Source organism: Molothrus ater, chromosome 21 (genome assembly GCF_012460135.2).
Source record: "Molothrus ater isolate BHLD 08-10-18 breed brown headed cowbird chromosome 21, BPBGC_Mater_1.1, whole genome shotgun sequence".
In the NCBI taxonomy this organism is placed as follows: Eukaryota; Metazoa; Chordata; class Aves; order Passeriformes; family Icteridae; genus Molothrus; species Molothrus ater.
Window position 1 is genome coordinate 4,196,701 of NC_050498.2, and position 106,279 is coordinate 4,302,979.

Genomic DNA, 106,279 nt, shown 5'->3' on the forward strand with positions numbered 1-106,279 from the left:
CGCTGCTGTCCTGTGTCAGAGGTGCCAGGTGCTCATACGAAGGATGCAGAGAGGGTAAGGGAAAGCCTCCTGGTCTCGGGAGGAGTCGGTGCCTGTTCAGAGGGGGCTGGGGGATCTCCACGCCCCGGGGGCTGTCCTGCAGCGTCCATCGAGGACCAAGCAGGTCCCATGTGGTGGCACGGTGCAGCTCCCCGGCAAGCTGCCACCAGCAGAGGGGACTGCAAGACCATTTCACGGAGATTGGGGAAAATCCAGTTTCCACAGCCAGTGAAGTGAGAGTGTTCAGGTAACCTTTAGCACCCACTTACACCGGGTCAATCTCCGGTCAAAACTTAAAATAACAAACGCAAAGCTGCAGGTAGAGCTGCGGGATGTTTCTGCCTACTTAATCTTTCAAGCTGCTTGTAATAGGAAGTCCCTATTCCTTCCTAGGAAGAATTAAAAGGCAGAATATGAAATCAGGGAAAAGGCAACTTGTAAATGATCCCCTCTAGTTGCCATTCTAAACTTCTGAGCTGGAATCCCTAAGAGTCCCAAGGCTGCTTTAAAAAACACGGAAGGATTTATTTTCAGCTCTTTAACTTGTTTTCTTTAAATGCAAAATCTTTAGGGATCCTTTGCTTTGCTTTTCATTCATCATTTCTGCATCCAGCAAAATGAGATATTGCAATTTTAATTCTTTCCCCTAAACAAGCTCCTCCTCAAAGCCAGGGGCCCCAGGCCCTGTGGCTCCCAGGTGGGTGCCAAACAGAGCAATGGCTGCCTGGAGGAAACTGAGCAAGTATCAGATTTTAGCATACACTGGTCCCCTCTGCTGTATGAAAAGGCAGGGAAAGCCCATGGCACTTGTTTCAGGCCTTCTTTTGCCATAGAGGCTGGAGGTGATGGTCAGAGATTGGAGACCAAGGAGGAAGGGCTGCTCTGTTCAGCCCCCTAAGGAACCTTCCTTGGCACAGATGCTCTGCTTCAGCACTGCAGCTCCCAGCCCCCTCCCAGCACCTTCCAGTTTGACAAAACTCACACAAAGTTACTGAATGCAGGATAGAGCACAACAGTTAAAAGCTAGAGCCTCACAAATGGAAATGCTGACTGGTTAAGCCACCTGGTGCTGCAAGTCCCAGTGGGGAAGTGTGGGTGACCAGCAGCATCATATTCCTGTCCTCTTGGCTTGACCTGATCTTGCTCTGAGGATCAGGGGAGAATTTACAGTTCTTAGGCAGAATTTCTTTGTGTTGTGGCCAGAAAACAACTGCATTTGAAGCAGTTAGGATGTGGCCAGAGTGTCCTGCTGCTCTCTGACCCCTGAGCAGCAGGATGAAGTGTTACAGAATCCCAAAGGGATTTGGTCATCGTGTCAAAACCCCTTCAATGACAGTGTGCTGTGTTGCTTCCCATTCATGCTGTGGCCAGTTGAGGGCTGGGGTGTTTGTGGGGTTTTTCTAACTCCTTGTTTGATACATTTTGGTTTTACACAGTTATTACTAATAGAAAAATGGTAACAGAAAAGGAACTTTCATCAATTCAAGCACTGTCCCAGAAAACACACAAGAAAAAAATATATATTATCCAACTAATCCCCATTCTTTACAATCAGCAGTAACAAGCCCTTGTTTGTGATGATGTCAGTGCTCCAAACGTCTGACAGAGGACTCCTGCCTTGATCATGGGTGTTAGACAACAAAAGCAAGCAATGAGTGCAGTGTGGCTATTCCCATTTTATAGAAACAGAAGCCAAGATACAAGCAAATAATTTTTGAACATGGATTTAAATGCAGTGAGAATTTTTTGCTTCCGACCAGCTTTTGTTATCTGTTAAAGGCTACTAGGTTGGACCTTGTACAGATACATCTTTTCACTCCCTCAGGCAGGGTTATTTTGAAAAAAAATCAAGTAGCACAGATATTCCAGAAGAGCATTACAGAAAAACTTATTTGGCAATAATTATGCTGGTTAGTGATTCTGCAGAGATGAGGAATTATATTTCAATCTCTGCAGAGCTGGCAACATTTAATCATTATGTTTGTGCTCAATTCCCAGCACAATGAAGCCCTGATTTCCACCTGGTGCTTCCAGACATGTAACAAGGCAAATTAAAATGAGTAACACTCAAGAAGTAGATAACTCCTTTCCTGTGCAGCCTCCTCTATCTTTAAGCCCACTCATTCTTTCCCTGGCACAGCAGACTCCCTGATATTTTTAACCCAGTTCTCCTCTTAGGACATCCTTGGATTTTTCCCTAAAAAAAGCACCTGCCTTTCTGGTTACACTATTTCCCTTTCTCTTTTGTTGTGGGAGCATGTTTTCAGTTGGATAAATCCTCTGGCTGACACACAGTGAAGGACTGGCAGGAACATGCATATCCTCCCAGCTCTGAAGGATGCTTTTATTTCCTTCTGTCCCACAGCTGGGCATTCTCAGGCCAGACTGTGCTGGGTGGCAAGAGGAGCTTCTTGGCCATTTGAGCATTTGACATCTGCAGCTCAGCCTGCAGCCTCTCTCCTAGGGACAGTGCAGTTGTTACAGCCCATTTCCCTGCTGCCAGCCCTGCATTAATTATGCCACACTATAATCTTTGGCTGCCTTTGGTGAAGTGCTCTCTCCTTCTGTTATTTGTTTCTAATTGCTTTATTGCCTTATTTTTGAAAGTGTAAAATTCAAAACTGTCCAAATGGGTTCTGAATATAGCAACGGCCTGGTCACCTGATGGGCTCCTCAGCTGGGGTGAATCAGGATTGCTCCAGTTAACAGGGCTCTGCCTACCAGTACCAAGCACAGATCCTGCTCAGCTTTATGGAACCGCTAAGAGATTTCCTAAAAAAAAGATGGCTTTAAATCTCTTTTTACCTAAATGTACTAGTGACATGCCTGGGGAAATATAAAACTCTTCACCTCATGACTGTAACTCAAGGACAGGTTAAATAAACACATTCCCACTCCTTGCACCCCAAAAACATGCAAAATCAGTTAACAACCAACCATACTCAATCATTATTGAACAGAAATATCAAAGTCTTATTTTAACATTGTTCTAGCCATCATGGTCTTAGCATCAGAGAGACATTGTCTGTGACTCTCCACTGGCCACAACTGCTCTGCAGTGTAATCACCTGTGTACGATGAAAAGGGAAGCTGAGGCACATGATTTGTTTGGGGGTTTTTTTGGTTTTCTGGAAGAAACAGCATGTTCTGACTGAGCTGAGCCAACCAGGTTATTACATTAAATCAAGTGCTCACAGTCTTTGCCAGAGTTGATTGTTTCAAATCTTGATACTGGTGCTAAACTGTGCCTCAGACATCTGGTGATTTAAATCACTCAGTGGTGATTTAAACTGCCTGGTGCTAAAGGAGGTAGATCCTTAGCACTTTCTAAACAGTCAGCATCTCATAAACATCTCAAAGCCAAATGAATCAGCCCAAATGACTTCTGAAACCCTTGCAAAACCTCCTCAGCAGTAATTAAGGCAAGAGGAGCAGGAGGCTGAAAGGTTCATTCATTGCTCAGGAGAGGCTGAGTTGGCCCTGCATGAGCAAGGCCCTGCTTGATTGAATTGAAGGCCTCTGTGAAACAGGTCAGTGCTTTGGCTTACATGTTGTGGTTTTTCAGAGCATCTCCATGCCCTGGAGCCACAGAAGCCCAGTCCCTCCACAGGCACAGGCACATTCCTGGGTGGTGGGCTCATACTCCCAGGCAGCCAAGGAGTTTGCTGGGGCTTTCCCTCAGGCCTGGGAGGAAGTTTTGCTTTTGCTCGTGGGTTTGTCTTACTTTTCCAGAGAGTCCACGAAGGCAAACACACAGCCCAGGAGCTCAGGCTGCTGGCTGCCTTGAGATGATGTCTAATCACTGCCATTAGCTAACATCCGGAGCTGCTGGAACACAACAGCAGCTTTGGAAGCTCACAGTCAAGGAGATGGGTGTCTCTGCTGTGCTGTGACTATCACAGAATCATTTTGGTTGGAAAACACCTCTGAGATCAAGTCCAACCACAAACCCAACACTGACACTAAACCATGTGCCTAAGGGCCACGTCTACATGTTTTTGATTATCCTAAAATGCAGCAGGCTTTGCCATCCTCTCACTGGTTATCATGTTGCTGTTCACCTTGCCCCAAGAGCCCGTCACTGCCCCAGTGCTTCCTGTTCATGGAAGATCTCTGCTGGGTTTTCTCTGTGATGAGCTGAAAACACAACCCTTTGTAGCTTTCTAACAGGGATCATTTCACTGAATGCAGCAACTTTTTAGCAGTCAAGATTTGAACCACATAACATTTCAATTCCAAGTGGTTTTGACTGAAACTTGGCAAAGAGAATGCACAAATATTTTAGATGGAAGTGAAAGGGTATTAGCCCTGAATAAACCTGTTCATCTGTCGAGAGTTGCTCAGCTGCCTGTGACCAGCTAGGGTGACAAAGCACATTTCTGCAGGAAAAGTAAGACTTGGATGCACATAGCAAATAGCAGCAGGCTGTAGCTGGATACAATAAATATACCCACAGAATGGGTAAATGAAAATAATTATGCTCTTTGCTAGGCTTACAAGATGACTTTGCTATTTTAATGCATAGTGCCTCTTAATTACATTTTGATACTTCTCTCAACACAGTTTCAACAGGGGAAGCTTTTTGGAGATGAAAAAATTGGTAGTAAACAGAAGATCCATTATTATATGTTATTTCGAGTTATGAAACCCATGGTAAGGAATTAATTTGTTTCCAAAGCAGAGGATTATTTGAGACTCATTGGAAGCAGGCACAGGCATTTCTATCTGCTTGTTGTCACAGCAGGAAGGAGCAGCAGTCTGCAGTGGGTTGAGTCAGGATGTGGATTTAATCCATTTAGCTCTCTGGCTAAATCCAAGATTTCTGGCGGGGACCTTGACTGTGACTGGAGTCACAGCAGAGCCCAGCGAGTCACTTGTCACAAAATCAACATCTTCAAGAATCCCACTGCAAACGCTTCCCTGCTGGGTGCAGTGGGAACCCCTGGACCCAGGGTACAGTCCACCACGAGTCAAGGTAAAAGAGAGTGGAGAGGGAAAAATAAAGCCAAAATATGAGCCAAACCAAAGAGGGCATCTGCTTGTAGGAATTCTTTGAAGAACAGCAGTGGGATCAGGTGGTGCACAAGACTTGCAAGTTGCAGCAAGACTTGAGCAAGTGTCTATGGTCAGGGTTGGGTGTTAGTCTAGAGACAGAGCCTGGGTGAGGGGACACCCGTGTGCCGGGATCCTGGCTAAGGGGACACCCGTGTGCCGGGAACCTGGGTAAGGGGATACCCGTGTCCGGGGTCCTGGCTGAGGGGACACCCATGTGCCAGCATCCTGGGTAAGGGGACACCCGTGTGCCGGGAACCTGGGTAAGGGGACACCCGTGTGCCAGCATCCTGGGTGAGGGGACACCCGTGTGCCAGCATCCTGGGTGAGGGGACACCCGTGTGCCAGCATCCTGGGTGAGGGGACATCCGTGTCCGGGGTCCTGGGTGAGGGGACACCCATGTGCCAGCATCCTGGGTGAGGGGACACCCGTGTGCCTGGATGCTGGGTGAGGGGACACCCGTGTCCGGGGTCCTGGGTGAGGGGACACCCGTGTCCGGGGTCCTGGGCTCCTCACGCTGCCTCCCTCCGCCCGGGGCCGCCGGGCCCTCCGCTCCCACCACGGCAGTGCCACCGTCTCTGATCATACATATTATGGAGAATTTAGGGAGAATTTCTTCGCAGAAATTATGATCAGGCATTGGAAGGAGCTGCCCAGGGAGGCGGGGGAGTCATTTTCTCTGGACGCGGCTCTCAGTGTTCTGTTCTGTCACAGGCTAGACGCGACGATCTCAGAGGTCTTTCCCAGCTTCACTGATTCTGATTAGCAAAAAGCCCCGTGTTTTCACCCAGCGCTTCTGGCTGGACAACACATGCCCCCCAAAACAAGGGGCTTTCGGTTTGGTTTTTCTTCTTGTTTTTTTTTTTTTTTAGCCTTTTTGCCCCAAACCCCAGCGCCTCCTGGCCGCCTGACCCCCCCCTCTCCCCCCATCTCCCTCACGGCCACACGCGCGCGCGCCCCGGGAGGCGCGGCCGCCCCCAGCCAATGGGCGGCGCGGGCGCGGGCGGGGCGGGGCGGGGCGCGGCGCGCGCCGGCCCCGCGCGGCCAATGCGGGGCGGGGCGGGCGGCGCGAACGGCGGCGCCGCGGGGCGGGCGGGACCCGGCGGGAGCGCCGAGCGCAGGTGAGCGACCCCCGGGACGGAGCGACCCCCGCGAACGGAGCCCCCCCGAGCTGCGAGCCCCGAGTGCCGCGCTGGGAGGACAGCCCGCGGAGACAGCCCACGGGCAGCGTCCGGCGGCGGTGAAGGGGACGCGGGTGGGACGCGGTAGTCGGCGCGGGTGGACACGGGCGGCCGCTGCATCCCCCGGGCTGCGGGAGCCGCCGCCGCGGCGCGGCCTGGGGATGCGCCCGGCAGCTCCAGCTCCAGCTCCGGAGGTGATGGTTTTACCGGGCTCAAAAATAAATGGGAAAAAATAAAATCCTTCCGAAAGCTGGGGTTTTGAGCAGTGTGGGCAGTGCCAGCCATCTCTCGAGGTGGGCAGAGAAGCAGGTGATAAGTGCGGTGAGCTCCGTGCAGGTTTGTCACGGCTTCCTAACCCTCCTTGCTGCCCTTGGGATCGGCCTGAGCTCCTCAGAGTTTGGGTTTTCTCGTGGGTGGGTGCCCCGGGCCGGGCCGTGCTGCCCCCCGGGCCGGGCCGTGCTGCCCCCCGGGCCGGGCCGTGCTGCCCCCCGGGCCGGGCCGTGCTGCCCCGGCCGTGTCTTGGAGCTCGCACCTGGCAGCCAGGCTGGGTGAGACGGGCTTATCTTCCTCTCTGCTTGCCTTGGCTCTGAGGGACAATAACCTGCAGCTCCCGATGGCCAGTGTGCTGTGAACTGCTGATCCTGCAATGGTACCACTTTCTTCAGCTGCTCTGATGAAGGTAAAATTACCGTTCTGTTGTAGTTGTAACTTAATGGAGAAGGTTTTGTTTAATAGGAAGCTGTTGCTTTTCTGTTTACAGTAGTCTGCAATTCCACATTAATCTTCCCATCATGTGTTAACTTCCTCCCCCTGAGGCATCTCTGGCAGCTTCAGTTTGTTCTGGAGTTTGACACGGGATGGCTTTGAAGTGTTGCTTTCCAAACTGGATAAGGCGAGCAGAGAGCTGCTATCTCAGTTGCTTGAAGAGAAGAGCCAAAGCCAGCGTGCTGGGGCTGTGCTCCAGCATGTCCCGTGCATGGTTTGCTGTGTGAGCCCTGTGCTTGGGCTGGGGTGCATGGTGTGAATGGGATTAAACTCCAGGCAGAGCAATAAAATTGCTTTCCTGGGCTTGCTCCCTTGGCTTTTGCCTGGAGAAGGTCAGATCTTAGCAACCAGGAGCGTAAGCACTGGGCTTTTATCATTCCAGCAAGGAGTTCAGGCATGTCATGGGTTGGTATGGGCTGAAGGCTGGGCTTTAAGTCACAGCAGGTGCCAGGCCACCAGGTCCCAACAGATTCCTTTCCTTCAGGGAAGCTGTGTTTGTTGGTGTGAAGTTCCTTCTGTCTGGAGCTGTCTCCAGCTATCTCTCCAAGAGTTTGGGATGGCTCTTGTGAGTTGGAGTAGTGTGTGAGTACTCCCAGGACAGCTCCTGGCTCAGAGAAGGTGGGCAGAGCTGCCCATCCAGGTGCTCCTGGAGTGAACCTGCCAGGGGACCTCACCTGTCCTGACATTGCTCAGAGCCGTGAGTTTCCCCTTCACTCCACACAGCCAGAGGATGCTGTACTTCTGCCATGGCTTTCAAAGCCTGTGCTGCTGCTCTGTGCTCTCTAATTAATGTGCTCATTAAATTGTTGCCTGATACAATTGTCCTTGCACTAGCTAGACTTTCAAGGCCCAGCTTTTCTTTTGCTGGGAAGGGGTTGTGGGATTTCCCTTCCCCTGCTGGGCTGTTGTGGGGTGGCTGCAGCAGGGATGTGCTCAGCCTGCAGCAGAGGGGATGTCTGGAAGGATGGTGTTGCAGTGTGCTCTTTGCTGGAGCAAGAAGCACTATTTAGGCAGTGGTCATGACAAAAATTTCTGTGTTTTAGACCTTGGCTGGGTGTGAAGAGGTGGCACTGTGCTGTGTCACTGTGCTCAGCCAAGGCTCTGCTTGCAGAGTGGAGCATCTCTTTTTGCTGGTATTTGTTCCCTGAGGTTGTTAAGACAGTGGTTAAGCTTAGCATGGTTGGAGAAAAGTGTCTGAAACCTTCTAAAGAGAACAGCTCCTAATAACTGATAAAGTGGAGAAGGATCCTGATCTGAAAGATGGTGTGGTGGGAAGGAGCCACAGTGATTTCCATCCGTGGGTGGGAGGGTGGCTGTTGGTTTGTGGTGGTGGGTGAGGTGTGAGTACATGTGTTCCAGCCCTTCAAAAACTGGGATGTTTCAGGCTCGTGTATTTGGACACAGGTGGTGACTTTATGGATTGAGTCCTTAATCACAGAAAAAGATTTTATAGACTGTGTCATTGGTGCTGAGGTGCAGTCAAGGACTGCAGAACTTGCAATTCTAACTTGCTTAGGAATTTGCAGCCTGGATTTGTTGGTCACTTCTTCTACTACTTCAAGTTTTTAGAAAGATTTTTGTGTTTCATTGCACTCTTCAGTTTTATTATGTATTTTATATATTAGATATTCACTTTATTTTATATTTTTGGCACAAGTGACATGGATATAAACAGAGGGAGAAGCACAAATGTCATACGTCAAGTCCCTGACACTGGAGAAATTTTGTTTGTTATTTTCAGGTGCTGGTGTCCCTGGACGGGGAAGTTCTCCTGAAAGTCCAAACCCTTTTGAGGACACAGCTTTTCTGCGGGCTGAGGCTGGCAGCTGAAAGGAAGGGCTGTCCCATGGCAGCTGGGAGCTTCATATCCCACAAAGCTGCTGCCTTAGGGAGTGGACCTGGCCCAGTATAAACCCTTGTGTTTTATTTCTTGATGGCACCCAGTGCATGAGCTGAGTCATGCTTTGTGCATAAGGTGTGGTTTGTTGAGGACTTGTTTCTTTTGGGTTGCTGCCCTGGGAAGGCATTAGTTTTGGGTGAGTACTGCTGAAATAGTTGTAGTTTTTGCTAGAATCTGTGTGGGATTAATTTAGGCTGCTCGTGTCTGGGGTGATTTCAGTGTTTCTGCAGAGTGGTGGCTGTGAAATGTTGTGATGAATTCTTCAGTATTGTTCAGAGAATTGATGGTGAAGTTGTTAGCTATTTAACAGTGACTGCTCTAATTATTCTGGTGTGAGTGTAAACAGCAAGGCTGTGTTGTGCTGGAGCAGCACTGGAATATGTGTCTTTCTGAGATGCAGACAAGCTTCTCCTTTCTCCTGTTCCTGGGCTGTAGTCTCTGTGTATGCCTTGGACAAGCAGAAAAGCCATGCAAGTCCAGCTTTCCTTTCTGCTGCTCCTGGTGCCATGTGGCAACTGCTTCCCTGAGGGCAGTGGAGCCAAATTCTTGGCCTCACTTCTTCTGCTGCCTTGTGCAGTTCCCTGTCTCCAGTGGTTTGCACTCACTCACTCACAGCAGTGTAAGTGAGGACTGTCCTTTTTAGAGCTGGGGTGTTGGTGAGAGTCCCTGCTGCAGAGCAGAGGGGCCTGCATTGAGCACAGAGCTGTGTGCCAAGGTGGAAGAGAGCAGATCCCTGAAGCCTGCAGCTCCTGTGCAGCATCCCATGAATATTTCTGGGGTGTGCTGATTGTTTTTCTCAGCCAAGTGGCATGTGATTTTGTGACCTTGCGAGGACAGAGCATTGAGTGCTGGGGAAACCCAGGCTAAGTAGCACTTTCTGAGGATGTGTTAGTGTTGTATTTGTGACTGGTTGGGATGGAGGTGAATCAGTGGTCCCAAGGGATGTGAGATCATCCTACCCTGCTGACCTGGGCTGTGGTGCCTGTGTGTGGCAGTTCAGAGCTGTGCTGGAGCCCTGCTCCCAGTCAGGTGCTGCTGCTCTCCTCCTGCTGTTCCTCAGCTCTGCCTCTGCTGCAGAGATTGGTCACAATTCTGTCTTGCAGTCCTGGCAGTGCAGCAGAGCTTGGACCACCCACTCCATGGTTTGTCTTGGTTTTGCTTTGCTTTTGCAGGGTGTATTTATTAACTCCAAGACTGTTTTGCTGTCATGAGACTATTGTGGGTGCTTGTCTCTTCTTCCCTCTCCCACTCCCTGCAGTAGTTCAGATTTCCATTCTACAGAACAGAAGTGAGTCCTAAACCCCCAAAAGAGGTGCTGAGGATGGATTTGCTGTACACAAATAACATGGGCACAGCCCTCTGAAGCCCGTGGTTGACGGCTGTCACATCTACAGTAGATAAAGCTGAAAGAATTGGGCAGCAGTAGCAAAAAAACGAGCCAGCACAGCTTTGCAGAGCAGTGTGTGCGTGTGTGTACCTACCTGAGGCTGGCTCTAATTATCACAGCTCCCCTGCTGTCCTGCTGATGAGTCCAGCCCTGTCAAAGTTACTCTCAACTACCTCCTGCCTTTGTGCTTCCTCACCATGGTACTGGCAGCATGCAGGCATCGCCAGAGCTTTTCTCCTGCCCCTGCACCTCCTCACGTGCTGGATGCTGCTGGTGGCCTCTGTGTGCTCTGCTGCTCTAATGTGGTCTCTCAGAGAGAATTTGGGATGCTCAAAGGGACCCCTGCCTAGAGGAGGGTCTGTAGCTGTTGCTTCATGCTGGGTATCTGCTACCAGACCCTCCCTCTCCCTCATTCCAGCCCAGCCCATGGAGTCCTGACTGTTTGTGGACAAGGAGTTGAAAGATGTGTGAGCTCATTAGGAGCCTGGCAGGGATGTGATCTGAGCATGAACCACAGCTCCTCTGGGGAATGAGGCTTCTTCCTGCAGTGTGTGAACAGTGACTGATGGTAGCATGAAAGAAAAAGGATGAATTTGCCTCTCAATGAGTTGAGTGCTGCCTTGGAGAAGCATGTTCTGTTGCTTCAGAGCTTCCTCCCCTGTCCTTTGTCAGTGCTTAGAGGTCAGTGTGGAAAACTGGGAGGGAAGGAGAGATGTTAGAGCCTGAATGAGGGATGGGGGACTCCAGGCAGCTCTTCAAAATGCAGTTTATTACATCCAAGACATTACAGCAGTCCAGGGTGGTGGGTGACAGAGCTGTGCCCACAGCTGTCAGCTCCAGCTGCAGGCAGGCCTGGAGACCCTGAGTTTAGGTTACAATGCATTATAGACTTTTCTTTTGGTTACAATTACAATGCATTATAGATTTTTCTTTTGGTTACATTGCATTATAGACTTTTCTTTGCTGAGCATCTTAATAGAGTAGAACCAATCTGTACCTTAACTTTTATCTACAGCCTATCATAGCTACTATAATCACCATATTCATGTTACTGTTCTCCAATCACTAAAAGTTGGTACATTACAGTTTAAGCTAGAAGTTGTGTTTCAGTTTTGTTGCAGTGGAAAATTCTGAGACCTTTTTTCTACTGGCCACATTTGCTGTTTTGTTTGCCTGTGCTCTCTTTCTGCTTAGTAACAACATCTTCTTGTTTGGGGTGGGTTTATCCTTTGCTCTAAGTCATAAAACCCCTTCTAACTAACAGACCCTTTGCCTCCTTGGTTATCCAGTGAGACTGGCTCAGCAATTCTTTTCTACTATATCAAAACTTGCTTCATTTCTATTTTTCTATTCCTTCTTCAGATTCTACATTGAAAAATCTTTTTGCTAAGCACACGTATCTGTGAGACCTTCCTGTCAAACTTTCATCCTTCCCAACAGAGAGAGAACTGGGTTTTGATACTGGTGATGTATAGAAGGTGGTAACCCTATGTCAAAGAAATCAAGGTATTTGAAAGGCAGGAGAACCTGGGGCAGTGTTCTATGACAAATTATTACAGTACACATGTGGAAGCCAACCACTTAAACGAGTCAGGTCTCTATTTCGACACTTCCTAACACCTGGTTTGGAAATGCTGTCTGGGTAGTGCTGTTCTGGGATATTGTTTGTGCTGGAACCAAGGGTTTGGGTCTGCTTGCTAATGGTGTGCCTGCTTCAAGTGCAGTATGAGGACAGGAAAGTCATCTGCTGACCTCTCACTGATGACTGCTTTGATGCTGAAATCTGGGTTGACCTTTCTGTGGCTGCCAGGCAGCTTGACTGACAAAGGTTAATGATATCTGAGGCTAGCAGGCAGAGTGTAAAACAGACCTGAGATGAGTCCTTTAGCCCTTCCCTGTCAGCACCTCACCCCCAGGCTGACAGATGGGGCTGGGAAAGTGGAGGATGTCCAAGTGCAGGTTGTTAGGGCAGTCCTTGTTGAGTGCAGGGGGAACAGGGATGTGTCCCCTCAGGGCTGGGGTATGGGGCATAACCAGGATGTGAATTGTTATAGCAGTGAGAACAAGGGCCTCTGGCTCAGCTTGTCCTGTGGTGGTAGTGGACATGAATTTCAGTGTTCTCAGCTGTGTTGTTAATGTGCACACCCAGGTTAGAGAGATCAGGCATCTCTTCCAGGGTGCTGTGTCCTTTCTCATGCAGTTTGATGTGAGCAGTGCTTGTAATTTGCCTTGAAGAATGGTGGAAAAGCATGCTTTATTCATAGCAATTGCTGGGAGTCCATTCCTTAATGCCAGATAGATTGATTTAAGTCTGAATGCAGAATGGAACCGGTATTTTTGGCTAATTTTCAGAATTTGCTGTTTCCAAGGAGCTGAAAAGTGTCTGTACTCCACCTGAATGCTACTGGACCTGTCTTCCATGCAGTATGACCATCAGAGATGCAAGAGGACAATATGAGATTGTCCCAGCTGTGGGAACTGATTCTTCTGTGGCACATCCTCTGAGCCACCAAAGCAATGAAAGAGCAAAACCAGTACAGCTTTCCTTGTGCTCACCCAAACATCTGCCTGCTTGCCTTATTGTTTATTGTGCTAAGAGCGTGAACCTCCCAGCAGGGACAGCATTTTCTCTGTGCAGCATCAGGCCCAGGTGATAACACTGAAGTGCCACAGTAATGGCAAATAAGCCTCTAGATCTGAGTCAAAAAATGGCACTGCTGTTTGCTCTGAGAATGCACAGGGCATTCTGTGTTACTTAAAGAGATGCCTTCTGTTGGACTCCAAAAGCTGGGCTGCCTTTGGTTCAGTGCCTGCCCAGAATCCCAGGGGAAGCCCCCTCCCCTCATCCCTGGCTCTCCCTTGCTTGCTCCATGCCCTGGTGCACCAGCCTCCTGCTGATGCCATGGCTGCAGTGCCAAGGTATTTCTGAGGTTTTGCTGTGAGGTGGATAAAACCACCTGGATTCACTGAGGATGTTTTGTGGTTACTGCAAAGTGCTCAGAGTCTCGTTCCACTCCGGCCTTGTGGAGGAAATGAAACCCAGAGTCTTTAATATTCCATGCTCTTTAGGTATGAATAAATTTTTCCTTGCCCTGAAACCTTCTCCTGCTGTGAAATCCATTCCAATCTTTTGTCTAAGACAATCAATCTCCTTCCTTTCCTCTCTCCTCCCATGCCCCAGCTTTTATTAACCTAGAAATGTGCTGACATTTCACCATCAAACTGGTTAGGGAGCTCTGCAGAGTATTTTTGCAAGTTGTCAGTGTAGCTGCCTGCTAAAGAAGGGGAAGGTGGCTCAGAGTTGCTCATCTCCTGGGGAATTTGGTTTTCCTAGCTGATGGCTTTCTGAAAAAGTGTCTGACAGCCCTGTCCATGTCCTGGTCTATCTGTTCCCCTCCAAAGGAAGGGCATCATTGTGTTTCAATACATTTATTTTGGCAGTGCTGTAGCAATCCCTGTCCCACCATGCAGGTGGACTGACTGGAGCCTGTCTGGAGCTGTCCCTTCCACTGTCATCTCCTGTGGATCACCCAGTGCCTCTGCAGTTGTTGTTCTGATTTCTTGGCAAGAAGCCTGTGCCTCACACTGAACCCTCCCTGCTCCACTGCCCAGGAGGCTGAGCTGTCCCCAGAGGAGTTGTTTAGTTCTGCAGGAAACTGGGTTGGTGGCAGGTGGCTCCTGAGGGGCCTGAGTGAGGCCCCTGTGCTTTCCTGGAGCAGGTGCAGGTGCTGCACTGCTTGGGATGGACTGAGCTGAAGCTTGTTTGGACCTCACAGCTGATACCTTGAAGCAAACTCATCCCAGCCACTCCTTATTTGCTGACATTGAGAAACACCATTTCCAGCAGCAGCTCGGCTATTCCAGAGTCCTTGATCTCCTCTGAACCTCTCTGTGGCCCTGGCATCTCCCAAGCTGGTAGTTGGCAAGTTTGAGGCAAACACAATCAGCTCTCCTGATGTCTTCCAACCTAGCAGTGCCTGGCTCTTGCTGCCCTGCCCCATCCCCTGGCTGGAGAGATTCACCAGAGCCAGAGGATTTGGGGGGATCTGCTGAGCAGCTCCTGGAGGCAGGCAGGAAGCCAAGAGCTGGAGCACAACAGCTGCTGAGCTGGAGGGGGTGGGAAAGCCTGTCCAGAAGGGACTCTGAAGGTCCTCTGAGATCACTGTTAAATGTGAACAGCCACAGCATCACACAGTTGGGAACTGACCTGCAAAACCTGGAGCCTTAAAGGTTGTGGCAGGGAAAGGAATAAAACACCCCTGTGTTGTGCCCTTGGGAGCCCACATGCTCCTTGCCTTGCTCCTGTGCACAGCTGGGAGCACTGCTGCCTGGCACTGGCACCAGCTGAAGCTGCTCAAGGACTGAGAGGAGCAAAGCAGTTCCTTTACTTTGGAAGCTGCAATGGGAACAGCTCCTGGGCACTGGGGAGGGTGGTGCTGATGCTGATGAAAGCAGATTCCTGCATTAATACCAGATGGAATGCAGCTGCTCCTTCCTGTGAGAAGCTGGAAGCCTTTGGGTTCCCCACACCTCTCACAGGTGCTGGGAAGCAGCTGCTCCTTGCATGGTGCCAGGCAGGTCCCACATCCAGCTCTGCAGTGTGTCAAACCAAACATGCTCTGCTGATTGGGCTGGGCAGAGTCTTCTGTCAAATTATTTGTTCTGGCTGCAATTTTGTCTGCTTTGGAAACTTGTCATTTTCTAGTCTTTGGAGACCACCTCCCAGAAAGCATGGAAATTGTGAGTATTTAGACATATAATAATGATGTAATTAAAACCTTTAATTTTATTTTTCTTGTTTGAGTGTAATTCCTTTGATTTAAAGGGTGGTAGTAGCTAATTGGATTCTGGGCCAGACTTGCACAGGCAGTCAGGGGGGAGGGACTGCAAATGAGTCTAGCCAGGAAATTGCACATTTAAATATAGTTCTTGGTAGGGTCAGCAAAACACCCAAGGGACAAATTAAGAGTAAAATTTCTACTGTAATGTGTTCCTTTTGCTGCAGGCATAATCGTAAGGAAAACAAGGAGGCTTGGGAGTGAGAGGAGCAAATTTCAGGTAGAAGTCCCTTCTGTAGTGCATTTGTGTGTTGCTGCAGGTCTCTCATAGGCAGGTGCATCCTTCTCCTGCCTCTGGGCTGTCTGGCACATTGGCTGATCCCAGGAAGAAACCACTGAAGGGATTTTTGGGTTTGTGGGTGTTAGTGGCTTCAGTGGAGGATGGAAATCTGTAGTTTACATAATGCTGTGGGGCTGCTACTGCTGTTACCAGCTTTGGCACAGATCACCTGGATCACACTGTGGGAGGGAGATGGGACCAGCCAGCACCTCACTGCATTCCTTAATGGGTTAATGGGGACAGCTTTCCCTGGGGGGCTGCTGCCTTCTGCCTGCCTGGGATGGGGCATCTGAACAGGCTTTCAGGAATGTGACTGGGCTCTGTGGCAGGAGATGGATTCAGCCTGAAAAAAAAATAAATCAGGGAATTGAAGCACTGTGATGGTGTTCACAGGGGTCTCAGGATGAGGGAAGAGATGAGGATCTGACTCCATGTTTCAGAAGGCTTGATTTATTATTTTATGATATATATTATATTAAAACTATACTAAAAGAATAGAAGAAAGGATTTCATCAGAAGGCTGGCTAAGGATAGAAAAAGAAAGAATGATAACAAAGGCTTGTGACTGACCGAGACAGTCTGATACAGCTGGGCTGTGATTGGCCATTAATTAGAAACAACCACATGAGGCCAATCCCAGATGCACCTGTTGCATTCCACAGCAGCAGATAACCATTGGTTACATTTTGTTCCTGAGGCCTCTCAGCTTCTCAGGAGGAAAAATCCTAAGGAAGGGATTTTTCATAAAACATGTCTGTGACAAAGCACTGGGATTTTCCCTTTGGAAATCTGCAGCCTTGTGGTTTTCCTGTTGGGACCTGTGACCCTTTCACAGATGGACAAGGTCATTGTCCCTGCTGGGGACATGTGTGAGGAGTGAGCAGCCAAAACCCGGGGTGCAGGACATGGAGCACATCTGGAGTAGCCCCTGGCTGAGAGTCAGCACTGCTCTCAAGTTTGACTAACAACATTATGCTTATTTCTTGATACAGGCATGGCTCAGACCACGTGCAGCAGAGCTCACCTAGTCCCTGGTGGCACTTGGGAACAGTCCGAGTTAGTCCTTGGCAGTTGTAATTTCCCTTGAAGGATAAGTTAAAGAAATGTTGCTGGTGATGGGAGATGCAGAAGGGCAGCTTGGTTTATGTTTCCCAGGACCTCAGACCAGCTCTTGGTGCTTCCCCTTTCATTTTGACTGTGTCCCCAGGGGAAGGCCACGTGCTCAGGGAGGGAGGCAGAGCTTGTTAGGAATGAAGCCTGATCCCACATCCCTGCCCTCTCTGCAGAGCTGTTCCCTCTAGCTGAGCAAGATTCCACAAAACCTGGGGATCATCCCACCTCACTTGCAGTATATCCCCTGGAGGGAGAGCTGCCTCACAGGTCTGCAGGTGTGACCAGCTGCATTGTGCATCACTTGTTCTGTATATTCTAATTAAATTGTTATTAATTATTTTCTCTTTGTATCCTATTAACCTGTTTTTATCTCAACCCACAAATTTTACTTTTTTTTTCCCCTCAGTTCTCTCCCCCATTCCTGGAGAGGGATCTGTGAGCAAGCAGCTGTTTGGTGTTTACCTGCCTGCCAAGTTAAACTACAACATTTAAGCTCTATTTTTAAGGCCTGCTTTGATTCTAAGCTCTTTGAGGCAAAGCTTGCCTTTCTATTAATTGATGCTGTTGCCAGGCTATTGAAAAGTTGTAATAATGTGGCCAAATTTTCAAGTGTGGTCTAGGCTTTCTGCCTGGATGTCAGAAAGGGAGAGCCAATTAGAGTATGACCCAAGGAGAGCAGGCTGGCTGGAAGGAAATGTCATTAAGGTTCTCCTCAGGTGCCAGGTCAGCCCATGTCAAATCACAGCTGCCTCAACCTCTACGTTTCTTCCTCCTTCCCTTAAATTACTTCCAAGTGATTTCTTGCAAATGTAACCACCTTTTATAACAAGAGAATGAAAACTGGCTGTTTTCTTTAAATACAAATAATAGAGGCTGGGCTGGGGTTGCAGAAGCAAATAGAAGAGATCATTTTCTAACCTGGGCATTTCCTGCTGACCCTGGGCTGTGGTCATGGGTGTGTGTGGTTTATCCTCTCCCTGTGGAGTTGGTGTTGGGATGCCTGAACTCCCTTGTTTGTCTGGCAGGTGTGGTACAAATTGTGTTTCCTGAGCCGTGCTTGTCATGCTGCAGAGCTCAATTGCCCAGAGTGCTGTGGAGACTGAGAAAATAGCTTCAGATGGGTTGTAGACAAATTCAGATGTTCTGTCAGGGCTCCCTGAGTGACTGCTTGGAGCCAGGAGGTGCTGTCAGGAGGCCAAACTCTAAACTTTTCCTCATTATCATGACTATTTTTAAGCTCTTATTTTCTGCAGCAGCGCTCCTCCCAACATCCACTGCTGGCCACTGTTAGAGACAGAAATCAGGGCAGGGTGGATATGTGGCTTGACTCAGTGTGGCTTTTCCTATAAATGATCTGCTGGCTTGTTTTCTATAAGCTCTTGACCTCCAGCTCAGACTTGGTGCTGGTTCAGGAGGGAACAGCAGTCACAGTTCCATAATGCACATGTGGGGAAAGTTTCATCTCTTGCATCTCCCTCTCAGCATGGAAGGTCTTGGTGTCAGCTAGAGCTGGGTAGGACAAGACCATGTAAATCAGAGCTTTCTGTAAAAAATTAATTTATTTAATCTGTTTTCCTTCTGAAATGAGACCTGTGTGAAGCTCAAGCTGTGCCTCCTTGTCTGTCAGTCCTGTCTCTCACTCTGCAATCCATCAGCTTCTGGAGCCTTTGTCCTCCTGGACTCAAGTGTCTTACAGTGATTAGGGCTGCAAGGATTTGTTACAAATTTTCAAGGAAATGGGTGTCCAGGTAGAGGGGGAAGATGTTGTGGGGAGGGAAAAGTGAGGGGCTCCAGTCATTACTTCTGCTCATACAGGACAAGGTGGCTTTTGCTGCTTCTCTCACCTTCAGTCTCGTTCCTGCCATCATTCTGGTGCCATTCTTTCCCTTTTCCTGCCCTTGATGCTTGGTTCTGGAGAATCCTTGTCCTGTGACCACGCCTGAGGGTCAGCAGGGACTGCTCTGACTCAGGGCTGGGCTGCTGGGAGACCACTGCTGACCAAAATTTGGGTTATTTGGAGAAGCAATGGACAGTGATGGTGGGGTGTGTAAACATCAAGCCTCAGAGCTACTGCAGGTTCTCTGTGGTGGAGCAGAGAGCTTGGGGACACCTTGGAGGTCCAGGATGCAGGGAGGTTGCCTGACCACAAATTTTACAGAAACCTGAACCCTAAGAGAGCTTAGAACCCTTCACTGCACTGCCAGCAAGGCTCACTTGGCTCACTCACATGATGCCACATGGCCAAGCCATTGCTACACTGATAGAGCTGGTGTCACTTTCATCTTCTAGGATGATCCACCTTGGACTGCCATCCTGAGCTTTCTGAGACTGTTTTTCCCTTTAAAACTTCACCTGGGAGCTTCCACAGGACACAGAAGTTGTAGTTCTCTCTTTAATACTTCGTCCTCCTGCAGTGTTGAGCCCTCTTGCCCAGAGGGAGGATGATGCTATGGTTTGAGGTCAGGGTGAGCTGAAGAGTGTCGGGTTAAGCACAAATTTATATCATTAAAGGAGCTGGTGGGATGTTTGCATGTGGGTAAGGAGTGGGCAAACTCAGTCCAGCTCAAGTGCTGGCTAATAAAGAGTCTAGTACAGAAAATAAGATCCTCAGAGGAGATTTAATAACTGGGGAGAATAATTGTAAACTACTTCAGAATATTAACCAAAGGCTGAATGCATCCAATTAGCTTAATGAAGCTGGGTGGTTGGGTTCTTTTTTAATCAAACAGATGGGCAAAACATTATGCACAAAAAAATGAGATCTGAATACAATGAACACATTTAATTAACAAATAAAAGACAGAGAAAGGATTTGTTTTTCAACTTGAGAAGTGAAAGCTTCTACTGCACCAAATACTCAAAAAAGAACCTTAAATGTCACGGTGTCTTGAAAGTCTCAGATACTTAGAATTTTTATTTGCAACAACTTGGGTGTTTGAGGGGGGGGGGGGGGTCAGCCTGGGGCTGGCTGCACCTGCAGGCAGGTGAGTGGGTGTGGAGGCAGAGCTGCATCACCAGCCCCACTGTGCTGCAGAGCCAGCAGCAATCCCTGGCTGCTGCTGGGGGCTGTGCCCAAGGGCAGGCTCAGCAGCAGCAACTTCAGCTCTGCTCCAAAAGCTTTCCCTGCATGCCAGTGATCACCTCTGTTCTGCAGAAGGAGGAGCCCAGGGCTCCTGGTTTAATCAGGAATGAGGTCAGTGTCCTTGGTGCCCTGAGGAGTGTTTCCCTGCTGGCCTCTGCTGTGCCCTCGGGTGTGGAGCTGCTGCTGCTGTTGCTGCTGGCCCCAGTCTGGGAGATCAGTTCCCACCAGGTCTCACTGTCCTTGCTGCACCATTCCTGCTATTCCCAGTACAGACAAACTCCTCTCCTGCCTGTCTGACAAGTTTTACTGGGCCACAGGAACCTGGTGCAAATCAATGCCTTCCCTCTCCAGACAGGAGACTCCTCTCCTTGCAGACCTGCAGTGCTTATGTAAGTGTGAAATACAGAGCTGTAATATCAGTCTTGCCAAGGCTGGGAGTGTTTGCTCTAGCCTAATAAGCTGAACAAGCCATTTTGATATTAAGCCTATAATAATAGCACCTTGTAGCTGAAGAGTGTGTTTTTCCCCATTGGTGGATTACTCAGCCCTTTTCTTTTGAGGCAGTGTTGAACAAAAGCAGAGACTTTCCCAGACTATGTTTAATTAAACACAGCTCAGAGATCTCTTCATTTCAGTGCTCTGCAGTCGCATCTCCAGGGCAGCTGCAAATGGAACTTGTGCTCTGCCAGTGCATGGGCTGGGCAGGTCACTGTCTCCTGCCCAGATGTGCCTGTCCAGATGTGCCCAGTGGCGGGAAAACCCCAGAATTGCTCCCAGTTGTGGGGACCCACAGGCTCCAGCTGCTTTTGAAGCTGAGCAGGGGCTTGGTCTGAGCTGTGCAGCCCAAGCAAGTGGCAGCTCAGCCAACATGCAACTCAGATTTGGGGTCCTAATTTCTACCTGCTCCCTTTTTTGGTAGCTTATGTGGCTTTGGGAGCATTTTGAGTGCAATGGCCTGGTTATCAACAATCACATGCAGAGTGAAGCTTTAATTTGAAGGTTCCTCATTTCTGCCTTAGGAGTTACCCATGAGCAGATGGTGATATGCTCTGGTTTTGCTTATTCTTGCAGATTATTTGCCAGATAATTTTTCTGACTAATCCTTTGGCCCATAGACTGTTTATAAACCTGGAGTCAGGTTTCGGGTAAAAGCACTTGTGTTTGCAAATTTTAAAATCTGTTCCTGTGCTGGCTTGCTGGTGTCACTGTGAGCAGGAGTGGCAAATGCCCTCTGCACCATGGGAGAGAGGCAGCTCCTAAAGAGGAGCCTCCTTCCCAGTGACAGGATGAAAAGAACCACGTTCATGCCTTGTTTGGGGCTTATTTTATTTTAACCTGAAGTCCTAACCCCAGCATCAGTGCTGTCACACAGATTGACCTCCCCTGAGGTTACATTGCTGGTTCAGATGGTGTGGAACTTCTGCTGCCACAGAGTTTGTGTCCTGTGCAGGTGATGCTGCATAACCTGTGCACAGCAGAATTTGGGGGATTTGCCTGTATATGGCTGGGCAGGACACTGATACCAGTAGTGGTGGGGGCACTGCAGCCACTGGCACAGCTCTCCCTGAAAAGTGCTGAAAGGCTGTGGTAGTATTATTATTATTACTATTATTGTTGTTATTATTATTGTATCAGCGGTTGTGATTATATTATTATCAATGTTGTTGTTATTATTGTTGTTATTGTTATTACTATTGTTGTTATTGTTTCCCCCTCATCTCTTACCACCTCTACCTTTTAAAAAAAATCAGTGCCTTGGATGTCTCTGGAGAGCTGGCAGTGGTAACTGCCTGACTGATTTATTCTGGTGTTTTAACATTTACTGGATTTACATAACAGCCAAACAATCTGTTTCAGGAGTTTAATATAAACCCAGCTCTAGTGAGTCACATCCATGTTAGCAGCAATGCAAAGAGAGGCAGCTGGGGGAGTGAGGAGGTGACTTTTTCTGGGATTCTGCATGAGAATATATTTCAGGAATGGCTGCCTGAAATATCTCTGACACCTCATAGCTGAGTGATGCTGCCAGTTCTCCTCTGCCATCAGGGATTTGTTCTTAAACTTTCAAAGAGCAGCGGGTGCATCACATCGGGGTTTCCATTGCTGCTCCACCTTTGGGTCTGGGGGCTTTTCCAGAGCCCTCCAGCCCCTGGTGTGTAAAATACCTTTACATGTATCTTCATGCTTGGAGGAGGGAGCTGTGGGAGCAGCAAGATTAGGCCTGGGGGGATTTGCTCTTTGCTTTTTTGAGTTCAAAACCATTTGTTTGTGCCTGACTTTGTGGAGCTGCTCCCCAGGAGGTGCAGATCAGCACAGCAGCAAATGGGGCACAGAAGTGTGCCAGCATTTCCACCTGGGCTCTGCTGACCCATGGGCCAGTTCTGGGGACAATCTGAGCTGGTCCTGTGCCCCTGGGCAGTCACAGCAAAACGTTGGAGCTGTTGGGGAATCCCTGCAGGGACTCCCCTGGCGGAGCCAGGTGAGCAGGGCTTGTTCCTTGGGCACAGCAGGAGTGAGAGCCATCAGCACAGTTAACAGCAGGGGCTTCCCAAAGCCTGGTGTGTAACCTCAGGCTCTTTCCAAGCACTGTAACTTTGGGATTCCCTCCAAGGGGAGTTTTCTCCTACAATTGCATGAACACAGCAAATCTGCTATGGGCAGCCTGTCCCCTCCTGCTCCAGAGGCTCTGCCACCTCTCTGCTGCTGGGGTTCTGATGTGGTTGAGGAATGTGGGTCTCCAGATTGAGTTTTCACTTTTGAAAATCCCAAGCAAGACCCAGCTGGGTTTGAGCAGCCTGGTGTGTGCTGCTGCCTGGGTTTGAGGTCGGCTGTTCAGCTAAGCAAGTGCTTCTCTTGCTGCTTATTTGAATTCTTGTCTTCAGAATGGAAAATAAATGCTGGCTGATGAGATCTATTACAGCACTAATTTTAGAGTATGCCAAACAGTAGGAAATTGTTTTCAATCTTCACTCTCATTTCTCCTTTATTTCACCCTTCCATTTGTGAAAATTGCTTTTGTCATTCTTCTAAGTGCCCAGTGATGTCCTGCTCACTGATATCTTCAGGCATTCTCCTTCCAGCCCTGTTTTCTGACATTTCTTTGTTCACCCACTTGACATTGCGGTTAGAGGAGCTCTCTCCAGGGTTCAGGCAGCAGTGTTGGCACGATGCAGGCACTGAGTGCTCAGCCAGCTGGGGTGTGAGATGCCAGCAGAGCCCCCTGTGAGCTGGGGGAGCAGGGGAGGCAGCACCACAGTGGAATTCTTATCCTTGAGTGCCCAGGGCTTTGTAAGTCTTTCCAGCCCCACCCCAGCCTGCTTTCTCGATGAGCAAGAGGGAAAATATGAATTTCCCTTCTCTTCTGGTGAAGAGTTTAAGAAGCAGTCCCAAAGCTTCAGTGTTTGTCCTTGGCATTAATGAATACCTGAGCCATTGCTCAAGAGGTTGGAGCAGGCAGCAAGTTAGGAATCAAAACGTTTCATCAGTGCCAGAGGGAGCAGTGGTTCACAAAGTCTGGATTTTTAGGACATGATTCCTCCTCACAGATGGAAGGTCTCACTGGTTTGAGAAGAGCTTGGGTGGTGGTCTGCTCTGAAGCCTCCAAGGTGACTGCAGACACCAGTCCCTCCCTTAGCCCTGCTCCTGGCTCACTGCAGTGCTTAGCAGAGCCTCACTGAGCTCCACATTAAAGCTGGTGGCACAAGTCCAGTGGTTTCACCCTGTGGACTTTTCAGAGGCTCTCTGGAATACATTTCATGGTTTTGGCAACCACGTGTCCCTGACAGCAGCTGCTGTGACCATCAGCACAGAGACTTGGTGCCTGCCCTGGAGGGCTTTCAAAATCTTCTCTCTCCTGCTCCTGGTTCCCTCACCCCTCCTGCTCCTTCACCTTCCTGTCATCCCTCGGCTGGCAGCTGACAGTGGCTTTATCCCTCAGAAAGAGCTGTCTCTTGCCTTTTCTTGTGCTGGAGAGGGGTAAAAAGCTCCCTGCTCCTACCAATTACCATTCCATGCCTGTCCCGGGTGTGCTCCAAGCCCTGCAGCTGCTCAAGGTGTCAGTCCCCAGGAATTCAGTGGTGAATGTCTTCACAGTCTTTGTGAACACAGCTGAGATTAAACCCTTTACTGAACTAAATGTGGTAACAGCTAATCCCCTGGAGACAGTCACCTGGGCCCTGCACAGTGAAAAGAGGCTTTGCTGCTCTGGTTAACTGCCCTGGCAAGAACATTAACTCCTGGTTCTTTTTGGAAATGAAAAGCACCTCTCCAGGAGAGCTGAAGGGATTAGGTACCAGCTGGAATATAAAGGTAGGTTTTTTTCACCTTCCTGATAAATTTGTAGCTTACAAGTCAGGTCAGCCCCGGTGGGATGGGTGATTTTGGCTGAGTGTCCCTGGGATGGGTGGAGAGGGGACTGAGGCTGGTGTGGGAGGATGGTGGGGGCGAGCAGCTCTTGGTGCTGACTGCCTGTCCTGGGGTGTCTGCAGGGCTCTAGGGCTCACTATCATAAATTAAGCCCTGTCAAACTGGCCAGCCCTCCACAAAGGGCTGAAGCTCATTTAAACCTTGCTAAGAGCCAAATGACACTAACCTTTTCCAGCCACTTAAGGCAAATGCCAAAGGCTGTGGAGAGCATTCCCGATTTCTTCACAACCCTGGTTTTCATTCCTGGGGGGAGATCTGCACTGATTTCTTGATTATTACTTTTTAACACAACACTTTGTTTCCAAAGCCTAATGTAGCAATTCTCTCTACATTAAAAGCAGAGCTCCTGTACTTCAGTGGAGGTTTCTTGGGCTGTGTTTTCGAGGTCAGGATTTTATCTTGGTGCTGGTTTCTGTGAGGCTGCATGGACCAGCTGTGCCCTGGCAGGGGTGCAGCCTGAGCAGTGAGCATCACATGTGACACTTGCTGAAGAGAGCTGTAGACCAGCAGCCTGGCTGAATGGATTAAAACAGGTGTATAAACTTTGTCCATAAAATAAGGTAAGACTGAAAAAAGTTTAAATACTTGCATTTAGTATTCTTTGTTCAGAGTAAATTTGAATGCTCAAGCTACTTCCAAAATTCTGTTACCTTTCAACCTGTCTTTCTTCTGCAGAATTTCCTATTTTAAGTAAATAGCACAGAGTTAGCTCAGAAGGGAAAAGATACAAGTGTCACTGTTCAAAGTGTGCTTTATTGGTTAGATATTTATGGGAGACATTCAGGAAATGAGTAAACACTTGAAAGTATATGTATTATTTATTATTCTAGCTGATTAATTACCACTTGAAGCCTTTTGGTCGGTGCCGTGGCTCTCTGCAGTCTTCACCAGGCAGTGCTTCTGCAGAGTCTAAAGGTGGCATTTGTCCCAGTTAAATGTTTCAGCAAGTGCTGCAGTGGATTTGTGGACAGTGGGAGTTTGAGCAGTGGAAGGTGACAGTGTGGCACTGAGATGTGAGCCTGGGAGGTGCCTGGTGATGGCTCAGTCCTGCAGCCCCAGCAGGAGAATTGCTGGCCCCAGTTTGTGGAGAAGCACCGAGGTGGGGTTCAAGTGTCTGACTCTGTCTGATGAAGTGATGACAGTCAGGAGTTTAAACTCGGCTCCCAAGCCCTGGGCTGCCAGCAGGGACTTCTGCAATGCTTCTTCACTGCTTCTACAGCAGTGGTTCCTCCTCCAGGCTGGAATGGAGAAGTGCAGAAAAAAAGCAAAGTGGCTCTTACCTGCCCCAGCCATGCAAGTGGTTCTGGATCCAAGGGCTCTCTGCTAGGGCACACTCCAGCAGCCTGCTGGCTCCACTGCACCCATTGTTAGGTGTTTCTGTGTGTGAGACCATGCACCAGCATCTCTATTCCTGCCCAGGCTCCTGAGCTGTGCCTGGAAATCCTCTTGGATTCATGCAAAGCCTGGTTGTGAGCAAAGCACAGATCCCATCCAGCAGTGCTTCCTGAAGCAATACATGTCCTCAAGCATTTGCTCAGCTCTAACAAGACTTAAGCATACAAAGCATGTGTTGAGATACTTACTTAGTTCCAATCTGCACATCTTGAAAAACAGTGTGATAAAATCACAGTGGAAGGGGTGGCAGGACTCTCTGCCTTCAGCAAAGTGGATGTCATGCTCAGTTGCAATGGGAGGAATCCTCTCTCCCTTGCTGTCACTGTTTCCTCTGACACTGGCCATCCCTGCAGGAATATTCTCATTTAAGCCTTCCACAAAAAAAGTTTGCAGAATGCTGCAACCAGAAAAGTTCCTTCATCAAATGACTCCTCTGCGGGAGAGGAGTGAGTGGGCCTGGAGAGGAATGGAAGAGTCATAAGAGAGATGCATGAAAATGCTTTTTATGGAATGAGTAATTTCTGTTCCGGAGGCGGCAGCGTCGTATTTCACTCTAATTTGGGCATTTTTGGGGAGCGCGTGATGGACGCCCCACGAGGGGCGCAGGAGGCTGTTTCTCAGCAGGCTGTCATTCCCCTGCTCCATTCACCTGCCAGCTCTCCTTGGAGACTTCTCACTCTGGATGCCATTATCCATTTCCCACAGCACATCCCTGCAGCCTCTCCTGGGAGCCCGTGGCACAGGAGGGTCCATCCCACCCCTGCAGCTGTGGGAGCCCCTCTGGAGCTGTGCTGAGGCTCCTTTCTCCTGGCTGTGCCTTTGCTGCACTGGTGAGCAGAAACCTTCCTGCCCTAAATCCATCTGTGGCTGTGCCTTTGCTGCACTGGTGAGCAGAAACCTTCCTGCCCTAAATCCATCTGTGGCTGCACCTTTGCTGCACTGGTGAGCAGAAACCTTCCTGCCCTAAATCCATCTGTGGCTGTGCCTTTGCTGCAGGTGAGCAGAAATCTTCCTGCCCTAAATCCATCTGTGGCTGTGCCTTTGCTGCACTGGTGAGCAGAAACCTTCCTGCCCTAAATCCATCTGTGGCTGCACCTTTGCTGCACTGGTGAGCAGAAACCTTCCTGCCCTACATCCATCTGTGGCTGTGCCTGGCCTCCCCAGCCCTAAGCTGGATGGTGTTACATCCACTCCAGGCTCACTCCAGCCAGCACAATGTGTTTTTCCTTACTTTGCATGTGCTCATCCCTGGCTCCCCTCTGTCCCTGACATGCTCCATCCCCCTGGGAAAGGACTGGCTCTTGCTGTGCCCTGCACAGCACTGTGCCCAGACTCTGCTGGATCAGAAAAGGTGTTGCTGGCACTGGGGCTCTGCTTTCTTCCATACTGGTAGTCCTGCCCTTATAAAAAGGGCCATTAAGAGTTTTGTTTTGCTGCAGTGTAAACTTCAGCCAACTCCTTCCTCTTGTCCTGTCCCCTTAATGAGGAGTGTGTGTGTTAAATGCTGTGAGCCCAAGCAGAGTCCCATTGCAAAGTAAACAGCAGAGTGGGGCTTAGGCAGGTCTTTTGTTACTGCTGTACAGGGCTTATGTTAATAACAGCTGCAGAGATTGAACCCAATCCCTCACGAGCTTTCCAAGAGTCTGATTAATCTGTTTAACAATGGATCTGGGGTTTTGTTTTGATCTTTTCCATAGGAGTTAAATTTTTCGTCCCTTTCAGAGTAGCTGTGGATCATCTAAGCTCAGCAGTATTGTTTTCCTAATTGGCTTCAGGTTTATCTCTATCCATTACGTTTAAGGGCTTACAAGATGCACCCATCACCATGCATCAAAATGCTTCCATGCCAAAAACACTGGATAAAAACATACATACATGTGCACACACTTATTTTGGTCTGTTGGAAAGTGCAAAGATATTCTGATGGAGGATCAGGTATGATTGTGTTCTCCAAATAGTCACCTTTGCAAATCATGCTTTTCTGCTCATGCTGGCTCTGGTCCATGTGCCATTGGAGAAAGGTGTGTTCCCAATGAGCTTTGGGCCAGCCCCTGTACAAGCAGAATTTTGCATTCATATTGTTAATGGTTCATATTGGGTGATGGCACTGGTGCTGTACACAGATAGGGTTGGTGACAGACCCTGACTCACTTACTGTCTAAAAATCAAGATACAACAAACAGAGAAGAGAAGGGTGGGGAAGCAGGGGAAAGAGCACAATTTTTTAGCCAGACAAGTCTCTGGGCAGACCACAAATGCTCTGGCCTGCTTTGTCTTTCTGAAAATTACAGCAGCAGTATGGGGAAGCAGAACATTTAAAGTGAAGATGCAGATGTTGAAGGTAACAGGATTTAAAGACTGCGTGGCACAAAATACAAGGAATGTTCCACTATTTATAGCAGAAGCTTTTTCCTCTCTTGATTCTACCTCTTCTTGAATGCACTCAGTGTTTGCTTTTCATGTGTGAATGCTTGTAAAAATGGAGCTCCCTAAACAGACGTGAAATGTTTGTATGAGTTAATGACTTCAGAGGGCTCTGCTTGTTTAAAGCAGAGTGGCAGTGAAGCTGCCTTGGCTGCACTCAGTGCCCCTCCATGGAGCAGATCCAGTGCCAGCAGTGGGACAGGAGGGTGGTGGCTGCACACAGAGCCATCCCTGGGGAGCTCTCTCATTATTGACTTCACTAATGAGCTTATGCTGGGGTGGGAGGAGCCTTCCAGTGACCAAGAAATCTGTGGGAAGTGTGTAACCTCTCTGGGACTTGTGCAGAGTGAAACCCTCAGCTTGAAATGGGGGCCTTGTAATTGATGGTCTTTATAAAGTGTTTTACCCTGAGTGTTTTCCTGCTGCTTCTTTGCTTCCCTCTGAAGTGAGTGGCCAGGAAAGAGCTGTGGCATTGTGTTGCTGGTTACCTTGGGGGCAGCCCTGCCTTGTCCATGGGCTGGATGCAACAGCTGAGGGGAAGGGTTTGCAGAGGTGAGGTTGTCCTAAGGCCTCTGTAGAGAACTCCCAGAGAAAGGGACTAAGGATATCAGTAAGCTCCTTTCTACCTGCCTCTCTCTTCCCCCAGGGTACAGCTGTTTGTCTGCTCAGGGGATCCATCTGTCCTTGAATTCCCCTTTCACCATTCAGAGGTACAAATTCAAAGGGCCATGGCACCATGCTGGCCTGCAATGCTCCAGCAGCCAGTGAGTGATGGCCAGGGGAGCTGGAGGGGGCCAGTGAAGCCCTGCTGCCCTGTGAGTGCTTGGCAGAGTGGCTGGGCAGAGGCAGACACACAGAGCAGTTATCCCAGTGGGGAGCAGACACATCTCATGATGCTACAAGCATAGCAGAAGAGCTGGTAATTTTATTTTGAAGGATGCCTTTAGCATGAGAGAGAGGATGTGTTTGCCTGAGTGTGAAGTGGATTTGTTCTGGAGCTGCTGTGCACTCTTCCTGAAGGCTGTTGGGTTTTCCTCCCTCCTGGAGACTTTGTTGGTGCATCCCATTCCATCACCATGACCAGCAGTGGAGGATGATGTGCTGGTGGGATTGCAGCTCTTCCCTTTATCCTGTGTGCCCAGGTGTCTGGGAAGGTGTGTGTGAGGGCATGTGCCATCCTGGGAGCAGCTGGGCTGCTGTCAGCCCAGGGACCCCCATCCAAACCCTCTGGGGGTGAGTGTCAGCCCACTACAGCTTCAGAGGTGTTTGCTGTAACAGTGCTGAAAACCAGCTTATCCTCTGTTAATCTTGTACCTGCACCTGCAGGCAGCTGTAAGGAGCCTTTGTGGAGATTTTCAGCCTTTTCATCTTTCTTCATCAGTGCTGGCAGCTGCTGCTTTGTGGTAACATCAAACTTTTTCTGGGCTGTTGCTTTGTGTTTGTCTCTTCATCCTCAGGCCAGTCTGTTGTGTGGGGTTTCTTCCATTCTGCTTCCAGAGGTGGGGTCTTCCCTTTTAGTAGATTATTTTGTGCTGAACTTGAAGTTCTTGGAGGGATGTGGCATGTAGAAGGGTGGTCAGGAGCCATGGGCAGACATGTTTCAGACAAGGAAGATCACTGCCACACCAGCACAGCAGCTGTGAAGCCAAGGCTGACTGTGTTTAGGGGATGAAGTCCTGTTATTTGATCTCAGATTGTGAGTTGTGGTCACTGGATTTAGAACAAAGGGATGAAAAGCTTTCCTCAGTGCCAAGGGGAACAATGAAGGCAGAGCAGCTTTGGCTCCGTGGAGGAAGCAGGTGAGTGGTGGCAACTGTTAACATATAGTCCAGCAGAGGCAAATTGCAAATCCACCCCTGGTGAGAAATCTCTGTTCTTTTACCCTAGTTAATATAAAGGCAGATGCTCACAGAGCTGGCCATTCAGGTGAAAACCCTGGCTGTGTTCTCCTGTGATTCAGAAAAAAAAAAGATTCAGAAAACCTAAAGCTGTGGAAATGCAATACCAAGGCACTGGTCATGGTGTGATGTCAGAGGAATGGTGTGGAACAACTCAAATTAGTCCTTTGAAGTTATTCCAGTTACAAGTGTATTTTTTGTGCTGTGCTGATGGAACACTGAGAAATCAGCAGCCCTAAAGAAAGGTTGTGCAGGGAGCTGCAAACCAGGCTGAACAGACTCATCATTTTGGGGGTGCCCAGGCTGTTTGCTGGGGCCATCACTGCTGCTGTGCTTGGGGCTGGGGTGTGAGGGACCCTCCAAGGACAGGCCAAGGATCTCTGCTTCCAGTGATGAAAATGGGGATGTCAGACTGTCAGAAGCAGGTCTGAAAGCACGAGTCCAGTTTTGGTTTGTGTTAGGAATGATGATGTGGTGTTGTTATAGGTACTCTTACATAGGCCAGTGGCCAGAGCTCACCAATATTGCTCACCAGCATTTAGGAAGAGGGCAGGGGAACATCAGCCACAGAGCTCCTGTTGGATCTTAAGGCAGCATTTCAAAGGCATCAAGGTATCTGTTGGGGTCTCTTAAGAAGGATTCTTGGGGATCACATCTTCTCCCCAGCCTGTGAATGTATCCCATAGAATGTTTGTGGAGATGAGCAAATGTGCTTTGTGAGGTGCTCATGTTCCTGCAGAATGGAGAGGTATTTAAGCCTCATTAGTGGTTTGACTTAAGGCTTTTGCAGCTTCATATGGGAGCTTTTGGGAGAGCAGCAGGAGGAGGCTGAAAGCTTTTGGCTGCAGTCCTGGCACAGCCTGCAGTGAGCCCTGCTGGCATCCTGCTGCCAGGAGCAGGGCTGTGTTTGCCTTTGCAGGGTGCTGATCTGCACAGGGGCTGGTGCCAGTACAGCTTAACTCAGGTGCTGCCCGAGGATGGAGGCATCTCCAGAGCTGATTTTCAGAGTGAGTGCTGTGTAATGCAGATTTGCCAGGAGGTTTTGCTCTGCAGGGTTTCCTGGCTGTGCTCTGTCTATCATAGCAGGACAAGATAAGCTGCAATTACCTTGGTGTTGGAAACAAGAGCTTCTTCCTGGCCTTGGAGTGCTGCTGCATTAGTGTATAAAATGGATAAATGGTTTAGGTAATGAAATGACTTGGAGATGGTCATGGATTGAATAAGATTTCCAGAGCCAATCTGCTTACTCATCAAATGACTCATGTCTTAGTCACTTTTAGAATAAGTGGCTCTCTTTTGGGTGCTTCCAGAATGGGATGGGTGGGGATGAGCTGAAGATTTCCACCCCTGCCTTTGATAATTTTTTTAATAGCATCTAGAATCTGATGGAATATTTCATCAGACAGAAGAGGAAACAGCTCTAACTTGTGAGTATGGTGTATCCCAGGAGATTTTCCTTAATTCCACAGCAATGTAAGCCTTAAGTGTTGCTGTTTGCTTCCTGGTCAGGCCGAGTGATCTCAGGCCTTAGATAAGACTTTTCAGGCTTTGTTCTCAGCTTACTCTAGTGAGTCCCTTTTGTGGGTAGGTGCAAGTCTGAGCCTATTCTCAAACTCCTGTGCCACCAGCAGTGAGTAAAAACACCCTCAGATGGAAGCTGCCCCCTGAAACAGTCAACATTGCAATGCAAATAAAGCCTTGTTCTCAACTTTTACTTATATGTAATTATATTTTTTATATTACCAAAACACTGATTAATATTTTCTGATTGTTCAGAAGCATGCACATGTGTAAGCAGGTGAATAGCATATCTAAGAGCCTAGAGAAATTCTTTGTAATCCACTGTAAGCTTTATAAAGCAAGTAAACCTATTGGATTTTTCATCTTCTTTCTGCTCTTTTATCTCTCTGATCTCAGTCATCCTGCAACAAACATAATGTAGGCAATTCCTGATCTAATTCCTGATGAGTGTGGGCTCCTGGTGGATCAGCTGAGCTCAGTGGCCCAGTGGGATCTCTGCACCTCACCTGGCCCCTGTGGCTGTGAAGGGGCAGAGTCACACAGGGCATCACCTGGGGCTTTGCTGCTGGCTTAGGCTTAGGCTTTGCTAAGCTGGATGTGGCTAAACTCTGATCTCTGCTTCCAGTGATGAAAATGGGGATGTCAGACTGTCAGAAGCAGGTCTGAAAGCACGAGCCCAGTTTTGGTTTGTGTTAGGCATGATGATGTGGTGTTGTTATAGGTACTCTTACAAAGGTGTGCTCATTATAGGAAGAGTACAAAGGTGCATGAAATACACAGAGTTCAGGAATCAGAAATTTGGGATTCTCTCACTGACCACTGAGGTGGTGTCTGGTGACCCTGAGCAAGAGTGTCTCTTCCTCACTGCTCTGTGTAAATGTGGTTTTGGCCCTTGGTGAGGAGGCACTGTCTGTAGAACACAGGGAGGTCATGGCAGGTGACAGGCACTGTGGAAATGTATTAGGCAAGATTTTCAGAAACAGCTGAAGAATTGGACTTTATTGTTAAACAGAACTGGTGAAAGGAAAGCTAAAAATAGTTTTCCTATGGGTGTCTTTTGTCAGGTAATAGAGAATAATTCACAGGCTTGTAGGTTTTCAGTTTTCTATAGTTGCTTGTGCTAGATCTCCTGGGTCACAGGTGTGGAGGATTTCATCAACAGTTCCTCTCAGATAATTCAAGCCAAGAGGAATCTATCACTTCCTCAAGAAGTTTTCTTGTTTGCTTTGTCTCTTAATTGCAGAAGAAGGGGTTTTTTTTTTGGGTTCTGTTTTAAAATGTGTTTTAAATTCACCTAACTTATTTGCCTACAGTTGCTAGCCTCAAAGGCAAAAAAATGGTACCTAATACATTATAATATTATGATAATGATAATAATAGTAATAGTAGTAGTAGTAATAATGTAGTATTTTGCTGTTGTTACTGAACAAAAAGCCCTTCCAGATGAGGATAGTTCAAAAGCTGCCTCCAAGGGAATCACCTCTCCTCACTGACCATGCAGAGCTTTCTGAGTTGCAGTGTGCACTGCTGAAATGAAGAAAGATGGATGGAGGTAACCCCTCCTAAGAGGATTAATGCAATGAGAGTTATTCTGATAATGCCTTGACAAGAGCCCTGCAGGCCTAAGAAAATGGAAATGTGGAAGAAAATGTTGTTGGCTTCCTGTCCTCCTGGGAAAGGAGCCCTGGGATGGCTCCCACAGTAACTGGACAGCTCTCTCTCAAACACGTGTGAAACACATTTCCCCAGACACTCCAATGAGCATTTCCACATGTTTTAGGCTGAGATTTTCTGTGTTGTTCACGCTTTGGCACATGGGTGATCATCCCTTCTGATGTCCTGAGAGCACAGTTAAAGCTCAAGAATGTGTTTAAGTGTTTTGCTGGAGTGGAGCCAGCATCTCCATCCCAGAGGTGAGCAGTGTGTGGGGAAACTCAGTGGCTGCACACAGACTAATTGTTCTGGGATGCAACCTGGAAGGTGCTGAGCACCCTGGCTGGCAGCCAGCAAGGCTTTTAAACACATGCTTTATTTAGTTTTTTCACATTGCTACCAGCCTTGTTCTTTGATTTTTCTCCCCATAGCAACTGGAGAAGGATATCTGAGTAGCCAGAGCAGTGCAATTCATTTGACAGCAACACCCCAACCTGCACCACAGGGATTTCTTCCAGGACATGGGATACAGCTGTTGGGATCAGGTATTGCTACCAGAGCCCAATTGGCTTCAGAGTTTTCCTTCTTTGCTCCCTTCCTGGGTAGGAGACAGGCCAGGCTGTGTGAGTGATGCTTAAACTACATTTGTAAAACACATCCCATCCTTCCACATGTCTTTGCTTGCTATTAAACTGCACAGATCATATTTCCTTACCACCCTTTCCTCTTAGACAGTGTTTGCCTTTCCCCTGCCTTGAAAATTTTAGCAGCAAATAGCCAAACTCAGGTTTTATTTGCAAGTGGTATCAGCTGCAGGTGGAGGCCAGGGCAGGGAAGAGAGGAGCCCAACGATTCTGTGGAGGTTGATGGCTTCTAACTCATGTTTTCAAGGTTTTGGCTTTGCCTGCTGTGAGCAGGAGGAAGGTGCTGCAGCCCAGGTGGGAGGCTGGGAGGTGACCGTGCAGAGAGGAGGCCCCGAGTGGCTGTGTCCGTCTGTCCCTGCAGCTGGGACAGTGCCTCCTGCAGCTCCCTGGGGCATGCAGGGCAGGACTACACTCTGGCTTGCCAAAAGCTCTCTGGACACCTCCTTGCCAGCAGATTTACTCCCTGTTCTGCTCCTGCACCTGCTGATTGCTGACCAGAAACTCGCCTTGCTCCTGTGGCTTTGCAGGAATTGTAACACTCGAGAAAGAGCCCAGCTGGTCGAGTATGTTATAAACGGGTCAGGACTCCCAGTACTAAAGTGATTTCAGGATCTATTATAATAAAAGAAAGGCCTAAAGCAAAGGGGCCCAGGCTGAGCAGGAGTGTTCCCGTTCAGGATGGAGCAGCGCCAGCCCCGATGTTCCAGGTGGAGCAGCACAGCTTCCCTGGGTCAGATGCCCCTTTTATCCTGTTTTTTGTCCCTTTGGATTGGTTTCTTTTTGGATGCTTCATTTGCATGAAGGTTTTAAGGCTCTCGATTGGCCCATGACAGTTCTGTCCAGGCTGGCTCGTTTCACTTGGGGAGTGCTGGAGGTGTAATTTCTTATAACTGCCCTTTGAACCCCTTTTACAATATAACAACCAAACTAACAGTACATGCTAATGATCTATCAACTATTTCACAACAGTTTCTAAACTGTTTTTAACAGAGTACAATGCACAGCACCTGTCCTGAGCCACAAGAACAGGGGCACTGCTTTGGTGTCCCAGGACAGCCTGGAACCCCAGCCTGGGTTCAGCCTTTTCATATTCATTTTTTAACTAAAGCTGCACCTGGGAACTGTTGGCCCTTCGGTGGTTTAAAGCCTTTTTCACTCTGACAAATGCTGAGTTGTCATCAGCCTGAATTTCAGGGATAGCATTGCAGTGACTCAAAAGAACAGCTTTCTCCCCAGCAGCCTTTGCCTGGATAATCTCCAGTCATTGACCTCCGGGCTTTGAAAGTGCATTTAGGCTTAAAGGGCTAAAGCTTAAGGCTTCAAAGGAAGTGGGAAGCCTGCTACCCTTTACATGTCCAAGTGTGGGTTGTGTGTGCAGGACAAGGGTAATTGTTGTGGTGTACCTGATTCTGACTCCTGTAGGATCTGTTGTTCATCCCCCAGAGCCTGTTCCCTCTGTCCAGAGCCTCTCTGCTGCCTTTGATACTGTGCAGGTTATCTGAGGACATGTTTTCAAGTCCTGGGGTTTCTAAAGACGTGAGGATTATCAGAACATGGAAGTTATCCATGTGGAAATAGAACAGATACTTGGAGCTCTGAATTTGAAGTCCATTTGTCTTGTCAAACAAAACAGAGTTCACTGGTTTTGCCTTGCCCTGTGCAGTTCTGTGCTTTGCCCCTTGCCTGGGGCTATGCAGACTGGCAGAGCTGGTGAAGCCCTTCAGCCCAGGGACATTTAGAGATGGGTGCTGGATAATTTCCCTGGTTTAAAACTCTTTGCAGAGATCACCTTGAATAGACATCTCTACCTGTGTTTGTACTGCTGGGAAGAAAAAAGCCTGCAGTGTTCTGTGCTTACACTTTTATTGTAGATTTGCAATCCTGGAAGAGGTGGAAATTAATGTTTTTAAAATGCTGAAAAGACTTTTCACTGCAGCTGGCTTACAGAACTAAGCAACTTGATATATATCCCCTGAAATACCTCCAGATCTCTCAAAGGCAGCTGAAAGCTTTCTCCTTATCTGGGAGGGAGATAAACCTCTAAGACCTGACATATATAAATGCCAACTTGTTCTGCCTGGTGGCTTGTTCAGCTCGTTGTGGATGCTTTTTAAACAATTGTTTAAACAGTGCTGGTTTGTGCTGTGAGAGCTTAGCCTGGCAAAGGTGTATGATGCTGAATTCTTTTGCTGTGTTGATGATCTGAATGTGTCCTTTCCCAGATCCCACTGTGCTGCTTTTAAGCTGAATAATCAGCATTGTTCTGCAGTGATTTGCTTTCTGCCATTGAATTTTTATGTATTGAGCAGCAAGAGGAATTCTGTTTGCCCCTGGAGAGCAGAGTTAGCCATGGCAGTGAGTGGAGAAGGTGCTATGGGTGCAGGGGAGGCAGGCAGGGCTGAGAAATGGGCTGGTGAAATGAATACTCTGGGGAGGAGGGCACAGATGCCCTGGGAGCATCTGGGGGCCAATGTGCAGCTTGGGCTGAGACTGCCATAAAACAGGAGCCTGTCTGTACAGCTCCAGGTGTGCAACTTCCCTCCTCCCTAATTGATTTAATTACCAGTGTATCTCCTGGGCTCTGCTGTGGAGCAGGATGCAGTCCCACAAGATCAGCTGCTGTGTGCACTTGGTTTCTGTTCCTCAGGGTGACAGGCTGCTGTGTGTGAGAGCTGCCTTGCCTGGCTGGCAGGCTCCCTGCTGCTCCAGAGCCTTTGCTGCAGGCTGGGCTTACCAGGCTTCAAAACCAGAGGGCAGCTGCCTTGTGCTATGGCTGTTCACACAAATCTGTGCAGGAGCTCACTGCTGTGAATTCTGCTCTCAGTTCTGCTTCTCTTCTCTTCCCTTTTCTTTCTCTCTGTGCCACAGAGGTGCTTTCCACAGGCTGCTTGTTCCTGCTGTCCAGCAAAGTCACCCAAAGGCTCTGGTAGCTGCACTGGCTTAGGGACAGGTTTGGTTTGAGTGCCTGGCTCTGCTCCACGAGATCAGTGGGGATTTGGCCATTGTGGAATATTAGACTTAGCCCTTGCAGTCTGAGAGGCTCTTCAGGTCCTCTTGATTTCTTCATTTTCAGTTTGTTTATCACAACAAACAGTGATACATGAGTCTGTATCATCTTCTGGGGCAATTTTGAGGTTCATTATGGATTACAGCAGAACATGGCTCAATTGAGACCAATCTCTTTCCCTTAGAACAACTGAAAACCTTATTTTTCTTTAACCTGCCATTTACCTGGCTATGGTACAGATGTTTGGAAAGCCATTATTGCAATGAAGGCCCTAAATATTAAATCCTCTCTGCTTCTGATGCAGTTATTTTGTTCATTAATCAATAGAGCCTGTCTACTGCTTTACTTGTTAGTATTTTACAAATAATCTAAGTCTTTCAACTTTCATATAATCTGAAATTCTCAGTTATTTTTTGAAGCACCCCCTCACTGGCTGTTTAAATCCACCTCCAGCAAGCTGTGCTGCCTGCCAGGGCTGCCTCCTCTCCTGGGAATCACACTGCTCTCAGCCCAGCAAGTGACAGCAAGCCATGGCTCCTCTTCTTCCTCTTCCTCCTCCTCCTCTCCCCTGCTCATGTTCAGCCCCAGGAGCTGCTCCCTGCATGGCACAGGTCCTGCACTGACCCTCCTGGGATCCTCCAGGGGAGCTGCTGTTGCTGTGCCCACCTCGAGCTGTAGCACCAAGCACTCTCCCAGGTGCTGCTTTTCCATGGGATTTTTGGGGAGCAGCTTTCCCTGTGCAGCATGCAGGTTGTATTTGGGGTTATTTCCTGCACTCTTGATGCTGACTGGAAGAGGGGGCTGGGGTAGGCAGGCTCTGAGGTCTGAGTTGGTGTTGGCTGAGAGCAGCTTTAGGAATGGGATTTTCTTCTCCCCTGACACCTGACTAGGGGTGCCCGTGCTGTCCAGGCTGTGTGTGCATATTGACATGCCAAAATTCTTCCCATTGCTGTCCCTAGGGTCACTTGGAAGTGGGCAGAGCACCCAGTTGGGCTGGTGGTCACACAGCAGGACTGGACTGGGCTCTCTGCCCACACCAACCTCCTCCATCCTCACTGCCCCCCTGTCAGGAGCTGGGATCAGGCTGCCACAGTGGCCAGGCTCCTTCCCCTCAGGGCTTTTGTGTCCCTTGTCACAAGGGCAAATGGGATTTGTTACAATCTGAGCTCAGGCTGTCACCAGAGTCAGTGAGGAGGTGTGTGCTGGGATGTGCTGGTTTGTGGTCACTTTGGGCTGCTGCAGACATGGTGAGTCACAGCACCTGGCATCACTGAAAGCGAAAACTGGGGGATATGTGGGCTGAGTGCCTCTCACTGCCTGTGCCTCGTGCTTTCCCTGCTGTAATTTGCAAAATAAAAACTGCTCTGATGCTCATACACTGATAAACAGCTTTAAGAGATTAAAGCAGAAGTGAATATAGTCCAGCAGCAGGAGCTGATGCCCACAAGCCTCACTGAACCTCTACTATGAAACACAACAAAACACAGCAGCCAAACCTGTACTGCCAAAGTCATTTGTAGCCAGGGCTTGAGTACAAAGGAGCTCAGCTCCTCTTCAGTTCTTTGGTGTTGTCCCCACCACAGACCTGGTTAAAATGTGCCAACAGAGCTGCACTCAGATAATGCTTTGGCAGGGCTCCTGTTTCACCTGCGTTATCTGGAGTGTTTAATGTTAATATCACTCTCACTTAGATAGACTTGGCATTCCTCAGTGTTTTCTTGTTACAGAAATTTCCTTAAGTAGAAACTTTTTTCTTCAGAGCAATTTTTGGTTGATTATTGCTTATATATGCAATTAGTGTAATTGCATCTGATTATGCAAATGTATTTAACCATATAATTAGAACATGGAGGGATGAAATATAATGCAGTTGGGAAATCTTTTGTAAAACTTTCCAGGCTCAGGACTGTGCACAAGGTGATTGTTATCTCTTGAATTGTAGGTTGGTAGACTGGCGATCTTGGTTCAGCATCCTGGCTAGTTTCAAAACTAATTTTAAATATGGTATTAATTGCTCTGAAAAGTGGTTACATGGCCTTCATGGTGTGTAGCTTCTGTTTTTTACATGAAATATCAGGAGATCACTGCTGAGCTCAGCCTGTGTCCCACGTGTGCATCTATACTTCACATCCAGGACCATTTTATCAGATCAAACCCCTGGATTCTGCCTTCAGATGGGGCCTCTCAGGGAGAAGAGAGGAGAGCAGGACAAGCACAGAGTTGTGCACCCTGGGTTGCCTGTTGTCTGTAGCTCAGGGGCAGAAGTGGCCCCAAATCCCTTTGGAAGGCACTTGCCTTGAACAGGACTGAGGAGGAGGTAGAATGCTGCATTTTCCAGACTGTGGTCTGGAGATGTTTGTTGTCATTTAAGAAGTCTGGCAGGAGCAGGGGTCTGAACTTGCTTTTCAGATTTCTCCAGTGCTTTAATGGCTAAAGCTGCTGTTCTTTCTCATTCCCTGGTTCCTGTTAAAGCTGTGTGAGGAGCTTCACACAAGTCATCAAAGCACCTTGCTTCAGATCTGATTTTCAGCTGTGGCACAACAGCCAGGCTCTCTGCCAAGAGCTGTGCAGAGGAGAGGGGCTGGATGATTACAGCAGGACTGAGTGATTTCTCAGCCAGATGTGCTTGTCTGTGCCCTGAAACAAGAGCCTTGCAGCCCTAGGACAAAGCAAACACATGGGGTGTGTGCAAAAAGCACCAACAGTGTGTTCTTATTTAATGTCCTCTGCTGCCAGTCAGAAATGAGTACCCAAAGTGATTACTGCCCCTTCCCAGGGAGGACACAGGCCAAATGAGCAGTGTACACCTGCCTTCATTATCTCTGCAAAGACTGCAGGGATTTGCTTCATTTCAGCTTCACAGAGCTGCATCTTTTTGTTGTCCTTTGCCTCTTGGTCTGGGCTGCCTTTTGGCCAGCAGTGTCTGAAACTGGTTTTCACAGATGCCAAGGAGCTCATTTGCTTCTCCAGGGCCTGATTCCTGGCAGCAGCAGTGTGAGTGGAGATGGGCAGAGGCAATCTCACCCTCAGGTGCCCTGCTTGGTGTGCCAGGGGTGGGCAGAGCTGCAGTGTATGCCAGCATGCTCTGAATTTAATTACTGCAGGAGAAATGAACCCTCTGGCTGCTCTCCCACCATAGCAGTGGGACCCATCAATGGCTGGTGCATTGTACCTGCAGTTCCATGTGTTGCCAGCTGCTTGTGGGGTTTGTGGCAGCTCAGATGTTGCTCCAGGGCATGGCTGTGGGACCCAAGTTCCCCTCAAACTTCTCCAGACCAAAGGTATTGGAGTGGGCTTGGGGCAAATGCCTCCCACATGTAGGAAAGGTTGATGGGGTCAGGGTGAGGTGTGGCAGGGGTCCCAGGAAGAGGGAAGAGATGAGGATCTGACTCCATGTTTCAGAAGGCTTGATTTATTATTTTATGATATATATATATATTACATTAAAACTATACTAAAAGAATAGAAGAAAGGATTTCATCAGAAGGCTGGCTAAGAATAGAAAAAGAATGATAACAAAGGCTTGTGACTGACCCAGCTGACCCAGAGAGTCTGAGCCAGCTGACTGTGATTGGCCATTAATTAGAAACAACCACATGAGCCCAATCCCAGATGCACCTGTTGCATTCCACAGCAGCAGATAACCATTGGTTACATTTTGTTCCTGAGGCCTCTCAGCTTCTCAGGAGAAAAATCCTAAGGAAAGGATTTTCCATAAAACATGTCTGTGACAGGTGAGGGGTGTGGAATTATCTCCTTCATATCAGAGTAGCAGTGCTTGGGGAAATCCTGCAGAACTGGGAGCACAGGAGACATTCCAGGATGGAAACACTCCTAATCTGTGTTGCTTGGTGTGAGGAGACAGCTTTGGCTCTGGAAGGGACTTGCTGACCTGTTATTTCTAAAATGTCATTGGAGGAGCTGTCCAGGACCTGGCAGCCCAGCCCAGGACATGCTGCTGCTCTCCTTACAGGGAGTTTCTGCTGCTCTTGGCAGCAGTCAGAGTGGATTCTTCATGGGGGCAATGTCTGGAAAAACACACACAGGACAGGGCTGGGTGTGCTGCCAGCTCTGCCCCAGGCAGGAGGGGGTTCCTGGGGGTCTCACCTGAGCTGATGGGGGTGACAATCTCAAGCTGCACCAAGGGAAATGAAGGTTGGATATTAAGAAAAAGTTTTTTACAGAAAGGGTGATAAAGTTCTGGAATTGTCTGCCAGTGGAAGTGGTGGAGTCCCCATCCCTGGGTGTGTTTAACAAAGCCTGGATGTGGCACTGGGTGCCAGGGTTGAGTTGAGCTGTTGGGGCTGAGTTGGACTCAATGATCTTGAAGGTCTCTCCCAACCCAGTGATTCTGTGTGAATTCTGTGACATCCCCTCTGCAGGCAGCCAGTGCTGGGGCAGGGATCACTGCCCTGATTGGAGACCCTGGCCTGATCCCTGCCCTTGCTGTGCAGGGTAAAGCCCTGAGTGAAGCTGCTGTGCTCTTTGGGAGCTCTGTGTGTGACAGTGCCTGTGGGTTTTGGTGGTCAGGAGTAGCCAAAGGCTGTGCCAGCAGGGAGGGCTCAGGATGACATCCCTGATGGGGAACCCAGCCTTGAGCATTTGCAGCCTCTGACTGAGCAGCAGCAGAATCTGCCTGAACCCTTTCTGTGCAAATCCTCATTACAGTAATTATTCACTGGGATTCTTTTCCTGCAATGGACCTCAGCACAGGGCAGGTGTGTTCTCAGGGACACAAAGGAGAAGCAGCATCATTCCTCTTAACCTGGAACTGCAACAAAGCCATGAAGTCACTTTGCTACAGTCTCTAGCACATTTGGGAAATGAAGCTGGGTTTGCTGTGGCTCAGGGCCTTTTACCCTCCCCATCCTTTCTGACAAGAACATTTCTAGTTAGCCAAGAGGATGAACCAGGCAGTAAACTAGATTTACATTTTTTTTATTTTTCAAACAATGCTTCGGAATACTTTATTGAGTAGCAAAATGAATTGCATCTGCTCATCTCCCACTCCCACATAAAATACAGAGAGGTTTTCTCTGGGATTATATTTCTTTCAGAAGGGTTTTTTATACTATTCTCTGCTCAGTGCCAGTCTGGGAAGCATATGCAGCCATTTGATAAATATGTTGTGAAAATCATGGTTGAAGTGGCAATCTGCCTGCAGCAGAGGAATAGCTACAGGGGAAAATGGTAAATAAGATATCTGTAAGTAAATTAATTTTGCTCATATAAGCTTGTTTGCAGCTTTGGTTTGTGTCTGCAGCATTTTCCTCTGCTCTCCAGCAGGTGTTCAGTGTTGTGGGGGATCAGCAGGGACAGCAAAGCTGTGCAGGAGCTGGGAGATGGTGGTGGCAGAATTTCTGTTTTGCTGGGATTTCCCATCACTGCAAGGTATGGCTTGTGCCACAGCCTGAGAAACTGCAAATCCACCATTGATTTAGCCTTGCAGAAATTATTGGTGTTTTTTGTACTGAGTTTATGCACAGTGAGGCTGGGCTGCACATAACTGATTGGCTTATTCAGAAATCTTTGCTTTCCAATACAGTTTTGGAGGATTTATCAGTGAAAAGGAATCCTTCAAAACAGCAGAACTTGAAACAAAGCCCAGCTCTACAGATGAACAATTATTTTATTTAAAGTCTTGCTGGATTTTTTAGCCTGCTTTTAGCAGCACTGTGCTATTTGTTTCAGCAATGTATGGCTCTGTTTGTTTTGATGGTATGAACTGATTTATGGGATTTATCTTCAGTTTATCTAGTTCAGTTGTCAGTTAGCTGAGGATTTTTTTTTTTTTTTTGCAGCCTCTGCTGTGGGTTAGAACTGAGCAAGTTTGCTTCAGCTTTTGAGGGGGAGACACCCTGTGTGCCTGGTCTGGGTGCTGAGGAGCTCTCTGGTGACTGACACAAGCATCACTGTTTGCTGGGCTGCTCTTCCCAGAGCTCCTGGCCTTTTTCCCTGCTGGCTGAGCAGCAGGAGACTCACAAATGTTCAGCCCAGGTGCGTGGTTTGTGGGCTTTCACACCCATCCACACAGCAACATGGGCAGATTCTTCCTTCCCCTTGCTCCCACAGAGGGGGAAAACCTGGTGGGAGGAAGGTGAGGAGCTGCAGGCTTCAGCTGCAGGTTTATTTTCCTCTTGGTGCTGCCTGGGAGTGAGGTGAGGGGCTCAAGCTGCATCAAGGAAAGGCCTTGGGTTTGTTCTCTATGGGCAGAAGAAACAGCTTTCAGCACAGGGTGGAGGTTTCCTCCTATCCTTTGGGCAAGCTGGGTTAAATGGTGGCAGCATTTTTGCTCCCTCCTTGCCTTCATTCAGAATGATTTCTGTGATGGACCAGCCTGGCAGGGGCTGCTGACAGCAGGGATGGGGATGGGGCTGGTGCAGGGCAGCCCTGATGTGCAGGCAGGGCTGGGGACTGGCTGTGCCTCCCTGGGGCTCAGGAGATGTTGACCTTCTCCTGGAGCCAAGCATGCAGGCATGTCCCACAGCTGTGTCACTGGGAAATGTGCAGCTCCCCAGGCTCTGCAGTGCAGGGAAAGGCTCTGCAGAGGAGCTGGGCTCACTGCAGCCTGGCAGGAGCCCTGACCTGCTGCTCCTTGTTTGGCTCAGGAGCTCCCCAGGCTTCACAAAAGCATTTTGCAGACAGCAAATCCTTGGTGGGCTTCCCACAAATGGGTTTTGCAGGGTCACTGCTGGTTTGCAGCTGGGCAGGGAGGTCTGGCAGAGGGGAGGCTTGTGCTGCTTTGCCCTGGGTTTGTGGGGCCACAAACTGCAGGGTGTGCTGGGCTGGACACCAAAGCCTTCCCTCACTGCTGAGCCACCCCCAGTGCCTGCACCCTGGCTCCAAAGGGGGTTTGTGCTTTGGGATTGATGTGTTTAAATATAGTTTTAATAGAAGCTTTTAAAGCTGATCTCACCATTTCATTACTGTTTTGAGTGAGTGACACTTCTGTCAATTAGTCTCAGGCAAGCCTGCAGAAAAGACAGGAGGAGGGAAAGGAGGTGAACAGTGGGATGTGGAAGGAATATCTCAGATTTGGATATTCCCTTTCTGTGACACTGAGTGCCCAGCTTGTCTCCCTATGATTGGCACATGACCTCGGGTGAAGCCTCCAGTCAAGATCCTCATCTTAATCAAGATCTTAATTTTCTCATTGATATAAAAGGTTGCTTGAGCTTGGCTGCCATGGGGGATCCAGGGGGTGATCCCTGTGCAGCAGAGTTCACTGTAGTGTGTTTAACTGAGCTTTGCTGGGCAGCTTTGAGCCCAGCTCAACCTGTGCTCCTTGGCAAGGGCTGTGAGTGTTCCCAGGCTCATGCTGGATGAGGCTCTTTGGACTCACTCACCCCCACCCTGCTCCTCATGGAAATGAAATGGAGATGCAAGTGTCTCCTGGCTTGCAGGGGTTTTATGCACAAGCTGCTTTGAATACAGAGAACCACGGGTTGCAATATTTCAGGGTTAAGCCCACTCTGGAATTCACTGGGATGCTGTGAGTGAAGTCAAGGACTCCTCCTGTCCCCAGGATCTGGGTACAGGGATGAAGTGATGCAGTGCTGCATCTTCAGGGGTGATTAAGTGTTGGCAGCCATGTGCTGCAGAGGATCATTTCCTGCACTGCACTGTGCTGGGAAGACTGAAATCTGTTTTAAATTGAGACTGAAATTAGCATCCAGGAAACAGCAGTTTTATGCAGCAGTTTTAGCTTTGTATTGCACTTTTGTGTTCTGTAGGTCTTTTCCCAAGGAAAAGCTGATTACCACCATGCTTTAATCATTAAGCATTGTTGATTTGCAAATCACTGTAGCCTTTATATACAGTGGGCAGCAAGATTAACTTGTGTTTGCACACAGACTGCAACTGTGTAGGGCCAGGGGCAGCCCTGGAGCCGGATTTGCTTTTAAATTCTGCTTTTGCTGACCGTGTTGCAAATGGCAGTGTGGAAGTCAGCAGGCTTGGCTGTTCTGTGACACTCTCTAAGGCCCTACAGGGCAGCACAGAGACTCTGGGGAGCCCTAAATGGCTGTGGAGTTGTTGTTATGCCTGTTGGGTTTCAGTACATGCCAGAAGCTCTTCTATCCTATAAATAAGAATTCAAGAGGTCGAGAGTTTGACCCTTGGCCCTCAGCTGTTGGGATGCTTCTCCCAGTATTGTGAGCTCTGGTTGGCTGTGGGTCTGGCTACACAAGGAGAAGTTCCCTTCAGCTGTGTCACTTGTTGCACATCAGATAAAATCTCATTTTTATCTCTTTCCTGTCTAGCTCAATGCCTGGGTTTGCCTCTTAATCTGAGTGTTTGTACCTTGTTTACAGCCTGCCAGTGTTTTGCCTTCACTTTCCTGCATGCTGGAAGAAGCCAGAAATGACTGGTTGTGTTTGTGTTGAGTGAACATTTTTATTCAGTTTGCCTCTGTCTGTGATTCTTCTCAGGTATTTCATGGAGCCTTTGAGCACTAACATCACTGCTCTCTGTGTGACCATTTGAGAGCAAACGAGCTGGACACAGCCATGGGGGACTCTCCAGCGAATGTCCTGGATGGAGGCATGGACACACAGACAGAACTGGTGGAGAGGGTGGCAGCCATAGATGTGTCTGTTGTCCCAGACAGAAGTGACCAAAATGGTGAAGACAACCCTGAAGAAAATGACACAGTCTTTTCTGATAACATAAAGGACATCCAGAGAAATGGAGTCAGCAGTGACGTGGGAATCAATGAATTTCTGCCTTCCCAACAGTCAGAAGATGCTCACTTGAGGCATGTTCCCAAGAGACCTCTAACCAGACCTGGTCTATCCAGTAGGAAGTTGTCCCTTCAGGAAAGATCCTCAGGAGGTTATTTGGCTTCCAGCAGCACTCCAGGTTGTGGTCCCTATGCCACAGGGCCATCCCCACGTATAATGAGGAGACCAACGATCGAGTCCCATCGGGTCTCCATATCAGACTCTGAGGTAGGCATGTTCCCCCTACAGCTCAGGGTTCAGCTAAGGTAAGTCTGTCTCAGGTGTAATGGGAGCCTTCAGGCTTCTGGAGTAGAAGATCTGAAAGCACTGTTGTTTCTAAGGGGGGGGAAAATCCCTGGAAGCAGGGATCATATTGGCTTGGACTTGGGTGTAGCCCTGGCCCTGTGATTTGGCTCCTTTACCCCTCACCTGCCTGGGACAGTCTTGCTAAGGGACCGTGACCCCTGTGTCATGGTAGCACGCAGGAAATCTTCCAGGTTGTTCAGAGAAAGGGCTGTGGCCAAATGACTTTGCTCTTGTGTCCCTGCTGGAGGTGCCCTTTGGGAATTCACCAGTCCCAGCAGCTTTGCTGATGGTATTTATGGATTTAAACTTCTGGAGATTATGTATCTACTATTGTGTTCTGCCATAATTGAAGGAACGATTAAATTTTATAAAGAGCTTAAATGCCTGGCTCCTGTCAGGGTTTTCTTTTCTCTTTAAAGCATTGGTAACAGCAGTGCTAAGGGAAGGCTGTGCCCCTGCTCTCCTTCAGAGGGGTGTCTGGGTGGCTGTGGTTGTTCTGCAGCTGCTCTCCTGGTCCCAGACCTGCCCTGGAGGAGCTATGACAAGCAGGTGGTCGAGTGCCTGGATGGGAGTGGGTGATGGTTGCCATTCCCAGTGCTGGATGTGCTGTAGAGGGGAGGGCAGGGAGCAGAGGGTGTTCAGAGCACACTGCCCATGCCATGACCTAGATGCCTGCAGCAGCACAGGGACCCAAACCACTGGAGTTTAGACTTTGCCAGCGTGGGTCCAGGGAACCTGGAGCTAAACATCTGTGTGGCTTGGTGTTTCCCTTTTGAGAAGTGGGTGTTTTCCTCTTGCACATCTGAGAGGATGGTGGTGCACACCAGCTCAGCCTCTGTCCTCTGGGGAGCTGTGCAAGCCCCATCAGCTGTGGGATGGGTGGTGCATCCCCTGCTGGTAAGAGGACACATGCAGAAGGTGCACTGCAGAGACTGCAGCTTCTTTGGCAGCAGCCATATGCTCTAATAAGGGAGGCAGGGAGGGAAAGGAGCCAGTTCTTGGAAGCAGGACGTGACTTGAGTGCCAGCTCTCCCATCCTGCAGTGCTGTGACTGTGCCAGGAGTGAGGCTTTTCTGAAATCTTTCAACATAACTGCAGTCAAGTGTGACTGGCACATTCCCATCTGCAAGCAAATTCAGAGTTCTCCATCCTCTCCCACAGCATCTGCATCCTGGGGAGCAGGGGTTACTGCCTGCAGGGTGGGCAGTGCTTTGTTTGAAATGCAGATGTGGAGCCCCTGTGTCCCTGCTCCTGCAGCAGCTCTCACACAGTGCTGCCTTTTTCAGGGTCCCTTGGGGATCACTGAGAGAGCAGTGCTGTGCTGCAGCCCAGCTGTGCCTGTTGGAAACCATCATTCCTGTTAATGGGGAATGGCTGTGGGAAGGGAGCCAGGGTGAGCTGGGAATGTTCTGGATTGGGTGTTTGCCCTCCCAGAGGAACTCTCAGGAGCTGTGCTGCCCTTCCCACCTTACAGGGATAGCGTCTGTACCCCATAAGGAGCAGAAGGATTAGGAAAATGCATGCTTGGATACAGAGTAAGGTGTGAGGCTGGGCACTGAATTGTGGGCAGGGTGTGACAGCCAGGGGAGCGTGCAGCCTGCTCCAGTGCCACCACTGCTGCTGCCAGGTGGCTGCTGAGGGGCTGTTGTGCTGTGAGAGGCATTGCCAGTCCTGATCCCAGCTGTGCAGCTGAGAGACACAGCAGGCAGCTCTGACAGAACTGCAGAGCAGGTCTTCTGTTCTCTGCCAGGCATTCTAAGAGTTACCAGGGTCTCCATGTTCAGGCTTTTGGTCCTGTTGGGGATGAAATCAGCCTGTAATGAGAAATACCATCATGGTGCACTTGGCAGCAGCTGCTGCTGGGTGTCTGGTGGTCACTCTGATATGCAGACCCTCAGTGAGCCTGGTGGGTCACTGACAAAAACCAGGTCACCAGGCCCAGCACTACCCTACCCCAAATGGCTCCTTGTTCTAGGCAAGCTGCACATTTGTATTCCAGTCAGTGCCTCTCAGCTCCTTAAAGCCATTTGGGAGTTGATTCTTTGTTGTCATTACATTGCAAGGTTCCATATTGTTGTCTCCTTAGTGCAAGACTTTCATACCTCCTTGAGGTTCTCATAGGCAGCTCCTCCAAGCACTGACTCTTTCTTCTTCTCACAGTAACCAACTGACTCCAAATCCCCTCAACCAACCAATCCACTCTTTATAACATTCTTCTTGCTGGTCACATCTGTGGCCTGTTAAAGTCAGGCCTGCTCCTAATCTTTAATAATTAACCCAGCTGCAACTCTTTAGGGGGTAAGATTCCTTTCTATACTACCTTTATTTACTTATATTCTATCCCCCTACAGTTCTTTGCCCTTGCTTTGGGTTTCTGGCATGCTCAGTCAGTGCCTTTCAGCAGCAGAACATCCATTGCTCCAGCTCAGTTCGAGTCTGTGCAGTTCAGGAGCACTCAGGCTCTGTCAGAAGCCATGTGCAGGCACTGTCAGTCAGGAGCAGGGATGGGTGGCCCTGCTGCATGTCCCAATTTCCTGTTGTGCTGATAGCCATCTCCCCTGAGCCTGCTTCCCTCTCCAGCAGGATGGCAGCTCAGTGCCTGCCTGTCAGTGATGCTGCATCCTGGGCTGATCTGGAGAAACACTGGAGATGTGCTTATGCAGAGAGAGTGTGGGGATGCAGCAGAGCTGAATGCTCTGCCCTCACTGATGAATTATGGAAGAACACTGTGTGCTCTTAGAGAGATACTGCTGAGCTTTTTAATGCTGCTTTAATATTTGTTCACAGGCTGGGAGGAAAACTTCAGTTCAGGGATCAAGAGGCACAAGAGCTGAAGCTGAGGGAGGATTTATCAAGTGGCAGCAGCAGGCAGTGAGCTCTGGGGCTGTCCTGTCATGGGGACCATTCCACAGACACCTCCCTCCTGAGCACAGCTTTTGGGTTTGTTATTTAGGCAGGTGGCAGCTCCTGGGCTGGCAGGGCTGCAGCAGGGCTGGGGTTTGTTGTCTTGCACAAAGATTATTCCCAGAGACACCAATTAGCCAACTGCCCTTGGACAAAGAGTTGGCAGCTGCTGGTGTCCTGCAGCCACTGCTGACAAGGCTGGCTCTGCAGTTTTAGCTTTGCAAGAGAAGTAACATGTTCTGCTCTCCCAACAGTGCTACTGTGTTCTTAATTACCCTGATCTGTCATTCCTCTATCAAAAATTGAGCTGTAATTTTAAAAGCTCCCTGTTTGTCCCCCTCCTTTCTTAGCTTACCCATGGCCTATGGCCTGGAAGGTTCTCTCAGAGCTGCCTTCCCTGGCAGGAGTGCCTGCTGGGGTTTCTGCTCCCTTGCTGCCTATCAGTGCTTTGCTCTGATGAGGGAATGGCTCAGCCTTTAGCTGTGGCACAGAAGTGATTAAGCTGAAGCTATTAAGGGTACATAAAGCTGCAGAGCTGAGGCACAAGCCCCAGAGTTTAGGCCCACTTTGCCTCTGTTGATGTGACATTCCTGGCTCCTGCTCTGTGCTGGCAGCAAGGCAAGAGGAGAGGATTTTCCAGAGACTGCTAGAAGGAGCTTCTGCTTTGCTGCCCAGATGATACCCTGGTGTTTGTGTGTACCAGGGAAAGACTCTGAAATCTTGTCCCTGTGTGAATGACAGAGTTTGTCCTACCTATAACAGCAGGTCTTGGGTCTGTGGAAGGGGAGAGATGCTGTGTGCTGGAATGAGGCATTTGAAAGTTTAGTGCTGGTGCGTTTGGTTTGTTGTTTTTTTTTTTTTTCCTATTCTGCTGTTTTAAAGCAATCTTTTAGTTAGCCAAGAAAATCTTGAAGAGTGGCTAGGAGAAGAATAAAATATGTCCTTTTTTTTTCAGGCTTTCTCCCCAGACTTGCCAGCACGTTTAATTGCTTTATACAGTCTCTTCTCCAGTCTCTTCCAGTTGAATTTCCTTTCCCTTTCACATGTTCTCTTCCTCTCCCTGAATCCCAGATCCCCCAGCCCTGGTGTCCACGTTGTCTCTCCACCCTCTGGGATGTAGGAGAGCATTCCAGGTGTCCCTGCAGCCATGGTAATCAGCCGTGTGTGCTCCAGCAGGAGAGGAGAGGATGAGTCAGGCCAGTGCCTTCTCCTCCCTGGAGATGCTCCTGGCCTGCAGATGCAGGGAGGAGAACGAGCTGACAAAGGGAATTTTCCTATGCTGGACTGTCCATGGCTTACTCCAGAGGCATGGAAAATAAATCACTTCTTTGTCCTTTCTTTCCTTGTTTTTTCTCATCTTTATCATAGCCCCCTGCTTGTTTGGCCAACTGGTTTGGAGCAGCTGGTGCCAAGAGCTGAGAGGCAGTGCCTCGGTGCTGACCCAGGTCTCACACTCCTCCAGGGCCTGGCACCTGCCTGGTTTTCCTCACAAAGTGATTTCCTTGCTGTGTACAAAGATAAACTCAGGTGGGGCCAGGGCAGAGGCAGAAGCTGAGCTCCTGCTCAGCATGGGCTGAGAGCTTCCCTTACTGTGGTGTTCAAACCAGAGCTCTTGAAAAGATTAAAGATACTTGCAAAACATTTCTTCAAAGAAAACTCCCTCACATTGCTAATTTCTTGTCCTTGGATTGATTAACCTTTATTTAAAGTTGCATTTCCAGCTTGCCTGAGGGTGAGGTTTGAGAGAAGGACAAAGCCCAGAGCTGCAGCTGGAGGGGGCTGGGAGGGTCCCACGAGTCCCAGGCTCCTGCATCAGGTCTGGGCTCTCAGGTGGGTGAGCCCAGTGCTGAGCTCTGCCCAGCCATGGCCAGGGCACTGCAGCAGGGCTGGGCTTCCTTTGTGCACTTCTTTTTGGATGATGTTTAAAAATCTGTTGATTTTCTTACCACCACGAGGTCTGGGCTTCCTGTCTGTCCTTCTCTGTCCCTGAGCAACTTTCTAATTGGAATTCATTGCTGCCCTCAATACCCATTTTCTGGCCTTTCTTTTCATTTTTGCCTGTTTTCAGAACTGCCTTCACTCCCCCTTCTAGGCAGGATGAGTTTAAACCAGTGTTTCCTCATTTTTCTTCCATGACTCTCTTTAAGGTGTATCTCTGAATTGCTGAAAATTCTTTTCAGATTGGGGAATTTGGCTTTGTTTAGGGGACAAAATTCTCCATTATATATATATTCTCCATTATATATGTATTCTCCATTATATGTATGTAGGATGTCTGTTTTCAGAAATGTCTGATTTTGGAAATCATCTCTGGTTCTCCCTTCCCATCCATGCATCTCCCCTGGGACAGCTCAATTCTCAGTTTCTCAGGGTTTCTGTCACCCAGTGGTGGCCACAGTGGATTTCTGGAACTGGGCCTGGGCTGCACTGTTCTTTATGATTTTTGACCAATTGATTTCCCTCCCTTCCTCTCTTGACTAATACCTTGGACTTGTTAACACGGAGGGCATCTTGTTTTTTAAGGTGAAACAATTATTGCACACTTGGACTGGCTCAGTCTAATTTGGTGACAGCTTTTCACTAAGGGATCTCATTAAAGTTCTGCTCTATTTGTATTTATCAGCAGCTGCAAATACACCAGCCTGATGAAATCAAGAGAATTGTACAATGTTATCTGAAAGAAACACTTGGCCAGAGATAGGTGTTTTTCTCTGATAAAGGAATAGGACAATTATCCCACTTCCTGCAGGAGAAGCAAATAACAGAATAACCCTTCCAGAATGCAGCAACACGTGGCAGGAGTCACTTCAGCAGTGATTTATGCTCTTTTCAGCAAGAGGAAAAAACATAGAAAGCACCTATAATCCAGTTTGATTTTTGCTGAGTGCAGCTCAAGTGCTGGAAGCACTGCAGAAGCTGAAGGGATGGTGCTTCCCACCAGGAATTACCTGAGTGGAGAGCACTGGGGGTGTGGGCCAGGTGGTGACAGTGAGTGTCACCTATTTGTTATGCACTAAGTTCAGGGTAAATTGAAAGAAAAACCAAATTATTTATTTGTTCCTTTCAAGAAACTAGAGGAATTCACAATTTCATTTATTTGCATTATCCAAAATTCTTGCATTGCATTTGGGTTAAAAAAAAAATCTGTAAAAAATTCAGTGATTTTTTTTTTAAGAGTGAAGGACCTTCCAAGGGGTGAACTCTGGGGGGCTGTGCTGCACATCTGTCCATTGCCTTTCCCTTGGAACTTTCTGGGTGTTCCCTCTCCGTGTTTATCCATCCCTTTCAGAAAACTGTCCCCAAAAATGGGAGTTCTGGTGTCACAAGCTCCATCTAGCAGCAGTGAAGCCCCAGGGGAGATGCTTCAGGTGATCAGTCTGGGGGGGATAAGAATGGTGATTTCTGGTCAGGGGAAAGAGGGTGGGGTGGTGGGAGGTCAGAGTCAAAGGAATTGGTGGCACAGGGATAAGGCACAGTCCCTGCTCCTGCTTTGTGAGCATGGATGGGGGATGGATGGGGGATGGATGGATGGATGGATGGATGGATGATGGATGGATGGATGGATGGATGGATGGATGGATGGATGGATGGATGATGGATGGATGGATGGATGGGGGATGGATGGATGGATGGATGGATGGATGGGGCATGGATGGATGGATGGATGGGGGATGGATGGATGGGGCATGGATGGATGGATGGATGGATGGATGGATGGATGGATGGGGCATGGATGGATGGATGGATGGATGGATGGATGATGGATGGATGGATGGATGGATGGATGGATGGATGGATGGATGGATGGATGGATGGATGGATGGATGGACGGACTGCATCCCGCACAAAGGGCTCTGCTCCTTCTGGAAGGAGGGAAAAATGCCACCATGGTTTCCTTGGCAGTCTGTGAGCAAGAAGAAGAAGAAGTCTTGGTGCCTTAGAGATGCCACCTTGGCTTGAAACAAGATCCTGAGTGCAGAGCAAAGGGCTGATGCCTGTGTGTGGCTGTATCTGGTCCTGCAAGTGATCCCTGCTCAGGGAGAAGGCCTCCTAGCAAGACCTGGTTTGAAGAGCAGGAGATGTGAAGTGGTTGGAGGCTTTCTTGGAGGAATGGTCGCTTTTCCTGCCTGTCCCAGCTGCTCCAGTTGGTGTTTCACCCTCTGCAGCACTGCAGTTTTCACAGGACCAGGCGAGGGGTACAGAGCTGAGCACAGAGAAACCCACACAGGAGACAACATCAGAAAAGTGTTGCTGCTGAATTTGTGAAAGTCACCACAGCCTCACACTGGGAAGTGAATCTGCTGGCACAGTGTTTGCAGGGGAATTTGTCCTCCTTGTGTCCATACCCTGGGTTCCTGCATGCTGCCCCCTCCTTTCATGCCTTGCATCTTGACTTTTGCTGGGTCATGCTTTCTCCTCTCTTGGTGCTCCTAGTTCTGATGGATTGGTTTTTACCTTTGGAAAGATATGTGCTCTGCTAGCAGCAGAGTTAATACACTCCTATGGCCCCATTACTCACAGATGGCTGCTCTTCCCTGTCAGGGAGCTGGAAAAAACTTCCTTCCCTGGCAACAAGATCAGGATTTAAACCACTCTTTGTATTCCTGACAAGCCATGAGGAAAAAAAGTCCTCAGTCCCCCATTCCTTTTATTGTGATGATCTCTTGAGTCAGGAGCATTAGGAATGTTTTCTGGTTGGTGATGGAGAAAGGTCAAAATTGTCATCTCCCACACCTGTGCTGGCCCTGAGAGGCAGAGGAGTGCTGCTGTTGGGAATGCTGCTGGGGCAGGGACTCTCACACCCCTCTTCTTACAAAGGGACTGAAGGCATCTGGCACTGTTTTTATTTTTTGGTGCTGCTTCTGTGGATGGCAGGGCTATTTTGAGGTTTATGGGAAGGCTAATCTACCTGTCTGCATGTTTTATATCAGCTTTGTTCCCAAACAAGTGCAGAGGCTGGCTGTGAATTTCCAGCCTGCTTTAGTGCTTGGCAGTTTTGGGCAGAAATGTTCAAAAATGCTGGCTTGGGAAGTGCATCCCATCTAAAGCTCAGCCCACACTGTGGCCTGGGGTTGGAAACTCTGCCTTTTCCTCACCCCTCCAAGGTGGAGGCTCTTCCCTGCCCTGCAATGCAGCTCAGGGCTGTGCTCAGTGAGGACAAGGCAAACTCCACTGCAGCCACTCTCTGGTGCCAGCACTGCAGAGGTGCCAGCAGGAGCTGCAGCTCTGCCCAGGGCTTGGCTCTGCAGCAAGGTGTGCAGCTCCAAAGGAAGGGTGGCTTCAACACCAGCTGGCTTTGTGAATCCTCTGTTCCACCTTGTTTTCCCCCTTGGCCACCCCTGGTCTGTGAGGATCTCAGCACCCATCACCCCATCCCCACCCCGTGGGGTTCAGGGCTGGATTCCTCAGCAGCAGAGATCAGAGCTGCTCTGGGGTGATTGATTTTAGCAAATACCATGTCAGTACCACTGTTTGTTGTAAGAGCCTGAATTAGAGATGCAGGACTACAGGCAGTCTCCAAAATGCAGTTTATTGGATCCAAGGTGTTCCAGCAGTCCAGGGTGGTGGGTGACAGAGCTGTGCCCACAGCTGTCAGCTCCAGCTGCAGGCAGGCCCTGAGACCCTGAGTTTAGGTTACATTGCATTATAGACTTTTCTTTTGGTTACAATGCATTATAGACTTTTCTTTTGGTTACAATGCATTATAGACTTTTCTTTGCTGAGCATCTTAATGCAGTAGAACCAATCTGTACCTTAACTATTATCTACAGCCTATCATAACTACTATCATTACCATATTCATGTTACTGTTCTCCAATCACTAAAAGTTGGTACATTACAGTTTAAGCTAGAAGTTGTGTTTCAGTTTTCTTGCAGTGGAAAATTCTGAGACCTTTTTTCTACTGGCCACATTTGCTGTTTTGTTTGCCTGTGCTCTCTTTCTGCTTGTTAAAAACATCTTCTTGTTTGAGGTGGGTTTATCCTTTGCTCTAAGTCATAAAACCCCTTCTAACTCACACACCCTTTGCCTCCTTGGTTATCCAGTGAGACTGGCTCAGCAATTCTTTTCTTCTATATCAAAACTTGCTTCCATCTCTATTCCTTCTTCAGATTCTACATTCAAAAATCTTTCTGCTAAGCATCTGTGAGACTTTCTTGTCAAACTTTCATCCTTCCCAACAGTTTGTGTTGCCCAGCAGAGGAGCTGGGCTCTGTGTGCTCTCCTGGAGGAGCAGCCCACGCTGCAGGTGAGGGTTCCTCTGGTGCAGGCACAGCCAGAGGGGCTCTGTGCTTGCCAGGCTGGTGCTGGGCAGGGCACAGGCTCATGCTGGGACCCAGGGCTGGATGCTGGGGGCTGCCAGGCTGTAAAGCCCAGGGAAGCTGGGACAGGGATTTTCCTGCCTGGCACTGAGCACAGTCCAGTGGAGAGGGTTAAAGTAAACAAGCCAGGGGCTGCTGGGCTGAACCCAGGGCAGGGCTGGGGAACTGGGGTGGTTTTACACCAGCACCAGCACAATCAGAATTCAGCCCATAATTGTTTTGTCTTGGGTTGTCAAAAAAACCCCAAAAACAACAACAAAAAAAGCAGTGCTTATAGTGTAACATACACCAGTGTAAGTGAGATTAAGTCTTTAATTATTTAGCACTCTGCCACTACTTGAACCTGATTCAAACTCTGTCATTTCCTTTACCAATACTCTAATTATGTTCTCCTTTTGTCTGCAGGACTGTGTGCAATTAAACCAGTACAAGCTGCAGAGTGAAATAGGCAAGGTGAGTACTGGGGTTCATGTTGGTCACACCAGCCTGTGCCACACATCTGAGTGGGGCTGGAAAGGCTGTGCCAGCCCAAGGGACCTCACTGGCCAAGGCTCCTTGCAAGCTGTGTTTGGTTTGGGGGCTTTTTTGAGTATTTTTGAGGTTTTTTTCTATATTAGTTTGAGCAAGTTTTGTTCAAGGTCGCAGTGGAGTTACTTCCTGTGAAATCTGGATTTATTTTTCCTCCCTCTGAAGGTGGTTAAGCTGGCTCCCTTTCAGGGGTGTTTGCTTGCCAAATGTAACACTAAGAGCCTTTGATGCATTACTACAACACAACAAGGAAACAAAAACCCAAAAAGATGATCAGGGCAGGTGTTTGGTCCCCATCAGGACTAAGTTAAAAGTTTTTACATCCCATGAAATGTTTCTTTAATTCTAGTGCACGTTTAAAAGCTGCAGAATGATTCAAAAGCGATTCCTGTGGAGTTATTTAGAGGTCTGGGCTGGTGAGCAGCTCAGACACCTGCACCTCTGGCCATGTGCCATGGTTGCAGATGGTGGCTCCACAGGCAGTGCTGCTGTCTGGGGGCTGTGTCTGCCTCTGCAGCTGCAGGCACAGGAGGCTGCAGCCTGAGCTGCAGACACCTCCAGCACCAGTTTAATTTAATTAGCCCAAATGCCTCCAAAAGGCGAGGCCCCAGGCTGTGGGATGGCACCCCCACCATCTGGGCCATGGGCTGTGCATTTGGCTGCTGGCAGGGGTGAGGGTGCAGGTGGCACAGCAGGTGCCATCCCAAGCTCACACACAGCTTCAGAGCCACCTAGGGCTTCTGTGGGATTCAAGGAGAGTGTGAAACCTCCTCTCAGGTGGATTTGTCCCTGCCTCCCTCCTTCCCTGTGGGTCACAGCAAGCAGGTGGGCACTGGGAGGTTGGGAGAGGGTCTCCTCAGAGACCAGAACCTTATTTCAACTCTCAGTGAAGTCAAGAGAAATATTTTGAAGGCTCTGGTGCTCATCCCATTCATTTATTCAATAGACATATGTCAGGGATAATACCTGATCATGTCTTACTTGCATAAAATGAGTGTTTATTGGGCCTTTGGAAAAACAGCATTTTGGATGGAGTTTGGCTTCAGGCTGTCCCTGGAGCTGTGGGTACAGCAGCAGTCCAGGTCTGCACAGCTGCCTGGGCACCATGTGCTTGGTGGAACAGGAAAGGTGCTCATGCAGAATTTCCAAATTTGCACCGAGAAAATTTTTCTGTCTGCTGCCCACCCCTGTGTGAGTTCAGGCAGATGTGGTGGCCTTGGCTCAGGGCAGGGGGTGGTGGGGTGGCACTGAACTCCTCCAGACATGGATAATCCATCCAGCCCTGCTGTGGGGTCACATCACCTGCAGACTGCTCAGGGCTCTGCATGCTCTGGGGCCTTGGGAGTTGTTTTTTTCCCAGCTCTGGTCCCCCAGTATAGGGATGTGCTCTCTGCTGGCAGAGTGACAAAACTATCTTTTGTTTCCTTAAAAAGGAAAAAAAGTTTAGAGGTTTCTTTCTTTGATTAGGTAAAAAGACACTTCATAGAATTTGGGAGACTTCACTTCAAACTTAAGGACAGCCAATTGGACAGGAGCCAAAAAGTCTTGCTTAAGCAATTTACTAAAAAAAAAGAAGAGAATAAAGAAACTAATTGCTTTTGTGAAGTGTTCTACTAGGAGCAAGATCTTCTTGCACCTGGCTCAGTTTTTCTCTGTAAAGAGTTTTGTTATTTTGCCTTATATTAAAACTTTTCTGTTTCCAGCACTACTACAGAAACCATCTTGCTAATTTTATGCTTTCTAATGTAGCTGAGCTATCTTGAGTGTGATACAGATCTCTAAAAGCTTATAAGACTTGGCTAGAAGAAACCATATATCACCCCAGCCTCGAGCAGCAGGAGGCTGAGGTGGAGCTGCTGAGCTGACCCTGCAATTCCTGTTCATTTCCAGGGCTCCTACGGCGTGGTGAAGCTGGCCTACAACGAGAATGATGACAAATATTATGTGAGTGTGCCTCTGCTCTGCTCCTCTCTGTGCTGCTGGCTGCTCTCTGCCTGGCTGCTCTCAGCAGTGTCCCTGAGATTTTGGGGGGCTTGCAGGAGCTGAGGCTCCCTCTGGGCACGGAGCTGCTGCGAGGGAGGGACGGGTGGGTGCCTTATGTAACAGGCAGAACATGCTGCTGATCTGCCTTGGCATTTTCTAGCTATGAAGCAGGTCACCTGAAATTAGAGGCATGTGGGTGGTGGTGTTCAGCACCTGCTGTGCGTTGGAAGCCTGGCCTGGAAGGAGCAGGATAGAGTAAATCAGGGCAACCCTGACGATGGGGAGAAAATGATGCATCTGACTCCATGGTTAGCAGAAGGCTCATTAATTACTTTATTATTCTATAGTATTCTATACTATATTACACTACATCTAAACTGAGTCTGCACAAGCACCCAACTGCACACAACTGCCCAGAATCTCATTACTGTCAGTGACAGTCCCAACACAGACACACACACACACCTGGCCCTGACAGGCCAAGGAAACAAAGCACCATCACTCTGGATAAACAATCTCCACACTGCATTCTACTTTGGCACAAATACAGGCACTGCAAATGATAAGAATTGTTTTGATCATTCTCTGAGGTTCACAGAATGTGAATCTCAGAAATATTCTTGGGAAGATGTGCCTTGCTTTTCTCTGTGAAGGTGAATTTCTCTGTGAATGATGAGGAGGACTCCATGAATAAAAGAAGGCTAATTAATCACTTCATTATACTATACTATTCTATATCATATTACACTGTGTTACACTACATCTAAACTGGATCTGCCAAGCACCCAAGTGCACACAACTGCCCAGAATCTCATGACTGTCATCCCACAGTCCCAACACACACACACACACACCTGGCCCTGACAGGCCAAGGAAACAAAGCACCATCACTCTGGCTAAGCAATCTCCATATTGCATTCTGCTTTGGCACAACACAGGAGCAGCCAATGAGATAAGAATTGTTCTGATCATTCTTTTCTCTCCTTCTCTCACTGCTTCTCTCAAGTTCAGAGAATGTGAATCCCACAGCAGGAGTGTTTTGTAAGGAAATAGGGGAGTTTCTCAGGAAAAGGCTGAGCAGGGTAGTGGGGCTGAGCACTGCCAGGCTCCCTGCATCTCACCCCTGTGGGGATGCCTGGGGGACACTGAACCAGGCTCACTGCCAGGGCATGAGGTGTAGGGTGCAAGACTGAAGGCAAGTCTTGGGGTTTAACAAAGCCAGAATTGGAGTTTCATATTCCAAAAGGCTGCTTATGCTGGAGGCTCCTGCCCTGGGCTTCTCCCTTCAGAGGCAGCTGAATCTCGACCATCCCAGCTGGAATTCCTGTGAAGTCTGCATGCAGATGTGCTCATGTCCCTGGGCTTGCCCTGTGGCTTGTTTTGTTCAGGCTGAGAGCAGGAGCTGGAAGGAAAGAAAACTTCCTTGCTATGTGTGGCTGTGCCTGGAGGCTTCTGGAAAGAGCTTGCAGCAGTTTCTGATGGATGCCAGGGCAGGAATCTGCTGAGCTGTGGGGTTGCAGTGCTGTTGAACCTCAACCCAACACAGCCCTGCTGCTCCACAGTGCATTTGGTGAGAGTGGGGTGAAAATGGGCCCATGAGAGCAGCCAGGCAGGCTGGTGTGCTGCCCTGGGACAAAGGGGAGCAAGAATGTGCTGTGGAACATAAAGCATGCTCATTCCCCACTGCTCCCCAGGTAGTTTTTCCTCCCTGACTCTTTATTACAAGTGACACACCAGGCTGAAGTGGTCAGGTGGGAATTGTGTGCCTGTGGGTATTCCTCAGCCTTTCTGGGCTTCCAGCAGGGATGGAGCTGCAGCAGGAATCTCTTGAAATGAAGGATGGAAGAGATGAGACAAAAATCTGGCCAAGGTGCCCTGGAGCTGGCCAAGGAAAGGAGCCACAATTCTTTCCATCTCCCATCCTTTCCAAGCTGATTCACAGCTGCACCACAGCTTTTTCCAGTGGCTCCTTTTCTCTGCTGCCCTCCAAAGCCTCCCTGCCATGCCCTGCAGCAGGATGGTTTGTTCTGCAGAGAGGGATGGTGCCAGCCCTGGCTTCCCTGATCCATCTGTCCCACCAGCACAGGCATGCCAGCACTGGTAGCACAGAGTGGGAATACATCACATCCATAAATCATGTTTATTTCCAGATGAAAGTATTTTTTCCTTTGAAAATTGTAATCCTTACATTTTGGCACTGCCTTTTTGTTCAGGAAATGCCATTGAGGTGCCCAGTGTGGGCAGGGCATCTGTTACAGCTCAGCCAGGAGAGCTGGGTGTAGGATAGCACTGCCTGCTGCACTCCTGTCCCTGCTCTGGATGCAGATTAACCCCAGGCATGGAGATTTAGCTGGTCACATCCTAACCAAAGGGTAGCACTGCCTGCTGCACTCCTGTCCCTGCTCTGGATGCAGATTAACCCCATGCATGGAGATTTAGCTGGTCACATCCAAACCAAAAGTGAAAGCCTGTGTGCAGGTTAGCCTGGTGTGTGTCAGTTAATCCCCACTTAATCTTGGATTCTAATCTAAGCAAACACTTTAAAGGTGCTGCAGCCTGGGAGGGGCACCGTGCCTGGGGCTGTTTGAGCCTCACCTGGGGCAGGCAGGGCACAAAGACCCCCTTAGTGCCAGCCCTGCAGGGATGTGCTCTTGGCTTCACCCATCTCCCTTTGGGCTTGAGCTGATCCTGGGCTGGGAGGGTGATGCTGGCAGGTGTGTGGAGGGATGGGCCTCTCTGAACTCTGTGTCCCTTGTCCTTGTTCCTCTCTTGGCAGGGCAGGGGAGGCTGATCCCCTCCCCAGTGCAGCCACATGCCTCCACCCTCATCCTCCCAGCCAGCTGTGCTTGTTTTCTGGAGGGCAAACCGTGGTGGAGACACCTCTGCTTTTCCAGGACATTCATCCAGCTCAGGAGCTGGCAGGCTTTTCAAGGCTTCAGAGAAACAGCTGATTGCATAACTGGCTAATGGTTGCTTAGCTCTCCACCTGCCTGCTGTGCCTGACCCTGGGGCTCTCCCAGAGCTGAGACAGCTTCCATCCTGCCCTGCCTGGCCTTCCCATCCCTGCTCCTCAGCACAGCACCCCAGAGCTGCCTCATGACTCTTACCAGCGGTTAAGAGAAGCAATTGGGGTTCTAACAGTTGGGAAGGGCCTTTTCTGTGTGTTTGTTTTCCCCCAGATTTAGTCCTGGAGGGTGTTTTTTGTCTCAGCAGCCCTTGGTGATTTCCTTTAGTGAGCAAGGCCAGGTTAGATGGAGCTTCGAGCACTCTGGTCTAGTGGAAGGGGTCCTTGCCCATGGCAGGGAGATGGAACTGATGATTTTTAAGGTCCCTTGCAACCCAAATCATTCTATGATATTCTGCTTCTATAACTGATTTTAATTTGCAGTGGTTCAGCATGAGGCCAGGGTGTTGCTTTCTTTTTATTGCCTTCAAGCTACTGTGCTGCAATAACAAGGACCTAAATTGTAAAAAAATAAGAAAAAAAATTATTTAGGGGTATAATTCAGAGTGTGGCTCCTGATTCTTGCTGAGGTGTGGGACCCTTTGCTGGCTCCCTTAAAAAGGCAGAGTTTATAGGGAGCAAGGACTGAATAGAGCTCCTGTCAAAGCCAAAGGAAAGATTGCTGCTGCTTTAATGAGTTTTGGATCTGGCCTAGAATTAGGAAAAACTCTCAAGAAAAGAATTCAACCACCACATTTGGGAAAAAATGTGGATGGGTTGTGTTTACTTTGTGGGTTTTTTACCTTCCACTAAAGATGAGGGAGTGCTTCTAAGAGCTTTGCCCTTGGTTGCTGTGAGCACCACAGCGCCTGGCAGGGCTGTGAAGTGTCCTGGCTCACATCCCTGGATGCAGGGAATGTGTTAGGCCATGGAAACTGGAATTTCTGCAGCAGGTTTGTGAGCCAGTGCTCCCTCCAAGGAGGAGACCCCACTGGAAAGCAGAGCTGGCTGCCAGAGCAGAGCACCCTGCTGCTCCTGGGGCTCATGGAGCTGTCACAGCTGTGGGGCTCTGCCCAGGAGCCCTTCACACTGGAAAGGTTTCAGTGTCTCAGTTTGAAGGAGATGCTTTGACAATGACTAAGGGAAAAATCAAAGGCCAAGCTCTGTGAAAAAGCAGCAAATAAAAAGCAAAGGCAAATGTGTCCAAGGAGAGATCTAGATTGGAATCGTTGTGCTGATGGAATTTGATTCTTTGATGCCTCAGGTCATGTCTTCCTCCTATTTTCAATCTCTAAATCAGCCTGCAAAGAAAAGTGGTTATGATGGGCATTTGTTATGCTACTGCTGGAACAAGGCAACAGCCTTTAGATTGTCAGTGGATTTTTCTTTTTTTCATCCTTCTTTTTTAATCTTGTTTCCTAAGAAACAAGATTTGTGTGATTGTGCTCTCTGCCTCTGTTTGTACCTAACAATCTTTGCACAGAGGGCTGTTTCCTACCAAGTCTCAGTGATGGGGAGAAACTCCTCCCAAGTTCCTGAAAGGAGTGGCTGAACAAAGGGCTGCAGCTGAGCAGGAGGCCAGCAGCAAGCCTTGAACTTTCCAGCCCCTGGAGAACCCACTTTGGTTGTCATCCAGGAGGGAAGGGAAGGCACAGCTCCTGCCTTTCTCATCCCCTGGCTCACAGAACAGCTGCTGAACCACTGCCAGGGCCGTGGGGAGCAGGGAAGGGGTCTTGGCTCAGTCCAGCACCTCGTGCTGTTCAGCTGAGGGCTTTGAGGGGCTGCCTCAGCCAGGTGACAGCTGGGGACAGGTGAGCTCCAGGACAGCATCCCTGCTGGGGTGGCACAGTGTGGATGGGGCACAGCTGATGATGGAATTCTGCTGATGGCATAGAAGGTGACAAACTCAGGACAGGATTTTAAGGCCATGACAGCTAAGCCTGTCTGGTTGAGGATTTTCTTTCAGTTCTAACACTCCTCTTTGCCAGCAGAGCTTCCCTCTCAGCTGCTTTGTCTGAGGGATGTTGTTGTTAGGCAGGACAGGTGAAGAAGGGCTGGGAACACCCTCTGGTCTGTTCAGCATTCCCACAGAGTGCCCTCATGCACTAGCAGAGGATTTAGATGGTTAGTAGGGATTTTTGAGCAGCATCCCACTCCCCTGGGAGCTGTAGTTGGGACTGTGCACAGGCTTCTGCCCTTGCAGCACAAGTCTCTCCCTTAGCAAATAAAATGAGATTCTGAGCACTGTGAGAGCATCACCAGGGAAAGGTGATGAGTTCACTTGGCTCAGTCATTTTGTCACCCTTCCCTCCCAAAACCAATGGCCTTTCTGCCCTTGTCATTACCCACAGCTTGTAGTCCTGCTGCTGTGTCACAGGCATTCCTCCTCTCCATAAGCCTGGGATCTCCTTTCCCTTAGGCAGCTTCCCTGTGGCTTCCAGCTGTAGGGTTGATAGGAAGAGAGCAGGAAACTTAGAAAATAAACACACATCAAAGAGAAGCACACAGTTCCTGCTGTTTCTCCAAGGGAGATGTCAGGACCCGCGTCCACGCTCGGGAGGAGGATGTGTGGAGGAAATCTCCAGGCTCCCTCTTTTCCTGAGAATACTGAAGAAACACTTGCCTGTGCAAAGGGAAAATCCCTCAGCTTGGCTCTGAGCTGGTTCTTTATCAGAAAAGCATTATCTGGGTAATTAGCTCTGCCTGTGAGTACAAATGTCTGGCTCTGTCAGGCACTGAGCCTGGGAGGAGAGGTTTGCTGAAGCATCCCTGAGATGCTCCCAGTGCAGCAGCCACCATTCAGGAGGGAGCCTGGTCCTGCCAGCTCTCTGTAATTACAGTGAGGCTTCACTGCCACCTGCCCTCCTCTCTGCCCTTGGGATAATTAAGTGCTTCTGGCCTGTTGCATTATGAACTTTGCTGTTTGTCCCTGTTTGAGTTTGTCAGCCCAGTGGGACAGTTCCTCTCTTCTGCCCCAGCCCTGCCTGTGCAGTAGCAGATACTGGTGCTCCAAACTGGTATAAGCACATCCTGGTGCTCCTTCCAGCAGTAGTGGTGTTTTGCAGTCAACTCTGCTGCAATGCAGTCACCCCCCACTGCCCCTCAAGTGCCCTTCAAGGAGTTTGGGTGACAGCAGGAGCTCCTGTTCCCTCTATTTCTGTCCCCAAAAGCCAGTCTTGTCTTAGCCTATGGCTCCTCTCTGTGCCTTCCTGCTCCCTCCAGCCTCTCCTGGGAAGGACTGTCCTGGTGTGGGCATGGCTGCTGGTGATGGTTCAGTTCCTCAGGCTGAGGCCCCCAAGCTCCCAAACTCAGGAGCTTTCAGCAGCAAATTGCATCTTCTGTTTTGTCCTTTTTCTGAAGCTCCTTGCCAGAAGGCAGCAAGGACTCAAGATGGGATTGGAACAAGAGGAGAGTGCTCCTCCTGGGTTGGCAGTGGTTGAAAGAGAAATGGATGTACTAATTCCTTTGATTTTTCTCATAAATTTTCATTATGGAGAGATAAAATGGGAAGCGTAGGAAGTCCTGCAGGCTTGGTCCTGGCTGTATTTGGAGGTGGTTGTGCACATCTTGGATCCTCTTCCAGCAGACCATGAGTCATTTATTTGGCTGCCTGTATTGGACACAGAGCTGTGCTAAGTCACAGATAAGCACTTCTGAGTCTGTCTCTCAACACCATCATTTCTAACAGTTGGTTGGAGCTGTCAGGCAGGATTGAAACACTGCTCAGTGTCTCTTCTCAATTACATGGGTGCAAATCCAGAGGATTTCACTGGATCAGTACCAGAAATAACAATCCTTTCAGCAAGCCATGAACCTGGAGCACTAGTGGGACGTGGGGATGTTTGGGCACTGTGGTGCCATCATTGCCAGGAACAGCAGCTTGGGAAGGAGCTCACTGGAGTGGGTTTGGTGACCTGTTCCTGATATGGGGGTTAAAAACAGGTAATGGGCAGAAACCCTGCCTCTGTGGTACTGATGCAAAATTCCTGGGAGTTTGACTGTGTGCTGCAGGGCTCCTTGGTTAGTTAGATTGTGTCATTCCAGTGGGAATTACATATTGGATGCTATATTAATAGGAGTAACCCCTTAGGGAGGGGAAGGAGTGGGTGACCATCCCAGCTCCTGGAAGCACAGACTGTTTTCCTAAGCAAATTGTACCATGAGCTGGTTTCTCATTAAATATTTATGTGCTGGGCCACTCGGGGGGTTTGAGTGGCCCTCCAAAAGGTTATTAATGCACAGAGCAGGTGGAGGCACAAAGACTGTTTATTAAATTCAGATTGCCTTTTGCCACTATGCTGATGCCAGCTGGGTGGCAGGGAATTACCCTGACTGTGGTGGAGTTCACAGGGGTCCCAGGACGAGGGAAGAGATGAGAGTCTTGACTCCATGTTCAGAAGGCTGATTTATTATTTTATGATATACATTATATTAAAAGAAAAAGATATACTAAAACTATACTAAAAGAAGAAAGGATTTCATCAGAAGGCTAGCAAGGAAAGGAAAGGAATGATAATAATATCTTGTGACTGACCAGAGAGTCTGAGACAGCTGGGCTGTGATTGGCCATTAATTAGAAACAACCACATGAGACCAATCCCAGATGCACCTGTTGAATTCCACAGCAGCAGATAACCATTGTTCACATTTCATTTCTGAGGCCTCTCAGCTTCACAGGAGAAAAATCCTGGCAAAAGGATTTTTCATAAAATATGTCTGTGACGCCCTGACCCCTTCCCACACCGCAGCTGCCTGGGTTCAGTTTCCTTCTTAAACCCCCTGACAAGACCAAAACTAAGATGAAGTAGCCTTGAAGTGGCTCTGAGCTGGAGCATGGCCATAACATCACCCAAAACAGTGGGTCAGCCAGAGGAACCCGCTTCTTCCCCCAAGCTTCTGCCCCAAATGCAGAAATGGGGCTCCTTTTTCTTTGTCCATTTGAAAATGAATCTTAAATTCCTTGAAATTGAAATTCATTTGAAAAAGAATTTGATTTTTTTTTTCATTTGAAAATGAATTTGAGAATTTTTCATGGGGAAAGATGAATGGAACAGATGGTTCTTTCAGGAAAGCCTGGGTCAGTGTCTGTCTGGTGTGGCCAGCACTGACCAGGACCCTGCTCTAGGCTGAGGAGCAGCCCTGAGCCAGTCCCTGATGCCCAGCACACTCCAGGTCACAGCAATCAGCTCTTTGGCTCTTGTTCAGTTTTAACACTGCTTTTTTCTTTCCTCCAGGCTATGAAAGTCCTCTCCAAAAAGAAGCTCTTGAAGCAGTATGGATTTCCACGTGGGTATCTCACATTTAGAGGTCTGCCTGTTGTCCTCAGCCAGATTTCTCTGTAGAAACCTTGTCTGCAAGGGGTGCAGAGTGGCCTCCTGTGACAGCTGCCCATGTTAAAATGGAGCTGGTTAAAAGGGGGTGGTGAGGGGGCAGATACAGCCACAGGGAAATCCAACACCCTCAGTAATGAGATGCCTGGCTCTGATTTTTGTGAGTCTCTTTGAAGTGCTGACTCTTCCATGTTCACCATTTTTGAGGCCTAATTAAGTACTGGAATTAGGCAGGGTGTTCCCCTCCTTTCCTTACCCTGGGATAGCACCTGGCTGCAGGCTGGGCCGTGGGATGCTGTCAGAACCCAGGGCATCCCTCTGTCTGTCCTGAGCAGCCAGGACCCCTGCCAGGGGGCTCAGAGACCCTGGCACAGAGCCAAAGATGCCCCTGTGGTTTTGATTATCACCCATGGAGCAAATTACCAACCTTAGATGAAGATCTGAAAGCCACAACAATTTAAGTAGAATGATGGTGAATTTATCACGGGGTGAAAAAGTAGATTTTGGGGTTTTTTAGAATGAGGGTTCAGGAGGCAGGATGGAGGGAACTGGGCATGTCCAGCCTTTCTCCTTCTTCTTCTTGGCCTCCATCTTCTGCTGTGATGTTGGCACTTTTAGATTGGTTTAGAGTAGAAGCTCACTGTCTAACATAGGTGACAGATATTGGAAAGGAATTGTAAATATTGTATATGTAGTTTTTAGTATAAAGACATAACACAGCCCGGGGGCAGGCAGAGTGCCTGGACTGTCTTGCTGAGCAGACCTTGGCTGGACAGCAGAAAGAATTTTATAGATAAGATAAAATAAACAGCCTTGAGAGTGAGAAATGAAGAGCCCTGACTCTTTCTTCAAGTGCCAGGCTGGGAAAAGAGACTTTCCAACTTTTCTTGGGGTCACTCTGAGCAGCCAGAGACCCCAAAGGATGCCCCAGCTGGGAGCAGCTGCTCTCAGTGGGACTTGGAGAGCTCAGCTCCAGCTGGGAGACTGCAAAGCTCTGGGATGAGAACAAGGTGATGATGAGATCTTGCAGAAGAGCTGGAGGGGTGTGCAGAGGGGCCAGTGCTGCTCCTGCTGCTGCCAAAGGAGGAATTCCTCACTGTGCTGTCCCACTTGCAGGTCGGCCTCCTCCCAGAGGCTCCAAAGCATCCTCTGGAGAGCAGCCCAAGCCCATGGCACCCCTGGACAGGGTCTATCAGGAAATAGCCATCCTAAAGAAGCTGGACCACATCAATATCGTTAAGCTGATAGAGGTGAGCTGCTTTTCCACCCTAAATTATGCTGAAACAAATCTGGTTTGTATTGCAACAAGAGGGTTTTTCTTCAACTGTTCCTACTTCAGCCAGAATTGGTTTAATACAGATGTTCATAAATTTAGGCTGGTGATTCCAAGCAAAGTCTTACTGACTGTGCAGGACAAACTGCGCTCTCAGCCTGGGCTGGTGCCCAGGAGAAGGCAGCTCACTGTGCTGGTAGAAATGGCAGTGAGCTTTGATCATGAAACTTGTGTGCAGACAAGCCTGGGAAGGTGCACAAGTGCAAGGCTTCAGTGCCATTTTCATTATTGACTGAGGTCAGTTTAGGACAAGCAGTGCCTTTATTGGTAGGCTGTTTCTCCAAATACAGGCAGGAGCCCAGATTTTTCTGGAGACAGGAAAATCTGTCCTCCAAAACCCCTCCAAATTCTCTGCAGGACTCTAAATATTAGCCTAAATTATTCTCAGTGTTATGCAGCTCAGCACAGTGTACTGGGACTGTTACTTGCTTAAAATCTTTTTTTTTTTCTGCTGTTTTTCACTTTTTTCCCTCTTTCCCTTTATTTCTCTGTGATCTCTCAGGTCCTTGATGATCCTGCAGAGGACAACTTGTACATGGGTATGTGAGTCTCATAAGCTAACAGAACCATCTGGGCTTGGGCCTGGTGCTGCAAGTGCCACGTGCCAGGACTCGGGGTCAATACTGCAGGAAACTTGTGCCAACCTCTGCTGACTTTTTTGTTTAAACGCCTGTAAATGCAGCTGGGATGGAAAGGCCCTGTGCAGTAGGGTAAGGCAACCTTGTGTCAGTCCAGCTGTGCACACCTCTTTGCCATGGGGACTCTGAAAGGACCTGGCAGCTGCTCTGTCCCAGCTGATTCCAGCCCCCGAGGCAGGAGGGAAGGGAAAGGTGCAGGATGGTTTCCTTGTCCTCCTGCTGTGAAACTTCTCTAGGCTGTGGATGGTGGTGGTGACTCCAGAGTCACTCCAGTCTTGTCTGGGAGTGTTCCCTGTGACCCCTGCAGAGGCTCAGGACCTCCTGAGGGAGCAGCACTCCCACCTCTGGTGGGGAAGCCATGCCTGACTGGGTGTTTATGCAGAGGGTGAGGGAATTCCACCCATTTTGTCTTCCTCTCCTCCAAACTCTGACAGTGCCAGCCATCCCTAACCCAAATTTGGGTAAAACATTGAGGGACAGGCCTGGTAGGCCCTGAGGTGCCCTCTGAGATGGGCTGGAGGAGGGGATGGCTGACCCTTTTACATCTCTGCTTCCCCAAACTGTTTCCTGATGAAGCAGGTTCAAAGACTGCTCCTCATGAAATAATTATGGGACACTTCTGAAGCTGCCTGGAGGAGGACTCTGCCTAGCAAATGAAGCAATTTGCCTTTGAAAGGCCACTTTTCCCTCTGGGCTGAAACCCCAGTGGCATCTGGCAGCATCTCAAAGTGATGACACTGGTGGTGGGGAGGGTGATTGAGGCTGTTTTGAAGGACTGAACTCCTGGGGATGGAGGAATGGGGAGAGATGAGGTAGAAAGCTGCAGAGGGGAAAAAACCCCCCAAAACTCAACCAAGCTCTATCTGTGGAGTGAGAGAGCCATCCCAGAAACAGCAGAACAGCAATGGGGAGTCTCCTGGTCCTGTTGAGGTTGTGCTGTCCCTGAGTGATGAGCAGAGCCATATCCTTGTTGTCCATGTTCCATCACCCCTCTCCCCTGCCTGGAATCCCCTCAAGTTCAGGCACACCCAGCTCCTGCCTCTGCAGCTCCCTGGGCAGAAGGAGCAGCACTGCTCAGGGTTGAACCTCCTGCAAGTGGGTTTGCTCCCTCCTGCTGCTGCCCCAGCTGATGAAAACTGCACCTTTCTCCTTCCAAAAATACCCCCCAGTGCAGAGCAGGTGTAGAGGAAGAGGTGTTTGCTCCTTGCCTGTGACTGCTGGGATCAGGCACTGCTGTGAGCACTTGGGATGGGATGTCAGCAGGCACTGAGCAACCTGCAGAGGTACAGGGCAGTTGAATGATTAAATGGTTCCACAAGCTGCAGCTTCTGGAGGGCAAGGTGAGCCAATTCAGGCTGCCCTGTTGTGTTTGTACCCAGTGCTTTGGGGAGGGGATCTGCTCAGATCTTTTGAGAGGTGCAAGAAATCCCGGTGTAATTCATGGGGAAAGAGCTCTCCTGCTCTAGATAAAAGCAGATCCTTCTCCTGTTTGCAGAGCAGGATCAGAAAAAAGCTTTTCCCCAACCTCCTAATCAGACACACAAACTCATGTGCTCTGCAAACCTCGACTCACAGCAGCAAATCCTCCTCAGTGGCTCCTGCCAGGGAGTGTTTGGCTCTGACAAAGCTGTAGCTGTGCTGCTGATTGACACAGCAGAAATGGAGCAGCATGTTCCTACAGCATCTCCTTTGCTGTCAGCAGTTTAGTGGGAATGTCACACCAAACACCCTCCCTTGGAGGTACAACAGGGCTCAAATCAAGCAGGGCTGACACCCAGAGCAGCAGCACCATGGGTGATAAATTAGCACCCATTGTGTCCCTGTACAGAGCTGTCAGGAGGGGGGATATTTGTCTGTGCTGAAGAGATGAATATTTTCATTTTGCATCCTCTGGTGTCCTTGTCATGGGTGAGGGAAGAGAAATGAGTGGAGATAAATTGATTTTGCAGGTATGGGAATGGATGTGTGTTTGTCGGTGATGAATAACAAATAAGCCCAGGCTGCTCTTTTCATTCATTCATGGTTTATTTCCTTTTCTTGCAGTGTTTGACCTCATGAGGAAAGGGTAAGTAGCCCTCCCGGGACCCCTTCTGTTGAAAATTTTGGTGTTCTTCATCAGGTTCCTATGTGAAATGGAGGTTTGATGTGTCCAGTGGGGCAGACCCTGTCTGCAGGGCGGGCAAAACCCAAAAATTCCAGGTTGCTACAGCCTGGAATGATGTGGTGAATAGAAATGGGCTGGGAGGACATGTCCTGGTGCCAGACTCTGATCTGGAAAACAAATTCTGTGACAATTCCTCATCAGGTGCCTGGAAGAAAAGGTTGGAATAGGAACATTGTGCTGGGTTCCCTCTGACCCAAGGGGTGTGTGGTTGCACCAAGATTTACTTGGCACCTGCTGCCTCACTTTGCCCTCAGCACCAGCCTCTCATGGGGGGCTGTGCTGTTGTCACATTTGTTTTCCATAGTAGAAGAAGGGATAAGGTGCTAAGAGGTTCCTCTCTGCTCCTTGCTACACCTGGACTGACTCTGCAGCCCTGCAGTCCCTGCTCTGAGGTCAGGATTTCTGTGCCCAGGGTGGAGGAGATTCCCAGAGAGGTTTTTCCTCTCTGTCCCCATGAACAAGCTGCCAGCTCCAGGGGGTTGGTAGCAAGAGGCTCCTCAGTCTCCCTGGTGATCAGGCTGATGCCTGACCTGTAGGAGAGGGAGCTCCTGGAAACAGCTGAGGCTGCGGAACCTGTGGCTCATCCAAGTGCAGCCTGGCTGCCTCTGGCAGGAGGCAATTAGACTCCATTAGTGGCTCTGCCAGCCCTGCTCTCACATCTCTCCCTGGTTTCAGCAACAGAAAAATGTGCATAAAAGAGGGAGGGAAGGCAGTGGCAGGAAAACACAAATGGGAGGTGAAGGTCATCAATCCAGTGGGCAACCAGGGAGAAGAGGGAAATGCTGCAGGGAGGATTTGCTGCTGGGTGCTGAGGGGAAGGGCCACAGAGCCTGGTGTTGGCAGGGGCTGTTCTCTGGCAGGGTTTGGCTGCCAGGAGGAGCAGTCCAGGAGCAGTCAGTGGATGCTGTGTGCACATGCAGGGTTAGCCCCCAGTGCAGGTCCTCTGTTGCAATAGGACACGAAATTCATGACATGCAGAAGCTGAGACATCCAAGGTAAAAAAAACATAGTTTGTTTTTGAACTCTTAATATTTATGGACTTTCAAAAGTGACCATGGATTGGAGGATGAAATTGCTACTTCTCCAGCCACACTAGTCAAACTAACAATCTATTTTTCTTCTTTGAAAAAGATTTTTAAAAAATATTTTAATATAAATTTTTAAAATAGATTTTAAATATATTAAATATATAAATATATTATATATTATATATATTATGTATTATATATTATATAATAATATATATTTAATATATCATATTATATTATATAATTGATATAATTTATATAGTATATAAAATATATTTAAATATATATACAAAATATATTCTTAAAATATTTTTAATATATTTTAAAATATTTTAAAATCTATTTTCTTCTTTTAAAAAGAAATACAAAACAATCATTATTTACATAAAAAGTATGTGGAAAAACTCCATTACAAAAATGTAAACATCAAAAAACTTGAAAAAAACCAAAGCAGCAGTCCTTAGCTCCAGCCATTCATCCACAGGGGAACAGCAGATTGTGGCTGGCTCTTAGAGCCTCTTTGCCCTCAGCTTTCAGCAGGCACAGGCAGAAGAGGGGCTTGTAGAGCCCCGTGCTTCCCTCAGCAGTGGCAGCATTCAAAGGAAAGGAGAGGAGAAGCTGACCAGGTAACCTTGGCTGTTGAGGGCTGAATGGCTGAGCTCTGGTGGTGGCTGAGCCCTGAGCAGCTAAATAGGCTTTTAAAGCAGTTCAGCACAATGCACAGAAAACATTCCCATTTAACCTTTGAGCCAGTGGTTGGTGTGTAGGTTCTGCCTGAGTGGAGACCAGCTGCACAATGATGTTGTGTCAGGGCTGAGCCCAGCAGGCAGGACATGCAGAGCACAGCAGCAGGCACTGTCCCCAGTGCTCACTGGGATCCCATGGCAGTGCTGGTGCTCACAGCCATGGGCAGCTTCAGCAGGAAGCTGAAGGCCAGGTCCAGCTTTGTTCTTGTCCCATTGGGACTGTCAGTGAGTGGTGTTTTACTTTGTGCAGACCTCAGCAGTTAATCCTGATGATGATGAGGATGTGGCTCATGCTGGCTCAGGGCTATGCAAAGCCACCCATCACTAGCCAAGCTCAGTAACCAAAGCATCACCACCTCCAGAAAGAACATTTGTTTTGTTTGCAAGGTTTTTTTTGGTGGGTCCTTCCCCCCAGTCAATTCATTTTAGGTTTCACAAACAATATTAAGCCAATAAGGTCTGTGCTAACAAATTGTGATTCTAATCCTGCTTCCTGATACTTGCAATCCTGACTGTTTGTCTGGGTGAGCAGTTTGTGTCAGCTGGCTTCTTCCCTGCCTCCCAAATAACTCTCCCACTGTTGGGAAGCCCAGGCAGGCTGGGAACAGCTCTTCTGCTCCAGCTGCCAGTGCCAGTGGTGCTCCAGCTCCTCTGTGGAATCAGCAATCTCCCTGCAGGGATAACCCATCTCTGCCCTGTCACAGCACCTCCTGGGAGCCTCAGTGCTGGCATGTGGTGATGGAGAACAAACTGCTCCAGTGTTTGGGTGTTGCAGAGCACTGAGAGGCTGTCCCTGTCCCCACCAGGCCTGTCATGGAGGTGCCCAGTGAGCAGCCCTTCAGCGAGGAGCAGGCTCGGCTCTACTTCCGAGACATCGTCCTGGGCATCGAGTACTGTGAGTACCCAGCCCTGGCAGAGCCTCTGCCTCGGCCCTGGGGGGAAATGGATGCATGGAAAATTCTCCAAGCCTGCCAGGAGGCTCACACAGTGTGCATCTGTATGCAAAGCTTGAGATAAGAAATGCTGACTTAGAAATGCCATGGAATAGGACAGACATTGCTGAGAGAGAACGGAGCTAGAAACAAGTTTCAAAGGATGGTCTTGCAAAAAACACTGGATATTGTAAATGCAGGTCTACTGATGAGGGGAGAGAATGATGCATCTGACTCCATGTTCTCAGAAGGCTAATTTATTACACTATACTATACTAAAGAATACAGAAAGATACTTACTGAATGCTGAAAAGATAATAATGAAAACTCCTGACTCTCTCCAGAGTCCTGACACAGCTTGGCCTTGATTGGCCAAAGAGTGAAAACAACTCCTAGCAGAATGCAATGGAACAATCACCTGTGGGTAAACAATCTCCAAATACATTCCACATGAGCACAACACAGGAGAAGCAAATGAGATAAGAATTGGTTTTCTCTTCTCTGAGGCCTCTCTCGCTGCCTTTCCGCTTCCCAGGAGAAAACCCTGGGCAAAGGAATTTTTTCAGAGAATGTGAATGCCACAACTAGATACTTTGGAGAACTAGAACTATAAAAGATGCATTGCAGTTGGACCCACAAGAGGTAATTTTAGATTATTGGCTTTAAGGCATTTACAGCATGGTGTGGCTAAAGCTGATAGACCAAGAAACACTTACAGTGTATTGTAATTAAGAAATAGTTGGCTTCTAATTGTGATAGTGTGAATTATAACATCTGTATTGTCCCACCTTTCTTATGAGACTGAAATTAGAATAAAAAGTTTTTAAAACACCTCTCAGTTGCCCTATCTCTGAGTCAGAAAAGGGTCTTGTCCAACACCCCTGCTCAGCTGGGGAGGGGCACCTTGGCCCTGGGGGGCTGTTGGATGAGGCAGAGAGGTTATTACCTTGTGTTTCAATTGCCAAATAGCTTTTGATTAGATCCATTAACAGTAGCTCATAAAGCAGCTCCTAAATCTCTTAGGTTGGAAGGGCTCTTGTGGACTAATAACTAGACAATCAAGAAAGTTGGAATACAGCTTTCACAACTGAGAATAGTCACCAGTACAGTTAAACAGGAAGTCATAACGTGGGCTGGGTTGTTCAGAGTATTCCTAAATGACCAGGAAAAGGGTAGAGAACAATAAGAGATTGGTGAGTTATTCAGGATAGTTGTTAGAACTGACTGGGAAGAGTGGCAGGAAAATGCTGTGGTAGCAAGTGATGGCATGATAAAATGGCAGATAAAAATTCATGTTTCTGATTGCAGGGTAATGCATGAGGGAGAGAAACAACACTGAAAATACATACAATGTGATGGGCTCTAAATTATCTCTTCTCACTCAGGCTTTGTTCTGGATACTTCTCTTGAAAATGCCAGCCCATTATTTAGTGACATTCAGCAAGGCTAACAAGATTTGGGGAATTATTTGGATTGAAGGAAAGAAGAAAGTAGAAAATGTTATTGTGCAGTTATTTGGATCTCTGAGAGCTCTTAAGTACAGACAAGGAGTATCCTGAATATTATGTGCAGCTTGGCTCAGCCTGTCTTAGAAGCAGAACTCCCTAGAACTGAGGCTCAAGAAGGAGGATCAGGATGGTCTGGAATATCTTAGGTAGAGAGGTATGAACAAAGCTCTTAAGACTGGAAAATTATCTTGGGAAAGGGTGCTATGGCAGAGGCTTATAAAATCCTAAGTGTCAGGGAAGTGCTGGACAGGAAATGAATCTTTTCTCTCTCTAAAAACACAATATCTAATGGATAGCAAAGAAAATAATCAGGTAGCCAGTTTAAACCAAAAGGAATTACTCACTCTCAACCACTGAGGGAGAGCAAGTCTCTGAGCATGATGGGCCTTGCTGAGGCAGAGGAACATGGTTTGAGGGTCTCAGTCCCTCTCCACATTGAAATGCAGCACTTTTGTCTAAATGCCTCATTTCTTTGTCTAAAACCAGCAGGGAACAAAATCACTGTTTGCAAGTCTGACAGTCCAGAAGCTTCCAGGTGCTGCCAAAATTAGTCAGGTCACCCCAGAAAGTTGGTAGAAGTTAATGTATGATTGGGAATCTCAAGACTGTCTTTGAGTAGAGCTTGAAGGATGAAGATGCAGCTTTTTATATTCCCATTAGCATTCAGATTGCAGCAGAGCCTGTGTGCCTCAGCTGGGAGAGACAAGCTCTGCTTTGCTGGATGCTGCTGCAGGAACAGTTCCTGCTCAGAGGAAACTTTGAGTTTAGTACACAGGGGAAAAAAAACCCAGCAAAGTGTGGGTAGTCTTAAGCAGAGAGAATTAAATTCAACAATAAATTATAGGATGCCCAAGCACTCCCAGCAACAGAACAATAGGATGCTTTGTTTTGGACCATTGAGTAACCACTTATTTTATTAGCAAATGAAAGTTAAAAATGGTGTTCTCTCTGAACTGCTGGGTAAATGCATGGCAATTATTATATAATTAAGAGGAAAAGTGCACTGTTTGTGCATGCTGAAGGAAAAGTGTTGCCAGGCAATCCAGAGATTGCAAGGTAATTTTAATGTAAGCATCCATAATTGTTGTGCAATTTGGGAGGCTCAATAACCTTGCAGCTGCTTGAAGCTCACAGTCATCACAGCAGCAAATGCATCATTGTTGGTTGGATTTCATCAGGTTAGAAGTTGGAACCTGGATTCCTGTTGGAGTCTGAGAGGTGCTAATGGTGGGCAGGAAGGGGAGCCAAGGTGGTGGGAGATGTGGGCTGACCTCTTAAATCACTGGTAGTGCTCTGTGAGCACTGTGTGTCCCTAGGGACTGCACTCACTGGTTTTTCCAAAAAATTGAGTTGGCCTGGGGTGGAGGCCTCGTGCAGGAGGGCTGGCTGTGGTCCAGGTGATGAGAGCTGGGTGGGAGGCCTGGCTTAGGGCATGGTGGGAGGCTGGGACAGAGCCCTGGAGAGAGCCAGGAGCTCCCTGAGCCAGGCAGTGGCACAGAGTGGCACCTGCTTTAGGCTGGGTTTAGTACCAGGAGTGCACTTAGACACCAGCACAATCCCAGCCTTGCTCAGGCTCTGAGAGTCAGGGAGAGCTGCCCATGGTTGTCCCCCTTCCTCTGGCCCCTGCAGGGCTGGGAATACATTTGGAGTTTAGGCTTGGTGGTGTCACTGATTCATGAGCTCTGCTCCAGTGTCCCAGGCCTGGCTCAGGGGTGTGTGCAGTGTCAGCAGTTGCTCAGGCACATCCAAGTGTCACTGGGCCCCTGGTGAAATGGGCCCTTCACAGCAAAGTGGTTTTGCTCCCGTTTTCAAGACTTCCCCAGTGCTGCTGGCCCTGCTCAGGCTCTCAGGAGCTGGGGGGACAGTCTGGCCTCTGTGTTAGTGCCAGCAGAGTGGCAATGCCAGTGTGCTCAAGTGGCAGCATCCACAGCACAGCTTCTGCCAGGAGCAGGGGCTCAGCTGAAGTGGAGCACAGGGGGAAGCTGAGCCCTTCCAAAGGGCTGGGTGGTGCTGAGGCTGCAAAACTTTGGGCTTCAGCAACTTTATCCAAGTGGCAGAGGCTTAATGGGTGCAGCAAGAGAGCAGCAAAACACTGGAGAGAGGTGACAACACCACTTGGGATGGGAAAGTTTGCTGGGAAAGTTTAGATTATTTGGATGGGAAAGTTTGGATTATTTGTGTCATGAACTAAAGCATGTGCTTAAGCATCTCTGTCAATTAGGGATTTGTGCAATTGCCACTTTTTCACTTGTAACTCCCCTCTAGTAGTGCTTGGCTGGGGTTATTTAAACTTCAGCCTCCCTTCCAGGAAGGCAGACTTTGCTTTCATAGAGATACTCAGTAGGAATGCTCTATATGTATCATTTCTAAAGGAGCATTTTAGCAAGTTTGTGTTAACCTGCTGGGTCTCCAAGGTTTCCAGAGGGGAATGCAGTGAAAATTGCACCTTTTCTAAAAGGACTAAGGAACAAGACCTCTTTACCACTTCTATCTGTGCTCCCTCTGGGTTTTCACTCCCTGTTGGTGGATTTGTTGGTAGGAAATGGTCACCATGCTTCATCAGCAGGCATGAGGGATATGCCAGGTAGGTGTCCCAGTTTGATTTTAGGGCTGGGACATGAGACTCTTCATTTAGTAAGAATCTTCATTAAGAAGTTTCATTCCTTCCTGAGTAAGGAATGAGAATAAGCAGACAAAAGGGCTGTCCAGGCAGGAGCTGGCAGTGACACTGGCCAGGAGCAGACAGTCAGAGCACACACAGTGTGGCCCAGGGGAAAACCCTGCTGACTTGCACAGTGCAGATGAAGCACAGTGACTGTCCCTGCTGCTCTGGAGCTGCCAGCTCAGTATTCCAGTCACGAGAAGCTAAAACAGCTTCTGTCAGCCTGGCTGGAGAAGGAAAAACCTTATTTCCTGCCTTCTCTGTAAAAGCTGCTGTTCTCCTCCTGTGACTGTGTCTAAGGGGGAGCAGTTTTGGTCTCCCCTCTGCAGAGGAAGGCTTGTCTCCTCTGAGCTGTGGGGTTGAAGGGAGGGTAATGACATGCAGCTAAAGCCATTGGGAAATTCCCTTTCCAGCAGCAGCTCTCTGCAGTGAGGGCTGCAGTGACCCTGAGCCTGCAGCCTGAACAAAGCTCTGGCTTTTCAAAGCTGGCTTTTCTGAGATAAGAAACTTGGTTATCAATATATAATTTCCATTATCTTAAAGGAAATTTAAGCAAATGAGCCAACACAGGCTTGTGTCCTCTGAAGAGTAGCTAGTGCAGGGAGGGGCACGAAGGCATCGGTGCTGCAGATGGTTTGGTCTGCTTTGGCTCTTGGCAGAGGGGAGTTCCCCAGGCTGGTGTGGGCCAGCAGAGCTGGGATATGGGTCTGTGGTGGAGCTGCTGCAGGCTCTCTGTGATTGTCAGCAAGCTGCTTGCTCCCATGTGGGAACTGGGGACCTGCCTCTTCTCTGCCCCTGCCTCTGTCCTGTACAAGTTTGGAGCTCCTCAAAGAGAGCAGGTTGAGGTGAGAGCTACAGCTGCAAGGTTCTGGGTGATATAAATGACACCACCAGGAGAAGAGAGGCTGGCTTGTGTTTTATCACATGCAGACAAGCTCTCCTTAGCTGATAACAACCAAACAAAAAAGCCTTTCATGAGCAGCAAGTGTTGCTGATACTGATCGATAAGGACTGTACAAGAGTGAGAGTAATTAGCTGGTGGAGGAGATCAGAGAGATCTGCTGGAGCCTCTCAAGATCAGGCAGTTTGATTTCTGTTGTTTGATGCAGTTCTGTGGCTGCTCAGGGTTGGAGCAGGCCTGGCACAGCCTGTGCAGGTTGTTTGGTACCTGCTGTGCCCTGCTCCCCTGGGGCACTGGGGTGGGTGCAGGGAGCTCTGCACTCCCCTGGGGCTGGTGACAAGTGACAGGGCTGTGCTCAGCTGGGCTGGAGGACAGGTGCCCAGGGACAGCCTTTGACAAGGTCACCTGTCCCTGTTGCCTCCTGCTGGCAGCATCCACAGCACAAGCTCTGCCAGGAGCAGGGGCTCAGCTGAAATGGAGCACAGGGGGAAGCTGAGCCCTTCCAAAGGGCTGGGTGGTGCTGAGGCTGCAAAACCTTGGGCTGCAGCACCTTTATCCAAGTGGCAGAGGCTTAATGGGTGCAGCAAGAGAGCAGCAAAACAGTGGAGAGAGGTGACAACAGCGCAGCTGGGATCCTGCCCTGCCCCTGCAGGGAGCTGGGCATGGGATGGGGTGTTCCCCTTGTCCCCCCTGTCTCCTGCAGCCCTTCCCCAGCACAGCCCTGTGGATGAGCAGCCTTCTGTTCTGAGCTCTGGATGGTGGTGCAGCAGTTTCCTTGGGAGGGTGTTAAATCATTGCTCTGCTACAGGGCCAATGTGAGAGCAATACTGAGCAGGCTCTGCAGTAGCTCCATATGGATTGCTTTTGTCCTTGAGTGGGAATGGGATTCTGGTTTTAATCAAGCAGAATTCAGCACTGGCCTCAGTAAATAGCAGGATGTGTCAGTGCATTGCAAAGTTTTATATGTATCATTTCTAAAGGAGCATTTTAGCAAGTTTGTGTTAACCTGCTGGATCTCCAAGGTTTCCAGAGGGGAATGCAGTGAAAAGCACCTTTTCTAAAAGGACTAAGGAACAAGACCTCTTCACCACTTCTATCTGTGCCCCCTCTGGGCCTTCACTCCCTGTTGGTGGATTTGTTGGCAGGCAGTTCCCAGGCATTTGCCTCTGAGTGAAAGTCCTGGAACAGCCTGTGGGGTCTGGAGTGAGGAATGTTTGTGAAATGGCTGTTTGGTTCCAGCTAGGACTGAGCAGAAAGGAATTAGGGCTTTGCTAAGGAGCAGGGGGGCAATGGCAGAACTGTGGAAACCCAGACAGGAGTGTACAGACAGGAACCAGCTGGCCCAGCAGCAGAGAACTCCCCCAAAATCCTCCCTTTTCTCCAGCCCCATCTACTGGACCACAGCTGGCTGCTGTTGCCAACTCAGTTCAAACACAAGGTAGTGAAGAAACAAAAAAAACAAAAAAAGCCCTAAAAAGCCAGATTTTCAGGAAGACCTTTAATTTTAGGCATTTTTTTTTCATTGAACACCCAAGTGCAGGGTTTTGTAGGTGCAACATGCCTGCTAGAGCTGTCTGAAATCAGATTTTCAGGAAGACCTTTAATTTTAGGCAGTTTTTTCATATGGGCTTGAATTTGAGCACCCAAGTACAAGGTTTTGTAGGTGCAGCATGCCTGCTAGAGCTCTGTCTGAAATCAGGAGGGACAGGGGAAGGATGCTCCTTTCCCAAGGATTGCTCACACCCTGAGAGCTCTGAATCCTCCTCTGGGCTTGTATCCCCACAGCATCAGCTGGCTGGGTTTAGGCAATAGTGTTCCATGCCCAAATTCAGGAGACAGACCAGACTTTTAGGCATCATTTCCTTGTTTCTGAGCACCCTGGAGCTCTGGGTCTTGACTAAATCCAAGTTCAGCTGTCCCTGGTCAGGCTTTCTGACACGAGTTGTGTAAAATGTTGTGCCCAGGCACTCAGCTGCCCTGCCTGCTCTTCATGGGGTGGCTGTTAGGATAAACAAATAAGGATTTCTACCACATTTGAGATCTTTTCCTGGATGATGCTCTAGGAATCCATGGGATTGTTATCCAGATGCAAATAGGCCTGAAATAGTGTTACCTTTCTACTGCAATGAAGGATGGGTCTAATAAAACCAAATTTAACAGAGTGCTGCATAATCAGACTTTGTCCTGAGGGCTCTGTGATATCTTAGGTGGTTTCATTTTCATTATGAAGAAAAACCAATCCATGCCCTGCACAGGTCTGGCAGCACAGAAAGTGCAGGGTGGTTTGGAGCCCAGGGAGGTCATTCTGGTGAGCTGATCCCTGCTTTAGGAGCAAAACCCTTTCCAGGTAAAAGCAGCTCATGGAGCCATTTTGCCAGCTTGCCAAAGCAGCTTCAGCAAAGTGACAATGTGAACATTTAAATGCTCTGCCTGGGCAGCTCAGCATCGATTTTAACCTGGGGAGGGCTGCAGGAAAGTGGGAATTTGCATGGGGATGGGTGGTTTCAGCTGTTGGTGTGGCCTTGTGCGTCCACTGGGATGGTCCTGCCCAGGCTTCCTGCATCCAGCAGCCACATTCCCCTGGCTGGGCTGGCTCTGAGGGCAGTCTCTGCCTGCTTTGGGACCCTTTCTGTGCTGTAGCAAGCAAAAACCCCAGAGCCTTGCACTTAGAGCAGGACACAGAGTAGCTGGAACTTCTCTCAGAGGCTTGGATTCAGCTTAGGGGTCCCAGTGTGGTTGTGACAGCCTGGTCAGAGAGAGAAAGCCAGATAAACTTTCCCAGGAATTGTTCTGGGGAGTTTGAGAAGGCATAAAAAGCTTTATTACAATCTCCTGATATTTATAACCAACATTGTTCACCCAGAACCTGATTGGTTCTTAATAACCAATTCTTAATTACCCACTGGTTAATTAGGAACCACCCTTTGGTAAACACCTTGTGAGAAACAACTGTTTAAAACACCAGCTGCAAGATTGTAATTCTTTGTCTCAGTCTTCTCAAACTCTCCAGAACAATTCCTGGGAAAGTTTATTTGGCTTTCTCTCTCTGACCAGGCAGTCACAACCACAGGCCCAGTTGCCCATGAAGGGAGCTAAAGGGAGGCCATGAGTTGGTCTAAAAGAAGAATCATCCCCAGACCCTCACGGAGCACGTTTAAGTGCAGCAGTACAGATCATTCTTTTGGTTATGTCTGTTTAAAGCACATTTAGGGGTTTTATTTACATGTTGAATAAATGAGCCTGATGCATCCCTGCTCCTCTTTGTGTCACAATGTGTCCTTCATTCCAAGGACAGGACAAGTGTTTTGTTTCTGGAACCTCTGCTCCTGGCTTCAGTGAACTAATCCCAACAAGAGTGCCTTTCCTACCTGCTGCTCTTGAATCTACAGAGGATGAATCTTGCTCCCAAATGCTTCAGGATGGTGAAAGGAGAGGGTTAATTTATGCTGGTGATTGTGTTTGACTGTGGCTGTCCCCTGCTCCCCTTGGGGTGGGTCCTTGTCCCTTCTGTACACTCATTAACAGGCTGGAAGGTGTCATTGGTGGCAGGCTTTGATTCCCAGGATGCTCAGCTCTCCCTCTGGAGTTCTGCAGGGATAACACCATCCTTTCCTCTGTGTGCTGTGCTGGAGATGCAGATCCTGCTGGTTTGGCCAGCACCTGTCCCCCAGGGCAGCTCTGGCCCTGGGCTCCTGGGGCAGTGATTTGTGTCAGCCTTGGCCAGTCCTGCTGAATTTACTGGTCCCTGCCTTGCTCCCTGCAGTGTGTATCTGCACAGGCACCAGAACTTGGTGGGTTGGGAAGTTTTTCCAGGCTCAGTTGTGTTGGTGTCCTGCAGGTGAGCAGCAGCTCCCAAACAAACCAGCTTTTGTCTATTGCCTACAGGCAGAGTTGGGAATGATTTTGGGGGGATATTTTACTCTGTATTGTGCTGAGCTGTCCCAGTGGCAAGGCACAGCAAGCAGAGGGTAAGCCTCTGCATTTTGAAGCCCAAATCCAGTTTTGGGAAGCTGTGCAGGGGAGGATGCCCACAGCAACCGACAGGCTGGGACTTCAAGTTACATTTCTTCAGAGCAGAACAGGGATTTCAGCTTTCCTTCATCAGGTTAGCAACTCCACACCAAATCATTTCTTGACAGATGTGAGCACTTGCTCTTTCAGTTTTTGTGGCTGTGATGTTCATTTCCACCAGCTGCTGCTCAGTCCCCTGTCCTCCCTTCATGGATGGCTGTTTGCTCTGCAAAAGGCTGGGCAGAGAAGGGGATTTGCAGACAGCAGAACTCTTTCAGCCAGCTGAAAGGCAGGAGGCTTTGGTGGCTGTCACACAGTGTGTGGGTGGGACACTGCTCCAAATTACCTCCCCTCTGCATCTGTCCCCTTCCCATCCCAGTCTGGTATCATTGTAGATGGATGCCAGGTGTTTGAAAGCACCTGGGATGTGATATTCCAGAGGCCAGGCTCACTCCTGGGCTCCTCAGCCCTGCAGGAACTTGTGCTGAGTCTCTCCTGTGAGCACCCACGGTCAGACTGTCAGAACTGTAATGTTCTCACCTGGAAACTCAAATATTCATTGGCCATGTGAGCCATTGTTTGATGGCTTTGGTTTTTGCAGAGGATGTGTTATGTGTTTCTAATTTCTTTGTTCTTTGTTTCTGTGCCCAGCAGTGTCCAGACCTGCTGGGGACCAGCAGCTGGAAAACTGCCCACAGTGTTCCTCAGCTTTCATTAGATGGTGCAGAGGCAGGGAATGTATTCTACAAAATACACAGTTATATGAGAGAGAAAATGCTTTATGGTTTTATTTTGTTTGTGTTTTTTTACTTTCCTATAAGGAAGAAATAATAAAAAGCCTGGAGTACTTGCTTGCCTTAATTTTCACATTTAAATTTTCACATTCTGGCAAGCTCCAGGGATGTGCTCATATTGTCCATATTTGTTTGGGGTTTTTTTAGAGGCTTTGGGAATCCTAGCCCTGTGGTGCCAGGCATGACAGCAGACACCTGCCTGAAAGGCAGCTCATCATCTCTTGAAGGAGAACTTCACTCCCCCTTCACCCTTATTTGCTCTCCCTATATTACCATAATGAAATGTCAGCTTGCCACCAGCTCTGCTGCTGAGCAGATGTTTCCTCCTAATTGCTGTTGTTGCAGGGTTTGGGTGTTTATCCTGGCTGTTATCATTAACTGCCTCCCATCACAGCCTGGCCATGCAGTTGGTGCACATCTGGAAGAAAATGAAAGTACTGGTGCTCTCCAGCAAGTTTTTGTCTGCTGGATCTCCAGAGCAGCTATTTAATGTGCCAAGGACAGCATCCCCAAAAGTGCTTTAAACTGAGGAGAGGGCTTTGAAGAAAAAAATACCTGCAAGTGTGACCTTCCCTGCCCAAGCATGGCCTGCTGGAAAGTTGGTTTGGAAAGAGCAGAAAGTTAAATGAAGTTAGTTCATTTTTGGTCCCAAAGCACAAACTGGGATGCTCCACAGGGCAGGCTGCCTTTGTGGCACTGTGCTGGTCAGGTTTGTGAAGCAGGAAAGGGTTAGACCAGCATTTTCCTCCACCCAACATGTATTTCCTAGAGATATGAAAAGTGCTCATGGAGGTATAAAAACAAACATGGTCTGTTGGCAAGAAGGAAATGTGAAAACAGTGGTTGGAGCCAGGGGAGGAGGGAGGCCTGGGGGTCCTGGTCCTCTGGGGAGGAGAGCAGGATTAGAGGATTTCCTCCTCCTCCTCCTTCAGTAAAGACTCTTGGGTTTTCTAAAGTTCTGCTTTTGGGGTCATTTCATGTTCTGAAAGCTGGTGGGGTTTTTTTATTTTTCAAGTTCTCTGAGTTCCTGAGAAATCAGCCACCTCCCTTCAACTCCCTGCTTCACTCAGTGGCCTGGAAATGTCTTTCAATATTGCACAAGAGAGGGGGTTTTGTTGTTGTTTTCAGTGCATCTCAGCCTCCAGGCTCTCTGCAAGGGTTTGTTTCATGTTGGATGTACAAACACTTCAGCTGCTGCCCTTGTGGAGTGGGACAGAGCTGGAGCCTCATGGAATGAAGGGCCAGGTCTGGCCACAGCTCTGGCTGCAGGAGTGGTGGGAAGGGCTGGGCTGGTGGGCCAGGCTGGGCTTTGGGCTGATGCAAAGCAAGGTGAGGTTGTTTCTCTATTTATGGGCTCCATTGAGAAGTTTTACTAAATAAACAGTGCCTCTTTGGGGTGCTGGTGCTTGCTCCAAGCTTGGAGCTCCATTATTCCACCTTTTGAGCTGGAAATGCCCACTGATTTCTGAGCTGTTGGCTGAACCTGGCCCTCAGCTGTTGGTCACCTGTTTCAGGTGGTTCTGCCCCTCTTGATGAGCTTCACAGCACTGCAGTTTCAAAATAAATAAACTCAAAGTGAACCTGTTCATTTGGGTCCCATAAACCTTTAGTTCAGCAGGTGGCCCAGCCCATCAGCTGGTGTGATGAAGCCAAGCAAATCTGCAGGATCTGAGTGTTCTCCTTCTCCAGCAGCATTGCTTGTTCCCTCTGGCTGAGCTGTCCCTGAGTTTGTGGCTTTTCTTTGCATAATTCCTGGATGTATTTCTGAGAATTGTGTCCCAGTGAGGCACCAAAAAGCAATGGCTGTAAGGAACCATTGTATTCCATCTTCAGCAGCAGCTGGGGGTGTGGGGCCTGAGCTTGCACCTTTATTTTCCCCCTCCTGGAAAGGTTTCCCCTGGGTCTGTTGGCTGCCATGGCCAATTCTGCTCCTTTTTTTGGCTGTTTTTCAGTGCACTACCAGAAGATCATCCACAGGGACATCAAGCCTTCCAACTTGCTCTTAGGAGATGATGGCCACGTGAAAATTGCTGATTTTGGTGTCAGCAATCAGTTTGAAGGGAATGATGCCCAGCTCTCCAGCACAGCAGGGACACCAGCCTTCATGGCCCCAGAGGCCATCTCACAGACTGGCAAAAGTTTCAGTGGAAAGGTGGGTCTGTGCTCACAGGGGGCTCCTGGCACCCCCAGCATGGCACAAAGGCAGTGCCACCCCTGCATGCTGGCTGTGCTACAAATTTGGGCTGACATTCAGTAAAACTGAAGCTCTGATTCTCTCCAGGCCAGGCAAAGCTCACATTGGTGGCTCTGTGACACTTTGCTGAGGATCCCTGCTTGGCAGGAGCCAGGCCAGAGCCCTGTCCCTGCCCCAGGGGAAAGCAGGAAGCCTTTGATTCCCTCCCAAAATAATCAGGAGGCACAGGGGGCTGCTGAGCACCAAGGCCATGCCTTGATTTCCTGGAAGGGACAGACACTGCCAAGGCTGCTGATGCAGACAGAGGGACAGGGACTAATAGGGAGTTTTTTGTCTGGAAAACTGTTGAAGTTTAGCCCTGAATGGTTCCATTTCCTGTAAGAAGGGGCTGCTTGTGCTCACAGCAGGGCAAGGGAGCAGTGCCTGGCCCAGCACAGCCCTCACTCCTCAGGTGTGCAAGAGCTGCCCTTAGGAGCCCAACTTCAAGGGGACGCAGAAATGTTAAATCCATACAGAGAGTGTTTTCTGAATTGCTGGGAAAATCCAGCTTGCTCAGATCAGCTGTGTTGCCTCTCCTTTACCCTCTGTCCATGCTCTCTTTCAGGCCCTGGATGTGTGGGCCATGGGAATCACCCTGTACTGCTTTGTTTATGGCAAGGTAAGCTGCCTTTCAGTGCTGGAGCCCTGCACTGCACTGCTCTGCCTGCCTTTTGACTCATTCCTTTCCAAATAAAGGCAAATATTAGAGACAGAGACCTACCCTCTGTAAGCTCAAAACCCCCCTGCAGATCAGGAGGGGCTGAGGCTGTGATCTGTGGAAAGGATCATTCCCAGCACTGGGCAGAGCAGCAAACCCAGAGCTGCAAACCCAGGGCAGCATCAGCAGCACCACCAGCAGTTTGTGGGGGGGTTATTTTTATTTTCTGCATTTAGAGATGAGCCAGATAGAGACATAGGGCTGATCCCAAACTGCTGCAGCCCTTTGGGAACCAGATTACAGAAAGCTCTGGCTGCCAAAGCTGAGTTAGGACGGATGGGGGGGGTCCAGTTTGGCAGAGGCAGCTCCTCAGTGCTGCCTTCTGCTCACCCCATGTCCTGCCATGGCCTTTCCCTCCCCTGTGGCCAGAAGCCCCATGTCCCACCTGTGCTGTCCCAGGAGGTGTGAGCAGCCTCTGAACCCCTGAGCTCTGCTGATGCCACCACAGGCACCAGGCACCCAGCTCTGGGCCAGAAGTGGCAGGGGGAGGTGACAGAGGCAGTTCATGGTCACCTGGCAGGCTGGAGGAAGGAGGGATTCCAGTCCAGTTATGTGTTCCCCAGATGCCTCTGCTGTTCTTCTGAGTTTATTTTTTTTAATAAGGAATGAATCCATTTATTGTGTGGGGGGAGATTTAATTTATTTCCATCTCTGTCTAAAATCCAGGGAGTGCAGAGGTTGTACTTGGTGTTACATGAATGACAAATGGCTGAGTGATACCAGCATCTTGGACAACTGGAAAATCTCTTTGTTTGTTTTACAGTGCCCTTTTATAGATGAATATATTCTGGGTCTTCATAATAGGATCAAGACCAAGCCTGTGGAGTTCCCAGAAGAGTGAGTAAACTTTGCTCAGCTGCTGGAAAATAAAGTTCAGTTTTCAGCATTATTCTCTGTGTGGCCCAGTGGTCACCACAGGGGGATGGATATGGGTGAGGTGCTCTGTGTTCTCCTGGGTCCTTCACATGGGTTTTGTGTTGGTGTTGAGGTGTTCAAAGAAGCTTCTGCTCTTCCTCTGGCCCTGTTGTGCAGACAGGGACTCAAGGAAATGGCTCTTTGGAAGTGAAGGGATTCCAGGATCTCAGAAGTTCTGCCCCACCTGCTGACTCTGGAGATGCTGGATGGTTTGGTTGGGGTTTTCTCTTTCCCTGTGCAGCAGCCACCAGGATGATTTCATGTATTCATTTTCAAAAGCAATGTGGTGATGAACCTTGGTCTTGGTCTGAGTAAGCACATCCTCCTCCTGTGGCCTTCCTTTGGAGCCAGGGGAGCTGGCTGATGGAAGGATGCTTGGCCTGAGATGTGCAACCACAGCTCAGCAAATCCCCCTCCTCCAGCACACCCCAGGAACACATGGCAGAAAGGAAAAAACATGGCAGTTATGGAAAAACCAGGAATTAACTCACTTGTGATCTACTGAGGGTCTGCTCCCCCCTGCTTTGGTCAGGGAAGGAAACCCCTGTGGGGCACAGTGCAGGGCTGGGGTGGTCACAGCGTGTCCTCAGCAGGGCAGGGGACAAGCCAAGGCCACTCAGGTGGCACTGAGCAGTGCAGGTTCAGTACTGAGCTGTAAGTGCTTGTGGTCAGTGTGGCAGGAGGGTGACACTCCCTGTGTGCTCAGTGATGGCCACCATTCATGGTGCTCCATGGTCACCATTCCTGCAGCATCAACTGCTGGCCACTCAGCATTTCCTCCAGCTTCAGGCCTTTGGTGACTTCTGCTGGTGAAGAATTTGTTTCCCCTGGTTCCTGACAGATGAATTAGCCAGAGCTGGACTCTCTGTTTTCCCTCCCAAATCCACACAGTAGTCAGGCAAAGAATTCTTGACCTAATTGTTCATTCCAATAAAAATGTGTAGATAAAATTACTTGATTTGGAGAAGCACAAATTAAAACTCCAATGAGAGGCATGTGTGGCATTGGAGAGGCAGGGAGGGATGTTGTGAGGCAGCCTGTGGAATGTGCATGTATCCAACACCTGTGGCAAGGCAAGGCTCTCCTGTGAGATGCTCACTGTATTTTCAATCACAGTAAAGAGCTGGGCCTCTACCTTGGCAGTCCCAGACTTCTTCTGATCCCACAGAAAGGGATGGACACTCAGGGTGCCCTCTTTGACACCTGGGCTGCTTTAATTGCCCTGCACTGACAGCAGCCTCAGCCCCTCTGCCCAGCTGGAGCCTGCACAGGACGCTGGGGCTCCAAGGCTGGGCTCAGCCCACTTTTAGGGCACACACAGATCCCAGGGTGGGTAAGAGCAGCTCTGGCAGGCCCAGGTGACTGAGTTGAGGCTTTAGGAGCACAAAGGCTGGTCATGCTCCATTGCTGTATCCCCACCTGCAGTTGGAACAGGACTTTGTCTTGACAGCACTGCAGCCAAAAAACCCCAAACCTGTTTATGTTCCCCTGGCAGTTTCTCCCTTGCTCAGGGCTGCCAAAACTCCCACCCCTCCCTCAGCTACCTTGTATTTGGGTTAGCAGTCAGCTCACAAGTGACTGTTCCCATCTGCCTCTGCAGTAAGTTATTAACATTTAATGGGCTAACTGGCTTGTGCTGAGATCTGTTCCTTCATTCAGGCATTTCCTTCAGCCATAATTGGGCTGCATGATTTATGTGGATTCCTCAGTGACCTGTTCTCCCAGTCTAAAAAAAACTGCACCCCTGATTAGGTTGTTGGAGGAGCTGAAGGTTACTAGGTGTTGACAGCTGTCCAAATCACATCTATTTGTTAGAGGCAGCCACAGAGACATGGAATTCACTGGAGTAGATCCACCCTGACCTCCCACAGAATTAGCACCTCTCTATAGTGAGGAGTATTTTGGTTTGAATTTATTTCACCATGGCTACAAAAGACACATTCCTGTTTGGAGAGAGCCCATGGAAACTCATTGCCTGTTTCCTGACAACCTTTAGGACAGATGGATCTGACTGTACCAGTGTCACCATCCTGTTCCCTTAGAGACACCAGGATAAATATTTATGGCACTGGAGTTCTCATTCATGACACGAGGTAATGGGCTTAGCTCACCCCCTGAGGATCCTGGCATGACTAAAACCAAGCTGAACTTTCTCTTCAAACATGTGGCAGCAGAGCCAGCAGCTCTGCCCAGCCTCTCCTGGTGAAGCCCAGGTCAATGTTCCCTGACCTGCAGGCACCCTGTAAAGTGATCTGGGTGCTGGCAATCCTCCTGAAGGGATGCTGAGCTCTGTGCTTGGCATCTTGCTGAGAGCTCTTACAGGACTGTGGCTGTGAGAAATCCCAGACAGTGCAGGCTTTTCAAAGGAAAAATGCCACCAGGCACAGAGTTCACCCTGTGCTGCAGACTGGAGAGAGGGAAAGCAGAGACTGCTGTGATCTCTTACCTGGCCATAACCCACCTGACACCTGGGATCCTTTTCCCCATGACTTTAATCCTGTGTTGTGTAGAAATCAGTCTAGTGCCCAGAAATGTTAAGTGATTTTATATTCCATTTATTTTATTTTAAGTAAAGCTGTTGACACTTTGACAGAACTGATTTTAAGTATTTTTTTTAAATGCCATCTCACCTGTATCAGTGTGGTGTCTGGAAGGAATCTGTTCATTCTGAGCTGCTAAATGCACTGTCACTGCCCATGGCTGTTCCTCTGGAGCTCAAGAGCAGCACCATTCTTTCTATTCCAACTGAAATTGTCACCTGAGTCTCTGAGGACTCATCCTGTTCTTCCTCCTGTCTGGGCTCTACTGCCTGTGTACAGCAGAGCCTTGATGCAACTTCAAGTGTTTAGACTTCAAACTGAACCCCCTTTTGCCTCTGAACAAGCAGCATTTCCTTGTGGTTGTTTGTAAAGATCTCATAGCCAAAGTCCCAATAAAATATTCATGAATTATTAAACAGCAGCTCTGTTTTCATCAGACTGAAATATCCCTTCCTGTGATGTGGTTTGCATTTTGGTTTGTGATAGTTTATTCCCTTCTCTGCAGAGCAGGTGGGCACAGCACCTGGTGCTCACTCTTGTTTTCAGTCTCCAATCCAGCCTTCCTGGGGAGTGACATTTTGTGCTGCTAAGTTCCATCTCCATGAAGAAACACAATTCTTCAAGAGTCATTTGTGACACAGACTTTCAACTGCCTAATGCAATTCAGTCACATGCTGGCATTTTACTGCAGCAGCACTTTGATCATTCAGTTCTAGTGCATTTTAAAGGCATTTCCTGCCTCATTAACCACAGGAGTCATTGCAGCCTTTGGGCTTCAGGACCAAGGGCTCCATGGCAAGGGAGTGGCTTCTGGGCTCAGGTGCCCTCACGTTTAGATCTTGGAAGTAGTGTTAAAAATTTAGATGTATTTCTCTTATCTGCATTTATCCCTTCCCTCCTGTTGTTAGCCCAAGGCTGAGCTTTGCAGGTAGGGGATACTGAGTTACAGGCTGCCTGCAATCTGTGTTCTGGGAGCAATTTAAATAACACAACCTGGAAGCTTAGCTGGGAACTTGAATGTCAGATGGGGGTGTTTTATCCAGCATACAGTTGCTCATGATGCAGGTTCAGCAAATCAAGCTGTGCCCCTCTTGGTTCACAGAGTTCAACTCCAGTCTGCTCAGGAGCACTTTGTTGTTCCAAATCTCCCCTCAGAAATTCCCTGTCTTCAAGAATGTCCTTAGACCCCTTCACCTGTCCTTCATCCTGCATTTTGGGCGTGTGCTGCTGTGTTAGGGGGCAGGACAGGATAACCAAGACAGGATAACCAAGACAGGATAACCAAGACAGGATAACCAAGCCTGCAGCAGTGACTGTGGTGCCTTCCTTTTTTCCAAGCCAGCTTTGCAGAGAAAATACCTCCTGAGCAGAGCAGATTCTCTGCTAGGTAACTGCAGTAAGAACTGTGCACTGCTGCATTTACAAGTCCCTGGTTAACTGTGTGCTGCTGTTTTCTTCACTCAGGGCACAGATAAGTGACGAGCTCAAGGAGCTGATCCTGCGCATGCTGGATAAAAATCCAGAAACCAGGATAACAGTCCCTGAAATAAAGGTAAGGTGGGCCTTGATATTAGAGCTTTTAGTCTCAGCTGATTTTGTGTCCTTTGGTACCTTCTAATGAGGCAGAGCTGTCCCCAGTGTTTGTTTTGGGAGCTGTCTCTAGCTCCCTCCCTTGGAGAAGGAGAACACTCATTTTGCAGCCACAGCTCCCTCACTGCTTCTCACCCGGGGAATATTGACAAAAGCTTTCTTGTTTGCTTATTTAAATGAAAATTACTGAAAAGCTGGCTGATCTCAGTGAATCCCTGGGAGAATTGACATTGTCAGGGGAGTTGCTAGCTGCAGAGAGGGCTGGCAGTGCTGGATGTGCATTCCAGGGACTGGATGTGTGTTCCTCCTCTGGTCCTTCTGTGGCCAGTGGTCTCAAGGGAGCACATTTATTTCTCTCACCATTATTTGGGAGATGTTTAATAATAGAAAGAATGAACAGACCTGGCAAAGCACAATGCTTCACAGGTTGTGGTTTCATTCTGGGTTTGTGTGGGCTTGCTGTCCTCCTGTCACCCCTCACCAAGGCTTTAAACCTGCTGGAGGATCTCAAAATTTCCATAGAGATCCATCAGCATGTTCTACAGGGCAATCCCTGCTTTGTTTTGTCCCAGACCAACACCAGTACTGCCACCAAAGCTGACACTAGAAAGGCTGAGCTTCAGGAAAAAAAAGTGACATCCCTTCCCTCCATGCCAGGAGGCCAAAGGCAGGTTTGGAGGTGTATTTATGGGATTTCACTTGACAGCAGGTTTGGAGGTGTATTTATGGGATTTCACTTGACAGCTCTTGCAGACACACTGTGAGACCCTGTGGGTAGAAGAGCAGAGCTGAGTGCTGGCCCTTGTCCCTGGCTGGTGTCCCTGGGGACTTGGATGCTGGCAGAGGATGTGTCAGGCTGGGCTCTGTGCTCAGCCCATGCCCTCAGACAGGGCTTTCTTCCTGCTCCCAGCCAAGAAACCATCCCATGAGAGGCAGCAAGAAAAGGGGGCTTTGCTCTGCTGCATGCAAGACAAAAAATGAAAATCCTCCAGATAACTCAGGTTCTCAAAGTGTTTCAAACTTGATTCAGGGGGCGCCATGGTGCTGGTGGGTGGCAGCAGGTGTGACAGCACTGAGCCAGACTGCAGCCACTTCCAAGGGAGCTGGTTAAAAACCAGCTCAGGCAGTGGGAGATGGAGCAGTGCTGCCAGCAGAGAGGCCTGTGCCCCATTCCTGTGGCTGTGTGTCCCTGCAGGTGCACCCCTGGCTGAGCCGGGGAGGCGCGGAGCCGCTGCCGCTGGAGGAGGAGCACTGCTCCGTGGTGGAGGTCACCGAGGAGGAGGTCAAGAACTCTGTGAAGACCATCCCCAGCCTGCCAGCTGTGGTAGGTGTGAAACACACCCGAGCAGGGGGGCTGGGCTACAGCCTTCAGCTGCTGAGGGAGGTTTGGAGAGGGGACATTGTGGTGGTGTTCACAGGGGTCTCAGGATGAGGGAAGAGATGAGAATCTTGACTACGTGTTTCAGAAGGCTGATTTGTTATTTTATTTTATATATTAGATTAAAAGAAAATTATATACTAAAACTATATGAGAGTTATATACTAAATATATACTAAATACTATATATAATATGTGCTATATACTAATATACTAAATACTATATAGTAATTATATACTAAAACTAAAAGAATAGAAGAAAAGATTTAATCAGAAGGCTAGCAAAGAAAGGAATAGAATAGAAATTATAATAAAATCTTGTAACTGACTAGAAAGTCTGAGACAGCTGGACTGTGATTGGCCATTAATTAAAAACAATCACATGAGACTAATCAAAGATGCACCTGTTGCATTCCACAGCAGCAGATAATTATTGTTTACATTTTGTTTCTGAGGCCTCTCAGCTTCTCAAGAGAAAAGATCCTAAGGAAAAGATTTTCCATACAAATGTCTGTGACAGGACATGTGTGTTCCTGGCATGAAATTTCGGCCGCTTGACCCGGTGTGAACTTCTCGTGCCTGGCTGCTGCAGCAGCCTGGCTCTCTCAAGCAGCTTTGCTTTGTGCTCTTTGCTGTAAAATGTCAGCTGAATTATTAAAGAAGCTGTTGTTCCTCCTTTGAACTGGCTTCCAGGAGCCAGCCCTGCTGTTCTCACTGCTCTGTTCTGTTCCTCAAAGATCCTGGTGAAGGCCATGCTGAGGAAACGCTCCTTTGGGAACCCCTTTGAGGTCCAGACGAGGAGGGAGGAGAGATCCATGTCTGCTCCAGGGAACCTGCTGATGTAGGTACCCACAGCCATGCCTGCTCTGCAGCACGGCCAGGGCCTGTGGGGAGGGAGGGAGGGAGGGAGGGTGGGGGAAGCACTTTGCAAATCTTTTCTGTAGCAGTTAAAGACAAAACTCCCTTCTGCATCAAATACTGGAGATAAAATCTACCCCAAGTCCTCTCAGACTAAATTTTTATTTATATTATATTTATATATATATATAAAATATATTTTAATATATATTTTATATTATATATATATATAATAAAAACTCTTTTATAGATGCTGTTCTCTCTGTAAGGTGGGTTTGGCCTAAACACATGGAAGGTGCTAAACTTGAGTCTGTTTTCTCACCTGTTAATTTATAATGCTGTGATCAAAGATCCATTAGAGACTGGTGAAGTAAAATAAATTTAATTAGGGTCTAGTTTGGATATATATTGGAGGGTTTAATTCTTCTCTCCTTTCTATGGACAACAGAAATGGTACCAAATTAGCAGTTTATGTAGGTTTTTTTTAACTCAGAATGAGATTATGGGATTTGATCTGGGGTCTGGGGCCCAAGTCTGGGCAGAGACATCATGGTCAGACAAAAGAGAAGACTTTGAAATTGCTTTTTCACTTGAGAACACATACAGTGGTTTTTTACACAGTTTTCTGCCAGTTAATGAAATGGTGGAACACGTTGCAAGGGGATACTTTGGAGAGTGGGTAGAAATTACTATATTGGGATTAAAAAAGGCACAGAGATCTTGATGACTAATAGATTCATCAACAGTTTTTAAACATGATGGTGTGTACAGGGATGGGGAGAGAATTCCTCTGTCCTTTACTTGGTTTTTACTCTTTCTCCTTCATTTTTGTCACTGATTCCTTTTAGAGCCAGGATTCTGGGCCATCAGTCCAGTAAATAACAGCTGGACCAGTGGCCTGATCTGGACAATTATTTTTATATAAATAAATTCTCACCCCACAGGATCTATAAGGCTGTGCCTGACAACAAGGCTGTGTTGTCCCAAAATGATTCTTTTCCACCCAGAATCCCAGTCCCATTCCCAGCAGACTCCCATGGGGGTGTGCTGAGCCTCACTGCACCATTGATAACACAATTAGAGGAGTCTCTCTCTGCCTCTCACAGGTGTGTGGGGATTTCAGGGCTCAGCTCAATTAAGGATGATAATTTTCTATGTCCCCAGCTGAGTGTTGGAGACTTAAGGAAGACTTTGTCTTGGAGTCCATAGGCAGACACCAGTTTGGCATTTAAACACCCTGCTCATGAGTGCTGCTGTGGGACACATCTGGAGCATGGCAGTCACAGCTCTCAGCACAAGGGATTTGCTCTGATTTGTTCCTCTTTGCTCAATGCATTCCAAATTATAGTTATTGCTAATTGGACACATGTCCCTACCCATGTCTTCACTATCATTGCTGGTCACTGCATTGCTCTAAAATGGGGAAACATTTACTAAATTTGAAGAAAAATGTATTTTATTCTTCCCACTATCCCAGACAGGTGACTTGGAGCAAGGCAGAATTTCTTTTCAAACCCTGCCTGAACTGATGTTTCAGGGTGGTATAACCCTTGGTCTGTTTCCAAATGGGACCTGTTCCCTTCTACCTTAATTTGAGGTGCTTGAAAACTCACCCAGGTGGTGGGAAAACCCCTGGACCCTTGGTGCTGGCTCCTGCCTGGAGCTGGGTGCTTCAGTATCTGCTCAGAAAAAACAAAGCTCATTTGATCTCAGGGAGCTGTGAAACTTCTGAGCAGCCACATTATCAATGTCTTGTCCTTTATAAAATATTCTTAGGCTTTCAAGATGAGCTGTAAGCCTTCACTTTTGTCCCCTTTTTAAAGTTGCTAGTCAGATTTTCTTCAGTTCATTGAAACCCAGCATCTTTCCCTGTCTCAGCTCATTCTGGTCCTGTGTGTTTTCAGGCTCCTTGTACAGACTGAAAGGTTTATTTTTTAAAGGTTTATTTTTTAAAATTGTGTCATTTCCACTGTTGTGCTGCTGTGTCTGGTGCCCTTAGTTTACAAAACCAAACCAGGAATGGAGCTGCAGCCGTGCTGGGCTGGCCTCTGCCCAGCTGTGTGAGCACTTAGAAATATCCCAAACCAATATGAATGTGCCAATTCTCCACTGCACCAATCCCTGTGCTTAATTTCTCAGTCTCATGCCATCAGTGCCAATTTTTGGCAGTAACAATTGACTTAATCCTAAATTATTTCATGCACAACTGGAGCTTTGAGAACCCATCTCAAAACTGTTGTTTAAAAGAAAGATACTTGCCAAGCCTGTCCAACAAATGGTGTTGTGTATTAAACACCACAGCAGGGATGCTCCTTTTAAGGCATATGGATTATTATTATTTCAAACTTTGGAAAACATTTTACTGACTGAATCTAATGAAAATAACTTCAAATTTAAATAAATGTGTTGGATCCAATGACATTAATCTCAAGTGAGCCACAGCTAAATGGGAAATATTCATTGCTCAGTGAGTTATCTCTTGATGACAGTGTTATTTCCTCAGGGGCAAACAGAGTAGACACCAAGCTCATCCACTTGTTAATTCATATTGCTTGTTCCCTGGAAAAACCACCCTTGCTACAGATATAAAGTGCCAATGTTATGATTAGAGCTGTGTTAAAATAAGTTTCAAGTGAGCCTGGATTTCTGTAAAGCTTTAGGATCTTGCAGGAGCAGAAAGTATTGCTGTAGGAAGTCTCTGCAGAGTTTCTGCATGTCCATCACCCTTGTAGCTGGACAGGGGACCCCAAAATTGGGACCTGCCAGAAAAGCAGTGCCTGCAGCCATCACTGTGCTCTGGACATGTGGCTGCCCAGGAGGAGCTGAGAAAAAAAAGAGCCACACATTGCCAAGCTCTCCTGCACAGAGCCCCTTGTCCCAGTGGCAGGGTCTTCAGAGGGACATAAATCAGATTTTGTAATATTGCATCTCCTTCTGGTTATAGGTAGGAAATAACTTCTTGTGTTTCTAGGGAAGAAAAAAGGAAATGCAATTAGAGTACTCCAGTTTCACATTCAATCTATTTAATTAGGCTGCATGTGAAATTGCCAGAGCCCCACTCAGTGCTGCCTCAAGTATCTCACATCTGTGCCATTTTGGGGATATACTCTGTAGGAGATCCTCTGGCAGTGAGCTGAGCTCTGCTACCAGAGCTTTCTGCTATTTCATGCCTAATTGATGACTCTTAAAATGGAGCTGTCCTTCAAGCTCACTCCTTGGGATTTGGAGAGGAGGAAACTAAATCATGTGGCTGCATCTTTTTGTAATTTCTCCCTGCATTACCTCCACAGCCTGCTGGGCTCTGTCCCTGGAAATGCTCTGGGCAGATGTCTGTGGTAGCAGCAGGGCTTTGCTGTGGCAGCCTTGATGCCTTTAGAGGACACCATTAAGACACCACTGATGTGAAACAGTTCTGGAGTCAACACTGGGAGGACAGAATGTTTTTTAGCACTCTTTAGACCTGGAAGAAGCAAATCCTCTCCTGGCTGTTATTTATTGCTCTGTTTATCAGCACTGAGCAGTTTCAAGGGCAGATTGTTCAGTGCAGACACGCTCAGCAGGTGGAGGGGAGCTAAAAGGATGATGCCCCATTTAGCAGTTGCTGTTTTGTACACCTAGAATGGTGTGAGAGCTGCCAGCTGTCACCTCCCTGTCAGCTGGGCAGTGGCCAGGTGTCACTGCATCCTGCCTTTCCTGCAGGAGCTCCCAGGAGAGGCAGTGATTCATGGAGTCTGACAGATCCTGCAGACCACGGCCAGGTTCAAGCCCATCATTAATGGTGGCTGCTGAACCAACTGATGTTTTCTAACTTTCCAGCTCCAGGGTATTTTTTAAGCCCAGTTCAGCATTCACAGCTAAGTTCTGGATTTCTGCTAGCAGTGTTTGCTGCATTTCTTCTGCCTGCTCCACATTTCTCCTAACTGAGTCAGCCCTGGCTTCACCACATTTTATTGCTCTCATTTATTGCAAGTACTACCTATCAAATTAATTGCTGTATTTTGACAGACCCAATTTACTTGCCCATTATGGCTGCTAACACTGTTGATGAAATGTGGTTGTCAGCTCCTCTGTAGGGGATCAGTTGGTATTTTAAAAGCCTACCCTGTTTCTTGCCAAAAAGAGACCCAAAAAGTCACTGCCCTTAGGGCCATATTATCCATGTGGGTTAGGCATAAGGAAGCCAAGGGGGAAAATGAGATAAAAAAAAAGTGGCTGACCCAGGTGTCTGAGCAGAAACAGCTCCTCCCAAAGAGAGAACTGCATGTTTTGTGGGAAGAGCCATGCCCCACTTGCAGGTGGCACAGGATTTTCCTCTGGAATGACCCACAACCAGCAGTGGGGGGCCCAGTGCTCCTGGGGCTCTGCCCCATTGCACAAGGGACACAAAAGCCCAGAGGTGCCAGGGCAGCACAGCTGGACACCAGCAGTGTGCTGGGAGGCATCTGGAGCTTTCAGCAGTGGTAGGGGCTGGAGTGGGTTTGTACCAGTGCTACCAGTGCCTGACCTCACCTGTCCTTAGGTAAATGTGGCTGGTGTTCCATCCCCATTCCTCTCTGCACTCTAGGCTGGACAGGCACAGAAATACAAGCTCCTTCACCTGCTGCCATTGTCTTCATGATCACTTTCTTCCTTTGTCTCATTGTTTTGCTCTCAGGGACAGATTCCTCTTAAACACATCTGTATATTTGCATCCATCTTTAAGGTAATTCCATGTCTGTGTTTCCCATGGGTGCTGTAGAAACCTGTGTCCCCTCCTCACCCTGTGTGATTTGTGTGGTAGTGACAGCATTTTACTCCATCCTTCCTTCCTGTAGGAGCAGTTTTATTGCAGTCATTCTGTGTGTGTCACACTAATGTTTATGTGTGCTTTTTATTATTATTTCTATTTGTGATTCTTTGAGCTGCTTTTAGGGAGGGAGGGGTGAAAAAAAAACAGTTGGGTTTTAGCAGGAAGTGCTGCTCAGCCCCACGTTTGCAGAGTGAATAGCTACAGAATTTGGGAAAGGCTGAGCTTTAGAATTTGACTTTAATATTTAGTGGTTGTGCAAAAGAAAAGGCTGGAGCCATCTCTGCTCCAGATGCTCCACCACTCCCTTGTGCTTCTGCCTCTGCTGCAGCACTGGGAGGCTCTGGGCAGACCAAAATTGGTTGCTCCAAGTGACCACTTCAGCCAGGACTTCATCAAAACATTGTCACTTGTCCAACCACTTGCACAGACCCTTCTAGGAAGTGTTGATCCAGTTAATTCTGATAAATAACAAAATAACATGAATGCAAACCATGATGAGCTGCTTACAGACACCTCAGTGGGAAGTCCTAGGATCCAGTGGTTAGGCAGGACACAGCCTCCAGCAGGCTGGAAGATCTGGGCTGAGAGACTGGGAAACAACCACACATCTCTAAATACCTTTGGGAGCAGCTCCAGCACTTGGGAGACTCTGTCTGGCCTGGTTTATGGCTCTGAGACACATGGATGGGCCAGAGCCAGGATGTCACCTGCTCTGCATGAGGAAGGACTTGCAGAGATTCTCCAAAAATAGCCAGGAGAAGGCAGGCAGAGGCAGATGGGGACTGACGTGGTGCCACTGCCTCCTGCTGCTGCATTTCCATAGGGAGGAAGGGACTTGAGCAGCCTGCACTGAATGGGGGCTCCTGGAGGAATCCAGGGGGGTGTGTTTGTGCTCTGTAGGTTGTCCCACACCCTCCCTGCCCCCTGCTCCTGTGTTTGGGAGGGCAGTGTGGGGAGGCTCCCTCCTTGTGGGACACAAAGCTCATGTGATCCCCCCACAGCCATGCGCTCTCCTGGGTAACTGCACAAACCAGGCTTTGCTCCCCTGTGCCTTACAAAATGTAGGAGAAATAGAGGCTTATTTCTTAGCAAGAGTTATTTTACTGAGGATTCCCACCCAGCCTCAGGCCTCACAGCAGGAGCCTGCTCCTGTGCAGACATGGAGCTCTGGTGCTGCATCTCTGCTGCTTTTTGGCTGGTGTTTGCCACCCTGAGGGTCCTCTCAGCCTGCCATGGAGGTGTTTGGAGAGGCAGAGGCTGCTCAGAGTGCTGGGACAGCACTGAAGACAGCCCTGACAGGAGCAGGATCAGCAGGATGTGCCAGACAGGGAGCTGGGCTGTGCTGAGCTGCCACAGAACTGAGCCTCTGCTGCTAAATGAGGTGATCAATCATTTGAAGAGAGGGATGACAGGCACTGAAGGCAGGGCTGTTCCTCAGCCTTTCCCTCAGGAAAATGGTCCATGAGTTCAAGGTCAGGTTTACTGCAGGGCTTTGCTGAAGTGGAGGGAGAAGGGAACATGATTTTTGATCATTTCTGGTTTCTTCAAAAATTGGGTTAGCCCTGTGTGTACTTTGTGTTATTCCTAGGCAGGAAATACCCCCAGAGCCCCCAAACACTGTGTGCTCCAGGCACTGACACTCCACTGCCAAGCTGGCTGTGGATGTTCTGCAGAATGCCCAGAGCAGCTATGGCTGCCCCTGGAGCCCAGCAAGTGCCCAAGGCCAGGCTGGACAGGGCTTGGAGCAGCCTGGGATAGTGGAATGTGTCCCTGACCATGGCAAGGGGTGGAACAAGGGGATTTTCAAGGTCTCCTTCCAACCCAAACCATTCCATGATTCTATGGTACAGCCAGAGTGCTGTGAGCAAGGCTGGACACACCTGGGAGACACCACTGCTTGGAGATGATCACCTCCCTTGTGTTGTGGATATCTTTATGATGGAGAAATGGGTGTTTTAGGTGAAGTTACCTGCCTGTGATCAGTTTCTGCCGTGGGTGGCACCTGGAGGTGTCCCCTTTTCTCCATCCAGTGACAGTCTCATGCTGTCTGGGGGTGGCTGGGCAGGGTGGAGGTGCTGCTCCTCGAGGGTGCCCTGAGTGCAGTACAGCTCAAGCCTTCTGAAACATCAAAAGCATCAGAAACATCAAAAGTTAGGGGTAGGAGGAAAAGGCTGAAGTTACTGTGGTGTATGTGCAGTTCAAGGAAGTGACCTTGGCTGAGATTCTAGGGCTGCTGCTCTCAGGCTTTGGGGACTGCTGTTTTGGGGACTGCTGTTTTGGGGACCAGGCAGACTCACAGAAGCTAAAAAAAAAAAGCCAAAATCACAGAGTTTTTGTGTAGGACAAACTGGGTTCTGGTAGAAACATTCAGTTTTACTGCCATTTACTCCAGCACTTTGGAGAAGCAGCTGTGGGATCAACCCATCCCTCTGATCTTTATTTTAAAAATCAGATTAAAGAAGAGCAAGCCACAACTCTCCAAATGCAAACTAGATAATTTGGAAACCATGCTGGTGGTCTGCAAGACTTTTCCCTAGAGTCAGATACCTCCTCATGGAGTAGGGCATCCAGGGAAATGGATTATCAGCCAAGGGGTATCAGGGACAGACAAAGGGGATACAGAGACTCCATCATCAGAAGGAATGAAAAGGACACTTTATTATTAGAAATCTAGAAATCTAGAAATTAGAAGTTCTTATAGAAACAATGGTGGTCCTAAGACCTGATTGGCCTTTAGGAATCTTCTCTCACACTACTGGTGAACTGTGCATAGTACACTCTGGAGAAGCATATCTATAAACAATGGTTACAGAAAGAGAGATAATATTGTTTGAATTCTTCCCTCTAAGTTTCTCACAGCTTCCCAGGTTCTCCTGGGAGAACCATGTCTCTCTCTGTTCAGAGGATATGTAATTACTACAGTGGAGAGCTCAGTTTTGGGAGCAGAGACCAAGCAGGTGTCCAGGCCGAGCTGCCCATCCCTGCAGGGCATCGTGCTGGGCTATTGCTGAGGGGTTCATTGCTGCTTCATTGCTGCTCCCTGTTGATATATAAACCCCCCCTGCCCTGCTGTGTGCCTACAATGTCTCTATCTCCTGTGAAAAATGCTAATCACTTGTTTCTAAGATTTTAAAAGTTTAATAGTAATAAAATGGTTATAAAAATAGTAATATAATTAGAGTAATAAAAATTTGGATTATTAGGATTAGACAATATGAGACAATAAAAACAAAGAGTTATGGACAGTCTGGGTACCTTTTTCTGGGCAAAATAGGCCCGATAAAGGACACCCATTAACAGAGGATTAACCCTTAAAAGCAACAGCCTGTTGCATATTCATACACCTCATACATGATGCATAAATTCCATTCAAACGAAGGATTGTGTCTGGTCAGTGTCAACTTCTTCCTCTGAATCCTGAGGCATCTCCAGGGCTGAGTGAGGTGGGGAGAAGTTCGTTTCTTCTGATAAGAGAGCAATAAATTCTTTTTCTCTGAAAGATTTAGGTGTCCTGCTATTTAGGTGCCCACCTTTAGGTGGTTGCTATCTCGGTGGGGGCACCTCAGTTTTTGGGAGCAGAGGCCAAGCAGGTGTCCAGGCCGAGCTGCCCATCCCCGCAGGGCATCGTGCTGGGCTATTGCTGAGGGGTTCATTGCTGCTTCATTGCTGCTCCCTGTTGATATATAACCCCCCCTGCCCTGCTGTGTGCCCACCATGTCTCTATCTCCCCACACCCTGCAGAACGCAGGGCAGCAGAGAAGCCGCCCGGGACCCGGAGCTGCCCGACGTGTGCGAGGACGAACCCGCGGCCTGAGGGCGCGGCTGCTGCCGGGGCCGGCCGCCCTCACCCTCACCGCCCTCACGGCGCAGGCCGGGGCCTGCCCGGCACGGCAGGAGCGGCCCAGCAGAGCGGAGAGAGCCCAGCAGGAGCAGCCCGAGCCCAGCAGGAGCAGCCCGGGCCGGGCGAGCCCGGCGGGAGGAGCCGGGCAGCAGCGGGAGCCCCGGCCGAGGTGCCCGCGGCTCCTCCGTGCGTGCCTTGTGCTTCACCCGAGGAACCGGGCTGGGCTCCTCTCAAGGGGCCTTTCCCCCCACAGAGACTTTCTCCTTGTGTTATTGCATTCTCTACTTCAAGCATCAGGGGAAAAAATGGTGTTAGAGAGACAGGTTTTGTATGGGAGGGCAGCTGTTTTATTTAATGCACTTGGGTACATCAGGAGTGCTGCTGCTGGTGTGGAGATGAAGGCAAAATGTCCTTGGGTATCAGTGAAATGATATGAGATGCTGCTGTTGGAGTGAACATCGTCCCTCCCTGTGTCTTTCTTTCTTTTTCTTCCCTTTTCCTTTTTCCCTTATCCATAGATTGCTTCTAAACTTGGGGTTAGAAGCTTCATCTCAATAGTTCAACAGCTGGTAAGAGATTACACTTAAAAAGGTAAATACAAAAAGGGAAGAAAGAAAGACACAGGGAGGGATGATCCCTGAGTTTTGCACAGTGTCAGTCCTGCCCCCAGCCGTGGCTTTAGTCGGGCAGTGCTGCAGAGCAGAGGAGTCACAGGAGATTCCCTGGATGTGAGTGAGCCCTGGGTGGCACAGAGCCCCGGGGCATGGGGATATGCTGCCACACAGAACAGCTTGGTGCTCCAGGGACAGCTGCCAGGGCTGCTCTTCCAAAGAGCTGGCAGTGCTCCCACTCCTGCACCCACTCCTGCACCCACGGACCATGGTCTCCAGCTGAAAAGAGTGGCAGGTTTGGGCTTTATTTTATTTCATTTCCATCTCTTCACTTATTTCTTGTGTACCTGATGCTTTTAAACTTTAATTTCATTAAAATGACCCAAACTGGGAAAGGTTCCTAGGATGGAAAATGTTGGTAGAGGGTTTTAGAAAGATACAGAGCACAAGTTCACAACTTGATCTTTTAATTTTTTTAAAAAGGCTTTATATTTTAATTTTGTTTTAAGACTCTGATTTTTATGCATGTACTGATGCTGCTATTTTATCCATAGATTGCTTCTAAACTTGGGGTTAGAAGCTTCATCTCAATAGTTTGACAACTGGTAAGAGATTACACTTTAAAAGGTAAACACAAAAAGGCAAATACAGCCATTTTTGTGGCTGTTGACTGTACAGACTGTGTGGATAATCAGGAATTTCACTCTTCCATTCAGAGAGTAAGAACCAGTGACATCCATCTGTCCAAATATATGTCATTATTTTCCCTTGAGCCTTACGGGGTCTGAACATGCCCCTGGGAAACCAGTGGATTGGAATCTTATTTTATAGTACTTAAAGAAAGGGCATGATTAAATTTGGTTCCTACATAATCATCTTAGTGTCTGTTTTTAGGTTAATCCTGAGGACTTGGGACATTGTTCCCTCTTTTTTTGTGCAGGGGGACACATGTATGGGGGCTGTTGGTAGTGACTGGTGTATCCTGGTGCTCCTGTTCTGTTTGCTGCAATCTCATTCGATGGTTCCCAACATTTTCTAGCTGGGCTTTGCTGCTGGTGCCTTCTGTCTGTCCCCAGCCTGTCACCTCCCCTCACTCAGCCACCCCAGTGGGATGCCCAGCACTCCCCAGCCTGGGCCCTTCCTTGTAGATATTGGCAAAACGGGAAAGAACATTGCAGCTTCACTATTGAATGGAGACCTTTAATGCTGAGAGCTGCTGTTGGATCCTGTCAAGGTTTCTGCTCTGGGGCTGAGCTCTGCCCTGCTGCTTCCAGGTGCTAAATCCTGCCTGGTTTTTGGTGTCTGCACCAGCTGTGAGCTCAGCATGCCCTGAGGAACCTGCTCGTGCATCAGGAGGATGCCCTGATCCTTCCCCCAGCCTGGGACAAGGGACTTGCTGCTTGTAATGAAGATTTAAGTACCCAGAGGTAGGGAGTGAAAAGTCTGAGAGCTTTTTCATCTCACCTCATGCAGGATTTCAGGGCTACAGGGGATTCTGTAAATGGGAAGGATTGTCCAGGTGGAACTGCTGCCTGTGGAAGGGACAGCCTGTGGATACAAACTGATCTGTCCTCCAGTTTGTGGAAAAAACTTACCCCAAGACAGGGCCAGGGAGTGACCTTGGAGCAAAGACACATCTCAGGAATGTGCCAGGCAGAAAAGGGAGTTCTGGTAATCCCCATCCCTGTGGAACTTCTGAAGTCTGAGCAATACCTGGGTTGTGCTCAAAGAGCTCTAAGGACGCAACATGGGGTTAGTTATTGTATTTTTAATCTGTGGCAAGAATAATTTGCTAACCCAGACAGTTGAGGTTATTTTAGTGATGCCCAAGGCTGTTCTCAGCCTTAATTAAGCAACCAAACAAATGACGAGTTACAAATGAGCTCCATATGATGTTCCTTTAGTGGTACCTAAATCATCACTTCAGTTTTGGAGAGAAATTAATGGTTTTTAATGATTATCTCAAAATCTACTTTGAAATATTTGCCCTTTTAGCTAAAAGAAATCCTTCTGGAGCTGTTCCCACAGGTCCAAGAACCACTGCCTTGAGCTCTGAGCTCCTGTCACACCTTGTTTCTTCAGCAAATCTGCCAACAGGCTTTCCTTTATACCCCTAAAAAACCACCCCTATGGTGTCACAAGCAGCAGCCTGAAAACCTGCATGAAGTGAGATGAAAAATGTGCCCTGGCAGCAGGAGAAACGCTCAGATAGCAAAACCAGGCTCTGTTCCACAGCTGCAATGAAATCCCTGCTTGTTTATGTGCATGTTAGAGCAGCTCAGGGCAACTGGATCTGCTCTGAAGAAAGGAAGAGGCTGAAGAGAGGGGATTTATTTGAGAATAAACATCCCAGGCAAGGCAGCGCTTTCAGCTCTCGAGTAAAATCATTCTCTTCAGCTGGATGGGTAAATATTTGTCTGCTCCTCTCTGTGATGGAGGGGATGGGGTTCAGTGTGGCTCTGCAGAGCAGGTGTGGCACACTCATGCTCTGTGGTTTTCCCCTCCAAACCCTCCTCTCTGCTGTTCCTGGAGCACTGGGATGCTCTGGCTTGGAATCACCAGCAGGGCTCCTCTTTCCCCCATTACCATTGCATCTGGTCAAGTTTTCCAGACTCTTGCAGGCTGAGGATGATTTTTTTGAAAGAAATTTCTCATTTAGGGGAGCAGCACATATCTCTGATCTCCAGCAGGTGCATTTGTTTGTCTTGCTCAGTTAATGGCTCTTAGCCTTTGGTTCTGGGGGTAGTGCTAAGTAAAAATCCTGGTCAAGTCCCTTCTGTCCTGCCCTGGGGAATGCACAGTCCATGTCTTTAACCCTTTGGGCAGGAATGTGCTGCTGCCAATGTCACTCCTGCAAGCAGATGAGGTTTGCAGCATCAGGGCTGCTGACTTTGTGTAGGGCTCCAACCAGAGGGATCCTGACAAGGAACAGTGTAGCTGCTCCATGCAAAACAAACAGTGGGTCCATAAAACAACTCCCAGGCTGCACTTCCATTCCTTATTTATTGCCAAACTTGCAAGGAGGAGCTGCTGGGAGAAATTTCACGTTCCTTCAGCACAACTCTGCCCTGAAGCCCTCAGCAGAGCTGCCATGGGGGAGTTTCTCCATTTGTGATGTGTGGCTGGCAGCTTGTTTGCTCTCCCCAGCTCAGTGCTTTCCCTCCCATCTTGCCCAAAACCCCAAGAGCTTTGTCCCAGCCCCTGAGAGGCCCAGGCTCCCCCAGGGACAGGGATCCCAGGGGATTTCCCAGGGCAGGAGGGCTGTGCTGGGGGATGCCACTGAGAACCTGAGCACCTCTGGGGTGCAGCAGGGAGACTGGAGAGCAGGGAGTGGAGGGTTGGTGTGGAAATGGAGCTTGGATGAGGTGCCAGACCTCTCTGCTGGTTTGTCGGGGACTTTGCTGAGCAGAGCAGTGCAGGACATTCCTTTCTGGCCCAGATCCTTCTGCTCAAGTCCATGCTCAGCTCGAGTCCCTCCCAGGCTGAATTAACCCACATTATGCCATGACCCTGTTGCTGTGAATGCAGCCTTCCATGGGATGAGGGAAGGAAAGCAGCTCATCGGTGCCTGCCCTGCTCCTTCCCTTCCTGGAGAAAAGCCATGTACGCTCAGAGCTGCTGCTGGCAGAGCCCAGACCCTCCGTCAGTACCCACAAAGCCATCAAAGCGCTCCCAAAAAACAGTGTAAATGCAAGAAAACATGAATTGCAACCCTTGAGGGTACAATGCAGATCCTCTGTGCTGTAATTTTGCTGCTCTTTCTGATTTCTAGGCCTGTTCTGTTGGTATTTCTGTCTCTTGTTGCACTTGAAGCTGAACCTCTGCCCCTGTATTTGCTCTGCTACGATTCCAGCATGATGTAAATGCACTCAGTACTGTGACAGCACGGGGCTGTTGCACTGTAAATATGTACCATGAAGAGAGAGGCTATTTTTTGCATGCTTTTGTACTGTAGAACCGATGAGAAAACGACAATAAATTCCACAGAGATGACGCTGGCTGTGAGTGCAGTTCCTACGGCAGCTTGCCCAGGGGGCTGCGACTGAAGCACTCACTGTGCGTGTCAGAGCCCAAGCCCGGCTCTACGCTCAAAGGCCCCTTTAGCCCTAAGGCCGGGGCAGGCTCTAAGCCCGACCTAAGCCCCGGTCGCAGCCTAAAGCCGCCCAAAGCCCGGCCCGGCGCCGGCCCCGCCCCCTGGCCGTTCGTCACAGAGCGCTCCGCCTCCCAACCAATCAGATCGCTCAGTCACGTCCGGGCCCCGCCCATCACAGAACCCTCTGGCTTTCGACCAATCACGTCGCCCTCTGGCGTCGAGGCCCCACCCCCTGCATCTCCGAATCGTCACAACGGCCTCCACTATTGCTCCGGCCCCCATTGTGTCGTCACTGAGGCCCTATTGGCTGCCGGTGAGCGGGGCGGGGTTTCAGCCGCCTATATAAAGTGCGGCG

At 48.7% G+C, this 106,279-nt stretch overlaps 1 protein-coding gene across 3 annotated transcripts; it reads left to right on the plus strand.

Annotated features, from left to right (window-relative positions):
• The first annotated feature begins 6,158 nt into the window (after nucleotides 1-6,158).
• CAMKK1 (calcium/calmodulin dependent protein kinase kinase 1) lies at nucleotides 6,159-105,824 on the plus strand. 3 transcript variants are annotated; one of them, XM_036394993.2, is made up of 16 exons: nucleotides 6,159-6,213; nucleotides 45,035-45,553; nucleotides 55,262-55,309; nucleotides 57,275-57,328; nucleotides 65,546-65,597; nucleotides 66,758-66,891; nucleotides 67,477-67,513; nucleotides 69,656-69,677; nucleotides 72,357-72,445; nucleotides 84,311-84,510; nucleotides 85,157-85,210; nucleotides 86,073-86,146; nucleotides 90,229-90,316; nucleotides 91,550-91,678; nucleotides 92,470-92,573; nucleotides 101,121-105,824. In XM_036394993.2, exons 2-16 carry the CDS (start codon nucleotides 45,113-45,115, stop codon nucleotides 101,191-101,193), a joined length of 1,599 nt encoding a protein of 532 aa, XP_036250886.1. In that variant the 5' UTR covers nucleotides 6,159-6,213; nucleotides 45,035-45,112; the 3' UTR covers nucleotides 101,194-105,824. The 3 variants fall into 3 exon arrangements, with proteins under 3 accessions (XP_036250886.1, XP_036250888.1, XP_036250887.1); XM_036394995.2 differs by lacking the exon at nucleotides 6,159-6,213 and adding an exon at nucleotides 6,790-6,952; XM_036394994.2 differs by lacking the exon at nucleotides 6,159-6,213 and adding an exon at nucleotides 41,980-41,996.
• The last annotated feature ends 455 nt before the right edge of the window (nucleotides 105,825-106,279 follow it).

What these genes read in the sequence shown, in the direction of transcription:
- CAMKK1 (XM_036394993.2), top strand. Translation starts at nt 45,113, where the DNA reads ATGGGGGACTCTCCAGCGAATGTCCTGGATGGAGGCATGGACACACAG. An exon ending in TCTCCATATCAGACTCTGAG is followed by an intron (nt 45,554 to 55,261) that starts GTAGGCATGTTC and finishes TTTTGTCTGCAG; the next exon opens with GACTGTGTGCAATTAAACCA. An exon ending in CCTGTGGAGTTCCCAGAAGA is followed by an intron (nt 86,147 to 90,228) that starts GTGAGTAAACTT and finishes TTCTTCACTCAG; the next exon opens with GGCACAGATAAGTGACGAGC.